This window comes from Prunus dulcis, chromosome 6, assembly GCF_902201215.1.
Source record: "Prunus dulcis chromosome 6, ALMONDv2, whole genome shotgun sequence".
NCBI classification, from domain to species: Eukaryota; Viridiplantae; Streptophyta; class Magnoliopsida; order Rosales; family Rosaceae; genus Prunus; species Prunus dulcis.
Window position 1 is genome coordinate 1130986 of NC_047655.1, and position 139253 is coordinate 1270238.

At 35.6% G+C, this 139253-nt stretch overlaps 18 protein-coding genes and 1 long non-coding RNA gene across 28 annotated transcripts in view; 2 read left to right on the forward strand and 17 right to left on the reverse strand.

Annotated features, from left to right (window-relative positions):
* The window catches only part of LOC117629708, a 7707-nt gene extending 1945 nt beyond the window's left edge, over window positions 1–5762 (reverse strand). The window contains exons 1-10 of one of the 4 annotated variants that reach the window (XM_034362282.1): window positions 5728–5762; window positions 4412–4584; window positions 4204–4314; window positions 3497–3735; window positions 3055–3370; window positions 2771–2841; window positions 2331–2392; window positions 758–1451; window positions 588–623; window positions 140–208 (exon numbers count right to left, since the gene is read on the reverse strand). In XM_034362282.1, the coding sequence (XP_034218173.1) occupies window positions 140–208; window positions 588–623; window positions 758–1451; window positions 2331–2392; window positions 2771–2841; window positions 3055–3370; window positions 3497–3555 (1307 nt within the window). In that variant the 5' untranslated portion in view covers window positions 3556–3735; window positions 4204–4314; window positions 4412–4584; window positions 5728–5762. Of the gene's footprint in view, window positions 1–139; window positions 209–587; window positions 624–757; window positions 1452–2330; window positions 2393–2770; window positions 2842–3054; window positions 3371–3456; window positions 4315–4411; window positions 4585–5727 lie in introns of all 4 variants that reach the window. The other 3 variants (XM_034362283.1, XM_034362285.1, XM_034362284.1) reach the window with 3 other exon arrangements.
* Window positions 5763–8268: 2506 nt separating this feature from the next.
* LOC117631512 (octanoyltransferase LIP2, mitochondrial-like) lies at window positions 8269–10204 on the reverse strand. The gene is made up of 2 exons (XM_034364718.1): window positions 10021–10204; window positions 8269–9145 (listed from the first exon to the last, which is right to left on the reverse strand). The coding sequence occupies exon 2, from the start codon at window positions 9140–9142 to the stop codon at window positions 8435–8437; it is 708 nt and encodes a 235-aa protein (XP_034220609.1). The 5' UTR covers window positions 9143–9145; window positions 10021–10204; the 3' UTR covers window positions 8269–8434.
* A 753-nt stretch (window positions 10205–10957) lies between these two features.
* On the reverse strand, window positions 10958–15867 carry LOC117631106 (protein adenylyltransferase SelO-like). The gene is made up of 8 exons (XM_034364060.1): window positions 15410–15867; window positions 14917–15026; window positions 14273–14329; window positions 13881–14180; window positions 13241–13488; window positions 11983–12289; window positions 11620–11893; window positions 10958–11453 (listed from the first exon to the last, which is right to left on the reverse strand). Exons 1-8 carry the CDS (start codon window positions 15830–15832, stop codon window positions 11199–11201), a joined length of 1974 nt encoding a protein of 657 aa, XP_034219951.1. The 5' UTR covers window positions 15833–15867; the 3' UTR covers window positions 10958–11198.
* An 8553-nt stretch (window positions 15868–24420) lies between these two features.
* LOC117630049 (protein EMSY-LIKE 3) lies at window positions 24421–30329 on the forward strand. Its single transcript, XM_034362767.1, has 10 exons — window positions 24421–24921; window positions 26277–26482; window positions 26594–26703; window positions 26805–27042; window positions 27150–27344; window positions 27457–27525; window positions 28925–29188; window positions 29282–29350; window positions 29430–29493; window positions 29938–30329. Exons 1-10 carry the CDS (start codon window positions 24894–24896, stop codon window positions 30108–30110), a joined length of 1416 nt encoding a protein of 471 aa, XP_034218658.1. The 5' UTR covers window positions 24421–24893; the 3' UTR covers window positions 30111–30329.
* On the reverse strand, window positions 30299–32653 carry LOC117630050 (uncharacterized protein RP471). 2 transcript variants are annotated; one of them, XM_034362768.1, is made up of 3 exons: window positions 32190–32653; window positions 30578–30864; window positions 30299–30420 (listed from the first exon to the last, which is right to left on the reverse strand). In XM_034362768.1, exons 1-3 carry the CDS (start codon window positions 32536–32538, stop codon window positions 30334–30336), a joined length of 723 nt encoding a protein of 240 aa, XP_034218659.1. In that variant the 5' UTR covers window positions 32539–32653; the 3' UTR covers window positions 30299–30333. The 2 variants fall into 2 exon arrangements, with proteins under 2 accessions (XP_034218659.1, XP_034218661.1); XM_034362770.1 differs by having other exon boundaries at window positions 30299–30864.
* A 2234-nt stretch (window positions 32654–34887) lies between these two features.
* LOC117632651 lies at window positions 34888–35837 on the reverse strand. Of its 2 annotated transcripts, none has more exons than XR_004586500.1 (3): window positions 35617–35837; window positions 35464–35519; window positions 34888–35214 (listed from the first exon to the last, which is right to left on the reverse strand). It is a non-coding gene; the product is annotated as an uncharacterized LOC117632651 (long non-coding RNA). The 2 variants fall into 2 exon arrangements; XR_004586499.1 differs by having other exon boundaries at window positions 34888–35232.
* Window positions 35838–36500: 663 nt separating this feature from the next.
* On the reverse strand, window positions 36501–41007 carry LOC117631592 (ETHYLENE INSENSITIVE 3-like 3 protein). 3 transcript variants are annotated; one of them, XM_034364838.1, is made up of 3 exons: window positions 40610–41007; window positions 38137–39939; window positions 36501–36517 (listed from the first exon to the last, which is right to left on the reverse strand). In XM_034364838.1, exons 1-2 carry the CDS (start codon window positions 40642–40644, stop codon window positions 38169–38171), a joined length of 1806 nt encoding a protein of 601 aa, XP_034220729.1. In that variant the 5' UTR covers window positions 40645–41007; the 3' UTR covers window positions 36501–36517; window positions 38137–38168. The 3 variants fall into 3 exon arrangements, with proteins under 3 accessions (XP_034220729.1, XP_034220728.1, XP_034220726.1); XM_034364837.1 differs by lacking the exon at window positions 36501–36517 and adding an exon at window positions 37815–37944; XM_034364835.1 differs by lacking the exon at window positions 36501–36517 and having other exon boundaries at window positions 38017–39939.
* Window positions 41008–44963: 3956 nt separating this feature from the next.
* Window positions 44964–50894, reverse strand: LOC117629731. Its single transcript, XM_034362307.1, has 2 exons — window positions 48293–50894; window positions 44964–47676 (listed from the first exon to the last, which is right to left on the reverse strand). Exons 1-2 carry the CDS (start codon window positions 50762–50764, stop codon window positions 45088–45090), a joined length of 5061 nt encoding a protein of 1686 aa, XP_034218198.1. The 5' UTR covers window positions 50765–50894; the 3' UTR covers window positions 44964–45087.
* Window positions 50895–52906: 2012 nt separating this feature from the next.
* On the reverse strand, window positions 52907–54357 carry LOC117633157. Its single transcript, XM_034366850.1, has 3 exons — window positions 54142–54357; window positions 53734–53824; window positions 52907–53122 (listed from the first exon to the last, which is right to left on the reverse strand). Exons 1-3 carry the CDS (start codon window positions 54258–54260, stop codon window positions 52907–52909), a joined length of 426 nt encoding a protein of 141 aa, XP_034222741.1. The 5' UTR covers window positions 54261–54357.
* A 5577-nt stretch (window positions 54358–59934) lies between these two features.
* Window positions 59935–63670, reverse strand: LOC117632278 (FT-interacting protein 3-like). Its single transcript, XM_034365715.1, has 2 exons — window positions 63495–63670; window positions 59935–62865 (listed from the first exon to the last, which is right to left on the reverse strand). The coding sequence occupies exon 2, from the start codon at window positions 62548–62550 to the stop codon at window positions 60232–60234; it is 2319 nt and encodes a 772-aa protein (XP_034221606.1). The 5' UTR covers window positions 62551–62865; window positions 63495–63670; the 3' UTR covers window positions 59935–60231.
* Window positions 63671–65996: 2326 nt separating this feature from the next.
* On the reverse strand, window positions 65997–70736 carry LOC117630857 (dTDP-3,4-didehydro-2,6-dideoxy-alpha-D-glucose 3-reductase). Its single transcript, XM_034363670.1, has 12 exons — window positions 70405–70736; window positions 70180–70320; window positions 69887–69935; window positions 69621–69638; window positions 68509–68624; window positions 68322–68435; window positions 67845–67895; window positions 67136–67224; window positions 66972–67032; window positions 66812–66889; window positions 66547–66657; window positions 65997–66401 (listed from the first exon to the last, which is right to left on the reverse strand). Exons 1-12 carry the CDS (start codon window positions 70525–70527, stop codon window positions 66270–66272), a joined length of 1083 nt encoding a protein of 360 aa, XP_034219561.1. The 5' UTR covers window positions 70528–70736; the 3' UTR covers window positions 65997–66269.
* Window positions 70737–71445: 709 nt separating this feature from the next.
* LOC117630856 (DNA topoisomerase 6 subunit B) lies at window positions 71446–77326 on the reverse strand. Of its 3 annotated transcripts, none has more exons than XM_034363668.1 (20): window positions 77210–77326; window positions 76950–77075; window positions 76782–76834; window positions 76258–76355; window positions 76018–76123; window positions 75447–75584; window positions 75266–75317; window positions 75039–75103; window positions 74665–74771; window positions 74300–74402; window positions 74057–74142; window positions 73715–73911; window positions 73473–73588; window positions 73284–73369; window positions 73056–73128; window positions 72746–72837; window positions 72456–72594; window positions 72281–72375; window positions 71954–72182; window positions 71490–71806 (listed from the first exon to the last, which is right to left on the reverse strand). In XM_034363668.1, the coding sequence occupies exons 2-20, from the start codon at window positions 77041–77043 to the stop codon at window positions 71657–71659; spliced, it is 2079 nt and encodes a 692-aa protein (XP_034219559.1). In that variant the 5' UTR covers window positions 77044–77075; window positions 77210–77326; the 3' UTR covers window positions 71490–71656. The 3 variants fall into 3 exon arrangements, with proteins under 3 accessions (XP_034219557.1, XP_034219559.1, XP_034219560.1); XM_034363669.1 differs by having other exon boundaries at window positions 77167–77229; XM_034363666.1 differs by having other exon boundaries at window positions 71446–71806; window positions 76950–77243.
* Window positions 77327–79818: 2492 nt separating this feature from the next.
* On the forward strand, window positions 79819–85149 carry LOC117631060 (linoleate 13S-lipoxygenase 2-1, chloroplastic-like). The gene is made up of 9 exons (XM_034363992.1): window positions 79819–80410; window positions 81123–81391; window positions 81834–82071; window positions 82266–82583; window positions 82811–82896; window positions 83028–83138; window positions 83220–83521; window positions 83635–83901; window positions 84143–85149. The coding sequence occupies exons 1-9, from the start codon at window positions 79924–79926 to the stop codon at window positions 84900–84902; spliced, it is 2838 nt and encodes a 945-aa protein (XP_034219883.1). The 5' UTR covers window positions 79819–79923; the 3' UTR covers window positions 84903–85149.
* A 3166-nt stretch (window positions 85150–88315) lies between these two features.
* On the reverse strand, window positions 88316–91572 carry LOC117630054 (beta-glucosidase 13-like). Its single transcript, XM_034362780.1, has 12 exons — window positions 91378–91572; window positions 91049–91118; window positions 90727–90785; window positions 90522–90597; window positions 90328–90405; window positions 90152–90239; window positions 89790–90045; window positions 89336–89669; window positions 89158–89189; window positions 88973–89075; window positions 88730–88838; window positions 88316–88625 (listed from the first exon to the last, which is right to left on the reverse strand). Exons 1-12 carry the CDS (start codon window positions 91570–91572, stop codon window positions 88454–88456), a joined length of 1572 nt encoding a protein of 523 aa, XP_034218671.1. The 3' UTR covers window positions 88316–88453.
* Window positions 91573–92777: 1205 nt separating this feature from the next.
* LOC117630660 (beta-glucosidase 24-like) lies at window positions 92778–96934 on the reverse strand. The gene is made up of 13 exons (XM_034363360.1): window positions 96680–96934; window positions 96491–96560; window positions 96355–96413; window positions 96172–96247; window positions 95933–96010; window positions 95741–95828; window positions 94908–95163; window positions 94668–94783; window positions 93826–94049; window positions 93694–93725; window positions 93463–93565; window positions 93269–93377; window positions 92778–93184 (listed from the first exon to the last, which is right to left on the reverse strand). The coding sequence occupies exons 1-13, from the start codon at window positions 96851–96853 to the stop codon at window positions 92953–92955; spliced, it is 1617 nt and encodes a 538-aa protein (XP_034219251.1). The 5' UTR covers window positions 96854–96934; the 3' UTR covers window positions 92778–92952.
* Window positions 96935–103137: 6203 nt separating this feature from the next.
* Window positions 103138–107158, reverse strand: LOC117630080 (beta-glucosidase 12-like). Its single transcript, XM_034362818.1, has 13 exons — window positions 106959–107158; window positions 106743–106812; window positions 106248–106306; window positions 105998–106073; window positions 105687–105764; window positions 105506–105593; window positions 105137–105392; window positions 104906–105021; window positions 104418–104635; window positions 104300–104331; window positions 104091–104193; window positions 103780–103888; window positions 103138–103413 (listed from the first exon to the last, which is right to left on the reverse strand). The coding sequence occupies exons 1-13, from the start codon at window positions 107136–107138 to the stop codon at window positions 103209–103211; spliced, it is 1590 nt and encodes a 529-aa protein (XP_034218709.1). The 5' UTR covers window positions 107139–107158; the 3' UTR covers window positions 103138–103208.
* Window positions 107159–115830: 8672 nt separating this feature from the next.
* On the reverse strand, window positions 115831–120193 carry LOC117630028 (beta-glucosidase 12-like). The gene is made up of 13 exons (XM_034362731.1): window positions 120026–120193; window positions 119864–119933; window positions 118510–118568; window positions 118292–118367; window positions 118003–118080; window positions 117781–117868; window positions 117434–117689; window positions 117152–117267; window positions 116833–117050; window positions 116714–116745; window positions 116503–116605; window positions 116271–116379; window positions 115831–116154 (listed from the first exon to the last, which is right to left on the reverse strand). Exons 1-13 carry the CDS (start codon window positions 120191–120193, stop codon window positions 115983–115985), a joined length of 1545 nt encoding a protein of 514 aa, XP_034218622.1. The 3' UTR covers window positions 115831–115982.
* A 3846-nt stretch (window positions 120194–124039) lies between these two features.
* On the reverse strand, window positions 124040–127592 carry LOC117632934 (beta-glucosidase 12-like). The gene is made up of 13 exons (XM_034366575.1): window positions 127428–127592; window positions 127198–127267; window positions 126583–126641; window positions 126393–126468; window positions 126143–126220; window positions 125950–126037; window positions 125614–125869; window positions 125365–125480; window positions 125017–125234; window positions 124893–124924; window positions 124684–124786; window positions 124491–124599; window positions 124040–124376 (listed from the first exon to the last, which is right to left on the reverse strand). The coding sequence occupies exons 1-13, from the start codon at window positions 127590–127592 to the stop codon at window positions 124214–124216; spliced, it is 1533 nt and encodes a 510-aa protein (XP_034222466.1). The 3' UTR covers window positions 124040–124213.
* A 2541-nt stretch (window positions 127593–130133) lies between these two features.
* On the reverse strand, window positions 130134–133237 carry LOC117632935 (beta-glucosidase 24-like). Its single transcript, XM_034366576.1, has 13 exons — window positions 133073–133237; window positions 132851–132920; window positions 132633–132691; window positions 132445–132520; window positions 132084–132161; window positions 131899–131986; window positions 131553–131808; window positions 131269–131384; window positions 130966–131183; window positions 130845–130876; window positions 130621–130723; window positions 130431–130539; window positions 130134–130302 (listed from the first exon to the last, which is right to left on the reverse strand). The coding sequence occupies exons 1-13, from the start codon at window positions 133235–133237 to the stop codon at window positions 130134–130136; spliced, it is 1539 nt and encodes a 512-aa protein (XP_034222467.1).
* Window positions 133238–139253: the final 6016 nt, after the last annotated feature.

Consider the following 139253-nt stretch of genomic DNA (forward strand, 5'->3'; position numbering starts at 1 on the left):
GTCAGATTTGTTAATTTTATGCAAAATCCCTGGGAAAGCATACACATACATGCTTATGTTCTGGTACATGCACCCATATTTATACTTATGTGTGTTGTGTGTAGAGAGAGAGAGAGGAGGGGTGGGGTGGGGAAGTTACCCGTGATTCCCATGAACTGAATAATCTTGCATCCTCTTTAGCCTTCCTCTCTTTAGCTTTTGCTTTCCCCTGTGCGTTCATAGTCAGATTTGGTAATTTTATGCCAACCCCCTAGAAAGCATACACATATTGCTCATGTTTCCGTATATGCACACACATAGAGTGAGAGTGCCACGAAGACAATTTGAATAAATGGACAGAGATGGAGAAACTGAACATCTAATAGAAATACACGATTGCCTTTGTACTCCTAAATTTACTGTGTGTCAGTGTAATTGCAAATACAACAATGTCCTTGAAGTCAATGCACTGCAGTAGATGAAACAATCACCGTAAATGATATTATATGTGCTCTTTCACATTCTCTCTCTCTCTGGCCAAAGAAGAAAAAATTCTTCATTTCATCAATATCTAAGGGATAAGAAAACTTTATGAGGTGATTTTATACCTCGTCGATGTGTTAGCACTCATAATTCCAGCAAAACTGAAAAAGCAAAATTCAAGAACTTCAGCTCTACGAAACATTGGGGAAAAAAGAACAGACAGCAGTGAAAATCATACTATTTTCATACTAGAAAGTAAAAATGGGATTATTTTGTATTCAAGCAGGTTACTTACTGAAGAGGCATATTGCTGCTAGCTAACTGACCAGATCGGTTTCTTTTCCTTCCCCTTCTTGGCCTCTCATTTGGCTCAAATTCTGTCTCTTCTAAACCAATTTCTTGTTTTTGGTGCCCCTGCTGGTTTTCATCAAAGTTCAGATAAGGCACATATGTCCCACAGCCATAAGTAACAGTGTAGTTAATACTCTGTGTCTTCTGAAGATCATCTTCATTGAAATAATCTAGCTCGTTCATTTTTGTTGTCTCCACCTTTACTTCTACCATCATACTGTCCTCTTCCACTTCTAATTTTGCGTCTTCCTCTTCCACTGTTGCATCTTTCACTTTTATCATCATTGTTGCAACTTCTTCTTCCACTTCTTCTGTAGCACACTCTTCCACTTCCGCTCTTTCATCTTCCTCCTCTTCTAATACTGCATCTTCCACTTCCACTTCAACTAATTTATATTCCTCTTTCATTTCTACTGTTGCCTCTTTCGCTTCAACTTCAATTGGTGCATCCTCTTCTTTAACTTCTGTTAAATGATCTTCTGCTTCAACTTCTACCGACACACATTTTCCTTTTGCTTCCATTATTGCATCTTCCACTTTTACTTCAGGCATGACGTCTTCTACTTCCTCTATTTCCATCTCTACTACAGTCTCTGTGTGGTTATAAGGTTTTCTTTTCTTAAACAGCAGTTTCTCTCCTGATTCAGAACACCACTCGAGAAATAAAGTTAGAAAAACACATTCTCCAACGTAGTTGCCAATGAAACAGGAAAATCTTGGAGCGAGGGGAAACGGAAATGTAACAACATGCATGGAATCAGCTTCAGTTCAAGTAGCTTTGTGTCTTGCACATGTCCCCACTGATGGGTCATATTGTAGTTCGATTGATACTTATATACGCCATAAATGTTACTGGAATAATAAAACTTAAATACATCACATGTTGACTGATGTAAGAATTTAGAAAACCTCAGATTCACCTATACATGAGCAAGATGTCTTTAGCTATCACTATGTTGTGTTAAAAGACCAAAATTCAGGCACTTATGCCATTCAAGATCTGAATTATCACTACAGTCACTTAATATATGCATTAGTATGATACATCATAGACCTTTCTGATAGATTATCATCAAATGACTCTTCATAAGATATGTACTCAAATATTCTACAGTATTCCCCTAGTTAGTATTGGATTTCCAACAGTGTCAACAGATTATCATCAAAGACAACTTGTGCTAATATATGGCTCATTATACTTGTCTAAGAAAAGTATAACGAGCCACATATTAGCACCAAAAGTTTTATATCGTAGAAAGGAATTGATACCATTAAGGCCATCAAATTTCTTAAATCAACAAGGCATTCATATATATATATATATATATATATATATATATATATTTGGTGTTTAAACTTCATTCAAGAGCCAAAAGGCAAGAAGGCACAAAAGCCAACCTGAAAGCAAGAAGGCAAATAGCCAAAGCTACAAACAGCCAAACTAGGCACCAACAAGACATTCATTGATATGCAGTTTTGCAGAGGAAAAATACCTTCCAATTATAAAAGCAGTTTACCTGGTTGAGAAAAAGTGTAAGGAAGAGCAATGTCTGCAGCAGAAGTTGTGCTTTCTCTACCCCTGTAGTGAAAAGACAGTTATTTGAATTTTGCAGACCTCATGTTGAAAAAATTAAATCCGGAAAAAATTTAAGCAGAGCTTCTTTGTACAAATTAACAAGCATAGACACAATTTCACTTTCACCATCAATCTATTAGCATTTAAATTACGAATAAACAAATAAGGAACTTGTGTTCTATCAGAATATAATGCAAATGCTTATGTGCATGTACGAACCAATCAAAGAAAATTATAGATATTAATGGATTCATCATAGATCTTAATGGCAAATAAAATGGCAGATGAGAAAAGTATCTATATTTCCAAATTAGAATAATCAATTGGCGATTGTAGATTTCAGCAGGTGCAAAAGATGAGAAAGGACAAGAAATAAGTTACCCTGGAAAGCCAGCACATGAAGAAAACTCTTTCCTTTTATCTGCTGCTCCTTCACTCTGCCCTTCAGAGGCCTACATGGAAAATAAAAATAAAATTAAAATCATATCTTTTGAAACATTAAGTAACCTAATTGACCTAAGCTTTGTAGGTGTTATAAAGCCTGAATAAGAATACGTTAACTAAAATAATAAAAAGACAATAACAAAATTGATATGGAGAGAATGAATTCAATAAATTGCACATTCCAAAAGTGAAAACAAAGGAATGGCTAAAAGACTAATTACTGGATTTGTATTGATTCGCATGCAATGTTTCGCATCTTTCTCCTTATCAACACAATTCAAAGGCCTAATTCCTGTACTGCTTTCTGTTTCCATTTCATCATGCAATAGATCCTCCCTCACAACTTGAGCAGGAAGTTGTTTTATTGCAAAACAGGACCATCCCATGCGTCTATTCTCTTCTTCAACTAGAAAGTGGTCACATTGTGAACCTTGATGTGAACGAAGATGAGCAGCCCTAGGTGTGGTCTCAGGTGGAGTCGTCTGGGAGAAATTTGACCGACTATTTCGAATTCTCATCTTTATGTAGGAAAGTCCTCTGAGGAAAGAAGAAGATGCAAGAATTTAGAATTAGGAAAGTTTGCAGAGGGATTCTACAGGGCGAGTGCTACGAGGAAACTAAACTCTTAAGACAATATAGTCCTCTGAGGGAGAGATGGTGAACCTGACCGTAACGCCAGCATTTTCTTGTTCATTAATTACGTGTACATTACTGAAATGCATGTACTACACGTGTAGAATAATTATATCCATTTCCAGTTAGGGTGAATGCTTCATTTGGAGACCATGCACAAGAGGTGATCAGATTGGACGACATTTTGCACAACTTCAGAGTGAATTGTCAAATTGCAATACTCAGAGCAACCTGTTTCACTGTTGAAAGTTTGGGACCTGGAAACCAAACTTCACACAGGAGAAATTTTCAAATTTAGTACATGGTTGCAAGCATGACAAGTACAGCCGTTTTAAAATAGTGGGAGCAATAATTCAGCAATAAAGGAATTGTACTACAAATGAATAAACAAGCATTAACGAGAAAGGTAAGAACATAAAACAATATCAGGTAAAATAAGATAATCACATTTTCCTGTTCATAGTAAAAAGGAAGTATTTTGTTCACATAAAAAAAACATTCAAGATAAAACCAAGTGCCCACCTTTGACCACAATAAGACATTAATTTTTTCTTTGAAAATTAGAGCTATTAATTAACTATCAGGAAAACCAATTCCGAAATTTTTTCAATGCTTTAGAGAAGAGCATTCTTTAGTACCAAAACAACAAAAGTACAGCACCTCAGCCACACAATTGACATCAACAGGTAATTTAGTCCAAGTTCATTGTTATTTATAGGTGAAGTTGTAGAGCATACACAACTGGCTCCATGATCATTGTTGAACTACAGAACCAGGCTGCCAGGAAACATCTTTGAAAGTACTACCATGTCAATGTGTAGATAAAATGGCATATTGAGACATTTTTTCTGGCCAAATGAAGAAAGTCAGGTTCAAGAACAGAACTTGCACACATTAGACATTGAGGATTTCATGATTGGTTAACAATCTAGTTTAAATACTTACCGTGTTTGTAGGTCAAGTGCACAGTAATTCAAAATTCCAGATTCGGCCTTCAATCCTGCATAAATTAATAAGTACTGCAATGTGCTGCAACTACAATCATTGAGTTCTTATGCTAACTGCTGTCAATTATTCAGTCTGACTCCACCACTGGTAAAAAGGGTCCACAATCATACCTGTAATTTGAAATTAAAGAAGGAATAGCCTTGGTTTTAAAATAAAACACGTCCATGTGGCAAACATAAGATAGCTATAGTAACTGGTGTAAATTAGTTTTCCATGTGCATTATCTTTCCTTAAAATACAGGTCTGATATCGGAACAAGAAACTTAACAGTTCCACATGAAAATTCAGCTGGAGGACCTTGGGATAGTAACTGATCCAATCAATAAAACGTGGACATACAGAATTTCTTTCTAGGAGATATACAAGATTTCTAGGGAGACAATATAAATTGAGCGTATGAATTAATGTCTCTACAAACTTGATTGGAAGACTAATTATGAATAAGATTTACATCCACAATTTATTCAGTTTCCAATTTATAGCATCTGCAAATGGTTTAAAATTCAAAGCTCTGAAGTAAGCGATATCATCAATATTGAGATATTAACAGAAGTCGACTTTCATGACCACTGAAGGGGGAAAAAACTGCTACAAAGGAAAGTTTATCAGCTGGACTGAATGATTCTTAAATCTACCACAGTGTGGTTTAAATTTTACATAATGCATATCAAAGGCTTCCTGTCCTGAGATGCAGATAGCAGACCAGAAAAAAGTCACTCCACTTAAAACATGTACAAGGATTTTGACCAATTATAAGTCCTTGATTCAATTCTCATTTTTAGTCTTTTCATTTTAAAGAGTTGCGTGAAACATCATTAAAGGTTAGAATTGCTAGAAACATTAGGAACTTTAAGTACACGAAATTGCTCATCACAAGGCCGCATGTTCAAATATTCAGAAACATCACACAGAAAATGGCTCATAGACACATTTCAAGAACTTGCAGTCAGCAAGAAGTTAAATTGAAGGAAGATCAATTGTATTCATGGGTTACATAAACAGTAGAAAAATGATTGAAATGTATAAACTTCCATTTCACCAACTGCCAAAAGTAAAGTGGCCATCTTCTAGAACAAATAAATACTCTTTCTAACAATTTCTTACAGGGTTCTGTACATAAAGTTTTCTCTCATCTCCTAAATCTAATACTCAAACCAACAATTGCAACAACATAAAAAATAACAATAATAAACGAATGAACAACTAGAAGGAGAACAAAAGAAAAATTATGTATAAAGATCTCATCTTCTTACCTATATAACAGAGTGAAAATAAGAAAACTGCAAAAATGTGGCAACAGAATGAGATTTGTATTCTCTTTCTTCTCTGGGATCCCTAGTCTCGGTTACCGGTTCTGGGTAGGATTTGATTTGCTGGGCGGGGCCTTCCTGAAACTTGTCTCTACAGATTTCTTGGGATCTTCCATTGCTTTGCTGGGCTTGTTCGGATTTGCAGAAAATGAGACCACTGAAGCTAGCAATCTTCTGGGTTGATTTCTGTATCTCCCTGGAACTTGGGTCTCTTGGTGCAGTGACAGTGAAGAACATGTCACACTCACAGCGTGCATGAGAATCAAGGCAAAGAAGGCAAGCAAGATTCTCTGACTGGTTTTCATCGCGTGGTTTGGTTTGATTTGATCTGATGAAAAGAAATCGAATGTGGGTAAAAAGATGAAAGGACAGGGATATGAAGATTTTCTTCTTTAATCTCTAATAAAAGAAGGCAAAAAGCGGCAGTGCATGCTTTGTTATGCGTAATTTGGTTAACGAGTGTGGATGTAATGTAATATATAGATAACTAGTGTACAATGTACATTCTCTCCCTCTCCTAGGAACCTATATGCTGGTCAAGTACTTATTTTGGTGTATAAAAACAAGAATTTAAAATTTTTTGTTCAAGTCCAATTGATGAATACACTAATACATGAAACATTATAAGTCAAATTACAAAAAAAAAACATAGACTTGCTCAGATGTTTTTGGTTCAATTGTAATTTAAATTTTTTGGTTCAAGTCCAATTGATGAATACACTAATACATGAAAAATTATAAGTCGAATTACAAAAAAAACATAGACTTGCTCAGATGTTTTTGGTTCATTTGTATTTACCTGAAGTCAGTGCAATTGTATAATGATCTTTTTTCTCAATATTAAAAGACATTCTAAGTTTCGGATCTCTCGGTCCTCGTATATCAAACAAAAAACACCATGTGCTCACTGTGAATTTAATTTGCCATACATTGTAGGTGTTATGGGTTGGTTAGTTAATTAGCAAGCAGAAAAATCCTTGTGCCCATTCCTTTGTTTTGTTGTGTAACAGGTTACAACTCGGAAGCAGCTGAATCATGTGATGCTAAGTTTAATTGTCATACTTCTATGACTTTTCTCTGCAAACTTGAATATTTTACAAAATAATCTCATGTGACTTATCACATGAGACCAAATCAGACTCCTCATTTCTCTGTCCATCCTTTTGCTTTGTTTAATAACCGATCACTATTCTATATTAAGTGGTACAAAACAAACACAGCTAAACTTGGCTGGGTAAGCTTGCTTTCCAAACGTGAAATACCCTTTTAATCTTCTACGAAACCGTCACATATGCCAAGCTCCTGTATGAAGAACTAGCTCTGATGTGTGCCATCTCGAAAAGCAAGGTTTCTAACGAGGAACTTTAGCATACGCATAGTTATGTATAGCTTTCTTCTCATTGCATACATGTAAGAAAAAAGTTAAATACAACCGAACCGGCTCATGCAACGATTTTCAGGCTTCCATGCTTCAAAGAAGGCTCTCATTTTCAGACTTGCATTATATTTGGGTTTTTGTTCATTTCCCATGAACCCACATGTTTTCTCCAGGTTGAGAAATGGGTTGAAAAGAGAACATGGATTTGAGCAGCAAGAAGATATTTAAATACCAAGTATGATTATCAACTTGGCCATCAAGCCATCACGCATGCTGATCATTTTCTAATACAGCATGATTTTATCTATTAAATTATGTGATTCGGATCAATCCCACAGTGAGCTCTAATTAGTCCACTTGGGATCTGCAAGCTTTTTAATCTACACACAATTTATAAGAGTTGTGTGGTATTATTGAGCATGTGTCACTTTTTTTTTAATTATCGTCTCTTTTTTTTTCCGTGGATGTCATGGTTGACGTCGACAGTTCACAATATGAACTCATCTCTATTGATAGAAGTCAATTGGTCAAGGAGATTAAAGAAGGAAATTATAGTTTTTGTACCACAAGATCTGGTCAAGGAACTCCTGAAAGTTGTATTTGCAATAAATTTTGTGAAATTTTGTTGAGAGGAGAGGATTTTTCATTTGGTTGATTCATAAGTACATGTGGATCAAAGAATCTTTCTGCAGAGAAAAGCATGTGGTCTATGTCAGCAGGACTATGATAGAACACAGTGCTCACACACCTGACCTCTTTGATTAAGAGACCAAATGATGTTACTGTGTGTAGACCGAACCCAGAAGCAGTTTTCCTTCTTTTATAAAAAATAAAAATAAAAATGGAAAAAAGCAAATTTATATCATATTCCTGTTAGCAATTTTACAGAAGCAAGCTACTGTCCTATGTTTTACAGAAAAATGTTAGGAGAGCAGTATACCAGCTTAATTTCCAAAGAACCCTTTAGAAATGTGTTTTTCTTGTATGACCCGCCCACAATGCTTTTGTTGTGTTTTCTTTACATTTTTGGCAACTTTTGCAGGTTTTCAGTCCCATTTAGGAAAACCAATTTTAGAACTGGATTCATCCAATATACATAGGTAGGATTTCTAAACTGGATTGAACTATATAGAATCACCAGTTTTCCACATTACATTACTTATCATACAAGATATACAAATTCAGCAATTTCCATCAATTGTTCTGACAAATAAAATGAATGAAAGAGCGTAAGGCTTACATCGTTTATTCGTTTGGCATACAATTGTTATCTCATTCGGTTTCCCCATTGTCTGAAAATATTGAGGCAGCATCCTTCCATACAAGATTACTATAACCAAATTGTCTAGCAAAACAAGAAATCAACTGGTCCTGAATTACTTCTTCTGTAGGAAGCACCAAGTCTGTCTCCCTTCTCAATGATGTAACTTCTTTATCTGCAATGCCACAAGGTACGATATGCTTAAAATAGTCCAAATCTGGATCAATGTTAAATGCCAATCCATGAGAAGTGATTCCATATGAAATCCGTACACCAATTGCACCAATTTTTCTGTCTCCAACCCAAACCCCCGTTTCACATTTTTTTCCAGGACAAGCTTTCACACCATACAGAGACGCCAATTCAATCATGGTTGACTCAAGATTCTCCACGTATTTACGAGCACCAAGCCCAATATCCCGAAGAGAAATAATGGGATATAAGATGGCTTGATGTGGACCATGAAATGTAATGTCTCCTCCTCTTTGTGTGTAGTGCAGTTCAGCTCCTATTCTTTTAAGTTCAGACTCGGGAATCAACAGATTGTGATCAGTTCGCCGTTTGCCAAGGGTGTACGTAGGTGGATGTTGCAGGGACAGGAGAGTATCTGGAATCTTATGAATTTTTCTATTGGAGGCCAGCTTTTCCTGCAGCTTAAGTGCATCCAGATAGCTGATAGCGCCCATTTTCAAGACCGAGAGATTTCTTGGAACTCTCATTCTCTGTAAACCACAGTACAACTAATTATGTATTTTTCTCGTCACATAGAATTAACACAACACATCGTGTTCAGCCTTCATATCATACGATGTCTACAGCCTTTTATAAACTATAAAGAAATGATTAGCAAGTTACAAATTCATCGATAAAAAAATCCATGAGAAGGGTGGAGGTCACTTGATTCCAAGTCACAAATTTTACAGTTAAAGCATGATATAAGTTGAACAGAATTTCAATTTCAAGGTATGAATTGATAAAGCATGATATAAGTTGCCCAAAGAAAACTGAAAAGAGAATAACTTTACAGTATATTGAAGACACAGTATATCAATTTGATCTGCACATTGTAATATACTGGAGAATTAAATGTGAATTTCTTGAATTCTTGAAGATATGGGCAAGCAGAGAAACAAAAAAATAACCTCTACCACCGCAGCTACAACTTGTATTCTCTTGGTTTCTTGAGATTACAAGTTATACCATTTAAAAATCAAACATATGCTCTCTAAACAGACAGACCAAAGTTTGTTTCTTGGGCATGCCATGGCAGCTCTGTTAGGATAGGGCTACAATCAAAATGGAAATTGGCATACAGACCCACTGAGCTTCAAAGACTATCATGTAAGCATTTGACCAAACAGTTAATGGGCATCAAATGTTAAGCATGAATTCACAGATTCAAACAAGCCAAATGACAAAAGATACACTGCTAATGGAAACCAAAAAAAAAAACAAAAAAACAGTCATCAAATGTTAATCGTGGATTCAAACCACCAAAAGGTTCAAAAATAAGCTACTGATAATACCACATTTCCGGGAAAGAAAACAAATTTACAAAATAAAGAGTCTTAAGAAAGCAGAACCAGTGACTGTTTACCCGTAGAAACCAAACCACCGAAGATGAGAGAGAGAGAGAGAGAGAGAGAGAGAGAGAGAGAGAGAGATGGTTTTGTCCAATCTTAATCTTTTACGGTTGAACGCACCGTTTCGGCTCTCCACTCGTTTCCCTTCTCTCTCCCCTAAACGAATCGCCAAGCATTTGGTTCGTTTGAATCGGCATAATCCTGTTCACAGCTGCAAACTGAAACCTTATTTGCTTAAGATAAATTTTCACCCAATCATGTAGGGTTTTTTTAAAAATAATTTGAACCCCTATATTGGGCATAATAGTATAGCTCCCTAAATTAAATTCAACATTTTGCATCAGATAAAAGACTGGATTGGGGAAGTTTTTATCCTTGCACAAAGCACTTTGTAGCGTTCCGCAAAGCATTTGAACTTGTAATAAACATTTTGACATGTTTCTAAACGACTTTCAACAAATGCGCAACACTTTTTAGTGGAAGTAGCACTATCGTTTTTTATACAAATGACATTAAGAAAGGGGTTAAGAAATGGGGAATCAAATTTAGGACTTTTATACATGGATAATTGCTCCTAATCACTTGAGCTACAAGTCACTTGCAAAGAAGTAGCACTATAACCATGTTGCACACATACAATGATGCAATCAATGACATAGACAGCTTGAACCAATCAATGACAGAATCATAGCCCATCTTTCTGCAACATATACAAAATGTGCAACCATCCTCCATGACATGTCCTCTTCTTTGCCAGCAGGAGCAGAAAAATTTGTATAAAACGGAAATAGCATTGTTTTGCTATCCCCGGCCAATTACAGTCATCCAGGTGAAAAAATTATCATGAGTGACATATCGTGATTGGCCGGAAATAGCAAAATAGTGATATTTCCATTTCATGTAAGTGTTTCTCCTGCATGAGACATACTTCAAGACAGCACGCATCAACCCTTTCTTTAAGTTGCCGTTTCTATAATGAATTTCTTTAAGCTGTTTTCAATTGAATAGAAAACAACAATCATACAACATTGCCACTTTATTTCATTGTCAGAGGAAAAAGAAAAGAGAAAAAAGAAAAAACTGAATTTGACTATTATATACGACAACTTACTATGCCCAAAGACAAACTGTCAAGGAAACAAAAATCTCTTTTTGCCATCTATATAACATTATGTTTGTTTGCATAAACAAATCATGAAGAGCAAGAAAGCATGCAAACTCCAGGCCTATAAGCCCACGCTGGGGGCAAGCGAGCATATTTTTCCATTCCCGGTTGCTCATCATATGGCCGTTCCATTACTTTAAGCACCCTCTGAACCTCTCCAAAATCACCTTGTTCGGCTGCATCAATGGCACTCTGGCATAAATAGTTTCTGAGAATATACTTAGGGTTCACTGCATTCATTGATGCCTTCCTTTCCTCATCTGGGATGCCGCTAGCAGCCAGCTGCACAAGCAAAAGACATCATGTGAGAAAATTAAATACAACAGAATCTTTGCTTTTGACAGGACATGAAGCAACTGAATCAGTTTTAATTCTTCGAGTGAAGTGGGAATCAAAATGATAAACTTTTCGAAGATAGGAGTCATATGAAAACCAGAGCTCAACGTACCTCCTCTATGTAGATTTTCACCCAGCTGATCCATGCCTCCTTCCGCTCCTGCCCAATATCTAATAGAACGGCCTTTAGTGGGTTCAACAACTCCTCTTCTGGAATGCTGGGATCAGCTTTGATATTGGATAGCAACCGGAAAAAATTTGTGTAATCCACTTTGTCGACAGCCATATTATTTAAAAGTTTACTGATCAGCTGTTTGATGTACTTGGGAAGACCAAGTTTCTTGGTCATTATAGCTTGATAGTCATCCATGAATCTGGTTCCATATCTGTAACAAATCCACACAAAAAGAGGTTCAATTAACTGCCACTGGAAGATACAATTTAATTAGGAGAAGGGTGTATGAATCACAACTACCTTTCCATTGCATAATTTGCTTCCTTATCATCTATCAACTGGGCAGCTGACAGAGTTCTAGTGAATTGTGCAATATTCCATAAGCCAATATCAGGCTGATTTGCAAAACAATACCTCCTCCCAGGAAGATCCGTGGTATTCGGAGTGTAACTTGGATCAAATGCATCCAGAAAACCAAAAGGACCGTAATCAATGGTAAGACCCAAAATGCTCATATTGTCAGTGTTCAACACACCATGAGTAAAACCAACCCCCTGCCATTTGGCAACCAAGGAAGCAGTGCGCTCAGCAACCTCTACTGCCCAAGCTGTTAAAAACCCAATCATGGGAGTAAAAGCACAGAAAAACAGTTAATTAAGTATGCCTGAATGAAACCTTTCTATCATAGACTCTTTTGGAGTAGCAGTAAGAGTAAAGAGATAATACCAAGTTCGGCATAAAGGAAGATTGCCAATCTCAATATTAGTAATGACATTGGACACAAAAAGTATGCCTGAATCAAGTCCTTTCTTTTGTTTTCTTTTTCTTTATTTTGTGATACGTAATGACTTCTGCAGTTCTATTAAAATAATAAGAGGGTTCCTGAATAATCTGGTGCAACATGTACCACAGTATCAACACCAGACACCTTATTTGACTGGCATACATGAAGAAAATATATAGATGCAACTTTGGAACGAGATATTGCATCCCTAATAAAATTAGTTTTTAACAGAAGATGAAGAAGCCAGTAGCATCTTAATTAGTCCGAAGTGCACATTACACACAAGAGAGAAGCCCATCTTAACTACTTTCCATGCCCAATATGGGAGGTCACCACACTACTAACTCAGCTAGGAACACAAAACTGCAGTACCAGGTAGCACTCTGCAACTGTTTACTGGGTGTACTAAACAGGTATCTGAATCCTAAATCAATCCAAATTGTCTTTCTACAGAAGAAAAAAAGAGAACTCATATAATTGCCATGGGATAAGACAACAGGCATACATGAAGAAGATGTATGACTTTAAATCAATCCAAATGGTTTTTCTAGCAAAGAAAAATAAAAAGTGAACTCCTATAATGTCCATGGGATAAGACCATATGAAAGCGTACAAGATGAGAAATTTATGGCTAGTTAACTTAGACTGCACTTGTTGATTGAACTTCCGATTCATTTAGCTTCCACAATATGACAAAATGTATCCCAAGTCTTAATGAACATTATTTAAGCCACCATCAGCAACACATTTTGCTCTAAAAGGATAAATGAGTACCTGCATACTTGTTAGATGTCAGATCAACAATGGAATGTTCTTCGTTTCCTGTGTTGAAAGATAAACTCTCACTTCTACTCATGTTCTCTATGTGAGGAAAGTGATGCCTAATGGCATAGTCTGCAAGAGTACGAACAATTGCGAGGTCCTCTTTTTCTCTGGAGGCATGTATTTGGTATGATCCAAAACGCAGAAAGGATGGAGAAACCCTGCAAACAATTGCACCAGGTTCCTCTTTCGGATTGCCACTGCAAATGAAGAAATAAACAATTTATTTTTAACAAGAAAATATGAAAAACATATATTCCTATAATTAATGATAAGAAAATTTAGGAGGTCCAAACACCATGATTACAGTCTCAGTAAGCAACATACATCCTGGTAAAGTTCAATTCCTTTCAGGATGAACAATATATTGATATTTTAGCATAAGACCCAACCAAGAATGTAAAGATAGTTGAAAAATAAAACAAAGAGAAATGATCTTAATAAGGGAACAAAAGGAATTATCAATACATGAAACCTTGAACTTATGCACTAGCTTCAAAAACAAGAAATTCATAGTTACGATATATATCTTAGAGATATCTAGGACAATACTGTTAGCTAAGAAAATTAATTAGAGTTCTGCTGAACATACTCATAGAACATGTCGCGTGTGACAAGTTTTCCTGTTGTCACAAGACAGAGAGCTCGAGTTGTTGGAATTCCAAGATTATGCATCGCTTCACTGCAAAGGAATTCCCGAATGCTACTACGAAGCACAGCAAGGCCATCTGCAAACCGACTGTAAGGAGTCTTCCCAGCACCTTTAAGCTGCAGTTCCCACCTTTCAGATTTAGAATTAAGAACCTCCCCAAGAGTAATAGCCCGACCATCTCCCAACTGTCCAGCCCACATTCCGAATTGATGTCCACCATAGCATTGAGCGTAGGGCAACCTGCATAAATAAAACGTACATCCTGGCTGCATGAAATTTGACAACAGTGCCTAATGTGAGCCTCATAATTTAATATTCAGAGAAACACTTACGATCCCACTAGAGGAGATGCCCCAGAGAATAAAAGAGGGAAATCTGGCCTTCCAAATCTGTAACTCCAAATAAGGTGCCAAATTAGTCCTATGAAACATGAAATACCACATGTGCAAAACATGTGTATTAATAGTACTATGGTATGTCAGTCAATGGTTCGGGGTACAGCAAGTCAGAAACCAAAGCATTAATCCGAACAATACAAGATGGAAAACACATTTACATAGGAAACAATAGCCTCCAATACTTGGCTAGATATCAGAACTCCAAGAATAAGGAAATTTCAATCAATAAGAGGAATCTTGACAAAGCATGTGACAACTTATCAACTCTGAAAATATAAATATCTGGGGGCCTAATCTACCATACTTACAGATAGGAGTTTTCATAGCTGTGTCATGTTATTTACACACAGAACTAATTTCCTAAACCACAAGGCCTTGTGTAGAGGTGAAGAAGAGATCCAGAATCGGACTTCCAAGGACCATCAAAAACATTATCCATAACAGATGCTGTCAAACACAATTTTGTTTCTTTCTGATTCTATCAAACAGACTCTCTGAGTTCATGCTTATTTTCTCATCCATGTTGAAACGCATTAACACTTGATTTTCCAGGGAGCACAAGAAACAAGAATACTCACTCTTCAGGATCCAATTCAAGCAACTTGGAAACTGATTCTGACCAGGCAACGAGCTGAGGATTCTCAACTTCAGCTGACGGAGATACTTTCGTATAACAAGCATGCAACACCTGATAATCAAAACACAGAAAGCATAGCACAAAGTTACAACATAACACCCCCTCAGCTAGTAAAAATTAAAGTGTAGCTCAAAGCAAGAGATCATATCACAATCAACCCTATTAATGGCACAGTTCCGTAGCTAAATTAAGCGAACCCAACTAACAACACACGAACCGTAAGTCACTTGGCCATTTCCCCATTAATTCACCACGATTTTCTAAGTAGTTGTGTTTAAATTTAACAACTTTCCCTATTTTGGGACGAAACAACAGCTCAAAGCCTTTCAACTAATACACAAACACACAAAACATGCGCTAAACTTTCCTTCACTTTCTCAGCAACCAAACAGAACATAAGCCAAAATATGAAAATAGGGCAAAAACAAGCTAACCTCTCGTGGAATCGTATCAGTCCGGGGATCACCAGGCAACTCTCTTACAAACGAGTTGTCCCAATTTAGATCTTCAAGCTTCAACCTAACCGCGTGAGTGTTATTTACACCATTATTTTCACTTTTATTATTCATTTGATCGTGGCCGTCGGAGGTCAATTTCTGATTCTGCAAATCATGCGTTAGGGAGTCGACCGACAAGGTAGCCTCCGATGGGGGTGAGTCCATGGGAACTTGCTGGCTGGTGCCGGAGCTGAGGTTGCATACGAGGAGGGGCAGCCTGGGAAATTGAAAGTGCTTGGAGGGGCAAAATTGAAATTTTGAAGGGCGACGGCGGAAGTAGAGGGCGGTGGAGAGAGAGAGGCGAGGAAGGGGAAGTAAAGAGAGTGAGGCCTTAGAGGAGAAATGCGAAAGGATTTGCATTATTTCTGTCGGACTTTTGGTCTATCTAAATAATATTTCTGGGTTTTGCTTAAAAGTACGTTTTTGTCAAAATAACAATAAAATAATAAAATAATTACATTTTGTCATTTTTCCTGCAGCATTGTTGAAATTAAGCAAAAATTAAGGTTTGATTTGCATAGTTTTAAAATTCTTAGAGAATTTCATCGAATTTTTTCTTTTTCTTTTTATAAATCAAAACTGATTATAATAAATACATATATGTGTATTTTGTATGAAGAACTATATTTCTCTTGATAAAAATAATCATAATTAATAGCTTTTGAAAGAATTAATAATATTCTGATAGAAAAAAAAAACAATATTTAAAAACTAAAACTAAATCTCCTTCCAAGAATTTCTTGTTGACGATGGCAATAGTACTTTGCAAGATGAGGAGGCAATAGTACTTAGAATTTCTCATTCGCAAGAAGATTACAGATGATGAAGAAAGAAAAAACAATATTCCTAAACTTACTGTAAGTAACATTATCAGGATAATCAAGTCATATACTGGACAAAAAAAGCAAGTGACAAGTTGAAATGCCCCTATACAAAGTTAATCATCAATCTTAGAACCAAAAACGGGATTTTGAAGGCAACCAAGATAATAACAAGTTTATCCATTGCGATTATACTTCTTAAAAAACGGAAAGACAAGAAAATTTAATTAAATGAAACATTAAATTTTAAAACCAATTGTACATCAAACCCTGAAGAGAGAGAGAGAGAGATGTTGTAGTTTTGATGATTGAGATTGAAAACGTTGTTGTTGGAGAGACTTTTGATGATGGGCTCACCTATTTTAGGATTCCAAAGTTGTTGAAGATGTTGTTGGAGATGGCCAAACACTCAGAGCATCTACACAATCATGCTCCTTATTTTTTAGTTAAACTTGACCTAAAAACGCACAAAAGCTATTTTAGGAGCTCTCTATAAAATTTGAACTTCAATCATACTCCCTAGTTTAGTAAGTCATAAATATTATAATTATTTTTTTAATTCAATATAATTGGTCCATCTCTGTAAAAAAAAAATAATAATATTAAAAAATAGTTAGCATTAAAATATGCATAAAACAAAGCATCATTAAATTATAGGAAGCCACTATGAGTACTTTATCTCTCCTTAGATTTAAGAGCTCCTAGAAGTCTCCTTATTTTAGGAATTGGATAGGGAGCATGGTTAGAGTTATATTTTTCCAATTTCTCCTTAAAATTTGTCTAAAAAGGTGATTTAGAGAGCCAATTGTGGACGCTCCCACATGCCCAAAGGAAGAGATTGAGAACGCTTGGAAAATATACCATTGGGCCTTGGTATTGTGGGCCGTGTGATTTGTGGAGAGGCTCTAAAACTACATTGCGACACTCAATTTAACTTCTAATTATTGATAAGGGGCTTGTAGCTCAGTTAGTTAAGAGCATTTACTCTCGCAACCCAGGTCCTAGGTTCGGTTCCCCACTCCCCCAATATTTGTATTATAAATTTAAAAACTTCTAATTTTTAATTAACAAGGTCAATAATAACTCTTTGTTTCCTTTTTAAAATGGGATCGTGATATCTCCCATATATTAGAAAGAGAAACACCATTAGAAGAAGCACATGCCTGTTCTATTATTAATTTTTTTCATTTGAGCAATAAAGCTTCATATGTTACTTATGACTTTGAAAAACAAATATTTTATGCTATCACTTATCGCTCGTTCCAAACAAACAACAATAGTCATTGTTGTTGTTGGTTTTTTTTTTTTTTTTTTGGTGGAGGACCTTTCCTATTGAAAGGGGCGATAGCGTATTAAACTCACACACACAACACGGATATTAGGACTCGAACCCAGGACCTTACTTGAAGGAGTATATACTCCAAACTACTTTAGCTATAAAACATGTTACAATTATGATTTTCATTTGGTAGTAAAAATGGCAATGTTTACTGATAAACTGTGAGCAACTTAGTTTTAAGATCTACTATAATATTTACTTATGTTTAGTCACACTAAATATTAATTATTGATTGTTGTCCAGAATCATGGCGAATATTTTCAATGAGATATTGGAGGGTACTAAATAGGTATTTCATAGCATTTCATGATTATTTGTGTATAAGCACTTAAACTTCAATGCAAAAAAATGAAGGATAGTCACGCTTGGAAAAAGACATGTTTTTCCTAGTCCACTTAGAAGAAATAATATATCATCCTTTTGGGAGGAGGAGATCATGATGAACTTTTTCATTGTTCATTATATTCTTGAAAAGATGTACATATGAAATGAGATCCGCTTTATCTAAAATGACATTTGTTGTTGGATTGTTCATGTTTGGGAAATGGGGAACCAAAAATTTCACGAGTAACCTTCATATTTATTCAATTATTCATCTGCTTTTGGTTTGTTTATGTTTGGAGAACCACAAAATTTTGTGAGTAACCTTTAGAATTGTAATGGAGGGTGGTGGTGATTGGTGCTTTCCAGGGAGTACGGTGGTGGGTTTGCGGAATATTTTATTTTTGCTAAATATTATGTTCGGGGCAAATGACAGATTCTATTGACATAAGGTTTTGGTTAAAAAAATGTTTGAATTCCAATAAAGGCACCCATTAGTTCACCCTAAATACGAATGATCTTTGAATAATGACTTCTTTTTTTCTTTTGTGAAAGAGGAAATCATTGATAATAATTAAGTGGATATAACAATATCATCTTGTACAATTGGCTCCAGCCAGAGGGAAACCTCTTCAATTCAAATTACTATAGTATTACAATTAAGTGCACGCCTTGCTAGACGATGAGCTACTTGATTGCACCCCCTTGGATTGAAAGAAACAGTAACATCATCAAATTGTTGCAAACTCTTCTTAATATCATCAGTGAGATGCCCATGACTCTTCTTCATCCTTCTTTAAGTCACTAACCACTCTTTGTGAATCAGACTCAATTAGAATAGAAGAAAAGCCAACATCCCAAGCAAACTTCATCCCGAATTGAAGTGCCATGATCTTTGCATATTTAGGTGAGGTGACAGTGACAAGTGGAAGGGCCATAGCCGCCATCACTTCCCCTTTGTCATTTTTAACAACATCACCAATTCCACCAACACCTGTTTCGGGAATATAAGCAGCATCTACATTCAATTTATATTTACCTGCAGGAGGAGGAGACCATTTGGTTAGCTTGTCAACATCTATTTTAGGTTCACCTTTCACAAGATTTCCATATTCGGCGATTTACGTCTTCCTGAATTGGGAGAGCAAGCACAAGTCTCTCTTCTTCTTTTTTTTCTTTTTCTTTTACCCTTTATTGGAACTTTAAAAATTCATCGGCCAAGTAAAGAGCTCTTTTGAAAATCGCCCCCTTTACACAAGACCGACCTTCAACAACTACTTTATTTATGTTTTGCCATAAGCTCCAGCAGATATATAAAAACAAGCGCATTTCATACTTCGAAAAATAAATAGTGGCAACTTCAAATAAATCCTCATAGTTGGAAAAGTGCACACTTGTAAAAACCTCCCTGAACTGCACTTTTTTCCAAACTTTTTGGGCACTAGGACAACTCCAAGTGCATGTATTACACTCTTAGAATTCACAAACTCAACAATTGGGATCTTTAGAATGCTGCTAATCTCATTCATTAAATGCACATGAGTGTTTGGACTGAAAGCAATTGCTGACTTCTCCAAATTTATTTTTTGCCCTGTTGCTGCCTCATAAATCTCAAACACCCTTCTAAGGGTTCTACATGTGTGAGGTGTCGCTTCAAGAAAAAGTAACGAGAAATTGGAGGAGGGCCCCCTTGCAACTTCACGCCCTTTAATTTCACTAGAAAGCTTTGCCTGTTTCAGAAGCGAAGAAGAACACTCTACACAAATGAGGAAAAGATAGGGAGATAAGGATCTCCTTGTCTAATCCCCCTTTGTGGGATAATATTACCTTCAACAGCTCCATGCCTTATCAATGAATATGATACAGTAGATATACACTCAAAGACCAGCTTAATAAAGTCCTCAGGGAAACCCAATTTCTCCATCATTTTACAAATGAAATTCCAATCAACCCTATCATACGCTTTTGCCATGCTAACTTCAAGGCAATCTTTGGAACTTTTTTTCCCCTTCTACTTCTCATGGCGTGGATTGTTTCAAAAGCCAGAATGACATTATCTGAAATTTGCCTCTTTGGAACAAAAGCGCTCTGGCTTTCATATATGACCATTGGGAGAACACACTTTAATCCATTGGCTATGGTCTTAGAAATAATTTTATAGATCACATTGCAAAGGGATATTGGCCTGTACTAGGTCACAAATTCCGGCTTTCAACTTTGGGGATGAGAGCTATCAAAGTCTTGTTTAGGCTCTTCAAACTTTCCTGACCATTGAGAATTTTTAAGCATACATCAGCAACTTCGTCCCCAAGAATTGCCAATACTTCTGGAAAAAAACAGCGGGCATTCCATCAATTCCAGGAGCCTTTGAAGGGGGACATTTGCTTCAGAGCAATCTCTACCTCATCTCTGTTGTAAGGCTTAACAAGGAAATGCTTCATTTGATCGGGCACTTTTGGACTAACCATGTCAGTGATCACCTCAATGTTATAACCCAATGTTTTCGCAAATAGAGACTGAAAGTAGTAAATGAAATTTTTTGTTACCAATCTTCTATCCGTACACCATTTCCCTTTTATATTATACACCCCAGCTATGAAATTATTCTTTGTTCTCTCCCTTGCCTTTTCATGGAAATAACTAATATTTTTATCTCCTTTTTTCCACCACTCCACCCTTGAACGCTGTTGCCACATAATTTCTTGTTTTTCCAACAAGTCTTCAATCTTTCTTTCAAGAAAAGCCTTCTTCTGACTTTCTTTCAATCTTTCTTTATTTGAGTCATGACACCACCAAAGATATCTTTTTCCCAATTTTTAAAAGAAATAGCACACCTTTTGAGCTTTTCTTTCACAGAGAGGTGTTCATCTACATTATACTCCCAGGCTCCCTTCACAACATCTTTAAATCCGTCTTCTTTCATCCACATCGTTTCAAAATGAAATATGCGCGCATCACTAATATTTTGGGAATTAAGAGTTGAAGGAATTGGCTTGTGATCAGAAACTATACTATTAAGATGATGAACCTTTGTCTGGTGCCACAAATGTCTGAACTCTGTATTTGCAACTACTCGATCAAGTCTTTCCCACATAATACTCCCATTACCATTTTTCCCACTCCAAGTGAAAGAAAAGCCTTCAAAACCGATATCACTCAGATTACTATCATCTAGAGACTTTTGGAAGTTTTCCATTTGGTACATTGGTCTCCTTCTAACCCCATTTGAATCTCTTTCAGAGAGCAACTCATTAAAATCACCTAAGCATACCTAAGGGCTTATACAAGAACCTGCCAACCTTCTAAGCAATTCCCAAGAGAAAATTCATAAGGATGTTTCAAGGTTGCCATAAAATCCAGTTACTATGAATGGTTGTATGAGATGAGTATTCGCCCAGCAGTCTTTATGGCCAGTTTGATGCAGACAACACACTCACTTGTATTTCTTTCCTCCACAACATTGCAAAAACCTCACCCTTTCCAATTCTCTCTACTTCAAAATAATTATAATTTCCCCATTTCTCCGCCTTTTCTTTCAATTCCACACTAGTACATTTAGTCTCCATAAGGAAAATTACATGGGGATTTTTCTCTCTAAATAAATCATTGAGAGCTCTGAATGTCTGAGGATTCCCCAAACCTCTGAGACATTCCAACTTAAGATATTCAATGCTTCTGTGCCCAACATCTTTGTGCCCACCACGGATTCATACATGACTATCTCAGTATTTTTTTCCATCATCAACTTTTCTGTGCTTTGAAGCTTCCCCTTCCATAATTGGTTACTCTCTCCGTTTCTCACCAATTAGCATATTGGAAATTATCTGATCATGGGAGGACTTACTTGAACCACCCTCTCTTGCTAACCTTTTCCAGCTTCTCCCTGTTTTGGCCTGCACACCCTTTGGCTCTTTGCCAACCTGGTTGTCTCTTTGTGAATCAAGATCAACTCCAGATTGAACTACCACCTCAAAATCGCCAAATAATGCTTTATCAACTTCAGAGTGGGATATGGCACAAATCTCTTTCTTTTTCTCTCCCGCTTGACAATTGGGTTCTCCGCTTTTTGTGGAAACAAAGGAGGCTGAACAATCCCCCTCACTAGTTTTGTTTGCCTCCGTCAAAGCATTGTTTTCCTTTTCCTCCTTGTTTTCCTAATTTCTATCCCTTTGTTCCGACCCTCTGGAAATTCGTTCGGAACTCAATGAGTTTGAGCCAAGTGTCCCATTTATTTTCCTTTGGAACATTCTTTGGACAATTCTTTCACTCGTAATCTTCTTGCATCCATTGACTGTAATTGTCAAGAAACAGCCTGAACTTTGTTACTAACTTCAAGTCTACTCGTCTGTTTTTTCTTCGTTGGAGAGTTGACAACATTTGATAACTCTTTTGGGACATTTTTCTGCTTTCCGTCATCAAAATTTCTTTTATTTCCTATATTTTCTTCCTCATCTTCTGAATTGGAATCATAAGACTGGCTATTTGAGAATTGGGCATGACCATAGCCTTTTGGAGTAAGGAATCTTCCATATGGTTGTTCTTTAGCCCTTTTTTGTTGCTCTGACACATGATTGCAATCCTGAAGTATATGACCAATTCTTCCATATCCAAAGCAAAATTTGGTTTAAAAAAATTCAATTAGATCAGTACTACTCCCAAGGAAGGTTATTCTCAGTCCCTCCATAAAGGTTTAGTAACATCTATTTGAACTCTAATCCTCATAAAGCCTCCCACCAGCTTACCCCATTCACATCGAGATATGTCTATACATTTTCCAATTCTATCTCCAATTGACCTAGCAAGCTTCTCAGTCATTTTTAAAAGAGGAACATTTCAGATTTGAACCCAGAAATTAGCAAATTTTAAATTCATCCTAGAGGGTGCCACCGTACCATCTGGCTCTTCTAACAAAACAAGCTTTTTTAATCAAATTTCTAAGGGTCAAACTTTATAATATTTTGTTTATCCTGGATATGTCCAAATGTAAATAAGAAGTGGTTACTAAGAGTTCTTTGGTATTTACTTCACCAACTGGGTCCCAAATCTCCAACATCCTATTCTTAAAGGACTTCTTGTGAACCGGTTTTGGTGAGTATAGCTTTGCCACTGAGCTTCTCTCTAGGATATCTTGAGATACACCATCATCTTCTTCTTCAATCACCAATGGATCAGCTTCCTCCGCTGTCAAAGTAAGTATTTTGTCAAAGCTTGTTTGAACTTCCCTCATTTGAAAATGCACCTATTCCTGAAGCTTTGAGTTTTCCACCTTGGAGAAGAATGATTGATTATGCACCTTGGTTTGTCCCTAGTTAATAAACTAGGATCAGATCTTGTGAAAAACACAAGAATAGACCGGATCTTGTGAAGAAACACAAGGGAAAGATCAAATCCTAGCAGCCACCAGGTAAACTAGCTCTCACTTCAAACGGCAGAGAGAGAAAACTCTCGGCTGAATGCTTTTTTTATCTTTGAATAATGACTTGAAAATTAAGAAGTTTGAATTATGAAATTATAATGTGCAGACATTTTACCGTAAATCAATTTTAAAAAGCACACAAACCTTGCACCATGTCGATTAAAAAAACATAATTTACCTTAATTTAAGTTTACTTTTGGCAATTGTGTACTTGTAGTTTATATACACTTGCAATTGGAGAACAACGGTAGTGGTCTCAGACCCACATGACACCTTGATATAGTGTGCATGAGTAAGAATGGCAAAAATCCCCGTAGGGTCGGGTTCCCGACCCTAACGGAGAGAGATTTCAGGGCTAAATGGGTATCGGGTACGGGAATTCCCTAACTTGAAAAATCCCTGACGGGTATGGGGAGGGGATGGTATTGGCGTCCCCATCCCCGAACCCGACCCTAAAAATATATATATATATATATTTAAATAAATAAATATATAATTATAATATTTATGTTTATCCCTAAGTTAACTTCCTCTCCTAATTCTTCCTAATTTTCTATGGAATTTCATATTGATGTGATTTTGAATAGTTGAGTTGAACTTTATAGTTAATTTGGATGTGTTGAATGATAATTTAATATAAAACTTAATGTTAAAATGTATGATAAATATTTGTTTATGCAAAAAAATCGGGGATTCGGGGCGGGTATGGGGGATAGTCCCCCAATGGGGACGGGGACGGGAATTCTCCGAAACCTAATAAACAGAGATGGGTTCGGGGACGGGGGGGGATGGAGAGCGGGGATGAGGATGGTATTGTTGTCATACACGGCCCCTACCCGACCCGTTGCCATCCCTATGCATGACAAAGTCCCAATCCCTTTTAGCTTAGACTATTGCTAATATATATTAAATATAATTTTTTTTTTAAACATAATATTCTGAAGGAAAAAAAAAAAGGAAAAAGAAGAAGAAAGGATATAGTATACATAAAACATTTCCTTTTCATTAAAAAAAAACATGAAATTTCCTAAACCATCAGCCAATAGGAAACACGGAACTCAAAGTGAATCATTAACTGAAAACATTAGGGCGCCACAAAAACTAGTTTGAAGTCCGCGACTTCCCTCCCGACCTCTCTCCAATGTTCAATGTCCAATCTCTCTGCTCAAATCCAATTTCTTCAAATTCACACTCCAATCCCCACTCTTTTCAGCCCAAAACTTTTCGAAATTCTAATTACGCCCACAATTAGAAGAAGTATTCCAATCCCCAATCCGCTACCATTGACACCAATCGATCGCCTTCTCCATCACTATTTGAACCTCAAATTCAACTTCTTTGAGCTTATGGGGCGGTACTGTGCCTGAATTGGATCCATATTTGGCGAATTGACCCGTTTCTGACGGTACCAGCGGGCTACCATTTCAAGTTCTCGACGAAATTGATTGAATTTTGACGGGTCTGAGTGAAATTCTACGTGGGTTTGCTAGGGTTTAGCGAAAGTCTTGGTTTTGAGGGGCAGTCATGGACTACGAGCTCTCGGATAGCAGTGGTGAGCTAAGTTGAATTTCCTTTTTTATTTTTTATTTTTGTTAATTTGTATGCTCTTTTGTTATTCCATTGTGTATTTTATTGGTTGTCAGAGTCATTTTTGAGCTCAAATTCTTGAATTTGTGTTGGATGTGATAGAATTTGGGTTTAATTACTGCTCTGGCTGTTCCTTTTTTGCTGTTCAATTACTGATTTTTATGGGATTGCCTTGAATTTTGAGCTTCTTTGGTGGAACTTGGTTGAATTCAATGAGAAGTTGATGGCTTTATTGGTAGTCAATTGTAATGTAGTGTACCCAGCTTGTGCTCCGAGTTAATATAAATTTTTTTTTTCTGCTTTGTTTTTATGTGCATACTTAAAAGTTGGTCTGGAACCACTATCTAATAGGTTCAGGTTCTCCCCCACAACAAGTAATTCGGTGCTATTATGTTGTGGAGAATGACTCCCATTTTGGAAATCCCCATTCTTCCATTCTTCTCGTCTATGAATCGGTCTTGCGTTAGTGTTTAACTTTCAATATCGCATTGACTGTGGGTGAGGACCCCAAAGATAAATACTTTAATGGTTAGTGCTTGGCATTGTATCAGTTTCAGTCCGTTAAAGTCACTCCTATGTGGAATGTGGTCAATGGCATTCAGGTCCTTATATTCCTATTCTGGCCATGCTCACTATGTAGGATTGGGTTGATGGTGTGTGAAAACAAGAAACAGAACAGCATTAAGAGTTTTGTTATATTGGTCACATTATGTGTGCTTCTTGTTGGTTTAGCTTTAGTGGTTCAGAAAAGTTGGCAATTAAGGATAAAAGTTATGGCTTATAGTAGTTTAACCAAAGGATGCTTTAGTTTAGTGTAGGAATAGTCAGAGATGCATTTTGAGCATGAAACTTATTCTACTGAATGTCTTTCTTTTTCTTTTTTCTTGTTTATTTAATGTTAATACTGCTTGTAGATGCTAAACCAACGTTTGAGTGGACTGTGCATGCTTTTAGAATTCATCTTCTGTATTGTCAGAAAAGGTTGATTTCATCTGCATTTTATATGCTAGTGTCCCCATACATTTGAGGAAGGACCTCATTCTTAGCATTGTTCGTCTGGAATATAAGATTCCTTATTTCTCTATAGAGATGATTTATGCCTGCTTTGTTAGGCACAGATGCAAGAAGTGGCCTGTTATTATATTTTGCATGCATTTATTATTGGCATGTATGTAATTGAAAAAGGTGGCTATTGGTGGGGACAAGTCCTTAAAAAATGAAAAGGATTTATTGCTTTTCCATGGGAATGCTCTTGCTATGTTTAAGGGACCTGTCACTGAAGCTGGAATAACAGTTCCTTATTATCTGAAACATTTGCAGGTACAGATGATGACCTTCCGCCCTCTCATCAAAATAGATTTCAAAGGGGAGGCCGATCTTCTGGGAATGGAAGATCTGCAGCTGTGGGTTCTGCTTCATTACCTAGGATGCATGGTGACATGGAAACCCAAATCCACCACATTGAGCAAGAAGCATATTGCTCAGTCCTGCGGGCTTTTAAAGCTCAATCTGATGCCATCACCTGGGTAGCTGTTTGATTTTGTTATTCGCTGTTTTTCCTTCCCCCCTTCTTTGAAATCAAAGTATGAATTGTGTTAAGTTAGGTCTGAAAGCCTGTCATCTTACATAATTTTCAGGATAAGGAAAGTTTAATTACAGAACTTAGAAAGGAGCTGAGAGTATCTGATGAAGAACACAGAGAACTTTTGTCCAGGGTCAATGCTGATGACATGATCCGGAGGATAAGGTCTGAATATATTATGGCATGCTGCTCTGAGCTGCAAATATGTGTTATATTTGGTTGGTTCTACATTTTTTAATGAGAAATGTAATATTATATACTGTTAGGGAATGGAGAAAAACAAGTGGGCTTCAACCTGGCACACTTACTGCTGCTCAGCCTGTTCATGACCCCCTACCTAGTCCAACTGTTTCAGCATCGCGCAAGAAACAGAAAACATCGCAGTCTGTAGCTTCCTTATCGCTTGGTGCTCCATCCCCTGCACTGCCTCCATCCATGCAACCGTCCTCATCAGCCTTGAGACGAGGTCCTCCTCCAGGAGGTCGGACCAAGAAGCCAAAATCAGTAAGTTGAAATAATAACGGGTTAAGAAAATTTTGGTATGATATTATTATTCTTGGACTTATTTTTTTCTGTTCTTGTTTAACGGAATATGTTGCCTGCTTATGAAGTCCTCTCAGTACCCTTCCACAAGTATTACTGGAAGGCCCCAAGCCACTAATCGAGGTTCTTCTGGTGCCTTTGTGGCAAGTGAGCCTGCTGAGGGAGCAACTTATGATCCATTAATAGGAAGAAAAGTTTGGACAAGGTGGCCTGAAGACAACCACTTCTATGAGGCTGTTATAACTGATTACAACCACGTTGAGGTATGTTCTTGTGTTGACTGAGTTCATCTAAACATGAGTAAGCCTTAGTAATTAGCATTTTTGACCACACATAACTCCAATACTAATCCTTATAATTGGCAAATGTTGACAGGGCCGACACGCTCTGGTTTATGATATTAATACAGTGGATGAGACATGGGAATGGGTCAATCTAAAAGAGGTAAGTGCTACATATTCTAGTTTTTTCTGTAGGCTTTTAACCCTTTTCGTTTACCAAAGATATAGTCTACGTCTCATAAATAACTAGATATGAAAGTTTAAAAAGTCAAAGTTTTATTATTATTTTTATTTTTTTGTGGGGGCACTTGTAGGCTTTGTATTTGTAGTTGTTAAAAGCACTTATCCCCTACACCTGAGGTCCGAGTTCAAGCCCCCCCTCCCCAAAATATCATTGGCTGAAGAAAAAGAAAACCAAATGATTTACACTGTTATTAGAATTTGGGGTCACCTTGCTTTTGTGTTTTGTTTTTGCAATTACTTTTAATGTAATAGGTTTCTAAGTAACAACAAAAATGCATCTAGTATATAAATAAAAGTGGACATCTGCTAGGCTTGGTCAGCAGTACTGGTGACATTATGCTATGACTTGTCTGTGTTATTAAGATTAATGGAACTTAAATTGGTATTCTATGTTATGTTTTTCATTTACTGAATAATTTTATTGATAATAGAGCTCATAATGCAGATTGATTTTAAGTTACCTCATTATCTGCATAAAACAATTCGTATAACAAAATCTTGCTTATTGATACTGAGCAGTGTTATTTTTTTATATTTTTATATTTTTATGTTTATTATTATTGTTATGATTATTTTTTTAATATGATAATGGAACTGTGGGGCCTTCTACTTACAGTGATAGAGCAATTACCAATGCTCATGGAAAGGGTTTGACCTTGCCCTCCCCCCTCCCATGACTTGAAAATGTACAAGACACACACTCGCACACGCACACGCACATATCTACATATGATAACAGGAACCATAAATACAAATGATGCACATCGTATCAACTTGGGTACACTGGTGATTACACAATTGGATGACTGTGTTGGAATTAGATTTGACAGATTTGAATAATCAATTTTGCATCACTGTCACAATAATGTGTTTGAGCATATTATTTTGCATCCATATGTAGCTATTATTTCTTTTTAAGATGGCTGGACACAAAAGGCCATCATTGAACAAGATATTGAAATTTGTGGGGGAATGGGTTGAAGTGTACAAAGAGACATGATTAAGTTATTGAAAAGTAAATTATATGGCTGGCTTACTTCCATGCCTGGAATTTCTTTTTGCTGTTATCACTATGGCAGAAGGACTTGTTTAGTTTGATCTCTTCCTAGATCCAAAGGGGAAAGCAACTGACAGATAATTGTTACAGGATCAATATTCAATCCTATTCATGCTGTGTTCTAAAAGCTTCTAATACTTTGATTAACAATCGACTGATAGTGCAATGGGGGTTGTGTTCCATCAGCTTCTGTTTGTGTTTTGCGTTCTGAGCTCATTTCCCAAACTCTTGTTGCTAATTGTTTTTTACCTTCTAATGGTAGATATCTCCTGAAGATATTCGGTGGGAAGGTGATGATCCTGGGATTTCTCGTAGAGGTGGTCGACCTGGACCTGGACCTGGACCTGGACCTGGCCGAGGGATAAAAAAGTCCACAGCACGTGGTGGTGCAGTTTCAGGTGCAGGAAGAGGCAGAGGGGCCGCAAAGGGTCAGTCCAAGAAGGATTTGCCTCCACAACAAAATGGCATTGGCAGGAAGGCAATGAGCGATATTGAAATACTTCATACAGACTCTTTGATTAAAGAGGTATAAGGAAAATTATTTAGTTTTTTTTTTTTTCCCCCATTTCCTCCAATCAGCTGGTGGTCACTTGTTTTCCATATTTGCTTGAAACTGCAGGTTGAAAAGGTTTTTGGAGCAAGCCATCCTGATCCCATGGAGATCGAGAAAGCCAAGAAAGTTCTCAAAGTAAGAACCAAGCATGTTTTGCGCTCTATTTGCATGGTGCTTTTATTTCTGGTATTGTAACGTGTTCTTTAAAATGCAGGAGCATGAACAGGCACTGGTTGATGCGATTGCAAGACTTGAAGATGCATCTGACGGTGAAAGTGGTAATAACTAATTACATATAACCCATGTTCTATAATACATAATAAAGCTCCACTATCTTATGGTGTATCTTTAGTCTTGGTTAGTCAGATTTGACTGGTACTTACTCTGTACAACTTTTCAATTAAATTCATTTGTAATCTTTTTAATTAAGGCCTCCCCAAAATGGGTGCCTAAAATTTGTCCCATCGAGTTACCAATCTGTTACTAATCTTTATCCTTGTTAACATCAGGAAGGTTAATTATAAACGCCCATCTTGTGTTAACATTAGTGAGGTGGGATCCATGAATGCTGCCATGTTACCTTCACCCCCCAAATTACAATGGATGTATTAGCTATTATTGCAGTGAATGTATCTATGAGGCAGCACAGCTGCGCAAGGTCTTATTAAGTTTTGTTGATGACCGGTGTACCATTTTTCTTCCTTTTTTTGGCTTCAAAACAGATGAACATACATTCTCTCAAAGACAACCAATAGACCAAGATCGAGGATGGAGAAAACGGCAGTACGATGAAATGGCCGAAGGTCGGGCAGTTGACGGTGCAAATGGTAATAAAATGACAAGAGAGGGTAGAATTGCATCAGACGATCAACGTTTTGAGGGCGATGACATATAATATTTGGAGACTTTTAACATCGAGTTATATCTCTGTTTGTAGTGTTGTGACATATTCTGATTTGATCACCAGCTAAGTGGATGCTTAGTAAGCTTTAGGTTTCGTTTCATTTTTAGTTTAACTTTAAGCTGAGATTATGTTTGCTGTAACTTTTTTTGGGGGTTGTGCTGAATAACACTTTGACCATGTAAAGATTGATTTAACGATGCTTTCTCTGTGTGTCTCATTGTGTGGCTAAATGCCAAATTAACTGAGACAGCAGCTTAATTTTACACTGTGATGGCACAGAGTATGCAAACCAACTAAGCTCCTGCAAATTACACACGATAACAAGTTAGCCTATTATACATACAACAGCAGAAGAGAGAGCTAACAAGGGGATATGATCAGTTCTGACTGAGAACACAACCCCATTACAAATGGTTGATTATCTACAATGATGCAATAAATTCAAGGATAAGATTCACCATCTGTGCGTCATAAGCAGGGCCTTCCATTTGGAAGTGGCTTACTCCTTCAATCAGGTGTGTTTCGACGCGCCCGGCTGCCGAACGTAGCTTGTTCTTGAGCTGCTGAACACTTGTGAACCCATCCTTAGTCCCCATTATGAAAATTTTTGGTTTTGGAGATTGTAGTACGGCTTTGTGGTGTCTCCCAAAAAGTATTGAGGCAATCATGCCGAAAGGATACCCCAGACTAACATAACCCACAACTTGTTCAATCTGATCTACTGCAGAGCCTGCAATTGGGGCACCTACAAAATAACATTGGGGAAATTTTAAAAATAGGAGGAAATTAGTCTACCCTGCACTGTTTAATGCTTTGCTTTTAATGAAAAACCATTGCTGTAACAGAAAATGCTGCTGATCACAAAGCTAACAGATAGACCACGCTATATATCACCCATTTTGAGCTGAAGTACAAATAACATCTTATATTTGCCCAGCCATGTCTACAACACCCCACATGCAGTCCACACCAGAAAGATCCTAAATCATGCAAAAGAGTGATAAAGTTTGAGCACCATAAACTTCGCAGAAAATCTATCTATTTCTCATTACAACTGTTTTATCTTGTGATTTTACTTATGTCATCCTATCAATGAGCTTTCATATTGCAGATACTGGAGGGTATAACCAACACATCAAAAACAAAATCATTGCAATTCAGAACAAGCAACAGAAAGCTAATGTATCAGAAGGTGCAGGATTCAGAGGCTGTAGTAAGAAGATGATATTATTCAAAGTTTATCTATACTTCATCATTTTCACCCAGCCTTTGCTTGTAAAAATGTTATAGGTTCTGCATCCATACAAGCTTATCATAGTAGCAGGCATTCGTATGCAGCAATACTTGTAATGTCCATTTCTCAGCCAATTATGTGGTAGCCAGCCAAACCTAAGACATATGCTTCATCCCACCCCATAGCTTTTCTTTTGTAAAGTTATGCACAACTTGAATTCCATTTTCCTCCTAGCTCAACAAATGCCACTTGTAATTCTAGTGTTGATATGCGACCTAGAGAGAAGACCCATCATAGTTGCACTGCACAAAACCCTCTTCCTCACACTTATTTTCACTTTGAATATGATCAAAATCACAACTTTTGAATGATTAAAGGCCAGTACGATCAACAACACAAAAGTCGGGAACACTCCAAAGTCAGGATATTCAACAAAGTATGAGATAATTAGCATTACCAAATTAAATTTTAACCTCAAAATAATCAATTTCCCTTGAAATCCAAAGCATACTATAAATTTTCGCAGATGCTTTAGTTAGCAGTCTGATGCAGACAAAGAATAAAAGTAACTAATTGTTATCTAAACTGATCACTTCTACAAACTAATACGCAAATTATAGATCCACAAATTCATTCACCAAACCAATCAAAGAAGCAATCTACTAACTACCGCAAACTAATACATAATTCACAGATCCAGAAAACAATCCACCTAAACCAATAAACAAGTACTCTAGTGACTACCCACATAAAAATACGTCCTTTGTTTCTACACTATCATGCTTAATCCAAGAAAAATTGCAGAAAAATATTCCACACATGCAAAAATGTTATACCTGCAGAAGAACCCACCAACAAAATTCTGTCAGCAGAGAGATTCTCACAGACCCATTTGCACACAGCAATCACATCCTTGATTTCTGCAAAACCAGTAAGAGAAGCCCTCCCTGTTGACCTCCCAACCCCTCTCATGTCAAAGGTCACAGCTTTGTAGCCTCTATCTGCCAACCCAGCTGCTATACCTCTCAATAGGCCTTGGCAACCACCCAAGACTGAGTATGGGTGCACCAGAACCACTACAGGATTGCCCTTGTTGATCTCTTCTCTTGGTTTGAAGAGCCTGGTGCTGAGTTTGACTCCATCACTGGTCTCAACTGTGCAGGTCTCGACCGTACAGTTTGACATCAGAGATAAAGGCCAAGAGCAAGAAAGCAACTGGGATCAAGAAAATGGCAATTTTTGAGAAAAATGGAGATGCTGAGGTTGGTTGGACAACACCGAATGGAAGTTGTTGGGCTAATGAGTGTTTGTTTTGTGAATGAGAAAACTGGTCCTACACATGGAATTGGGATATGCATTCTTTTTTTCCTTTTTTGGGCTTAAACTAACTGAATAATCCTGCGTCTTATGGAGCATACCATCTTTGGTGGATCCATTTCTTTATCTTTTATCTGTGATTGTGATTTAAAATTTAAATTCATAATCTCTTTTATCGATGTGAAAACTACGTTGTCACTATAAAATATTTGAGTACTTACCTTATTTACAACACATCTTTTAAACTTCGTTTTAATTATCTCTAAAAATATGGATAAGATTAACATTGTACGGATTTTATATTTTGTTTTTCTTGATTTATGATGTAAAATAGAACATGAGAACTTGAGAGTTGTATGAGCCTCATGGTTAGTACTAAGTAGCACGACAATAGAGTATGCATATGAAGTTGGGTCCAAGAGTACCTCAAAGCACGTCGCTTGAGAAATGACTGTCGCAGTCAAGGAAGACAATATTGGTGTTGATGAAAATATTGGTGGTTTGAATTTAAAGAGACATTGGTGGAAACACTGATGGAAGTTTGCTTAAAACATAGAATTTAAATGAAATTTTACAAAGCATGTCTAGTCCATCAGCTGTAAGAGAAAATAACAACTTGCAATCACCCAAGCAAATGCTTAATATTCTGAACCAGCTGGGGGTGCCTTCTGCTTCTCAATAGCAAAAGGATATACTTCATGGATGACTTGGTTTCTTCTTCTTTTTCTTGTTCGAGAACCATTTTTTGCTTTTAGTTTCTTGTTAAGTCGACCTACCTGCCCATCTATAGTAATCTCATCAATTTTGCTTAAGTAACCTTTGAGACCAATGTACAGAAAATTAGCATACATATATGAGTGGCATGTGACTCCTCAAGATGATGACAATGGATAAACTCTCTCTTACTAAGAGCACTTCCACCCCTACGGGTAAGGATAAGGCAAGGGCTGTCACTATTCACGCGAATACTAGCAGCCCTTGCAATTTTGTTTCCACCCCCATGGGTAAGGATAAGGGCAATTATTATTCACATGAGATATGAGAAGATGAATTTGTATAGAATTTTGGTGTGGGAAGTAAAAAATATGGCTAGATATTTATAATAATAAAAAATTCTGAATTTTTTAGTTTTTTTTTTCAAATTTTTTACTATTTAAATTGGTTGATGACGTCATTATGATGTCAATATTGCATCACTTTGCCCCAGCAACAGCACGGGCTGGACTTGCCTAGGTTGTTGGCTCCCAAGCCTTGCCTAGGCTTGCCCTTGCACATTGGAGCCGTTCACGGGCCTAGGTCCTATCCTGCCTGGGCAAAAGGCCTTGCTCTAAAGTAAATAAGACTTTTAGGCAGCTGGGCCAAAAAACCATTAAATGTAGTTGATTAGCTATTAAATCAAATTAATTAGTTTGATCCAATAGTTAGGAAATAACAGTTCATCTAAGAGCCTTAATATAGAATAACTCGATACGGGAAGATATAGTTTGGTCTGGTGCTGGTCTCTGACCGGATATTTGAGTCTTGCAAGGTAGGCCAAAGCCCACGCTTAGCCTTTGGCCCTTCTTTATAGTTGGGTTCCAATGAAATGTTGTATATTTCAACCCAAAAAATAAATAAATAATAAATACAGTGAAGTAAATATTGTTAGAGAATCCACAATGGGTTTCTTAAGGAAGAATTGGAAAAATAACCGTGTTCCTTAGCTACCCCTTTAAATAGGGAAACTTCAAAAAGTTCCTAAATTTGAGGAGAGAGAAGGAACTCATAATAGCTCTCTATAATTTAATGTTGCTTTGGTTTAATGAGTATTTCAAACCTTTAATTAATGCTAATTGTTTTTATATATTTTTTTAATAAAGATGGACCAATTAAAAAATAGTTATAACATTTATGACTCCCTAAACTGAAGAGCATAATTGGAGTTTATATTTTATAGAATAAATTATATATATTTTTAACTAAAATATAACTAAAAAATAAAGAGTATGATTGTAGATGCTGTTATATATGCAACCCCACCATCATCAACATCCTGAATTGACTTTGGTGTGTATACAGTAAATGTTGTTATATGCAGACGAAAAAACATGCCTCAAATTTCAAAGCATACGCACACAAATTTGGCAGAACCAGACTCATACATAAAACTATGAAAAACTGACAAGTTAAGAGCTGGTGGATAGATTGTTAAATTGAAAAGTTAACCAGAGACTTACATTCGCTAAAATTATAAGAACATTAGAGAAGAAAAGACATCCATATACCATTACCACATAACAATATTTGGTCATGCCATTAAGAAAAACTAAAACTATCTTGGATAACTATAGCTATGAAGCAGAGCAGCCCTAAAGTAGTGTCTATACAAAGGTGAAAACCCCATCATTTAAAACCTTAGCTCACAGAGAGACAGAGAGATAGGGTTTAAGGACCAATGGGGTTGTTGTTATGGTGAAGAGGGTCAGGACCAGCTGGAACTTGCCTTGCTGAGTCTTCCACAGCATTGAAAACCTTAGCTCCTTCTCCATTCCCAAATCTATCAGCCTGGTTGATTTGAAGCCCCTTTTCAGATTTTAAAAAAAAAACAGGGGAAAAATGGGTCTTTTTCAGAAAGAAAAAAAAAAAAAAACAGAGACCCAACTCAATAATGGACTGTTAAAAAAGAAAAAGAAAACATATGTAAGTTGACAAAGACAGAATGGATAAGCTTAAACCTCTACAAAGAAGATGAAATATATATAAAGGGGGTTCTTGAATAAATGAAAAGATTTAAACTTTGGAAAAAGTTGTTACCTTTGTGTTTGTGTTTGTGTTGTTTTCTGTCAAAGTGAATGTTCTTACTTGGAGGCCTGAAAAGGAAAAATGAAAATGGCGTGGAAAAATCGCTTTAAATAAGAAGCTCGAAAATGTGAGAGACGAGAGAGGAGAGGGGAGAAGAAGACTTACGAGAAGGTTGCACAAATGGTATTGAGGCCACCATTAGAATGATTATGAAGGTTGAAAACCCTGTGAGAGCTTTCTTATGCCCCATTTTGATTTGTTGATCCCAGAAACCAGCCAGCTCACAAATAGGACACAGACTCAGAGAGAGAGAGAGAGAGAGAGAGAGAGAGGTGATGATGATGAAAGAGTGTACGTCGATTCGTCAATGAGTACAAGACCCCATTTTGAATATTGATTACATATATATAATATATATTTTTAATTATATGGTATCGAAAATTGTCTGATATACAAGAGATGAAGAGGCTGACGACTGATATGTAATTTTGGTTAAAAGAAATGTAGATGAAATATCGAAATTACCCCTTAAGCAAAATATACTTATGTTCTTCCTTGCGTACGTAGAGGTTGATGGAACGGGGAGCAATTTGGAACTTCTCACCTCTACCCTCCTAGACTTGCTAAAATCACAAATGAGCAAGAACCAAATAAAAATAAGCAGGGGTATAATCGTCTTTTGACTGTACAGGCTCTTTTGGGCTGCACCCAAAAAGGTGATGAAATGAAACCAGCTGCGTACAATAAGGTTGGACACGCGTATAGGTAGGCATAGCCATCCTCGTACGGAAGGTGGCGGCGTCCACACACACACACACACAGAGAGTGTGGGACGTGGCGCGACCGAATTGGAGGGAAGGGCACGATTAAGGAAAGGACTGGTTCTCCTGTGTCCGGAGAGGCTGTCTGCCAGCATGGTCAGAAAGAGGAGGACAGTGCGAGAGCGTCAGGACTCAGGACTGCCATTTGTCCAATGATTTCCCGTGGGGCCCACGCGATCATCATTTGCCTTTCTGCTGCTACTTTGAATTACAATTGTACCCTTGTAATGATGAAATCATTAACTCTGATGGAGGGGCATAGATAGGAAAAAGTCAAAATCATAACTTTAAGAAAGATCTCTCTTTTCCCATCAAATTCAAAACAAAACAATAACATTGCCTGTGCAAGTTAATTGGGCATATTTAGGGATTATCTTTCATCATCAATAACAATAAGGGCAAGGCATACAGAAGTTAAAAGAAACCCTAGTTCCTGTGTCTGCCTTCCCTACAAAACAGTATCAAACTCCAAGATCTTCATTTAAGCCTGAATTGGGTTCACAAGGAAGCAATAATTGGATTTGCATAAAGCAGCATTGAAGAACCTGCAAATTTATTTACCCAAAAAAAAAGGAAAAAAAAAAAACTGCAATCACTTGGCACTCAGGACCAAGATAAGGGATCAACACCAATTACACAACTGGCCCAAAACAACCAACTTTGATGGCTCCTATAAAATCATTTTTATAGGTACATATAAGGTAAAAATATGGAGCTTTAATGGGCAGATTTGCACAAAATTAAGGTAATATAAAACTATACCACAAAATTCTACTAAGGGTGGACAATAATAATCTTAATCTTGATCCTCTCTGATGTTTCTTGGTCACACAACAATACAATGACTATATCAATGAGCAGAGCCAAAATATTCTCATGTAAGAGATGACAACAGATCACAACAGCCTGGATTTAGTTTTGGACTCATACTGACCCCAAGCTCAAATCATCAAGCAATGGTACAACCGTCCAAGATATATATATTCATTGATTCAAAGTTGCTTTGGCTGGGCCAGCTCTTAGCCAGCATACTTTTCTAGTCTCATAATTTGAAGTGTAGAATAGTATTTCTAATTATAGGAAAACCACTGAACTCAGAAACCATGTCTTTAAGGACGAGTGTTTTAGCATGCGAATGACTGCTTATCTTCTATTTCTCCTAGTTCAAACCATTTCTACCTTACAGTGAATGACAACTAAAATAAAAAGCAATGATTTTGTGGATAGACCATAATGCCAAATGGAAATGAAAAAAGAACACAGTTGCAGGAAAAAGAATAAACCAGATGCAGTACGCATTCCCGGTTACAGATATGATACGAGCATCAAGATAAGCGGACATAAAAACTATGAGCATATCTAGTAGAAGATATCTTGTGCATAGAAATGAGAAAATTATCATAACTTAGTCATATACCCAGACTAACAAATTGACTCATTTACATGAAACCCACGCTTTGCTTTCATTCTTATTGAAGATAAGTGAAAAGAAACTATAACACAGAATTACATCATTCTTTTCCCTTTGATTGCAAGATTATGAGTTCAAAAAAATTAAAATCATAACTTAGTCTCGGAATACACAAATGATAAAACCCAGATGAGAATATGTCCAATACACAGCACCGGACTTTATCCAAGGTGGGCAAAGAATGCAACATTTTTTCAGTCCCTAAATGAAAATAACATTAATAACAATAAGAATCTTGATCAAATTCTGAACAAAGTTATAAACAAGGAAGCATGAGAAACACTGAGAAATAAGAATCTTGATCAAATTGTGAACACGAGTTATTAACAAGATGAGAAACATCTGGACACAAGTTATAAATAAGGTAACATATAAGACAGAAACATGACTTACATTCTAAGCTATGTGACATAGGATCTAATAAGTTATGCCGCAAAGTATTCCATCATTTCTTCAAGCCCAAGGTCATCTAATGAACCACTTCCATCAATTCCAAACTGGAATGGACTGTTGAATAATCCATAATCTAATGACAGGCTATCAATTGGAGACCCAAAGTTAGCATTAACAGTTCTGTCTTGCTCACTCTGAAATGTGTCCTTTACATAATATGGCAAATCTCCTCCAGCAATTTCACTTCCATTTCTATGTACTGTTGGTATATGGACTCCATCTGCTGGTCTAATCTGCGGTTCATTCATCACAACCTGAGATGGCGGCTGGTCATGACTGGGCGGATATTCTGCTGATGGATTATAAACATTAAATGTATCTCCACGATGCACCTCAGCATCTTGCACCCCATGATAAAGCATGGGTGTTCCATCCACATGCATGCCCTGTGTTGAAATTACGTTGTCTGAAGGTACAGCAGAGTAGTAGTTAAACTCAGATGCTGGTAATTGTGCTTGGATATCAAGATCCTTCTCCAGCGGCCGTAAAGTTGTGATTGTACCATTTTCCTGTTGATTGTCATGAACCTGAAATCCAATCATCTGTACATCAGTATGGTTTATATCAGGCAAATCATTTCTTGGTCCAAGATGTATATTCTCATTATGAGATGGTGCAGGAAGTTGTTCAACAGGCCTTGCTCTGACGCGGGGCCTTTTTCTCCTTGGTTGCTTTTCACTTTGCTCTTTATCTTGGACATGGTTAGGAGTATTATTGCAAATATTGCTTGATGGCTCTAGATCCATCGGCTGGTTCCTCCTATCATCTTTGGATGAAACAGACCCTACCCCATCATCAGTACCATCAACATCATAGTCACTGTTACTACTAACAGCAGCTTGCTTTCCACCACGGCTACTTTGTGGCGTCTCAGTTATGCCAGATGTCCCATTATCACTACTAGGCTGTCGAATGAGGGATTCCTCTCGGCTTAGAACCCCTAACCAAATTGCACTCTCCTTCGCAGTCATTTTATCCTGTAAGCATTTTGACTGGCGGACATGCCTCCTTATCTTTGCGATATCAGGTGACATATGCTTTATCACAGCTGTTAACACTCCGACTTTCCACATCTTCTTTAAGTCATGCGGCTTCTTATAAGGAGGACTCTGACCATGGAGTAGCCCCAATTTGAGCCACCAATCTTCATTTCCTGTTGGCCACCAAGGTGGTGGATTTCCTTTTTCTAATGGATACTTCCTTTGAGGGGGGTCACAGTGTTGCATCAAAGAAGACAATAGAGAACCAAGAGTTGCATCTTGTAGATCTTGGAGGATGCTCTGAGAATTCCCATTTCGACTATTATCTGCATCACTCATGGCGATACACTCCGCCTCATACTTGGCTATGGCTGCAGGCCCATTCTTATCGAACTTCACCTTTTCTTTCCACCAAGCTCTGATGTTATCAGATGCACCGCTCACTGGCTTTCCCTTCTCAGGAATGATACCATACACAAAACCACGAGCTTTACACACTTCCATCAGCTTCAACATATACTTGAGAATCCCATCTTGTGCTCTTGACATTTTCTTTCTTCGAGCCTGATCAGATGTCTGTTTGGGCTTCTGCTTTTCTGCAGCTTGTTGAGCTTCAAGTTTCTGTTTTTCTTTTTCTTTGAGTCTTTTGAGTTTGATTCGATCCTTCCACATTCGTTTCTCCAACTCTTCAGCTTCAATCTCTTCATCACTGACATCTTTATCCGCAATATTTTCACACCTCAAGTCTTCTTCTATATCCGAACTGTCATACAACAGTCATTAACAATCAAAGGATGCTCCATTCAGTAAAATTGCAATAACCCACTGAGAGAATTGATGGGAAGAAATCGAAATAAAGATTGATTTTTAGCAGTCAAAGCCAATCAATTGTATTAGGCTCAGTAAAAGTGGACACTTTTGTTATGCTGGCTCAAACAACCAACAACAAAATACTAAAAGTTTTTTCCTTTTCTTTTTCTCTCCCACCCTTTCTCAGCAACCAAACAAAACTTGGGAAAAGATAACAATAAAATCCAATATTTCTCAAATATTCTGCCAAACAACCCTTCAAACGAAACCATCTCTTTCTATAATGACCTCTAACAATTCCTAAAAGACTTGGATTACAATAAGTGAAACTAAAATAAACAATCAAAAAGCTCATATATAAACAAAAACCGCATGCCCAATTCCCCATAGTTGCAACGATACCATAGATTCTGATCAACAGGTTCATAAGAAGGAAGATCAAAAACAAAAATAAAAAAGCAGACTCTTTTAGTTTACACGAAAATTGTCCCAAAATACAAACAATTCAAAGAGACCCATAAACTCAAAAAATATCATTCGTAGAAGACCCAACAAAATTGAAGTACAAAAAAACCTTGAAACTCTACTACCTACACACACAAAAAATAAATCGAAACTCTTACCTAATATCAGGTCCAATCTCTTCAACGTCACCCATCTAATCTTAATTTGCATCCAAAGACTGCAAACCCTAAAAGTCTGGGCTTTTTTCTTATTTTCGGTTATTGAATCCTCTCTCTCTTCTTCTGCCTTTGGTGAAGAAGCTGACAATATAAGCGATGGTACGGTGAATCCAAATAAGGGAAATGAAAACCAATATGGTTTGCTTTGAATCAAAAGGGATGGAAATTCAATGCAAATTTGAAGGAAGAGAGAGAAAGTGATTCTATGCGAGTTTGCGAGTTGCGAATTGCGAATTGCTAGGCGGCCATAATCGAAGGGTGTCACAAATGGATGAGAACATCTCTGAGTTGCCAACACCGAGGCATGATCTCCTGCGTCGCGTTTACGGAATGGTTAATTTGCTAATTTTACTGGCCTCCCCTATATTTTTGAAATATCACAAACACACTAATTAATGTTTTATTTTCAAGTTCGAATCCCCTTTTCTATTAATAAATTAAAAGTTTGGGTTTACTTCCTCTTTTGGTTTGCTAAGATAACTTTCTCCCTTTGTATTTTTTTCTGGGGTAACGTAGCATTTTTGTCCCTCAAGATGGAAGGGTCCAACACGACAATAACATGCTTTGATTTTTCAAAGAGTTTATAGAATATTAAGACCCATATAAGCTCACTAGAGGGACATGCTGGTATAGCTCACTTTCTATTGTAATTTTATGCTACGAATCATTAATTTTGTAGGTCTTTCCTTAAAGATCATTTATGTAATTATAATATTTTGGAAATTCGTGTTTATCTATTTTCTTGTTAGAAGTCTTAATATTTTTAATTGGTGTGCTTTTTTACAATGATGATATTTGAATAAAAATTTAAAAATAGACAGTTCGGATTGTTAAAGTTCAATGTCTAATAGACCTCGTAACGGATCCATCAAATAATAGAAGGGACTCTATAAAGATATATCAACCATTAACTAAGTTGGAAATTGTACAGTCCCACTTATTTTTTGTCCACTTACACTTCTTTGTTGGAAATTGTATGTTATAGTAAAAGTTAAAAATAAAAATAAATGAGAATGTAAGTGGACAAAAAATAAGCGAGAAAATCAACACCCATTTTTATTTATTTTAAAAAATAATTAATTGCCATCATCCAAACAGAAAGTACAAAAATAACTTTTGGGTTCGGTATAATTGTTGCAAATTCTAATAATACTTATTTAATTTTTACATTAAAAAAATTCCAAAAACAAACAAACAAACTTTAAAAAGAAAAAAAATACTTGCCGACAATAGCTTGATGTATTTATCCATTGATTGCAGCATGAAAAGTATCTAAATCTGTATTTTGCATCCGGGAAGACATACTAGATACAATGTATTTTGGTTATTATTTGTCAACCGAGAAGAAGAAGAGAGGAGGACTTTGCATCAGAATTCAAATGACAATCTCAAAGCCTCCTTATGCTTGATAATAATTGGACAAATCTTCTAAAAGTCCTCCTAATGCTTGAACTCTTGCCTAATTTCAGTTCCAATCTATTCCACTTCAGCAATTAAAAAATATTAATAATAAAACAAATGCAAATATAATATACTTTAAAGAATTGCTTTGCATAAACAGAAAAGATAAACCAAGTTTAAAGAATTTCACAGCAGATATATTTTTGCTAAAAATTAAAGAATTCAATTGATAGAAAAACATATAGAACTCCCTCCCTTGTAATAAATAACGTCTTTGAAAATATCCGTATGTTTTGGTCAACAGAGACGTACAAGGGCGACTTGTGGTTGCGGGGTGGATCGGCGTTGGCGATGGAGGCACTGATGGCCTGCGTTCAGTGTGGTTTGTCTAGGCTAGAGGTTGAATCTGATTCTTTACAAATTATTCGTATGCTTTATGGGGAGTGGAAGATTGATATTGCTGTGGAAACCATTATTTTTGACATAAAGCAACTGGTGGAGCAATTTCAGCATTGTGTTTTTCTGTATACTCCTCGTCATTGTAACAAGGCATCGCATAAAATTACGGTCTTTGTGTTCATAATTGGCGATATCCATACTTGGGATGAATTATGGCCTTAGTGGATTTTTGATATTCTTGCTAGTGATGTAAACCTTACTATTCGTCTTTAACAATATTTTCTCATCGTTTGGCAGAAAAAAAAAACAAAGAGATGTAGGTTAACTTCTCGTATCAAAACATTAGTTTTTCGCAAGTAACTTATAACTGAAGGGAATTATTATTATTAATTTTTAATATAGAATAAGCGATAGTTTTTATTGATAAACAAATAAAAGTATAGAGAGAATCACGCACAACTCAAAAATGACTAAATATCATAAAATTCACTATACATTTACATGATTTAAGATATAATACACATTTTGGGAAATGAAAAAATGACACCGAGAAAAATAGTTTGCATAAAATAGCCCAACCCGATGAGCATAACAAAAGGGATCATAGCTTTATAGCTACTAATATTTTATATATTATTTGTACAAATGTATCCAAATTGCTATGATCCGAAGTATGGAAGCAATGTAGATACTAGAATCTCTTTGGGATGGTCCGACGCATTTAAATATGCATTTTCGATAATGCTTTGGCTTTTGGGTATGAAGTTGATGGAGATCACTAACACTAAGAACGTAATTAATTTTAATTAAAAAAAATCATTTTATCCAATTAAAAAGAATGAAAAATTAAATAATACAAGATTTTACACGTCACCAACCACACGTGTCTGTCTTGTTATTCTGCATTCATATCTATTGGAGGAATAAAATAAAATAAAATGACAATGGATTCCAAGCATGATTATGGCCAGATAAGATGCTAACCATGTGACTTGTAAAATCTAATAGTTGGCATTTTCCTAAGCTTGTATAGGCAGATCAAAATATATGATGAGTTGTTCATAAAAAGTAAAGAGCATCCTATTGGATAATTGCCATGCATCCCTTCTTCACCAAGCATGAACCAAACAGATGCTCTAATTTATCAATGGCTGATCATTTCAGCAACTCGACCTTGAATTCGAAACCTCATCATCATCCACTTATAATTTGTTTACTCTTAGTAGGCCTGCAACTATGGATTTGTCCATTATGTGATTGCAAGTAAGAAAAATAAAAAAAGAGGAAGGGGTAACGATATTCTAAATTATTGTAATGTATGTGAAGGGCGATCAAATTCAAGTGTAATTCAGGACGAGCATATTGTTTTGACCAACTAGCTTAACTCGTGTATGTCAACACAAACGTCATTTAAGAAGGCTTTGTGAATAACTTCATGAAATATATACAAAATACTCTAGCTATTAATAAATCTATAAATAAGAAATTGAAATTAGATCCATCTACTTTGTGGTCCTTATGTCTAAAAAAACATCGTTCCACACTTTCATTTAATTATTTTTCAATAAAACCTCTAAATATTAAATCCTTAATTCAAAACACTTGTAATCCCAAAATGACATCGTTTAAACATAAAGCACACTATAAGTAATTGGTTATTTGGAAAAGGAAGTAGAAGTGATAGTTTGCTAAAGATATAGAGAGGTGAGATTAGAGATACATAACAACAATATCATGGTTTTTTAAAAGAATAAAGTTTTACAAAGAAAATACGCAGCAGATTTGATGACCATACAAATCAAAATTAATTCTATAATTAATATTTGGAAGGAAAAAGTTTTACAAAGAAGATCCGCACTAGAGCAGATATAACCATACAAATCAAAGTTAATTCTATAATTAATATCTAAAGATGTTTATTGGATGGAAGTGATAGTAGGAATATTTGACAATGCAGGTTCGTTGTTCGTAGTGTACAAATTTGGAAGTTGGCAACTAACATTAAAGGCTGCCATTCATTACGAGGTAACCATGATGATCTAACCAGACATTACCAACATATGGAAAATGAATACTTAAAACGAATAATGGCAAAAAATTGACAAAGCTAACGCAGTAGGTTTTTCTTGTTTTTAATTTTCTATTTATGATAATTTGTTTTATGCGTTTGTGGAGCAGGAATGCACTTGATGAGTTGATTCGATTCTTGTAAATAGGTATGTTATCAGTTGTATCGATAATTGTTTATCAGTTCATATAAGATATTCTAATAGGAATTTGATTCAAGGATTGATTTCGGGCATCCCAATTTGCTAGATGAGACACATGCAAGTTGTAACACATCTAAATCGTAAACTCTATATCCAATCAATTGGTATATAAAGAATTAGACTACACTAATGCCGAGGCTTTTATATTGGCATGATTAATTTGTGATTAGATTCATAATAATTCATGATCAAACTCATCAATTAATCTGTTTTTGCCCAACATATATAGAGATAAATATTTAACTTAATCAAAATTTCCAGCCAGCTTTGCATCATATGCAGGCAGCAAAGCATTACAACTTTTTATTTATCAGTACATAAAAACATAAATATGGAAGCAACAACCCTTTACTTTGACCTGACAATTTCTTCTTTCATGGCCAGGGAGAGAGCACTAAGACAGCCCCCACTCTCCACTCTCACCCCTGGCATGGCTATTGCTCTGCTCCCTACAAAACCACCTTCCCCTATACTTATCTTTCCAAACTTAACTTTTCCTTCATCACCTTCATATATGTGCCCAAACAAAAGAGCATCTCTTCCCACACATCCACCTCTCTCAATCTCCACCATTTCTGGGTTCAGAAGTGCTCCCATGCTGTCTACATAAGCTCCTTGGTCCAGCTCAATCTCTGAACCCATTAGCTTCATCCACAGGACAAAGAAAATGGACCCACTTGTCATTTCCATGAAGTAGCTTCCAACTAGAGTTCTGAAGGCCTGCCATGTAGTGTCCAAAAACACCCCTATGCTCCAAATGTGCACAGCTTCACCTTCTTTCTTCTTTCCTACCAATAACCATTTAGCCACAACACAAGCTAAACCAGCCAAACAACCTGAAGAAACCCAAAACAATGGAAACAACCAATGCAGAGGGAGTTTTTGAGCATCCTTCAAGTAAAGAGTCCAGTTCAGAGGAGCATAGATTACTAGCCCCAGCAGGAAATGAGGTAGCACGATCTGCAGTAAAGGTTGAGCAAAAGTGGCCCACAGAGTCTGAAACAATGTTCTTTCCAGGGTCACTTTATGTGCGTCGTTTTTCTTCAATGCTGCTGCCATTGGACAACCAGAAAGGTCTACTTTGACATCAGACTGCTGTAGGAAGATCTTCCAAGCCTCCGGAAGGGGTTCACCGTTCCTCAGGTGCTGGCATATCTCATAGATCAATGAACGTCCATGATCAATTGAAGCACTCTGGGAGCATGACGAAGCCTGGATGACACCCACTTCATGGCATTGAAGAAAAGGATTAAAGTCCAGCTGTTCTGATTCTTCTGCAGATAGCATCTGGTTGATGTTAATCTCTCCAACATCAATATATGGGAACTCAGCATCATTCCATGGTTTTGTGCAGTCAAGTGCAATGTCACGGGCACTTTCATCATGTGGAACTGGCCGGACTTGTAACTGGAAAACATAACGAACACCACCTTGGTCATTTACACGGCTTTTGAAATCTTTTGCAAGGAAAAGTAGAGGGCGAGTATCCTTATCATCCCTCGGAATTGCACCTGTATCAGGTGGAAGAATCCCAATGGGCTCTACCTTACCAGCTTCCTCACTAATATTCTCATCAGAAGGCCTCAACTTGAATTTTACATACATTTCTTGTCCATCTGTGAACCGGAACAGCCTGCATATATTTGAGTAGTAATGCAGCTCAGCATATGAGTTTGCATGGCGCAGGGATGTCCATACTGCATCACGCACATGCGGGGCTCGCTTAACATACTCCTCCCTTGCAGCAAGCCCACAGACTAGCCATGTTGCAAAATCTGCAATTGTGCGGGCATAGAATGCCTTTCCTGTCTTCAGTGTCAGGTCAAACAGTGCAGAGTCATTAGTTTCGTCTGAAAGTATTCGTATAGCTGCACCACGTGCATCAATCCTTGCATCATCATCAGCGCTCAAGCTATTGCTGTGCCGGATTATGACAGGGTAGCTCTTTCCAGGGCAGAAGATCTTGTGGTCTGGCAAGCCCTTGATGTTGTCATAAATCTTCAAGTATCCCTTCCCACTAACACCAATTCGATGGAAATATCTTGACTTAACCTTCAGAGTTGTGGCAGCCAAATTTGCAGCAAGATTACCAACTATTTTCTTATATTTTATGTCCATCTCTTCTATTCTGTCATCCAACGAATGCATGGTGTTCTTGATCATGATTGGAGTTTGAGATCCAATGTAAACACCACCTGCTTGGAGCACTGAATTCACTGGTGCAACTGAAAGTGCACCAAGAATAACATCTTGCTGAATAACTGAACCAGGAAGGACTACGCTTTCACTCCCAACTACTGAATTATCCTGCACCTCAATTTTCCCACTAATAAACCCATTAAAGGAATAAAACCCAGCAATAATCCGACTGAAATCACCAAGATGGACACCAGAACCGAGTGAAATCAATTTCGGGTCTGAAATTGGATTGATGGCCCTGATAGAACAATGTTTCCCAACCTTTGCACCCAGAAGCCGCAAGTACATGCAGAAGGCTTCTGTTCCAGACAGGAGCTTAGCAAATCTAAGGTGGCAGGCAATGGTGATTCGGCGGCATAGCCAAGTTCTGAAATGGGATGTCTTTTTGTCTTGTTTACTAGAAATAAAATGGGTCAAAGCACTTGTGAGGAAGCTGAGTACTATGCCATAAGATAAATAAGCAACAGCCATCGAGATGGATAAGTAAATTATGTTTGATGGCACATCAGAAAACATGATGGCATATGCTATGATGGTGTAAGGCATCCAGTGAAAGGCCCCAAATATGCAAGAAAATGCAAATTCTTGAGGGGAAAGAGGCTTTTGAGACATCCAAATGTAGACTAAGTACACAACAGAAGCTGAGAGAGTACCGAGCAGCCCAACTATGTAGATGCCTATGAACTGGTAAATGGCCTCATCTTGAGTTTCCATTGTAACATTTGGCAGCATTTTACCCTGAAATCATGTAAAGAAAACAATTGAGTTGATATCAGTTCTAAGTTTGATTGCATGAAAACGCATTCGCAAATTGATAAAAATAAACTAGATGTCAAATATGTACATACCAACATAAGCAACTCCATAGGTGACAAGTCAACCCAGAAAAAAAAAAGGAAAAAAAAAAAAGGCTCCACTATCTAGAATTGAAATTATTTAAAAATTTAATCTTCTATTGGTCCATTTCCAATTTCGAAGAGTACCTTATGTTATGTTGGAGATATAAACGATAATGCCTAGTAGTGGATCGCGTGTTTATACATTTATTTAAAGAAGAATTTTCTCATTATGAAAGAAAAAGTCTCTGAAGATATTGTAGTGTATAATACATGCAGCTAAATGTAAATAACAGAAGGAAATAGCCCACGAGCCTTAACCCAGTTTGCATGGTTGGGATAGGGTAAAGGGTAGAACCTGGGTTTGATTTCTCCTTGTAACAAAAACAAAAACAAAAACTGAAGATTGTTGACAAGGTTCCATGAGTCTTTGCAATTTCAAAACAATCATGATTTTAGAAAAAAATAACTTAGCATTCATTATGGTTGGATTAAAATGCAAACGAAATGGCACTTACATTCTGAAGATTTTTAGCCTTGACAGCAGATTTGCTTCCACATTTTTGTAAGGCCATGACCTCATCCTCTTCTCCCAAAATAGTTCCCTTTTGGACAACTGAGTAGGGGCCAACTGATGAGTTTTGTCCAATTCTTATCGGGAGGAAGCTTAAGACTCCATTCTTCACTTCATGACTTTGAATCAAAGCCCCTTCTGCGATCACAGCTCCATCTCCAATTGAAACCAGAGATGGGTCTGTTATGTCAACTGTATCAAGCAAAACTGAGGATCCAATCCTAGCTCCAAGCATCTCAAACCAATACTTGAGGAACACAGTTCCTCGCAGATGCTCCGCCATAACTTTGGAAGCAACTTCGTGGGCCTTGTAAAGAGCCCACCACTTAACAAAATCCATTGACCAGATGGAAACTTCAGGGTTCAGGGCATAGTTTGGCTTTAAGAAAGAATTCCCCAAGAAAGCTATTGAAACACAGGTAGAAAGTATGCAAAAGATCCAAGCAAGGGGAGCAAAAGTGAGAAGGGTCAAATAATCTAAATAGGGAATTCCTTCTACCAACGTATGGGTAGCTGAGACACAACTCATAAAAGCAGAAACTGATAGATATGCAGGAATGGACAGCATAAGAGCAACATAAATAAGAGCCAGAAGTTGGAATAACGAGATAACCAAGTGATGAGTCTCAGGAATTTCCATCACAAGCTCAGCAGAATCAATCCCAGTATCAGGCTGTGGAACATTGGATGGTGTTGTTAACAGTTGAGGTTGAGAATTCATTACCAGATTCTCCGAGAAGCTTGCTAAGTCAGCAATGCAGGTTGCAGTGAAAATATCCACAGCTCCTACCGGTAAGCCAAGAAAGTCAGAAAGTTTTTGAGCTGCTCTGACCACACCAATTGAGTCAATTCCATAAGATACTAGACTTTCAGTGTTAGAGATCTTGTTGATCGAAATACCGGTCTGCTCGGAAACTAGGCGTTTCAAGAAGTCTACAATTTCTTTATTACTTAACTTGGGGCTTGGTGGAGGAGAACTTCTCACAAGTTGAGGACGAGGGGTTATTCCTTCCTTGCATGTTCCTGTAGTGAAGGACCGAAGCAGTCTTCTCTGGGTTATAATTGGTTCTGGTACAACATTCAATGTTCCATCAGTAAACTGTTGGAGGCATTCAAATCTTTTGATTTTTCCTGATGTTGTTTTACTAATGGTTTTTGGCCTGATCATCTTGACAGAAGCAACACTAACCCCATGCTCTTCTGCAACACGAGCTTGAATTTGTTCAACTACATCCTTGCCAACAGGTTTACCGTCCCTAACCTCCGCAATTACAACCAAACCAACCTGGTCAGAGCTGTCTGAAACTGTAATACCTTTCGTTGATAGGATTTCCACCGGAACAGGAATGACAGCACAACATCCAGGGCGTACAAGTTCTGATGCACTCTCCACTGTCTTCTCTACATCTGCTGAGTAAATGTTCCTTCCTGCTACAATGATAAGATCCTTGATTCTTCCAGTGATGAACAGTTTTCTGTCAATTACTCGTCCCAAGTCCCCAGTTCTAGTGTAATTACGTCCAGGATGGTCAGGAAGCTTGTTTCTGTAAGTTTTCTGGCTCAGTTCTTCCCTTCCCCAGTACCCAATTCCAGCGCTGGGACTACTGATCCAGATCTCTCCTTCCTTTCCTGCTTCTTTGAGCTCCTCACCACTCTCTGGATCAACTATTCTAATGTTAACATCTTCATCATCTGGATTCACATACCCACAACAAACTCTTCCTTGCCAATCTACCATGATAGGCTTCCCTTCACCATATGCACAACTGACAAACACACAATTTTCTGCCAATCCATAACCAGGTGCCATCACCTCTTGAGATAAACCAAAAGGATGAGTGAGCTCAACAAATCTTTTCACAGTTTTCTGCCTAACTGGTTCAGCAGCAACCATGAGGAAAGTCATGGAAGAAAGGTCAAATTTTCTTTTATTGTCAGACTCCAGCCTTCGAACTACTAGCTCGAAGGCAAAATTGGGGCCAGCACTGTGAGTAGCCTGATATTTGCTCATGATTTGGAGCCACAACAATGGATTCCTGATGAATGTCAATGGGGAAAACAAAATTGCAGTTCCACCACTAACAAGAGCTGTGAAAAGCCCTCCGATCAGCCCCATGTCATGGTATTGAGGGAGCCAGCTTACTAGAACTGTCTTTGACGTGCTCTTGTATCTCTTTCGCATTAACTTAACATTATGAATGAGCCCACCGTGAGTTATCATGACTCCTTTAGCATCGCCAGTCGAACCTGATGTGAATTGCAGAAAACATACATCATCTCCCTGTGGTTCAAATTCATCTGCTATACCTTCCACAACCACGTTTTTGGAGTTCTTAATCCAAGAATCTGTATGTAACCAAGGAAGATTAGGCCACCGAGCTTTGGATTTCTGATTTTTACCAGTCAATGAGATCATATTTTTAACTGAACCTGCCTGGACTGCCCAGTGATAACTAATGGTAGAAAGAATTGCCACTGCACCACATGATTTAGCAATGTTTTCAATCTTCAATAGTGCTTGACCACCTCTTTGTAAAGGATCTGGAGGTAGAACTGGGACAGGTAAGACTTTAGCCCTTAAGCATCCAAAGAAGGCATCCACAAAGTCCAGGCCTGGGACATGGACCAGGAGAACCCTGTCACCAGGCTTGATTACTGGTTTCCGGCATGTCAAGAGCTTTTGGGCAATGCAAGAAGCATTGGCATGAAGTTCTGCATAAGTTCTCTGGCTCACCACTTCCCCTTCTTCACTAATCCAAGTATAAAGTAACTTGTTTTGAGTGACTCTGTGAGCTCCCCAGTGCTTCAGATAGCCATCAAGGGAAGGCAGATTAGGGAACTCCACTTCTGGTAATTCGGCCATGCTTTTAGGGCTTCCTCCCCACTGTTGTTGCAAGGCAAACAAACTCTGCAAAGAGACATGTTTATACTATGTAAAGACCTTTTCACTAACTTTGCATTTTCTATCATTCAATTTCAATTGAGTATTCATAAAATTCAATACTTAGATGTTGGGTTACCTTAGCATAAGGAAAGTTTGGCATGGAATTGTCATTTGCAAAGTGTTTGCAGACTAAACCCATAGCATATGATGAATTTCTCTCCGTTAATTCAAAAGCCATAAGCCCACCTACATAGTAAGTGTTCTTGAAGCCTTGAAGTTGAGATTCCAATTTCTCATAGAAACCATCCATCATCTCTGTATTCAAATATTTAAAATTAGCATCCCTAATTGGCAGGGGTAAATGATGTAAAAGCAAATCATTGGCGTACCTTGGCTGCCAACGTGAGGAAAATAATTAAATCGTCGTTGGAGAACCACCTCCTTAACTTCTCCCCCTATAAGTTTTGCAGCATCAATTGCAAGCTTTGTCACAGTTGGTCCCGTAATATTGACAGAATTTCCATAAGACCAGAATAAGAAAATATCAGTGTCAGCAAAGAATCTCTGCATGGCAACTGGATGTCCAATTGTTGCAGGATTGCTTATATATTCATCGAAGTAGTAGAAACCCATCGGCATATGTTCTATCCCTTTAATCTTAAGAACAGTAGTGTAGTAGTCAATTGTCTGTACTTTACTGAACAACTCCTTCTCAACATCACCCATCTCCATTACTTCACTTTCATGTTCTGCAACGACAAATCCTTGTTAGGCATCTCAACAAGACAAAAAGGAAAAATAATGATAATAAAGAAACAAACAAACAGGGAGGTGGAGTAATGAACAAACCTGCAGGATGTGAAGGTAGTGATCTGTAAGTTCTTCGATTTTTTAAAGGAAAGGAACCAGAAATGATGATTTTATCAAACTCCATAACTTTAACTTCTCCATCACAACTTTTTAGATCAACACTGACACAATCAGAATGGCGTCTGATCTCTAACACTTCAGTGTTGCAGTGAACTATTGGGAGTGATTCACTGATCTTCTTCCAAAGACTTGTATATCCACCTTTGAAACGGCGTATTTTCCCAGCCATGGAAGTTCGTGTGAACTCATGAATGTAGGCATAAGGCATGTCTTGAATATACCCATAACCAGAAGCAGTGTATCCATAAGCCACGGATTTGGGAACGGACTTAAATCCATGATGTTCAAGATATACTGGCGTTAAGTCTGAAGCATATTCACTCACAGCATGGACTCCAATTCGACCTGAACTTGCTGCCTTATCCTATCAAACGTAAAGTGGAGATATCAGTATTGCCAAAGCTGAGGAGAAAAAAAAGAAAAAGAGTGTATAAGAGTAGGAACTAACCTGGAGTTCTAAGGTAAGTGAGATCACAGATACATAATCATCTGCAACTTTAATATCTTGATACTCCCCTGTAGTATTGTCAATAAGTGCAAGCTTGTGGGAGTCCATTTCTTCTAGTTCAGACCCAGTCTCCTTTGCCAAGTGAAAGATGACAGGGGCACTGTTTGCAGCAAGAACTTGACCACCCAGATCATAAATATTTCCTGTATATGTAGTATATATGTAGTCAAAATCAATTACATAACAAATCAGGCATAAAATACATCTTATATTTCTTACCTTCAATCTCGACTGATTCACACATGCCACCAACGGTATGGTACTTCTCTAACACAGTCACATTGCTGTAACCAAGCTTCACCAGTGCATAAGCAGCTGATAAACCACTTGGACCAGCGCCTACTATCCCAATTCTTGTGTTCATAGGCAGGCATGGATGCAGCCTGGAGAACTGGTCCTCTATTGACTTTCCAGGGTCCATCTCCCTCGCCGTTCAGGCCTTCCGGCAGTGCCTATTGACATCAAATAACAAACGGAGTTCAACTTCGTTCCAGTTCTAACTCCTAGTTATCGGAAACCCTACACAAGGGTATCCATAAATAGTACGAGTTTTATAACCACAGTCGGTGATAAAACCAAAATCTTATGTGTCTTCTTGTCTGTTATTACAAGAAAAAGGACATTTACACAAATATCCAGTGAGGCCAATGAGAAGAACAAAGATCAGTAATCAGTTGGTGATAAAACCAAAATCTTATGTGTCTTCTTGTCTGTTATTACAAGAAACAAGGACATTTACGCAAATATCCAGTGAGGACAATGAGAAGACAAAGATCAGTAATCAACTTTGGAAAAACCTTGACATTTCAAATGAAGTTCCAAACATTAGAAGGCTGCATTGGAGCTAGGTAGATATTCTTCCTTTCTATAATTCATAAAAGGTTTCATGTGCAGACAATTGAAAGTCCAAAAGAGAGCGTAATTACTACTACATCTCATACGACTGATTTACTTCTCTTCTGCATATAGCAACAATGTAGGAATAAAGGCCTCCATATACTCGAGAAGGTCCTCAGGATCCAACTATGTTGAAAAAATACTAGACAGATGAACATGAATATACCTTGGTGGAAATGCAAAGATTGTAGAATATATATTCTACGCCTTCCAAAGGCGGCAGCTTGATCAACTCAGTGCGCTCTGTAAAATAGTCCCTGCAATGCCATTATCCTTAAGCTCAGAAAACAATCATGGAATGAAATTGAAAGAAAGCCGAGATTTTTACCCACCCATTTAACATCATAAACTTGTTGTACACTCTCATTCAGAATATATAGCCACCACATGCTTACATTCTACTTCTTTTATCTGGGATACTCTCTTTTAGACCAAAGATCAAATATTTGATGGACATAAATATCCTCTGCTCCTCCACCCACCTACACTTTTATATATACCATGAAACCTCTCTTCCTAAACCACCAAACGTATAAAACAGAGTTAGTTACTTCTCACCATGAAAATGACTTACCTTAGAGCTGAAATGGGCAAGAGGGTTTGCTCCAATTGAATGCCAAATGGCATATAACAATGGTAAATGTGGGTCAAATGAGCCGTTCTTCCACACACACAAAAAGTTGCTGATCTCATTTCTCACAATTTCGCTGATATTTAAAACAACCCAGATGCCTCTTCCCTCCAACAACAAGCAGACAAAAATCCCAACTGTTTCTTTGCTTCCCAAAACACCAACTTCCTTGGTCACTCCGAGAATTTTCAATCCAAATATTCTGATATTCCTACCTTTCTCACTTCATATTGAAAACGTCGTCCATGTGTCCAAGAAACAGTGCATACAAAACAATATTCTCAGAGTGAAGGAGATATTGATTAAAAATTAAAAAAAGAAAAAAAGAAAAAGAAATAACAGAGGATATGCCCATAGAATACAGGGATCTACGGTGACTATGGATTTTGGATTTTGGAGAAGCAATCTGTTGAATGAATGATGGCGGTTAATGCAAACCCATTTTTTTGTTTTTCGTTTCGTGGTGTTTATATGGCTTTCTTTATCCTGTTTTCTAAGTTGCGCGGGAGGGTTAGGGTTTTGACAGTTGGATACCGTTACAGTGCAAAAAATTTAGTGGTTGACATTGTTTTGTTATTCCTAGTCAATAACATAATGACACGTGGAAAAGTTATTTTACGTGTCATTGCGTTATTAACCGGGAATAACACTTTTGTTATTCCCGTTGCATAAGAATCTCTCATTACAATGACTATGAATTAAGCCATTTATATTTATATTTATATTTTTAATGATTTTTTTTTTTTCTAATACAAGGCATGGTAACTGCTCTTAATGACGTTGAGCTACAAACTCCTCGCATATTTTTAATGAATTAATTAGTCTTTTCCTTTTCTTTTTAGGGGAATAGATAAATATATATGTGTATATCTAATTTGACATGGATTTATTAAAAAATATAAGACCTTTTTAATGAAAGTGACTTTACAACATATAATGGTGGAATATTACACAGTCAAATATAACATGATATCAATATATTTTTTTCTTTGAAAATAAGATGATGATATTTTCTTTTAAGAAAAGGAGATGATATCAACATATATAATTTCTTATGGTATTATTTATTTCTGTAATTTAGGTGGTTAATTTAAATTCACATATTTTATATTTGGTTTTAATTATCATTTTGCACACAACTATTTTAATGCAGTAGTTGTAACTTGTAGTCAGATACTGGCCTAAAGGAAAGGGCGACACTCTTCATTCCAATGGAAGAATAGCATTTTACAAATAGTGCATGCTGCCAAAGGAAAAAAATGGATATCATATTTTTAAAGTAAAAATGAGCTTCTTAGTGATATAAAATGATATAAATAAAGGAGCTTTCATTTTATTAAAACCCAAATAGAAATACTCTATGTCTCAAATTCTAATTAGTAAGGATTGTACAAAAAAAAAAGTAAGAATTGTTATGTCTAATACCTAATTTTTTTTATAAATAAATGAATTAACCATTATAAAAGTTATGAACAACTTAAAACTTAACGCAAGTACAATGATGATATTTCCAAAGGTGTGGTTCTTGTTAATATGTATTGAAGAAGGGGATAGATTTTTTTTTATTTATAAATATTTCTTTTAAACGATAGTATATTATTTATGAACAAACAAAAGTATAAAGCAACTATGTTCCGAATATAGATAAATCTTCTCCAATGACCAAATACAACAACATATTGAATTGATTTGGAGAGAATCACGTACAACCCAAACAATGACTAAATCCTAATTTAGCAACTAGAATCACATGTACTTAGACTTACAATACAGAACCGCCGCGCAACGACAAATCTGTATTGAAAGCCATAAGCTAAAAAGAAATAAAAATCTTAAATAGAAAATAAATCACAGCAAACTCCTAAGGAGTTTCTGAAAATTATATTAAAACAAACTACGAAAAATAGGACCACTGCTCCACATCTTTCGGGCAATTCAAAGAAAATCATAGTGTCATATCGGCTAAACCCATAGTGCCGCACTGGCTAAACCCGAACTCAATGCGACCAGACATCTTCTTCTCTTTAGAGCTCCAAATTATGTTGAAGAGAGCCAACTCCTTGTGTACTTGGACTAAAATATAGCGATTATATCATGACGATTACATCGTTTCATGGCATGAGGATAATCCATATAGAAGTGATGTTGATTTAATTACAAGTTTAGAACTTATGCTACATATTTTCTAGTTTTCATTTTTTTTCAGGTTGTGATTTTTTATGCATTTAATTTTAATACAAGTGATAGTATAAATTAAAAGAATGAAGGGATTTTTCACACACACACCACCAATGTGTCATGAAGATTCGAACTTGAAACCCCTTTTCTGTGCTTGTAATTGTCATGGATTTCTCTCTCTCTAGGACAAAATATTTTATAAATCACACATTTTGGTTGATTAAATTATTGACCTTAAAAAGTCCAGCCAAAAGAAGATTTGACTTTAAAAAGTTATGATGAAAGCCATTTAACAGGTCTCATGTAATCAAAAAGTACATAAATAATAGAGAGGAAGTTATTTCTGGTAATTGGGTCCGCCGATCATGCACTTTATTTAATTACTAGTAATCAAAGCATGTTATTTTGGGTGAGCTTTGTGATTTTGTCATCATAAATTCAATAAGTTATTAAAAGTTTGAGTGCATAGTTGTCTAATTCTCCAAGGTCAATGTCCAAGAAACTAAAATGAAAGAAACCTTTTTATGAAAATGACATCCTAAAATAATACATATGAAAATTTGTAATAATCAAATCTTTTTTTGGGGTCAAAATGTAATCATCAAATCTTTTTTTGAGGAACAATGTAATAATCAAATCTTGGAAATGAAAAAACAAGTATTATGTCATACCGAATTATTGGATCCGCCAATTTTGTATTTGCTGATGTAATATATCAAAAGAAAATTAGAATTGATATGATTCTATTCTATTTCTTCGTTTGGGCCTACTTCTCAAAGAAGCACTTTTGTTTATAAGCGCGCTTCTAGTAAAAACATTTTTGTTATAAAGATATTGAAATTTTCTTAAGAAATCGAAGAGCTTCCTAGAAAAGTATTTGGGAGTACTGCCTGGAGACGCACATGAAGAAACACATGTCAGGTGTTTCTCTAGAAAGCGTTTCTATAACCCATAAACACTTCTAAACTTTCAGCCAAATGCTATTAGAAGTGATTTTGGTTATCCAAAAGCGCTTTTTTTATTATTTGAGAAAAAAACAAAATTGTTGCTTTCTAATTATGAAAGTGGTGAAATCATTTTCTAATAGCTAGGACGGCAGAGTGATAAAAAAAGAAATAAAATTAATTTGCATGATATGATGGCATCATCCGATGTTTTTATCGCCAATTACATTATTGACACAAAAATTTGCACAATGAAGGATCTCAATGCAGCGTGTCATTTCATTTCAGGCACAACCATGAGTTGTTTTTTGTTGTGAGAGTCACACCATTAGGCGGTATTAACAATTTACTCATATTGTGATATGTATAATTATTATTAATTAGTACTATATTGTAAATCCATGTCATATAAATTCTTTCGTCCGTTTATATTATAACACGTGAATTAATTATGTGACAATGTATCGATACTCCTATAACATGTGAATTAGTCATGTGACAATGTATCAATACTCGACCACATATACCAGTTACCACGCACATACATCAGCATTTTTATATTACAAATATACGAAATATACATGATGTACCATAACGTGAACTTACTTTTATATCTTAGAGTCCATCTTTTCTAAATTCAATGAATGATATTTTGGCTTATGTCATTGTTATGAACATTATAACCCCCTCAGACTTTTTGCTTTGTTTTTATTTCAGATTTCACAGGTATACATACGTACTTACGTACGGTTTGTACAGTACAGTAATTAAATTGTGGCTACCATAGCATGCTAAGATTACATACTGGTGTACTGGTGTTCATTTGAAAATTCTTCTCCTTATAGATACTGCTGAAGAAGCCTGAAGTTTACTTCACAAAGATATCCAAAAGTCTTCAAATAATTAATTGACTATTTCTATATACATTATTCTTTAATGGAAAAACAATTGAGCATCGTATATACTTGTGTGTTCTTGGTATATTGGCTAGACTAAATACACAGCTAATCTCATGCCATTACTTCAAGGAAAAAAAACCATTTCAGTATATATATCTGCACAGTATACTGTATATGCATGGGATCTTGCCACACAAAACTATTGGAGTAGAAGGAAATAAGAAATACTAAAAAGATTATAATTATCACACTTTTGGAGAAGGTCTTAGATTCAAATCTCATCACGATAATAGACGAAAGTTTGTGTTGTATATAAATAAATAAATAATACACTAAAAGTTTTAGAATAGAGTTGACTTTGTGTGGGGAAACATAAAGCGAGTTTGGGAATCTAAAATTACAGAGTGCTTTGGTGTGTAAGGATTTAAGCTTTTGTAATTCTCTGGTGAACCTCATTGTCCTTGACGGTGGACATAGGCCAAGAGCCTAATAACGCAATTCTTTGTGTCCCATTGGTTGTCTTGTTCTATATTTCTCATCATTCTCTAATGTTTATAGGACTTGCCCTAATGGTAATGAACCCAAATCACATTATTAGAATATATATATTTTTTTAATACAAGAGAGAGTTTAAACTAGAGGAGAGGGGGGAAAGGGGGTGCTCGGGTGCCATGGGGTTCGAACTTGAGACCAGCAATCTTTAAGTCAAGTTCCTTTTCACTAAGTTTAATCATGTTGGCAAATTGGTAATTAAATAAATAATTGTTTAAACTTTTATAAAATACATCACATTCATCACTTCCAAGGGGCATGAGAGCTCTCATAATCGTTGATCTTTTGCTTGTAACAGGCTAACAGCAGCTTTTATAGACGAGGTGATGCAATGCCGGCAAATATATATATTGAAAGAGTTCGAATTTGGGGATGCCACTATGCTACTATAACTTTTGATTTTTTTTTATTTTTTTTAAAGGTTAGACTGTCACAATCACAAAGAACGCTTCAAGAAAATGCATATGAATTGTGTGCAATGACATAATGTTGCACATCACTCAGATATGCCTTATTTATTCAGAGTGAAGGTTTGCATTTGCTTTAAGTTTTTTTTTAAAAAAATGTATCTAATAAATTTTTTAAAAAATTAACTAATAATTAACACAGTTTTATCTAAATTGATTCATTTATTCTAACAAAATAAATTATTTTTCTTGCTTGTTGGTCTGATTTGTAGACAGGGAGAGAAGAATTAAGTGGGCCAAACATTCTAAAGTTCTAAACCCATATGAAGGTCATTTTAACTCCTCAGAGAGCAATGCAATTGGGTTGCTTCTTGAGAGAGACTTCTAGCTCCTTCAAAGGCTTCAATTGCATGTTGTTGTTGTTAGCATGGTATATGAATTCATTTTGCATCATGTCTAAGGGATGGCTTGGGAATTTGAGCTGGAAATGTAATGTCACTAGATGGTTGGTCATACACAATTAATCAATTATTTCGAGAAACAGAGAAAGAAAACTAGGGAAGTGTGTTTTTTCCCCTCTGGACTTCCCAAATGATTCAATTATAACTTGTAAGGGCCATAAATATGCACCTCTTCAGGCTCATTTGAGAAGTAATTTAAAAGATTTGCTCAACATTCAGAATCTGAGTGACTCAAAATTCCAGCCTACTCTCCACAGTTTCTGAGTGTATTTTAACTAGTGTGTTTGAGATGCCCTTGAAAGCAGATATTGGATGTCTCATTCTTATATAGTTTCAAGAGCACCAAGTCCAAATTTTGTATATAGAGTTGCACAGTTATATCAGATTCTGGTTCTGCACTGGCTATGTTCAAATTGAATCCTACAAATTGAAATGCATTGATTACAATAAACAGAATTTAAATATGAAAACATAAACAAGTTCATAAAATGAAATTTGCCGATTGGTAACTATTTCACCCTGCTTCAGCATCTGCACGACTTTGAAACACAGATCCAATGATGAAAAGGAGACAAGTGAAGGCCAGTTGTGCTCAAAGCATGCTGTCTGATCTTGCAGGCAACCTCCTAAAGAAGTTGAGTGGAGCTGAAGGAAGTTTGTGGCGGAACCTGGGATGCCGTAACACATATATGCCTGCTAGAAGGGCCACAACTTGGAATGGGGTTACATAGAGAACTATGGCAGCAATCAAACAGAAAGTTACAAACAGAGTGGTTGCTCTTGGGTCTCTCCAACTCAGAAGTGACTGAAACCTTTCCCCTTGAGTTGCCAGATCACCAACAACAGTCTGAACCCTCCCCGCTATACTTCTTAGTCGATCATATCTCATCCTAACGATATCTGATGGCCGGGAAGTTGGGAATGTGTCAAACTCTTCGTCTCGTTCATCAGGATGAGCAGCATCAGCATGAGATAGCCGGGTGTCCATGTGAGGCGGATGTCTTGGCCTCCACCGGAAGTTCCAAATTCCAATCAAGAATAGGTAGAGAAAAATAGTGGGAAGAATTAGTTCCGGGTAAAGAACCAATATAATATAAAGGACATGAATCAAAATGGTTGTAAGAGGATTCTTCCAATTGCAGATCTGATCAAGCCATTTTCCAACTGCAATCAACCCACTTAAAACTCCCATTATTCTGAAAAAATTGGCCTTGCTTCTTCTCATGCTCCACATATGTGAATCAACATCCAGCATATACTCTACAACCTCTTTCCTCAGGGGTGGCTCAGCCCGGCTCAGCCTCATTGAGACAATCTGCATAGCCTGGTGCCTCAAGCTATCAAGCTGAATTACAGACAATGGATGAATGTAGTGCATTTTTGGCAACAACGGATGTGAATACATATGCAACATATTAATCAAAGATGAGCATGTAAACCTCACTGCCAGCTGAATTTCACCTGTTTTCTTCACCCCAGATGGATGTAGAACCAGGAGAGGATAGGAATGCGTGTAAACCCTGTCAGCTTCAAGCGTAGATAGCCGAATTCTCACTTTGCCAATTTTTGAATCCTTTCCCCCTTTATCACCCCCATGTATATGACCATTGTCAAAAACCCCCATTGTGATGACAGTACATGGGTCGAAAACCTCCCAGATGTACTGCTCATTCCACTTAGGATTAAAGCTGTCCACAATCGTCCTCGTTCGAACCCATTTCTGCCCATATTTAGCTACACAATAAGCATCTGTGGTTCCTCGGCCATCTTTTGTTTTCATTGGCATCAGTCCCACGGCACTTAAAACGCCTACCTCCAAAATCCCAATGCTTGACTTCCACAACTGCTTTGCTGTTGGCCTAAGATCACTACTGTAGTGTGTTGATTCATCCAAAACATGATATCCACCGTCCAAACAAATCCTTAAATGAATCCTGCTGGCAAATTTGATATCCTTCTTCTGTTCCCCATCTATGATCATATGCTTCTCAAGATTAAACCACCTAGTGTTCACAGGCTTATGGTCTAACCTCCTCTGCACATTCTGTAAAGCAATCACACACTTCCCCAATATTTCATCTTTGCCTGATCCCACTCTATCTTCCACAGTCAGAAACAAAGGTTCCTCAAACGGTTCAGCAGCAACAAACATCAAATCTTCATTCCACATTGGATTAATACTTTTACTCTGTGATATTCTAGTCCTCAATACCTGATTTCCATGCATAACCTTCACAAAAACTTCCGGGTACCTACTCTTGTCATTAGGTAGCAAGTCCTGAGCTTCAATAACATTGACCCTCACATACCAAAGCTTGGGGGAGAGGTATACCTTTGATCGAATGTTATTGACACCCTCCGGCCCAACTGTTGCAGCATCTGAATGCCACGCATCTGGAAATGCCTCATCTGCTTGAGTTCCCATCCAAACAGCCAACATCAGCTCTCCCTTGACCTTAACCCCCTTCCTATCCTCCAGCCTATACCACTGTGGTGCCAATGGGCTATCTGGTGGAATGCGTTTTGGGATGTCAATGAGATCAAATATAACCCTGCCCATGAAATCATCTAGCACAACATCCTTATCTTTCACCACAGCTTCCAAAAACGAAGCTTGAAGTCGATCTTTGGAGAAAGCAAACACCTGATTCCACTCAGGGTTGGACTTCTTCTCAAAATGCCTAGTAACTCCCTTATAGTTTCCAAGTTTCACTTCAACATAGGGATCACAGCTACCAGTAACATCTTTTGCAGGTAAATCCTTTGCTTTGACCACACGAACATAAAGGTATTGCATCTGTTCAACAAGGTCATAGGTGCATGAGAGCTTGTCACCGGTGACCGAGCCCGCACCAATGTTTGGCGAGGTCTCTTTCAAAGCAAAATCTTGAGGCTGAGGAGGCTTCTGCATTTTTCTAGTTTATGGAATGGCAATAGAAGCTAGGATATGAAAAGCAGAAGCTTTGAAACAAGATATGGTTCTAGAGAGCTGTTATCACTGCAAGTGCAATCTCAACATTTCCAAAACCAAGTCTCAATTCCTTCCTAAAGATGTAGAAGCCTTCTTTGTGAAGATTGAAGAGAAATTATATCCCAAAGATAGAAAGGAGATGACTTTACCAAGAACTTCAAAGGAAAAGGACAAAGTAAGGAACATAATCAAGCATAGTACACTTATACACGATAACAGAGTGGGAAAATGCGTCTGTAAGAGCTTGTTCACAACCTGCAGAATTCAAAGAGATCAAAAAATCAGTATGTTACTCTTCCGGAAAGTACCCTCTTCTGGTTTCTATGAGAAGAACGGAGAAAGAGAGAAAAAATTCAAATGTTACTTCTCTTTCCATTTTTGGGATCACAAAGAAAGTGAAAAATAATAATTTCAACTTAGATAAATATATAAAGTTTTTCCCTTTTACAACACATAACCAACATTAAGGTTCATACACATTTTCTGAGCAACCAACCACATTAATTTCAGAGTACTAATCAGAGAGAACAAAAAGAAGAAATCATGCATTTGTTGTAGTTTACCGTACGAAAATGAGCAATATATTCACAACTCACAGATCCAGTCCAGAAAACCCATGAAGTCCAAGACAAAAAGTAAGCTCAAAGTTCAAGAAAACTTGTGCATTATAACTTCAACTACTACTACTCACACTGAAAGACACATGGGTTTTCAACAACTACTCAAAACCAACTTCAAGAAAATCTTTAAAAAAGCGAGCGATGTTCAACTTCACAAGTAAATGGCCAACTTTGACAAAGAAAAAATAAAAAAAAGAAAACTTTACAAGTAATGCCAACTCCTTTAAGTTGACAAAGAATATGGGAGGGAGAGTTCACACTGACCTCAGGTAAACTACAGTACTCTCTTCAAGTTCAGGGAGCTGCCATGGAAAATCTAAAAATTTAGGAAAATACAAAAAATGGGAAACCCAGTTTCAGTTTGTAAGAGAAAAAGGCAACTTAAGTAGTGTGAAGTGTGGGGCTAAGTTGAGATCCGTGAAAGACTGAATCTGTGTATAAAGAGCATATATATATATATATATAGAGAGAGAGAGAGAGAGAGAGAGAGAGAGAGAGAGAGAGAGAGCCTACTCAGTGCCAACTTTTTCACACTTTGTACACTTTTTTATATGTTTTTAATTCTTATTTTGTTATGCGAGAGCCCGTTGCACTCGTGCGAGGATTGTGGTCGGTTTTGGCTCATTCGGGGATTGTTGGTCTTGGAATAATGTTTCTTGGTTTCCTCATCATGTGTTTGGTATAGTTATGAACATTTTAGTGGTGATGAATTCTCTCTTTCTTTTTTCTTTTTTCCCTTGTGAAACTGCACTTAACATCCGTAATTCTTAAGATCATAATAGGTTAGTAAGAAATTCATTTTTTAGTAGGTTTCGAAATTCTTTGCGATAGAAAGATTGTTGGACTTGCTTCACATACTTGGAGGTTGTGGTACTCTTTGATGGACGTGTAAATTTATCTGATCCTCAATACATTAGAGACTTTATGCACGTTAATAGTCAAGATTATTCCCTACATGTCAGGGGGGATTAAATGTGGCATTCTTGTTTTTTATGGGCAAAGTTTATTACTTTCATATGGAAATGTATTGTGTGAATTGATTGATGTGGGTACATACTCTTAGGAGACAAAAAGGTTAATGCCACATCTTTATTTCCAAGGTTGATGTGACCTTAAAATGAAAGTCTCAATGCATACCTTGTTAAGTAATATGTTAAAATTCATTTTAACTGGAATAACTTGAATTTAAATCGTTTATAATGGCAGATGAACCTGTAGATAGCAACATAAATTAATAAATAAATAAATAAAAACTTGTATTGTATGATTTAGTCAAATTTATTTTGTTGATAGTGGTATAAGCCATATTAGATTAGAGTGAGGTTGTAAGGTTGTTCCAAAATCATTGCATCCATACTTCCTATATCACCATTGTATAATATAATGTATGAATATATAGGTGGTCACATTAATTTTCCTAAATTAAAGGTGAGTTGGATTGGTACTATTATATTGAGGTTGGTGTGGTGGTGGAAGAAGGTGACTTGAACTAAAGGGTAAACTAAATATAAGGTTGATATGACAGCATTTTTGTTTTTAGTTTGTTCCTTTTCAATTAAAAGAGAGAATTATTGGCAAACGACCCACTATTGTAGTGACTTTGAGTTTTAGTATTTGTGTAATGTGTGTGAATTTAATACGCTATAGTCTCTTTTAATAGAAAACAGAACTATAGAGTAGAAAAATAGGAGAGAAAATAGATTAAATAGATGAAAAGTACGTATAATTACATGAATATAGGTGACCATGGAAATGCATGGTCTCCAAACGCTGAAATCTTGAACTCTTAAATGATATATACATCACTAGATACAAACTATTTTATTTGGCCATGCTCATACCCCAAAATTTCAATTCTTATGATAGTGGGTGTGTTTCATGGGGCCAATTTGGAAAGCAAAAGACAACCTCCTACATTCATATATCATCAATGGTATTCATGGTTTGAGAGAAAAAATTGCAAAACTTAGGCCCACACTGCATGATGTAGCAGTTCAGAAAATAATGAGAAATGACTATAATTTGGAGTGCGAAAAGTGGACGGAAAAATGTGAGCATGAAGATATTTGAGTTCATAATTGATGAATAATATATAAAAAAAGGTTTTGGGAAGAAATGGAAGAAGAAAATTGTTCTTTGAAATTGAAGGTTGAGTCTTATCTAGGTGTGTTAGGTAGAACCATCAATTTACCAAAATCGTAACAGATGATTCAAAAATTGATGTGACACGAACAGTTGTCATGACTCATGACCCATGCAGGCAAATTTACCAGACATGCAGGACATTTATCACTTTTTGTTTTTTGTTTTCTGTTTTTTTAATACGAAAGGTAACATGGCGAAGACCTAGTCGGACAAAGAGGCCCAAAGAGGTCAAAATAAAAAGGCGTTCGTGTTTACATAAAGGTAAGCCAGACTCCCAAAACCTCGCTGGGAAGAGAGTATGGCCAACATCATGCACTTCAGGGTATGCAAAAGCCAAACAAGCCTTACTAAGCCTCTTAGCCCCATGTATTTTACTTGAACTGAAAGCATTGCCATTATTTAACAATTTTGTAGCAGAAGGCAGAAGAAAGATTTCTGCTTTCAAGAAACAAGTCTTGTTGAGCAGCCTGGCAGTGGCAGGACAATAATAATAGTTACAGTGAAGATTAGCCAGAGTGGCACTTTTAAAAGGATTCCATACAGATTAGTGAAGGTGAAAATGTCTGATTTCCCTTAATTACCGCCAAAAAGAATAGTTACAGTGAAGATGGACACGAAAAAAATCATACAGATGAGTAAAATTCTATTGATGAATATGTAGCTACAGAAGCAACACGCTCCTCCTTTACATTCCGAAGAGAGGCAACGACCAACTTAAAAAAAATCATACAGTTGATGAATATTATTACATAAACTACATTCCTCCTTTTATTTCAACTTAAACAATTTCTCTGTAAAAAATTGAACTGATAAAACATCTCAATCATGCTGCCAGCTGCTACAACCGGGGGTGCAGGTGGGGGTGGGGGGAGAGAGGGGCAGAGACCTCATCCTTCAGTGATATTTTTTCACATGAACTGGTGCCCCTTGCTTTCCTCCAGATTCAAGCATTGCCTCTAGAACAGCAACGTCTCTGGCACCTTCCAAGAAAGACATGCGAGGCTCGGCTTCATAGCCAGTCCCCTTCTGCAAAGACCATCAGAGGGATGAACATGGGGTTGGGGTACGGGGGTGGGGATGTGGGAGTCAAAACTAAAATCCGACACAGTAAAGACCATAAGAGTTAAAAACCAATCACATAAATTGCATGACGATTGACATCTGAAATTACCCTTAGATTGGCCTGTGATATGTCATTAATAAAAGCTTTGAATTCTTCATCCACTCCGCTAAATTGGTAGAAGGAGCTTTTTCTTTGTCCATCAGAACCATAAAATAAAACCTGTCACAGTATCATAAGCGATCAAGAGCTTGTCAATTTATTACAAGGTGATTTAAATACAATTCGAGATGGAAAAAAGAAAGAGAACCCCAAATCTCATTACATTCTGATGCCCAGTGTCATTAAATACACTGTAGGATGATTTTCAACATACCAGGTAGCCATGCCGTCCATCTTGGTTTCCACGCTCAATTTGCAGCGTTCCCTTCAAGCCAACAAATCGCCAAACTATCTGATGGTATAAGACAAAATGAGAAAAATAAAAGTTTATGCATACGCAGAATTATAATGTGAAATTAATTTTTACCACATGCCTTTGGTGATCTTGAGGAGACTACCATCACAAAAACCCCTGAACATCCATTCTCCAGTTGACTAAGGAAAGGAAATCCAATCGGTCACATTTAGAATCTTTGTTGTGCAAAAAGAAAAAAATAAACAGATTCTGCAAATTTAACTATAACCAATAGTAACTTACAAGAGAGAGGATACGTTATCTGGTGCAGGTAAGGTCTTGTCAACATGAGAGGTTATAGCTGACACAGATACTATCTCACATCCAGCAAGCTGTTGCAATGAACAGGACATATTGAGATTCATGCCTTGATTAAAATATCATAACACAGAGAGGTGAACTTACTTGAGCATGCTTTATGCATTTACAGGCCAACCCGTAACCACTTTACCTATAGGCCCAGAACCACCTATCTGTTTCGTAACATATATGCATCCACTGAGAACTTCCCAATTCCATGAGAGTCCCAGAATGTAGTTACTCTAGATTCATTATGTCTTTGCATTTAAAGCCAGAAAGGGTTCACAGTTTTACAACCTTCGTCAGTTTGCCAACAAAAGTTTGAGAACTCAAGATTCTCTTCAGAAAAACATAAAAAGGTCACGGTCTTGAAAGATATGCAATAATGGAAACATGCATATAGAGGAACGCCACTAAATACAAATATTTATGAGATCACTGCAACATAGAGTTCAGTCATACGATAAAAGGAGGTTAAGAGAAAATCTACAGAGAAATTGGTATTATAAAAGACTTTATCATAAGTACAACTAGAATGATAAATTCAGCAGATAAACTTCAAATTCCATGATTGGATAAGCAGCAGAGAATTCTTTCAAAGAAAACCAAAGTCATAGTTTAGAGTCACTTTTTGATGAGAATGTGACATTACCATCCTCAGTCCAGCGACAAAATGTACTCCCATGTCCAGAATGAAACCTCCCTGCCATAAAGGTGACAATCTTGTTGATAAAGGAAACCAAAGTAGTGTGGGACGACATTTATTTATCTTTATTACAATTAATCTTATAAAAATCAAATATAACATTAGAAGTAGAGATTTTTACTTCAAACACCTAAATAGGTAGTGGATTGTAATTTGTATAGAGTCAACAAGACACAACTATTAAGCATGCTAATAAATACGACTTGTTTATACTTGTATTAATCAGATTACCAAGGTTTTGACATGAACGGGGCCGTGCCTAACATCGCCATTTTCACAGTTGTGTTATCATATTGTATCAGAAATTTCCATCCCTAGGCAGGATCATTACATTGAGAAGTAGCTTTCACTAAGATGATTATATATATGTACATATTTGATTGTAATTACTAATGAACAGGGGAGAAATTGGGAAGCACGTACAGTAAAATTGCGCCTCCAGGAGCTTGAGAAGTAAGGGTTTGAACTGTTCATTGATCCTTCAACAATAACTTGGATGCTCATCACATCTCCAATATCATTCACTAGTTTCTTGCCCTGTAAAAGTGACAATGAGGGTCTTTTAAGTCAAAAAAGTAAAAATAATTTAACAACATCAATATACTGGTACCTCAACGAAAGCAGGTTCGAATCTATAATTTTCTGCAACCGCCCAAATTGGTTTATCAGGGATATTGGCAAAAATTGACCTATAACTTGACAGTGCAGTTTCCAATTCGCTTGTAGCTGCATTATCAAATCAGCAATTTAGAATTTTGAACTTTTGAACTCAAACAATCATATACTATCTCACATTTGAGGCAACTTATAAATATAATAGTAATCCAAATAATGACAGGAGAAAAATAATTGAAAGATTTGTAGTGAAAAAATATATTTATAAGTAATAAAAAAGAAGGACATCATAATAATCAGTGCAAAAGCGGTCATGACTGTGTAAGATGGAAGCAGAGGATATCATAAAATAGAACTTGTTTGAAAAAACCCTTTGCTTCAACTGGTATTTTTTCACGAAAAGCAAACAGGAGATAACAAATCCAGTCTTTCACTAAGATTTCGAAGATGAGTTAATTGGGCAGATATTGATATCCATGTTAAGTAATTCCTCCTGCTTAGAGGTTACCTGCTAATCCAGTCCCATTCAATGCTAGGCTTTAATGAAGAAAGAGGACCCTATAATCTTTTCATATGTTTTGCAAAACTGTATTTTTTTGCATCTCCATGGTGTTTTCTGTTTTTTTATATATATTTTTTATTTTTTATGCATATATCCTTATTTTGTCTACCATTGTTTCTAATACTGACATAGAAGCATTGTTGCGGTGTATGTTAGAGGTGATGGTCAAAGAAGAAAGGAATTTGAAGAATAGTGAATAGGAGGCACAAAGGCTGGGGGGAAACATAATTTATAAATTTGTTTTGAACTCACAATCCGACAGTGGTTTTGTTTCTTATTTTCTTCCCTACAGGCTACAACACATTATAAGAAAATTTGGATGTGGTAGAAACCATAAGTTATATACCATCTAAAGAGTTGTACAAATTAACTTCAACTTTGGTGCAGTTGTATCATAAGTGAAGATTTGGTAGCCAATAAACAGACTAATAAACAGAAGTAATAACAACCAAAATAAGCAGAATCTTCAACTCAAGATGTCATATAGTAAATCAAAAAGGCAACATAAAACACATTAAGTTAAACCAAAATTGCATCCTACTTACAAGCTGCCGCAGGTTTTTCTTTGAGCCCACCAAGCCAGCCAAACAATAGTGAATAGAGACAGTAGACACAAACAAAGGGAAAGTTTTAGTCCATTGTACTGTATAGATTGAACTATCATTGCTAGATTGAACTATCATTGCATCATAATATTTAGACATTCAGTCCAATAGAAAACAATGCACCACCCTGGCAGTTGATGAGGGGTGGAGGGAGATGAAGTTTCAAATCCTCACATAACTAACAATTAGTAGAAACTATAACTAACCTTGAAGGACATGCTTCCCTGCCTTGAGCAGCCTCAATGAGAAATCAACCTGCACGAGTTATTATTACAACTAACACACTTTTAGTCAATCCAACTATATAAAGCATTCCTGTAATTCTAGTCATCTAACAAAGATCCTCATTCCTCATCAATGCACATTACCAAAAAGGTAAAATTTGGTCTAACAACTTTAGTTTTATTTTTTTTTCTTTTATTAACAAAAAGAAGCAAGCTTTTAAAAAAAAAAAAAAAAAATTTGAGAGAAAGAAGCAACCTTTATTCTTTCTTTATACCTGAGCTTGGCCAGCTAAAACCACTGCAACACCAAGAATTGAACTATCTTCAATAATTTCTTGAAGACCCTTATCACCCCATTTGCATTCTACTCCTGGAAAATGTTTTTGAGCAATCTCAACGGCACCTCTAGCAGATTCCTAGAATCAAACCCCAAAAAAGAAAGAAAAAAGATTAAATCTTTTAATTCAACGATAAAAAGGAAGACGAAAAAATTGAAGTACCTCTGTACGGCTCCAAATGGATTTAAGAAGGAGGAGCTTAGAGATCTCAGCGAGCCTAGGAATGTATTGGGTCCTCATAAAGGTACCAGCTCCAAGAATGGCAATCTGGGGTGCCTCTCCCATTTTGAAGAGCACAACTGCACTTCTTGCTTTACTTGTTGCAAATCTAGCAACTGGGATTTTGAGTCTTCCAAATTTGCAATGGATCTTCGCTTAATCTCTGTTAGTTATATGCTTATAAATTGGAAATTCTGCGATACAGTGGAGATGGTGACAGAAAGAGCAGTGGGGCGTAGTTTGTTATTTTGATGGCTTTTTATTATTATTATTTTTTATCAGTGCAGCAACGGAGGGAAGTCTGTTAGACCCGTTTTCTTTCCGACCAAAAAAAGAAAAGACCGTTTTTGTCTTTTTGGGGCCTGAAGCCCAAACAAACAAAAAGGTAAGCAAGTTGAGAGGGCTATTACGGTCCTGTTCGTGTCGAAAGGCTATTAACTCATTTGTAATCGTAGGTTGTTGGGATTCATCCATTCATAATCATATCGTGTTTGTATAACATTCCTTTGTTTCATAACCAAACCTCTAATTTATCTGATATTATACAATGAAAAGTGATTTAATCATAAAAATATACAAACTTATATTATACAATAATTCATATAATACAAAGATCGTTAAAAAATATATAAAAATTGTATTTTTCGTATGACACTAGTTAAAATGTGTTTGTTGTGCTGCAATTTAGTTATTCATGTTGACACTAACCTACCCATTTATTATTCGTGTTTAGCTGATCGTGCCATATTCATATTCGAGTTTAATACGTATCATTTTCAAGTTGTATTGTTGCGTCATGTGCGAGATTGCAACCCGTGCTATGGCACATGTGGTGCTAGTCGGAAGAACAATGACATGGAGTCTCTTTGAGAGTACGATTCTATTCTATGAAGTACCAATGAGAAAACTTACGACCCAAACTTTTATTGCAATTGTGAAATCTTGAATGTCCGGGTAGATGAAATGAGTAAAATCTTGAAGGTAAAACAGAAGCAACAATGGCAATTGCAATTAATGAAGAATGAAACTAAGCTTGAGAAGTAGATCAAAAGATGCCTTATGAATTGTTAGATTTAAAGAACATATTTTGAAACAAACTTGGAATAAATTGAATTGAACAGCAACATCAAGATTTTCATTACACAGCTGCAGTGAGACATGAATTTGAAGATCTTTAATATCCTCCAACAAATTCCTAGCAGAAGAGCCGAAAGACAAATGCGGGACTATGCAAGTCCATAAAGTTATCTTCTGCAGCTTCTAATGACTGTATAAATATGGCTTCTCTGGGTTCCTCACTCACTCCGCTATGTGTAGCATACTCTAATGCCATTTCATAGTCCACCTACAAAATTTGATCACAAGGTTAGCACATGCCTAATCTTGTTATGTGGATGCCTACCTCCCACCTAAAGTATATAAATAAACGGAAAGAGCAGAAAAAAACTTGTTATAGAGAGACACATATCAAGTCACGTAGGCATCATCTCACCTGCTCAACATGTTGTAGAAGCTTTTCCCTGAGCATTTCTTTTGTAATTGCACCAGCTGATATTTCCTCATATAATTCCCGGAGCGTTTCTTTTCCAACTGTACTATGTGTTAATATTTCCTTATGCATTTCTGCATCCTTATCCTCATAACGTTGCTTCTTTGATGCCTGTGATTTTTCCATTGCCTCCAACACATTATATGCAGCAGTAGCAGCATTATCGGCATACCTGCAAATTGACAGTTAGATTGTTTAAATTCGTGCAGAAGGGGAAATGAGCATTCATGAAAAAACAAGAATAGAGGCCAAATGACTGATTTGTTTTACATGCTCAAACTTCGCTTTCTTTCCTGCTGTTCACGAGCTTGGATTTTCTTCACTATCTTGGTTTTTAGCTGGATGCAACACTGTTGAATGGCAGACTGTAGAGGTATTGTTGTTAAATAATTTGGTTTTATATATATACCGGAATGAAGATAAACATTATAATAAAGCCATCTACCTTGACAGCTGAAGCTATTTCAGTTATATCATCTCCAATATACTCCTTCCCGGTTCCTTTAAAGGGTATTTTGGTGCTTACAATGCTCACAAAGACACCAATTTTATCCTGAGTTTGGTTGATCTTGTAACCACTCCAACTGAAAGAATATAGTCACATTGTCTTAGTGAAGTTTCAAGCTAGCAACTGTGGTATTTTTTATCACCAAAAAGCCCCCTCTTCTTCTCCACACAGTCTCAACAAAAAAATAAAAACTACAAAGAACAATGACAAATTTCTCTATGACTCACTTGATTCTCTTAAGAGCGGTCCTGGTGACAACATCAGCACCTTGCTCGAAAAGAAGTGGAATTCGGTTTGCAAATCGGAAAATATTCAAACCCTAAATTGTAAACCGGAGAGCTTCATGAATGTTGTCATTGGATTAATAGCTAAAGAAACTGAAACTCAAAGTCTAACATACAATTTGTAGTACTCAAGTAGTAATCAGGTAAAATTGCATCTTACAGAAAACAAAAGCGTTAAAAACAAAATTCCATTTTTCAATTTGTTAATTCCCAAGTCTATATTGACCATCAATATTAATAAAGAATCACCTACTTGCTTGACATCTTTTCCACCCACGCTGACACCAGCTTCCACAATGAATGGGTGGCCTTCAAAAACTCTAGCACTGTAGAATATGAAGTATAGAACCGACATTTAGGTACAAAGTCAATAAATCAGCAGATAACAAATAATAAACTCATTACAAATTAATAGCAGTAAGCTTTGTACAATAACTCTTAGAAAAGAAACATGAACTAGAAAAGTTAGAATTATAACAACCTTCCAGAATAAGTCGCGACCATGTCTGGATGCAGCTCCTTTATAATTCCTAGACGAAGATTGTATTCCCCTGCAGGACTCAGACACTGAAAACAGTGACTAAGTAATGGGCCAAACCACATAGCCAAGACTATATAGGAATTATTCGCTGACTGAATGTAATAATGAACAGAGACAAAAAATGCTTACATCACCACTAGGATCATCAAATTTAGCTTGACGAAATAACTGATGGACGCGGACAATTTGCTGAGAAGTTATAGATTTAATAGGCATCTTTGGACTGAACTCAGGACCCAATTCCCCTGAAAAAAAGGAAGAAACATCAACTTAAGCATCTAAGGAGTAGCCCCACAATTCCCAGATGTTTGACACTGTTATGGAAAACCTAGGGTAGTGTTAGTGCTTCCTAGATAGTGACAGAGACTTACCAATTAGTCGTTCAGCATAGGCTTTTCGTATATTAACAAATTCATGCTGAAGAAACTGTAAAAGGTTTTGCTTTGGAGTTTCTTCAATGAGCCGCTTTATAAGCAATAAGTCAACAGACGATGGATGGTGCTTTGTCTCAAGAGGCACTGGAGGCATTACATCTGTTCTCCGTGCAAACCTTATGGTGACATTTTTACTGCATGAAAAGTAAAATGCCAGTATAGATTCGTTCAAGAGATATAATCTTCTGAATGTGCCTGTTTGTGTGTGTGTGTGTGTGTGTGTGTGTGTGAGAGAGAGAGAGAGAGAGAGAGAGAAAGAGAGAGAGAGAGGGTGCTTACTCAGATGCATCTGATACAAATTTAAAAAGAAACTCAGCATAAGGAGTGATAACAGCCATTTGTCGCATGTAATGCAATATCTTCGACTGCAAATGCCAATGGATTTATTAGCTAATGAAATAAAACAAGCTTAGTCACTGAACAATATCAGTCAAAAACAACCACAATACCTCACATATATGGTTAAGCACACATGAATCTGAAACGAATTAATATGACATTAGCCAGTGATTCGGTACATACACGGTAAGTTGTCCAATTTCCTTCAATAACAACTTGGATCTCAGCTCCATGCCACCGGTCCTTGTTATCTCGCTTTTCATGTAAGTGGACATGAGGAATGTTCCTGAACATGAAAACGAAGCATCGGTGTGATACTTAACAAGAAGTTAAACCTTAAAATTTTAAAGCATATGCATTTACAGTCCAAAACTATCATAGATTCCTGATACACATGGTGTAAACATATTCATACGATAATATGAAAATATATGAATATATGGATATAAACACTTACAGAAGGATATACGGATAAATATAATAAATATCATATTCAGGAAACAAGCATTCATCGATAACTTATATCTTATACTACATTCAAGTCATACCGATGAATATCTATATCCAGCCTGCAAAATGAAATATAATTTTGACTCTTCATAGATGACGAGATCTCTATAGGAAGCCCTGTACTCATCTTTGACCAAATTAATGCCTGCATAAGTCAACATTGGTAATTCATTGGGGTTATCCAAATGATAAAGTAGGCAAGCACAGTAACTAGATTGTACAGTGATGCAGAGGGGAGGTTCTTTTCTAGTAGCGATTCATAAAATCCTAATACTGAACCCACACAATCAATCTTGGGGAGAAAAAAAAGGATGAATTGAATTATTATACGTCTAGTGTGAGTCTCTGTGCACGGTATTAACTACTAGAAAATTATAACAGAAGAAATGCCATGAACATATGCATGATATACCATCTTTGCACCTAGACCAAACTTCCCACGTGTCTGCTTCAAGCCATATTTTGTCCCAGATAACACTGCATGAAATCATATATTTACAAACAAGATTAAAGATGTGTGATAGAGGTGATATGCTAATATATGACTGGAAACAATTATTCAAAATCATGTATAAAACAGTTTATTACTTAAAATAAATAAAAAATCAAATGAAAACTCTAGCAAAGAAACTTCAGAACCTCGTCCAAACATATTTGGAATGTCATCATGTGGCATTCCTTTTCCATTATCCTGTTTTAAAACCAATTAGAGTCATGTGAGCTACAGTGGTAGAGAATCAAAACAATGCATATGATGCAGATTATGCAAATAAGAAACCATCATATGCTTGGAGATTTCTAGATGGGGAGTACATCATACCTTGCATGTAACCTTGTAAAATGAAGCCTCACCTCGACTCTTCATGGTCTTTGAAGCTGGAGGCTCTTTGACTTTCTTTCCGACGGAAGCATTTTTCGCTTGTATTTCTTGAGCACGAGCTTCCTTTGCTAATCGTTTCTGAACAGAAAGAACAAATAACAAGATGAACAAATAATAATAATAACAACAACAACAAAGAGATAGCAGAAATAGTCACAGAATCTGATTCTTCATTCATATATTGTGTTCTCAAATTCAACAAGTTCATTTACTTGTAAAGTAATTGGAAGAGGCAAGGTATGATTCATTAAGACGGAATCCCCACATCAAGACCAATAAAGCACATAAACTTCGGAAAAGAGAGAGAATAATGTCGATGAAAACTAAAACTTCCCAAACCAAAACATGCACAATACAAGATACATCAAGGAATTTTCCCTTTTTCTGGTGGAGAAGTTGTAACAAGGCTTTTGATTTCTTTGCTTTACCACAGAATTAGATGTACCTCTACAATATACTGCAATTGGAAACAACATACATAGCAACAAAGTCACATCATTGGTATGCACACCTCACGAGCCTTAGCTGTTTCATAATCATCGTATAGCGCCTCGTCAACACGGTCACGATCAATAAGACCAATCATAGAATTGAACTTGCTTTTCTCAATATCTTCACTGTAATAGCCAATTCAGATTCAGTTCAAATAAATAGAAATTTGCTGTCAATATGGACAAACTTTATCAACTATATTCACCCCTCATCATATGAATCAACATGGCTGAGAATTTTCATACTAGCAAGTACATACATCGTTATTTCTATCACAGGAAGCTCAGATATGGACTCCGTGGAATCAAGTGAGTTCTCGACGAGTTCCCTTACAGTAGTGTAAAGACATTTTCCTGGCTGAAAATTCACAAAGGGAGGTTAAAAAACACACAATTTAAAATTCTAAGCCCTTTGCTTTTGTGAATTAATCAATTAACATTCAGAATAAGCTAAGGCCCGCACGAACTTTCTCTTCCATGCTCTAAAGTTTACAGCTGGCTTTATAGAATTTTAATTTTCAGTTCATGTGTGTGTGTGAGAGAAAACCAAATTAGTGGTGATAAGAAAGTGGGGAAAAGCCAACTTCCAACCCATATGATCAGAAAAGCATAGGAGAACAAAATTGATTTCCCAAATTCATCAAACTTTGTGAATTCATAACAAAACTTTAGGGAACAAATTCAACCTCAATTACATCCTACTATTTAAAGTAAAAAATATAAAGATATCAACTTCAGCAAAAAGGAAAGGAAAAACAATAAAAACAGAGAAGCAAAAGCATACATTATCAAAACCAGCAATGTTTTTATTCTCCGCAAAGAACTCAGCTGGTGATTCTGCACAAAATTGAAAACAATGCAATAAATACTCGAACCAACACATGCATACATAAAACACATAGAGAGAGAGAGAGAGAGAGAGAGAGAGAGAGAGAGAGAGAGAGAGACGAACTCTGCTCAAGAACACTATCTTTGGGCTTTCTGGGTGTCTTTGATTGGCGTTTCTTAGGCTCTGTTTGGCTCTTACTGCTACCTCCAGGTTCCATCCTCAACCCAATAAAATTTGCACCCAAGAATCCTAAAATTTAAATAATAATAAAATAAAAAAAACCCAGAACAATGAAGAAGAGGAGGAAGAAGAAGGAGGAAAGCTAGGCTTTGTTAGGTACAGTCTGAGGAGGCCTCAGTAAGATCTATGGTGCGGTCACCCACCTGCATAGCCGTTTGACGGCGGGCTATGTTTTTCCTTTTTTTTGGATAAAATGGAACCGACCGAAAAAAAGAAAAAAGAAAATCACTGAGAGACGAGAATTGAGATGTGATGAAAATGGACGGTGTAGATTGGGGACAGGGTTAGACAGTTGTTGCACATGTGTGTAGGCGACCAAAACTTCAATCTATGGGGCTTTTTGTTTCCCGCCAAATTTACAGGCAGTGAAGGACTTGAATACACTACTACTAGTGTAATGATTTGGAGTAAATGTTATTCCGAGAAAGATTTTAGGTTCGAGTTTATATGTTATGATTTTTTTTTTATAGGAAATTAGCCTTTTTGCACACTCTTTCACGCTCACAAGAGACTTTTAAAAAAAAAAAATTAATTTATTTTAGAATTAAAAAAGATAATGGGTAGTTGTGTTTTATAAAAATATGATCAATTATCTGATTTTTCTTAATGTTTGCATTAATCAAAGGCATTTTATAGTATTTTGAATGTTTTATCATTATTTACCTTTTGCTTTATATATATATATATATATAGATCTCTTTTAAAAAATAAAAATAAAAGTAACATTTTGTTTCAATCAACTCAATGTGGACACTTGTTAGTCACAATTAAATGAACAAAATAAAAAAATAAAAAATGGAATTCTCTTATTTAAAATTTAAAAAGGAGATGAATAAGGAGATGAATAACTTAAAAATGGCTAAAACACTAAAAAATAATTGTTCGTTAGCAAGAGGAGTTGTCTTAGACTATATATTGCCCTTTTACACTAAAGATTAAAAAATGAAACTATAATTTTGGACTTGGTTGCAATAAGAGTTAACTACGAGGATGTGAATGAAAGAACTGAAACTACACATCAACTCAACTCAACCAAAGGCTTCAAGGCCGAGCTAGAACAAGGGCCACATTGTATAGGTCGGTGAGCATGTGCATGCATAGTGCTTCAATTTTCTTTTTCACGTTTGTGTTATGAAATTGCCCTTCAGTCAGGAACCACTTTTTGATGATATTGTTAATTTTATTTCCATTTATTTGACTGTGTACTTGTTTCACATAATTTCTTTTTTGATGTTAGAATGCTCATGTGATACATAATACATATAACCAACTTTAATTCAAGTGTGGAAATTTAATTTTCACATGGTTATTTTGGTACGATGATGTATACATGAGTGTGATTAGATGAGCTTTGAATATTCATATTACTATGGTACAAGGATGGCAAGGACCATTTTATATATGGCTAGCCTAGGTGACACTGTGAGCCATGCGTCTTGATGTTGTGTTCATTCAAACTTACATTAGTTTGGTAAATAGTCTCTCGACTAGTGGTTTCGGATTCGAATTTCTATGATACTTTTAAAGTGTACACGTGAGAAACTGTCATCTTTTTGTAATTAGACAATTGCTTATGTTTTTTTAAAAAAATATTTGCATTCAAATTTTTACTCGTTTAATTAATTATAAACATACTAATAATTTTATAGTTAAGAATAATTGAAAACAACATGGATCCAAAGATGGCTTTAATTTGGGGAGGGATATAGAAGGAGCATCCAGAAGCAATGTGCCAACCACCAGAGTTTATCAAAAGCCATACAAGTGGTTCTAGGAAAGCGAGCAACGACAATCTGGTCCACATATATGTTATCTTCTAGTCGTAGACATGACCAGAAACCATTTGTCTTTCTTGGATAAATATCTGTCAAGTTCCGATTCCATACCATTCATCCATATATGCCTACAGATTATCAACCCGATCAACGACTAAAGGCAATCTGGTCCAAAGTAATCCAAGCATGAGGAACGCCTACCTTATATATATTGGAGGTTAAATTGCGATAAATTATAGAATAATATTATGGTTACGTAGTATATTTTGTACACATGTTATAATATAAGTGAACGGCATGGTTTATTTTCTCATATTTTAAGAAATAGAATCTATAAATATTCACTTATATTATACCACGTGATCGTACTACCGTAATATTCTATAATCTCTCATTAAATTGCAGCTATCATGGAAATTACCTGACTATTTAATTTATAATTTAATGTAATGCACTTGTGGAAAAGGTTTATTCCAGAATCAAGATTTAGTTCTTGGTGTGTATAGTAAGAATTACATGATTTTACATGACAACTTGTGAGATAGAAATGCACTGATTTTTTAACTTAAAAGAGAACAAAGTTTAGTGAGTATTTATCTTTCCACCTAATATTAGAAATGGTTTCAAGTTTGATCCTTTTTCTCCGCTGATAAAAAAAATCTTACGTTTGAATCCTCCTTCCTCGTTGATTAAAAAAAAAAAAAAACTTAAAAAACTTGATAACATAAGTGTCTTGTATGTATATATTTTATCCTAAAATTTTGAACTCCAGATTTATAAGTAAAATAAATCTGAAAATGAATGAAATCGTGACCCATATATCATAATCGTAACTGATCAAGTTGTATGTATATATTTGGAAAAGAACCTATTTGTGCTTCACGTGCATTAATTCTAGTTTTTCACCGTTTGCAACTTGGGAAATGCCATTCACATGTTAATCAATGCAACTCTCTAGAATCTCTTTCCCCTATTTAAGGATAACTCCATTTAGCCTAAGGCTCCAGCAAAGCTAGGACACTCTCATCCTAGTTATCCTCTCCTTCCCTGTGCAAATACTCTGCAAATAAAAATAAAAAAAGATGTTGAAGCCCCAACTTCACCAATCTCGGTCTACCCAAGCTCTCTTTCTTCACAAACCATTCATCCATGGCAGTCGCAGAAGTAGTTCACTTCCTATCTGGTCAAGGCCCTCACTCCTCAATAAACAGAGAAACGTCCGAGTTGGCTTGATTCCTAGCAACACAAAAGCCGTAAGTAGTAGTAGTAGCAGTAGTGATAGTAGCAGTACTCCTACTACTACCACTAAAACTACTAGTACTACGACTATGATTACAACTCCTACTACCATCCAGACGCCTACTACTCCTACTACCACCACCACCACCACTATTGTGACGACTGAAGTGGTCACCGAGAAGTTCATTAGTGTTAAGGCCACCATAACTGTGACGCTCACAGTTGGAGGCTTTCTCTCACACCTTGGTCTAACACGAGGGCTTGATGATATAACAGATATGCTTGGTCAATCGCTCTTATTGGAGCTTGTTAGCACTGAGCTTGATCCCAGTAAGTATGGAGTTTGGCAGAGCATGCATGTGCATTCAAACCACAGCTTAACTAACTTCTCTTTGAGTAACCCTAGTTAGGTGAATGTTTTTTTTAATATAAAGATTTGTTTGGAGATTTGTTTAAAGATTTGTTTTCTTGGTCATCTTTAAATTTTCCTTGATTTCTTAAAGACAGCTAGCTAGCTATTTCTTTTGATTTTGGGACCAGATAACACAGCTAAATTTTTCCAGACAGAGATTTGTTTTCCAAATCTGCTCTATAGTTTACGCTATAACTAGTCATTCATATATAATTTTTTATATATTTTCTTTTAACAAACAAAATACGATATATCTTCGCTTCTATCCTAAAGTATCTTAATGTGTGAAGGGAAATGGAGATAGTGATGAGAGAGGACCATCTCAATATCATTCGATTGGTGAGAAGCATGGTTAAGCAACACGGGTTTTGCTAGCTACTAGGCATCATAGAAAAGGAAAAGCCTTGTTTTTCTTCAGATATGGTCCCTACAAGCCAAAATGAAGCACACAAAATTGGCATGCATGGACCATTTATGGTCCCAGAGAGTCGGACGAAATCTATTTATTTGATTTTCAGCAAATGACAGTATCCATATACATATAATTTAGGAACTTATATATTGCCATTAATTATATGCATGTTGCAATTAGGAAATAATTAATTAATTTGTTAAGTTTTTGCGTTGAAGAAACTGGATTAGAGAAGGAGAAGGTTGCAGGGTTCGCACACAAGAGCCGCCGAAAGGAAGGTGAGATAATATACGAGACAGACTTCAAAGTTCCAGTCCATTTTGGGGAGGTGGGTGCTGTTTTGGTAGAGAATGAACACCACAAGGAGATGTTTCTCAAGGATATTGTCCTCGATGGCCTCCCCTATGGCTCTGTACATCTTAGCTGCAATTCTTGGGTCCACTCCAAGTATGACAATCCTGAGAAGAGGGTCTTCTTCACCAACAAGGTCAGCCATTTCTAATCACATATAATATATATCTAGACCTAAATTTCTGTAACTAAATATGCTGAATTAATTAAATTTCTGTAACTATATATCTCTTCAAAAATAGACGTCATATGTGAAAGGCAAGGTGACGACAACTTGAGAGATAAAAGCATTGACACGTTTGGTGGGTTTGATCGGACTGGATTATTTCAATTAATATTGGTCAAGGGTCATGGCAAAACTTATTAAATTGGACAACAATCCAACATATATATTGTGTCTTATAAATCTCATCTAGAGGTGTGAGACTCATAAGGACTGGCTTGAACTCCAACCAAAATCCAAACCGAGCCACCAGACAAGGCTAAGACATTTATAAAAATAAAAAGGAAAAAATAAAATATAGACGTCATATCTTCGTTTTGAATGGTTCATGATTTTGTGCATTTGTGTGGAGCAGTCATACTTGCCATCTCAAACACCAAATGGGTTGGTGAGGCTAAGGGAAGAGGAGCTGGTGACTTTGCGTGGCAATGGCCAAGGAGAGCGGAAGTTCTTTGAGAGGATATATGATTACGATGTTTACAACGATCTTGGGGAGCCTGATAAGAATTTAAGACTTCAAAGACCAGTACTTGGTGGCATAGAATTCCCTTATCCCAGGCGTTGTAGAACTGGACGACCACAATGCAAAACAGGTACCAAACTACACATGTAGGCTACTATTTTCTTGTCAAACAGTTTGGCATGTTGTATTATTAGATGTCCAAATCACGCACAAAAACTCAAATAAGAATCTACTCTATTAATTACCAATTCAGATTGAAAACCTTGATAAGTTTTGCAAGAGATGTTAAATTAAAATGATTAACTAATGCTTATGTATATACAGATTCCTTATCCGAGAAAAGGAGCAACAAGTGGTACGTTCCTAGAGATGAAGCCTTCTCAGAGGTAAAGCAGCTAACATTTTCAGCAAAGACAGTCTACTCTGTGATGCACGCATTGGTACCATCTCTGGAGACAGCCATGGCTGACAATGATCATGGATTCGCATACTTCACCGCCATAGACTCACTTTTTAACGAGGGGATTAACTTGCCTCCCTTCAAGGAACAAGGGATTCTCAAATCCCTCCTTCCCAGGCTAGTCAATGTTATGGCTTCTGGAGAAGATGTCTTGCGTTTTGTACCCCCGGAAACTATGAATCGTAAGCAAATATATGTATACATCTAAAAAAAATTTCCTCTTTACCTCTTACCAAACAGTTTGACATGTTATGTTATCAGTTGATTAAGTGAAATTATGTCAAGGATATGTGAGTTCCAAATGTACATGTCATATAACAAATCCATATATCCGTGTGTACATGTATGCCCCTACGTTCTCACTCTCTATAGCTAGCTGATAAGTCCTTTTTGGTTGGGGTATTTTCAGGGGACAAATTCTTTTGGTTTAGGGATGAGGAATTTGCTAGGCAGACTCTTGCAGGTCTGAATCCATGTAGCCTCAAGTTGGTGACGGTACGATTTAGTTATTTATACAGTGACACTATGTATGAACATATTACTTTTTATGAATTAAAGAAAATCTTATTACTATGACTTTATACATATGCTCACATATAGGCAAAATGTAAACAAAAAAACTGCAGGAATGGCCGTTGAAGAGTGAATTGGACCCCGAGATCTATGGCCCGCCGGAATCAGCGATCACGAAGGAAATAATTGAGCAAGAGATTAGAGGCTTCCCAACCGTTCAGGAGGTAGTATGATAATTAATTAATTAAGATTTAAAAGAGAAGTATATTAACAAGTATAATAATCCTGGTATGTAATATATGCAGGCCATAAGAGAGAAGAAATTGTTTATTTTAGATTACCATGATTTGTTTTTGCCCTATGTGAGTAAAGTAAGAAAGATCGAAGGCACCACGCTATATGGATCGAGGACTTTGTTTTTTCTAACCCGGGAAGGAACACTGAGGCCACTGGCTATTGAGCTCACAAGGCCGCCAATGGACGGAAAGCCACAGTGGAAGCAAGTTTTCCAGCCATCTTGGAACGCCACCGGGGTCTGGCTTTGGAGGCTTGCCAAGGCACATGTCCTTGCCCACGATTCTGGTTATCATCAACTCGTTAGTCACTGGTAAATATAGTCCAGATATATCTCATTGAAAGATTTTTTTACTACTGCTGCCTTTTCTTTGGTTTTAGGTTTCAATGTTCATCCAATATTTAGGGAAGCCACTTCTTTTGCAGGCTAAGAACACATTGCGTCACAGAACCTTATATAATCGCAACGAGTCGACAACTCAGTGTCATTCACCCAATCTATAGATTTTTACATCCCCATTTCAGATATACGATGGAGATTAATGCTCTTGCTCGCGAATCGCTCATCAATGCCGGCGGTATCATTGAAAGCTCGTTCTCTCCCGGAAAATACTCCCTTGAGCTTAGCGCAGTTGCCTATGGCAAGGAGTGGCGGTTCGACCAAGAGGCGCTCCCGGCTGACCTTATTAGAAGGTAATTTAATTTACTCTCAGCTGATCACATGTATAGTTCACATTGAAAATTTGACAACTACGCATGTCGCGTCAGATATCTAGTCAGAGAACTTGATGATTGGGTTCAAATTAACAGTCTAATACTATAACATCTCATATATATTGACAATTGAACAATTCCCTATATTATTATTATCTAATTTTATGATATCCTTTGCACTGTTTAACTAAAATCTTGATGTTCAATTTGTATTTTCTAGGGGCATGGCTGTTGAAGACCCAACTGCTCCGCATGGTCTAAAGCTAACAATTGAAGACTATCCTTTTGCCAATGATGGTCTCCTCATGTGGGATGCCATCAAACAATGGGTCACTGATTATGTAAACCACTACTACCCAGACTCCAGCCTTGTACAGACTGATGGAGAGCTCCAAGCATGGTGGACAGAAATCAAAACAGTAGGCCATGCTGACAAAAAGGACGAACCATGGTGGCCAGAACTCAACACCCCTGAAGACCTCATTGGCATCATCACCACAATGGTGTGGGTCACATCTGGGCACCATGCAGCTGTCAACTTTGGCCAATATGTCTATGCGGGTTATTTCCCTAACAGGCCGACAATTGCAAGGACCAATATGCCCACAGAAGACCCCTCCCCAGTGTTTTGGAAAAGCTTCTTGAAAAAGCCTGAAGTTGCACTTTTGCAGTGCTTCCCTTCACAAATCCAAGCAACAAGAATCATGGCTGTTCTGGACATTTTGTCTAATCATTCACCGGATGAAGAGTACATTGGAGAGAAGATGGAGGCGGCATGGGCTGAGGAACCCGTTATAAAGGCAGCGTTTGAACGCTTTAAGGGGAGGTTGTTGGTGATTGAAGGAATTATTGATGATAGAAATGCCAACAGTGAGTTGAAAAACAGAAATGGAGCTGGGGTTGTGCCTTATGAGCTTTTAAAGCCCTTTTCACAACCTGGGGTCACAGGAATGGGAGTTCCATATAGCATCTCTATTTGAAACTGATGAGTAGTTAGTGTGTCATCTGGTTCTCATTCTTTTTCTTTTTCTTTTCTTTTCTTTTCTTTCAACATATAGTATTGGGTAAGGCAAGTCCTACCCATTAGTCACGAGTCATGACATTTAGGCATGGTACATGTTAGAAATTAAACCAAGCTTTCTATTTTATCTTTTGTGAACTTCAGCCCTGGTGTATTCAGGCTTTTAGGTCTGATATATAATTGATCCTTGGAGTTCTTCGAGTGTGTGTATTTGCTGATAAAGTGAAAGTAATATTTCACTTCTACTCTCTTGGTTTATGTGAGACTATTTTTGTGCTTTGTTTTACCGTACCCTGGATCCGGGACGTGACACAAGCTTTCCCCATTATGCAATGTAGAAAGCGCGAACTGCATTATACTCGCACTATATTGATTTCAACGTTTAAGGTAAAATAATAATAGTATGAAGTGTTAACAAAAATGAAATAATCTATGTCACGGTTCGACGTATATTACAAAATATTTACATCAAACACACACATATATATATATATATGTATATTTAGATGTTATTATTGTACAAATATCGTGTATTTTGTACTATAAAATAGTATAACATGCGAATATATGGTTGAGAAAATAACTATATATATTGTGCATACTATGAAAGTTAGGTAGTCTAAACGTGCATCACAGACATATATGGTCCACACCGCACGCTTAAGAATGGACCAGTCTAATGTGGTCCACAAGTCCATGCGATCATGAATCCACATATGCTAGTACATATATATATATATATCTTTCGGAAAACTACACACTCATAAAATACAAAATCAGAAAACCTACGTGTAATCCAAGCTATGCTTTCTCGTTGGCCCTGCCTTCTGGGGCTAAAGATGGCCTAGCTTATTGCAAATGTATTTTGTACTCATCCGGTTGTGTCAATATCTTTGTAGGGTAGCTCATCCAGAGATGTAACTTTCAGACAAAAGCGGCTTTACCCTTAATAATTAAAGCAATTTTGGAATTTATAAAAGCACATTATTTGTTGGGAATCTCTCTCTACATAATTGTTTGTGAGATTTACTATTATTTCTAACATAGGGATCTAAATTATAAAAATATGTTATATAAAATGGACTTTAGAAATCCATCCAAAATTCATTTACAACATAACAAAGAGGCTTTTAACTTCTTATAAATTACAAAATTGCCATAGATTTCTTAAAACAAGCGGAACCCCAAAACCTCATAAAAAACCCAAAACACTCAATAGGGCATCAAAGTAACTTAATGATTAAAATTAAATTAAATAGAGCTAGCTGTTATTTTTTAAGTTTTTTTTATAGAAATTAAATGGTGTAGAGTTTATTTATATTTTTTGTGCGCACAGTGGGATTCAAACCCCTCCCTTTCTCAATCAACCACAGCGCCTTATCCAACTCGCTGTGGCTGAGTTTGTGTCTATATCTTCAGCTTGTAATATTTATAAGGTCTTTAAAAATGTCTGTAAGCTAATATTATCTAAGATAAATTTACATATTAAAAAAATTCCCTAAGAATAAATTTAAGCATATATTTAATGTTATTTATTATTTTATAATAGAGTAGTATTTTGTTGTTGTTATATATTATGGAGTTTTATTATTATTCACTTCGAGTTTTAATATTGTTCATTATATGTGATACTAAATTTGAATTTTAATAGAAATTCTTTCTATGTGGTACTAAGTTACTCATACATTTTATCTTTGTTTTTTTGGTTAAGCTCATATATTTTAACATATGTATCAAGTGTAATATATTGAAGTAAATTATTATAACTAAAAAATTATAGTGTGTTTAATTTTCTTTCACTAATTATTACATATTTTCTAAAGTTACAGTGTTTGTCAGGTCGCTGCATAATCAACTTAAATCACTCAAACCCACCATGCCATGCATTTGCTTCCAATTTTTTGTGATAAAATAATAGAAAATTGACTAAGTGAACATCCTCTAAAGTTTCAATAAAAAATTTCAAGTTTTCCTCACAATTTCCGTTATTTTTATTCAATTTTTATCGATATTTCCTCGACATTTCCATCGATATATCCATATTTTTAGACCACCAATATTTCCTAAACTCCCAATATTTTAGACCTTGGTTGAGGATAATCCCACATCCATACAAAATTTACGATGGGATAATAGTCGTTTTTTCTCTTAATTAGTTAGGATGGTATATAGTTCTTGCTCTCACTAAAACGAATTAATATCGGCACTATATGTATGCGTAGTGTATATATATATATAAAAGGAGCGGGGGATCCGTAACACCACAAATTTAACACAAATTTTCAACTATTAAATTAGACTACAATAAATGGCTGAGATCAAACAAACTAATTCTTCCAAATATTTGAAAGAATTATATATGCGATGTTAGTAGTTAGACTACTCATGGAGATAGTGAAACAAGAGAGCATGTACGAAAAGGCCGTCAGTTCATTGCCCATACACATGCATCTGTCTCTTCAATAATTCACGATTTGTATCCGTGTGATACATTTCGTTCGTATGTGTGAAAGCCACAGTACATGGAAAAAGCTTAATTAGCATTTAGCTCCAATAATTTCTAGCTATAACAAACTTCGGGGTCTAAAATATATACAACAAGACATGGGATAATTAATTGGTGATGATCTGGCTTAGAGAGAGAGACAATAAGAAAGAGTCAGTGTAGTGGAATATTCCATATGAAAAGATAAAGGCTTTTCGTTGCTTACTAAACAAATAAAATATCTCCTTTTGAAAAAGTCAAAACCTATAGCACCTACGTATAGACCTGTTTGATATATCATATATGTGAAGTGCTTGTTTAATCCTCTAGTAGCAAGGAGTGTAGCTTAAGTAATTAAGAGTATCTACTTTTATACTTAAAGTTCTAAATTCGATTTTCCCCTCCGTTACTATTGCTTTGTATAAAAAGACTTGCTTAGACATGCGGCTTTTTGACCACCAAAAAAAAAAAAAAAAAAAAAAAAAAAAAAAAAAAACCGGCTTTGTAATGGAAATCCTGATTTACCTCTAATTAGTTATTAACTCGATCCCTTCTGTGTTTAGGCTTGGTATAGCCTTACTCAACCCCTTCAACAAATATGGTTCTTCTTCGTATATTTGAAGCCAAATAGATTGAAAGCTTGAAGACTTCAACGATTTAAATTGCTTTGTCGTCGCTTATAATATATCTTTTGTTTTATATTTGGGCCCCGAAGATAGAGAAATGTTATGATATTAGCCACCCAAAGAAAACTATTGGCCCAAATCTCATAAAGTCATTTGAATGTAATTAGTCATACCATATCAGCACCATGATAATGCTGTAACCAAGCGTATAGAAGAGTTTTTCTTATGTATAATATGGTGGTTGTAGAAGAGTCTCTAGGATTGATCACAAGGCATATTTCAGGCTATATCTGTTTATTAGTTGGAGAAGTTCTACTCATATATTGTGTGAGCTAAATATCTCGATTGACATTGTTCTCTCTCTCGACCCAGAAAGAAAAAAAGACATTTGTACATGTCTTAGTATTTTCTGAGAAATTGTTTGAACCAACATGCTGAGAGTTTAGGGTATCTTTTCAACCCATCTTTATAATCAACATAGTTGATACCAAACCGAACAGTGTATCCTAACGTCCATTCAAAATTGTCTAGCAAAGACCACGCAAAGTACCCTTTCACATTGACACCATCTCTGCAAAAAAAGAGGTTGTAAATAAAATATCAGAGATATAACTAAGAACCCTATAACTAATTAATTATATTGTTGAACGAATCTCTCGCAAAGGTGAAACTCACTTGATCGCTGCTTCAAGGTAATAAAGATGGCGAAAGTGATAGTCAACTCTTTGGTTGTCAACTAGGGCTTCCTCAAGAGATAACTTGGGATCATTAAGCTCATCAACGCCTAGAGTACAAGGGGAAAAGTTAATGATGTTTAGTTTTCCGTTTGACATCTAAAATCCATTCCTTGTAGTTTACCACCCTCTATCTGCCCAGAAAAACTAAAATATATATGATGTTAACTTAAGAGATGGTTACCATTCTCTGTGATGTAAATAACCGGATTATGATATTTTCTCTTGGTGTAGAGCAAAACATCTCTAATGCCCCTCGGATAAATATACACAGATTCTGAAGCAGCCTGCAAGATCGACCATCAATCATAAGGAATACTTATGGATATTGAAGAGGAAATTATAAGGTTAACAAAATTTGATACACACCTTTGGCCCAATTGGAATTCCATTACGCACCGCTGGCAAAACAAAGACAGACAAGATGTTATAAACAAGGTAACATATAAGAGTAATTTTATTTATTACATTGCCAATCTCTAGAAGGAAAATGTGGTCAGGAACTAATTACTGAGTAAATTGATAACCGAGAGTTTAGAATTTATACGTGAAATTGAAGTAAGGGAGTCTTTTAAGTAGCTTGCATTTCCAGCGCGTAGTTGCGGTGCATCGGATACATAGTTAGATGTATAATAGTTCAATCCGATAAAGTCAAATGATCCCTTCAGCAATTTGGATTGCTCCTTTTCGAACTTAGGTAATCGGATTCCAACAAGAGATCGCATGCTGTACGGGTAGTCACCATTTGTCAATGGGTCCATAAACCATCCAAGCAGAAAATCTAAGGATCTAAGTGCTGCGTCTTTGTCTTTCTTTGCCTCAGAAAATGGCACAACCCACAGTGACACCAACGTTATTCCTATCAAGCCCTTTTGAGACGTCTGCACATGTCACAACGTTTTGCTAGTCAATTAATGTTTTATCTCATTATAACTGCACACATTTTCCCTAATATATACGTAAAATATCGAATTAATAGGGTCATTGTTGTTATAGATTACCTGATATTTTTCCTTATATAACTTAACGGCAGTTGCATGAGCAAGAAGCTGATTGTGTGTGACCAAATATGGCTCAACTCCTGAATCTCCTCCAGTGCAGTTGCGTTTTAGCCACTCAGAACATCGTCCCGGTGCCAAATCCCCAGTTGCATAACCAGCCACACTTAAGGCCAATGGCTCATTGAATGTGATCCAGTGCTTCACCCGATCACCAAATTCTTTAAAACAAAGCTCTGAATAGTCCTTAAAATGCTTCCTGCATTGATGTTACAATGTTATTGATGATCCCATAAGATTTGACCAAGTTACGTTTGGTTCATTTTACAAATTGATCAGAGGTACTATAACATTACATCACTTACACAACTTGAGGACTTAAGAAGCCACCATATTCATCTTCCAAGGTTTGCGGAAGATCCCAATGAAAGAGTGTCACAAAAGGCTTTATACCTGCATTCAATAATTAATAGGAAAAGAAATTCAATTACCATTATCAGTTTTTGACGACTGTATAATCATAATATAAGATTAAAATTACCATTGGCAAGGAGTTCATTGATGAGGTTGTTATAGTATCCTATCCCTTCCTTGTTCACACCTCCACTTAGTTTCCCATCTAAAATATATCATCAGTTTAATAAATTGAATTTAATTAAAGCACCATCAAATTGGTCCCAACCAGCAACAAGATTAATGTAATAGCCAAGATTGATGTACATGCGACCAACTTACTTGGTAGCACTCTGGACCATGAGATAGAAAATCTGTAAGCATCCAAATTCATTTCCTTCATAATCCCCACATCTTCCTATTAAAATAAACGTAACTATAGGAATCAATGGATGATGTTGTTTCACATTATTAATGTCTCAGAATTAATTTTTAATTAAAATACATCATGTACTCTTCTTTTGGATTTAGTTGGATGCCGCTGTACCTTATAGCGATGATATGAATCTACTGCGATATCTCCATTGCTACCATCTTTTACCTTACCTGCAAATACCCATACAAATTAAAAATTGAAAATATTATATTAATTTGATTACTTATTGGAATAAAAAAATCAATTATATAATACTCTGTTCTGCCGGCATCAAAGGAAAGGTATGCTTTAAGCACTTCCGAACGGCAGTCATCATCACTTAATTATATGACTTACCAACAATCATTGACGCTAGGCTTATAAATTCATTTCCCATTGTCGTGCATGCCATGCAGCCATTAACTTTGTGTTAAAAGAAGAACAAGAAAAATACCTGGGTATTTATGGGTGTACGTATCCCATATACTTGGTCCTCTGCCACCTTCATTTGCCCCACCTTCATACTGAAATTCACGTAGGGGAACGTATATAGATATGACATCTCAAATGATAAGGGAAAATCTTATGTTAATGTAATGTTTCCTCACAAACTTATGTTGTGTGATATATGCTTTTGTTACCATAAATCAATGTAATTGATTGTTCACATTTATAGTCGGACAAGATAACCATTTTAATATTGACATACAATGCGACAAGAGAACATTTCCTTACAATTTAGACGCAAAAGTTGAAAATTCAGGTAGCAAACTACTTTATTACCTGGTAAGATGCTGAAGCTGTCCCAAATATGAAACCTGATGGAAAACTGCTCCGATTGAGGAATGAAGTGTCGTAGAGACTACCACTTAGACTAGGTGTTATAACTGACTTACTACTCCTCACTATAGAGGCGAGGAAAATTACCATGAAGCCTACAAGTACTAAAAGAAGAGAACCTCTCGATCTGGATGCCATAATTTACTATGGTTAATTTGGCTATGCATTTTGGGCTCTGTAGCTGCAGGCATTTATAGACAGATGAAGCATATGCATGATGAGAAAAATACAATAGAATAAAGACAAGGAGCAAGACAGATAACAACAAAACAATTAGCCAGAAAGTACGGCTCTTCCATCCTGATAAATTAATTAATTAATTAGCAATGACAACATTAATTGTATTTGATACTCTGAAAGTTTTGTGGTCAACTCATTTAGGTTGTTTATGATATTTTCTATATATTCTGTGGCGAGGGACCGAGTCACCGAAGCATTATGATACCAGCACCCTGGCCGGCAAGTTATGCCTAAGTGTGCCGGTTGCCGGCAGTATTGGGGCTAGCTGCAAATTAGCTGAATAATTATTTTAATATGATATATGAATATTGAAACCACAAAAAAACCCAATTACCATTTTGAGTGATGTATTGAACAAGTTGATTGTTATCACTTTTTTGTGAGAAGCAATTGTACTATTACCCTCGGCTGCTACAACATCAGGTCAGTCATTAGTATTTAATATAATTCTTTTTTTATCCAAGCGATGATCTACTTTAAATTAATCTAAACGAGAGAGAAGGGGATTTGAACTCAGGTACAGAATGGGAAGCGCATCAGCTTTAACCAACTTGGCTAAGCTCATATTTGCAGTCATTATAGTATTTAATTAAAAACTCTTATTGGATGCAAACATGAGGCTAAACACAACTAACAAAAGTACTTTTGCTTAATAATTACATTATTAGTTAATGGCAACCTTTGGATCAATCGGATACCACTAGGCTTGGCAGCCAGAACATACAAGTTCAAGGGCTTGTTATATATGTGTGCGTACGGTACATTAGCCTGAGAATCTGTCGGGTAGCTTTTGTGTCTAGCATTAAGATGAAGTGCAAAATATGTTCTCTCTATTAATCTAATTCAATAAAATCAATTGAACCTTTAAGCATCTCTTAAGTGAAAGTTGAATGAGTAATCCATTTCCTTCCAACAAGAAACCGCATGCGGTTTGGATAGTCGCATTGTGTCACTGACTGGGCAAATCCACGATAACATCCAAGATTACATATATTAGGTGACTTCAGTATTATCATTGGAAGATTCAAGGAGTGATGTGGATATATGGCTCAATTTAATGAAGATTCAAAGAGTAATATCTGAGAATGAATTTGTAGTTTAAGTAGTTAAGAACAGTTAATCCTATACAGTCTCCGCAAAATTGTTTGTATAAAAACATAATAGTAATATGAATAACTACATCTAAACTTTCAATTATACACAAACTACCTTAACTTTTATGGGAAAAACATACAAATATAGAATAAATTTGTTTAGTACTGTTTATTGGGGGTGTGGTTAATGGATTGAGACTTTTGGTTTTTCTGAGCCTTTAGGTTTAGAACCCCCAGGAGTACATTTTTTCTTTTGAAGAAAATTCTTGAACCAGTTCGCTGAAAGTTTAGGATATCTTTTCAGTTCATCTTTGTAATCAACATAGTAGATACCGAATCTAACTGTGTAACCATCATTCCATTCAAAGTTGTCAAGAAAAGACCATGCAAAGTATCCTTTCACGTTAACGCCGTCCCTGCCAATATTTATACAATTATGCCAATTAAATTATTGTTGAAAAGAGTAAGAATGAAATTTTGATGTTTTGTTAAACACTTACTTGATCGCGGCATGAAGATAATAAAGATGACTATCATAATAGTCAATTCTGTGATAATCGACAAGGGCTTCCTCACGAGACAATTTGGGATTAGTTAATTCACTAACTCCTACAATATAATAGGTAATATTTATTAAGTTTCAATACTAATATAATAGCTATTTACTCGAGTATGTGCAAAAGCTTTAATTTACCATTTTCGGTTATGTAAATCAGTGGATTATGATAGTTCTTCTTTACGTGAAGCAATAGTTCTTGAAGTCCTTTTGGATAAATAAAAAGCCAACTTGAACCAGCCTGCTTAAATCATAGAACTTAATCATGTAGAGATCGTCATTAGTGTTTTAAGAACATTGATGCAATATCATGAGGTGAAATTCCATTAACACAATGATGCAAACTATATTAACATATTACCCACGTACCTTCGGACCAATCGAGGTACCATTACGCTCAGCTGTGACAACATACATTTCAAGACTTTGTTAGTATAGGTGTGCATGTGTGTGTATATACAAAAGCAACAAAAGAAAGTCATAATTTTTTATTCTACTCACTTAAAAATTGAGTGCGAGCGTCTGTTAAATAGCTTGGGTATATTGTAGCATTAGGAAGAGGAGGTGCATCGGCTGCATAGTAGGTTGTATAGTAATTTAATCCAATGAAGTCAAATGAACCCTTTACACTTTTGGATTGCACTTTAGTGAACTTGGGTAATCGATTTCCAGCCAGTGATTGCATGATCTTAGGATACTCCCCCTTTGCCAAGGGATCCATAAACCTACATTAATAATTAACTTCTTACTTAGGCTGGAAATTATGAATTGATATGGATAGTCATATGTATGATGTTAAATATCTAATAGGATTTTTCAACAACTAAAAAAGTCAGATTTTCAACAACAAAAAAAAGTCGGATTTTTCTCTAATCTTCGATAAGTTGACATTGTACATTTTTTTCTGGTTACATCGGGATTCTAACATGTATTGTACGTTGATATATAAACAAATCACTAAGTACTACCAAAAATATTTTTCTATAGCATACCTTAGAAAAATCAAAACCATAAGAAGAAGAAAACACGAAGAAAAAAGATGTAATCAAATTAGGTACTTGATAGTTGCATACAATTTCTCAAATTACCTAAACGAAGAAAATCATCCATAAAACAAAATTCTTGTATTCAAATTGCAATCTTGTACTTCCCACAGAGAGAGAGAGAGAGAGAGAGAGAGAGAGAGAGAGAGAGAGAGTGCTGATATTTGTTGTGCTTTTTATGTCCAAAATGATGTTGTTCTGGAGTTGAAAAGTTAAGCGTATCCTATTTGGAGTTTAGTATTTGTATTGAGAAAACAATTGAATACAAGTCTAGAGAATTATATATTAGCAAATACATACCATCCCAGCATAAAATCCACTGCTCGTGATGCAGCATCTTTGTCCTGTTGTGTGTCAGATAATGGCTCAAACCAAAGCGACACTAATGTTATTCCTATCAATCCTTTTTGTGACGCCTGCGCATTAAATATATTTTAAAAAGTCAATAATTTGAGTAGTATACAAATTAATACGCTAATTTTGAAAAGAATACTAAAATTATAGATTTTGTAGGAATGACTTGGTATTTTCAAAGAGGACCTGATACTTGTCTTTGTACAACTTTACAACTTTTGCATGAGCTAGGAGTTGATGGTGTGTCACTAAATATGGCTCAGTTGCTGAATCCCCACCTGTGCAATTTAGTTTTTGCCAATTAGAACATCGGGCGGGTGCAAGCAGCCCCCTTGCATAAGCATTCTTGGAGAAGGTCCATGGCTCATTAAATGTGATCCAATACTTAATTTTGTCACCAAATTCTTTAAAACAAAGCTCTGCATAGTCTCGAAAATGATTCCTGCATATTACATAGTCTTGAGCATATGATGATACTGTAGAGTGGTTCACTTTCTAACCGGTTATGGCCATATTTACTCACTAATTGATTAGCGCTTAAACACTTCCCACTTATCTTATACGAAAGAATTTTACCACACTCCATGATTCATGTATACTGCATGTTTGATTGGAATGCTGTTTCGTTGCATTTCATTTCCTTCCCTTTCTTTGGTGAATTTGTGTTGCATTTTTCGTTGGACATTGTAGTTTAATGTTGTATTTTGTCTGGCCCAGTAAGTGCTGGTTGAGTCTGTGGGCCTTTTTAATCAACTCTAACTTATTGGGCCTTATTTTTAGTCTATTTTCGTTTAAAAAAGAAAACAGTAGAAATTGGCTAATTCTACAGTACCCCCTAATCAAAGAGAGAAACTGTCATGCAACGGAGATATCACTTTTAACTATCCTCAACCCATAACGTAATGAAATATCGAATCACTTTTCTACGTGTCATTATGTTATTGGTCGGGAATAGTAAAACCGTTCTATTCCCAGTAAGTGTTTTATGCCAATCAAAGGATTGTTTCATTTTGACTTACACAATTTTAAGGCTTAAGAAGCCACCATATTCATCCTCCAAAGTTTGGGGAACATCCCAATGAAAGAGAGTGACAGCCGGCTTTATACCTGCATTAAAACAATTAATATTAATACATATTTAGCAAAATGAAAAATGAACATTACTTGATTGATTTTTTCATCTATAATTAGTCATAGGAGTCATGCATAACCACTGGCTGCAAGCTTGTTGAGGAGATTCTTGTAATATTTGATTCCTTCCTTGTTCACACCGCCACTAAGCTTTCCATCTGATCAACATGACCCAAATATATTTTTAGACAAATATTAAATGTTTAATGAAATAAACAACAATAATGTTCTATAATAAGATTAAAAGATTAATTACACAAAATTAGTTATTTATTTATTTTATTTTAAGAGATTGATGTAATTATACTCATCCTCTTACTTGGTAACAGTCTAGACCATGAGATTGAAAATCTGTAAGCATCAAATCCCGTATCCTTCAAAATCTGAACATCTTCCTGTGGCAAATACATAACCAAATAGTATAACTAGAAGAAATCATGAATATCGGAAAGAACTTGCTGTCCTTATATATACTTGATTTCTTATAATGTGGGATTTGTACCTTGTAGCGATGATATTGATCAATAGCCACATCTCCATTGCTGCGGTCCTTTATCCTCTCTGAGTATTTTATTTTATTTCCATTAAAACATGTGTCTAACAATCAAATTAAGTTTCACAAAAAAGAAAAAAGAAACCTGGATATTTGTGAGTGAATGTATCCCATATACTTGGTCCTCTACCACCTTCATTTGCAGCACCTTCATACTAAAATCCATACACACACAACAGACACATGACCATCCAAACCATGCTCGAGCACATCTGACTAGAACCCTCAAAGAAAAGCCTAAATTATGTAAAGAGATCATTAAAGAGAGAGGTACCTGGTACGCCGATCCAGCTGCCCCGAATAAGAAACCTTCCGGGAAACTGCTCCGGTTTAGCAAAGCAGCGCTACATGTAGCAACAGAATGCTTTGAATTAGTAGCTACACTACTTGTAACTGCACAACCAAGAACAAGTAGGAGGCCTAAGAGGAAAGTGCTTTGGAGTTCCATAATTAATCTGTACTTAGTTTCGTATTCTAGCTAGGCTTTTTTATAAGATGTACTTGGCATTTGTTACTTGTATCATGGACAAAGCATGATATAATTTTATAAAAAGTAATTTGAAACCTGTGGCATCTGTGAATCTTATAAACATTAATTTCCATGTCCATTTAAGCTGCACGAAAAAAAGGGGCGATCCGGAAGGCTGTCCTCATCTTTATACTTCAATAAGAAGCAGTCAATGAGCTAAATTTGTTTAGGTTGTGATCATATGTCAATTGAACCACATAAAAAGAGATCATTAAGATACAATGCGTTTGGCTAAGTACAGCACAGCATTTTATTTCCAATTATATTAATTACGTACTGTTTTCTTTTCTTTCTTGATTTCTAAATTACAGAAGAGTGAGAAGTTCGGAGAATATATATTAGTCATAGGAGTTGTGTACCATTAGCGAGAAGCTCGTCAATTCGGCTCTTGTATTATTGGACTCCTTCTTTGTTCACACCTCCACTTAGCTTTCCATCTCATAAGATGATCCAAATTAACATTATTTGGAAAGAAATTTTGGACATAATAACACAGGTAAGTAATCACAATACGTTAGATCGATCAAAAAACATTTGTCCCCAAAATGTGATTCTAATAACTTGGTTGTATGTAGAAGTTTTTTCTTTTGGACTGGATATGTAAAAAATTCATGTATACTGGTGGTCTTACTTGGTAATAATCTAGACTTGTAAGCATCAAAGCCCATTTCCTTCAGAATCCGAACATCTTGGTAATCTAGAATTAGTAATATATATAAAAGAAATTAGCATGGATATAAGAGGATAAATTAGCATTTAAGTTGAAGATAAATACCACCCTATTCGAACTGTGGGGGAAACAAGAAATTAGATTCTTACTTAAATTGATTAAGAAGCGGTCAATGTGGAATCTTGGTTTAAGGGTAAGATCGCTTAAAGATTAAAGATCATTTAAAAAATACAAATTTAGTTATATGCCCAATCTTAGACATACTCTTACCCAAAAAAAAGGGGGTATAGCTGTGCGACTATACTATTTCTAAAACAAGCCGCGCGGCTATACTATTTCTTTAAAAAATAGAAATAACCGCGTATAGCCGCGCGGCTATACTATTTCTTATATGTGTGTGTATATATATGTATAGAGTATAGCCGATATTTATTATTTTTTTTTTTTATAAAAGAAAGAGCAGACTACAGCCATGAGGATATACTATTTTTTTTTAAAAAAATTACGAAAAAACCTGGTATAGCCGGGCGGCTATACTATTTCTTTTTTAAAAAGTGGAAAAATGGGGAAAAACCGATTTCTTTTAAAAAATAATTTGAAAAAACCGAGTATAGACTGGTGGCTATACTATTTCTTTTAAAAAAGATTCGAAAAATCATGTATAGCCGTGCGGCTATACTATTTCTTTAACAAAAACATTAGAAAAAAGAGTATAGAAGCGGCTATACTATTTCTTTTTCAAAAATTAGGAAAAAAACTGAGTATAGCCACCCGGCTATACCATTTCTTTAAAAAAAATTTATGAAAAAAGGACCCTCCAAGTTCTATTAGTTTATACTTTATATATATTAATTTGGTATAGCTGCGCAACTATACGAATAAAATACACATGTCTTTTATTTGGCAAAATCTTGGCAAATTACAACTTAAAAGTTCGGCCACTATATAATATTTTAATATAATATATTTAAATTTTTTTAATATATATTATTTGTATTCAATGGTATGTGGTAATTATGAAAAGAGTATAGTCGCTCGGTTATATTATTTGCATTTCTTGATGCCCAACAATTTGATTTACTTAAACTTTAAGACTGAAGCGCTTTTTTTTTTTTTTTTTTTTTTACAAAATGTTATGGTGTTGCCCATCTTTATATCCAGAGGATCCAGAAAAGATTATAGCTATATATGGGTATTCTTTATGTACTCAAAACTTTGGATGTCTGTGACCATTACTTAACCCAAGACTTATATTAAGAGTAATTTTGGATGACTATGACTATGGGTAATTCTTTGATTCAATGGATGAGAAGAGTGAACAAAACACAAGTTCAGTTTCTTCATTAATATCTCTGTAACCCATAAGATGGTTAACAAATATATTTCGGATTTTTCTTGGTTCTCTCCATTTCAGGAAATGCCGACAATCTCACTATCCAAGGCATGCTAATCCTCTTTGGTTTGTTGTGCCATTTTTTTTAGCTGAAATGGTGCACAAGGAGACGGCAGGAGAGGGTTGGGCCTTCTACTTTTTTTAATTTTTAATTTCTCGAAAAATGGTTTCACTTTCAATCTTTATTCCCCTGAAGTTTGGTCTTACTTAGTATTGTGAATTGTAAATTCTTCCAGTTTCTTTCTATTTTTCTGATAATTTTCACAACACAAGAGCTAAGGCAAAGAAAATTATTGGAAGTGCATATTGTGTTTGTGTATGTGGGTGGGGTGAGACTAGAATCTACTTTATCGTTTCCAGATTGCAACAAAAAGGATTTCCGCAGGGAAAACAAAGGAAGAGAGTGAATAAGATAGTTGAGAAATAGACATGTAATCAAATTAAAGAGAGATAATCAAGAAATAAAAATAAAGATGAGAGAGAGAGAGAGGGTGAGGAGTTTTAGAACTTTGCGTTGTTGCCAACAAAGTACCTAATGCAAAGTTGAGTGCTTGTTAAATGAATTCTGAACCGTTAGATAAGGATAAATTTAAGAGCATCTACAATCATGCTCTCTATTTTTTAGTTAAAATTTAGCTAAAAACACACAAAAGTTATTTTAGGAGCTTTCTATAAAATTTCAACTTCAATCATACTCTCTAGTTTAGGGAGTCATAAATGCTAGAATTATATTTTAATTCAACATAAATGGTCCATCTATATGAAAAAGAATAATATAAAAATGGACAATATTGATTAAAGGTTTAAAAATATTCATTAAATAGGGTAGCATTAAATTATAGGGAGCCACTAAGAGTTCATTCTCTCTCCTCATATTTAGGAGCTCCTAGAGGTCTCTATATTTTAGGAGCTGGATAGGGAGCATGGTTGGAGGTGGGTTTTCTTACTTCCTCCCTAAATTTTATTTAAGGAGGTGGTTTAGAGAGTCCATTGTGGATGCTCTAAGGGTTGAAGATGTGTGTAAAAAAGTGTGGTTCTTTGTGTCTCCCGATCTTGACCCTATATATATAAGTATAGCCGCTCGGTTATACTATTTATTAAAAAAAAAAAAAAAAGAGCCGAATCAAGCCGGGTGGCTATACAATTTATTTAAAAACATTTAAAAAAAAGCGCAGCGTAAGGCCGGGCGGCTATACTATTATTAAGATAAATTATAAATAAAAAAAACCCAGTATAGCCGTGCGGCCATACTATTTGTTTAAAAACAAATAAAAAACCGGGTATAGCCGCATGGCCATACTGTTCCTTTTAAAAAAAAATTGGAAAAATCCCAGTATCGCCGATCGGCTATACTATTTTAAAAAAATAAAATGGAAAAACTGAGTATAGCCGCCCGGCCATACTAATTATTATGAAACAGGAATAGCCGCGCGGTTATAATAATTATTTTGAAAAAACCAGGAATAGCCGCGCGGTCATACTATTTAAAAAATTTATAGAAACCCAGTAAAGCCGCATGGCTGTACTATTTCTTTAAACAAATTACAAAACCGGGTATAGCCGCATGGCCGTACTATTTCTTTAAAAAAAATTAAAAAACCGGGTATAGCCGCCGGCTCTACGATTTTTGGAAAAAATGGAGAAACCGGGTATAGTCGCCCGGCTGTACTAATTCTTTTGGAAAACCAGGTATAGCCGTGCGGCTAGACTTATTCTTTTGAAAAAACCGGGTATAGCCGATCGGCTATACTATTTCTTTTGGAAAGAAATCCCCAAAACAGAGTATTGCCGCTTGGCTATACTATTTGGAAAAAATTCTGGAAACCCAAGGGCTATACTATTTCGTTTTAAAAAATTTTAAAAATTAGTATCGCCGCAGGGCTATACTATTTCTGTTTTATATATATATATATATATAAAATGGGTAATTAATAGATTGATGTAATTATACTCATCTAAGAGTCTAGACCATGAGATTGAAAATCTGTAAGCATCAAAACCCGTATCCTTCAAAATCTGAATATCTTCCAGTAGCAAATACATAACCAAATAGTATAATTAGAAGAAATCATGAATATCGGAAAGAACTTACTGTCCTTATATATACTTGATTTCTTATAATGTGGGATTTGTACCTTGTAGCGATGATATTGATCAATAGCCACATCTCCATTGCTGCGGTCCTTCATCCTCACTGAGTATTTTATTTTATTTCCTTTCAAACATGTGTCTAACAATCAAATTAAGTTTCACAAGAAAGAAAAAGTCTATATAAGTGAAAGAAACCTGGATATTTGTGAGTGAATGTATCCCATATGCTCGAGCATATCTGACCAGAACACTCATACGATGAAGCTGACCCAAATACGAAACCCGACGGAAAACTGCTCCTCTTGAGGATACCTGTGTCACATGCAGCACCAAAGTGCCTTGGATTGTAAGCTCTGCTACTTGTCACTTCACACCCAAGGAGTAACAAGTAGGAGGACCAAGAGCAGAGTGCTGTTTTTGACTGCCATGACTAAGCAGTTATTGTTTTTCTTTTTCGAGTCGTTACTTGGCACGCCTTTATATATATATATACATATCGTGGAGAAAGCATGGACATTAGAGGATAAATTAGCATTTAAGTTGAAGATAAATACCACCTTATTCCAACTGTGGGGGAAACAGAAAATTAGATTCCTACTTCAATTGATTAAGAAGCGGTCAATGTCGAATCTTTGTTTAAGTGGGTAAGATCACTTAAAGATTAAGGATCATTTAAACAAAAGCATAACACTAAAATGTCACGTGGGCATGATTTTGATTTATGATTTATCCCTTTTGTTGCAGCTTGCTTGCCTTTCTGCTTGTTAAGGGTTTTCGGCTTTTGGTCGCCTTGTTTTTCTTCTTAGCTTTCTTAGCCCCTCTGGGTCCTCTGTTCCTTTCTGCTGCTCTTCTCGTTTTAACGAAATTCCACTTCGACCAAAAAAAAAAAAACAGAGAAGGCAATCCCAGTCTCTCAGACAATGGCTGACATGAGAAATTCTGGGTTCATATGTGAGATCCCACATCGACCAACGGAGAGGGGGTGATGTGCTATATATGGCACACCTCGCATCCATCTAACACGAGGCCTTTTGGGAGCTCACTGGCTTCAGAGTACTGGGAACTCCGAAGTTAAGCGAGTGGGAGGCTGGAGCAATCCCAGGATGGGTGACCACCCTGGGAAGTTGCTTCGTGAGCTCCCAAGAACAAAACCGTGCGGGCTGGTGAGAATGTAGCCAGGCCCAAAGTGGACAATATCGCGCTACGGCGGAGCCGGTCCGGGGTGTGACAGTTTGGTATCAGAGCCACTCTGCCGTGTGTTGCGAGTGTGCCGACGAGGACGTCGGATCCCTTAAGGGGGGTGGATTGTGAGATCCCACATCGACCAACGGAGAGGGGGTGATGTGCTATATATGGCACCCCTCGCATCCATCTAACACGAGGCCTTTTGGGAGCTCACTGGCTTCGGAGTACTGGGAACTCCGAAGTTAAGCGAGTGGGAGGCTTGAGCAATCCCAGGATGGGTGACCACCCTGGGAAGTTGCTTCGTGAGCTCCCAAGAACAAAACCGTGCGGGCTGGTGAGAATGTAGCCAGGCCCAAAGCGGACAATATAGTGTTACGGCGGAGCCGGTCCGGGGTGTGACAGAATGGTATCAGAGCCACTCTGCCGTGGGGTGCGAGTGTGCCGACGAGGACGTCGGATCCCTTAAGGGGGTGGATTGTGAGATCCCACATCGACCAAACGGAGAGGGGGTGATGTGCTATATATGGCACACCTCGCATCCATCTAACACGAGGCCTTTTGGGAGCTCACTGGCTTCGGAGAACTGGGAACTCCGAAGTTAAGCGAGTGGGAGGCTGGAGCAATCCCAGGATGGGTGACCACCCTGGGAAGTTGCTTCATGAGCTCCCAGAAACAAAACCGTGCGGGCTGGTGAGAATGTAGCCAGGCCCAAAGCGGACAATATCGTGTTACGGCGGAGCCGGTCCGGGGTGTGACATCATAAATTGGTAACCTAATCAAATCCGCATTAAACATAGATAATTAGAAGTTAGAACAATCAGAATTTGAGATCAATATGAACCCATCTGAATTCACAACGTCGAAAGGAATTTGGTTGGACCCAACCGACTTTTTATTCTTGTTCATACACAAATAACATTCACATTATACATAATTTATTTGGTCACAAACAACGTCTGCAATTCGATTTCCCTAGTACTTAGGAACTTTTTGAACCAATGGGCTGAGAGTTTTGGGTATCGTTTCAACCCATTTTTGTAATCCACAAAGTTCATACCGAATCGAAGAGTGTAACCACTATACCATTCAAAATTATCCAACAGAGACCATGCAAAGAATCCCTTAACATGGACACCGTGCCTGCACAAAAAGATGGAATTAACTAAACCTGAAAAGGTTAGGCATATATATGTATATGAATGTACTCAGTATATATATGTTTTTTTTTTTTTAGTACAAAGCGATAGTCTAAATTAGAGGGGAATGAGTTTCTCACACACACATTTGATGCTATGGGGGTTCGAACCTGAGACCTCAAGTTGTAAGTCAAGGCCCTTTGTCATTGGACTAGACCCCGTTGGCCTTAGTATATATATGTTACATTCATATATATGCACATACATCTATACGTCATATGTGTATTTATAAATAAATAAATATATATATACACACACATATACAACACAAGGGATATGTATAGGCTTTGTGGAGCAATTGAGCACTTACTTGATGGCTCGTCGAACGTAATAGAGGTGGAGATAGTAGTAGTCAATTCTCTGGCTATCATTAAGGGCTTCCTCAAGTGACAATTTTGGATGGCTGAACTCATCAATCCCTACAACAAATATGTAACATGTTAGTCTTTTAGTTTTAAGCTTGTTCATGTTTTAAAAAGAGAAGGGCTACCTCCTCTAATATTATTACAAAGTGAACAGAAATGTCACTAGCTAAATAGATAGTTCATTTTAAATGTGTACTTAATAGCAATAACTACACTACATGTGAAAACTTGATGATGCAACTAACTAAATAATTACCATTCTCCGTAATGTAAATGAGTGGATCATTATACTTTCTCTTTGTGTAGAGTAAAAGATCTTCAATTCCTCTTGGATAAACATATAGCCAATCTGAAGCAGCCTGTAATACCATAGAAATCGAGAGATTTGTAGAAGTTACGTTTGTCTGTGAAAAACAATTAATAATACCACTAATGCTAACAGCTAAGCTAATTTGATATGCGTACCTTTGGACCAATAGAGACCCCATTAAGCTCAACTGCCACAATATAAATGGTCAAAATCTAATTGTTATAAGAAACTTAAAAATTGGTAATCAACAAACTTTGAATTTGTACTACGTACATGAAAAATTAGCACGAGCATCTGTCAAGTAGCTTGCATTTACAGAATTTTGTCGGCTTGCATAGGCTGCATAATAAGTAGTATAGTAATTTAATCCAAGAAAATCAAATGACCCATTTAGCAATTTAGATTCTGCTTTCGTGAAGTTTGGTAGACGATTTCCAACAAGAGACCGCATACTGTGCGGATAGTCACCACTTGTTATTGGCTCCGCAAACCTACAAAAATGTGGAAATTCGCATTTACAAACTTAATGCTAAATAGGATATTTTCTTGTCTGAAAATTTGGCATGTTATATTGCCGGAAATTTGGCTTATTATAAAGCCAAAACAAAAGTTGATTCCAAACTTAAACATTCATAAAGCATATTTTTATTTGTTCAATGTATTTAAATTAATATTCTATTAACATATATATTCGGGAAACAAATATTAGATTATGCTAGTAAGTATTGTAAGCGAGTTACAGATTTATATTAGGTACTGACCATCCAAACATAAAATCCAAGGCTCGTAATGCAGCATTTTTATGGTGCTTGGCTTCAGAAATAGGCACAAACCAATGTGACAATAGCGTTATCCCTACCAGACCCTTTTGAGATGCCTGCAGATTAATTTTGAACATAACAGGATTATTGAGTCATATAGAATTCTCCATTATTCACATATAGTTCTCAATTAGGACCTAATATTCTAGCCCAGCGCGCTAAAAAAGAGACCTGATATTTCTTCTTGTACAATTCTACAGCAGTTGCATGTGCAAGGAGCTGGTTGTGTGCCACCATATATGGTTCTGTACTTGAATCCCCACCGATGCAATTTAGCTTCTGCCAATCAGAACATCGTCCGGGCGCGAAGTCCCCTTTTGCATAACCACCAACACTATAGCTCCATGGCTCATTGAATGTGATCCAGTATTTTACCCGATCACCAAATTCCTTGTAGCAAAGCTCTGCATAGTCTCGAAAGTGATTTCTGTACACACACACACACACACACACATATATATAGAACGATGGTTGTAAAAATTAAAATCCAATGCCAAATATTGGTTTCGAACATAGGTATATCTTAATTTGTTCACGTACATAATATGAGGGCTTAAGAAACCACCGTATTCGTCTTCTAAGGCTTGGGGAAAATCCCAGTGGAAGAGGGTTACAAATGGCTTTAGACCTGCATGAGTAATAGAAAAGAGTTGACTAAGTGATGTTTCAGGTGGGATTGATATTTGAGGTTTTATGTGATTAATATAGAAAGCTGCTTCACCATTGTGTAGGAGTTCGTTGATGAAACTGTTGTAGTATTTGATTCCTTCCTCGTTCACGCCCCCGCTTAGCTTTCCATCTAATAATTAAGAACAAAACAAGCAAATACACAAATACCTCAATCAATAATAAGTGCTAAGGAAAGAAAAGGCCAATGGTAAACTATTTCTTGTCTTGGTTCAATTTTTTCAGATAACGACTTTAACTGATAACACAGCTAAGCTTGCAACACTTTCTTAGTTGGTTATATACAACGATAAAAGGAGGGCCACATGAATTATTATTTCAATAAAGAGACATTGATGAACTCACTCGGTAACAATCTTGGCCATGAGATAGAGAATCTATAAGCATCCATCCCCATGTTCTTCATAATCTCCACATCTTCCTACAATAACACAAAAGATATAATTATAAAAAAGAACCTTAAAAGGATCTCATTTTCAATTTCCTATAGCTATGTTCTCTTCTCTTACTGGGCTCGAAGCAAAGAAGGCATATGTGTTTGTCTAGTTTCTTTTCTAAGAAAAAACAATGAGAATTATGTGATCAAAATTCAAACCTTATAGTGGTGATATTCATCAATAGCCACATCTCCGTTGCTGCCATCTTGGATCCTTTCTGTAATTAACCGTAAAAAAAATATATATATTAAAAAAAAATTTATCTAAGCACGACTATTATATATGTATAAACAAAACTTGGTCCATTGTTTAATAAGTAAACTAGATTAATCAATTTTGTTCTCCTAGCAATGCTCTGCTCTGTATGAAAAATAGGGTCGTCCCTGAGCAAGAGGGTCCATAGCTTCGCTGGGGAGCTATTTTGGCCCAAGCTCAAGCCTGGGCTCGTGGTGGAGCCCGCAAAGCGGTGTTTATGAAAAATGAGAAGTCTATTTGTGAGGTATTAGCAACAACCTTTACCGTCGAAAAAAGTCAAATCTAACATAAGAAATCAAATTTAGTGACGGGATGGGTAAAAACTGCATTTGAGAGGGAAATTAAGAGTAGATCTGGATGTTTGTGACGGTAAGGGTAAAAACAATGCCTAGACACACCTGGATGTTTGTGGGTGTAGGTATCCCATATGCTTGGTCCTTTACCACCTCCTCCTGCAGCCCCTTCATACTACAATTTACACACGCACATAAAAGAGTACAGAATGAAGATGCCAATGTTCATGCATGGATGCTTAGTCTGGCAAGAAGAAGCTAATTAAGTAATTAGAACAAAAATTAAAGGGTAATTGAGCCCCCAAAAGAGAAAAGACTCACCTGGTAAGAAGATGAAGCTGAGCCAAATACGAACCCAGCTGGAAAACTGCTTCTGTTGAGAAAAGCAGTGTCATATTGACTGGGTGTAACTGGAATGGTGGCTTCGCTATTTGCCAATGCAAAGCCAATGAGTTGCAGAAAATAATTTCCTAAGAGCAAATATCCTAATTGGAGTGCCATAACTTGAGGTTTTGGTGATCTAGATAGCTTGGCTTTGCCTGTCACGAGGTTTATAATGGAGGAAGGACACATCACAGCTAAGCTCAAAAGTCAGGAGTCTCAAGACACATGTACACTGTGCATGCAACGGTTAAAGCATCTCAAATGTTCCTAAAAAAGAAAATTTTAATTTAAAAGATCGTTAAAAAATATTCATTTGATGAAGCTAAAATGTTAAATTAATGTCATAGCTTGATTTGGAATGATCAAGGAACCACTAAAAGCATCTAATTTATAAAAGCAAATTAAACATTAGCAACAATGCTTTACCACCACGACTAAGGGTCCATGGCTGATTCAACGTGATCCAATATGCTTTACCCGATCATCAAATTCCTTATAACGGAGTTTTGCATAATCTAAAAGTGATTCCTGCATATACATAGATATGTTTGGAAAATTAAAAATTAATGAGAAATATTGATTCTAAGCACTTCATACTAGTATAAATGTGTTAACATACACATATGCACAGATATAATTACATCGGTATATCCGAATATGGATTTAGTAGCGGTCTATTTGTTTCGAGTTTCCACACTCAACAACTCTAGTTTGCTCTTACAATGGACACCTATTCGATGGCGGATCTAGGATTTTTTACAAGGGATGGGCTAATTTTTTTTTTTTTAGACACCTATGTGATTCTGACTACAGTCGGGTTCTCCACCAAAACACCCACAAGCTCAAGCTGGTCAAACCATTCAACATTGGCTCATAACATCTTCACAACATAAAACCACCATCAATACGTCAATAGAGAAACACATGGAAAAAGAAGAAGAGAGAAATAGAGACTTAACAAAACAAAAGAGAAACAAATAGAGAAGACAAAAGGAAAGCAAGAGAAAAGAAATGGTGGAGAGAAGGAAGAAGACAAGAAAAGATAGAGAAGAAAGAAAAAGAAGAGAGAAAAGAGAGAGAAAAGAAAGAAGAAAAGGGGCGAAGGGATTAAATAAGAAAGAGAAAGAAAATAAGAAAAAGGAAAGAGAAAACAGAGAGAGACAGAGAGAAACTTTGGGCTAAAATTTGATTTATCTAAATTTGACTTATAAATTAAGCCTACTCTAAAAAATAGGACTAGGCTAGAGCCCATTACAGGCCTAAGGTTATCTCTAACCCATGAGGCCAAATCCAAAAAATTCCAAATTATATCCCAATATCTCTCCCAATCCAATAAAAGTAAGAGGCTAAAATATGGTTGAACCCAAACTTGGGACCAAATACTAGTCCAGCTATTGCCTGAATTTTTTGTGTGTGGAGCCCACACAACCATGATGTAGCCCATGCACAAGGAGGAAAGAATTGGGCCCGCGTTGCTGTGCTGTAGAATATGTCACGCCAGGTGTCGCGCTAGTTCGCAGTAGTTTTTTATTTTATTTTATTATATTTTTAAAATTTTTAAAATTTTTAAAATTCCAATAGTAATCCAAATCAACGATCCATATTAAATTGAAGCTATTTTAATGGTAAAAAAATAAGATCCAATGGATGAAATTTAAATTCACCGGCTAAAATAATATTTTAAATTAATCTAAATCATATCCAACTCTAAAACTCACTCCAAACTCTATAAATACTCACTTATTTCTCAAATAAAATTATATTTATGGAATTTCAATTTTGTTAGGTCAAATTGTTCAAAATATTAAATTATGAAGTTATTTAAAAAGATTAAATGAAGAAAAGTTATCCATGAAAAAAATTTAGACTTAAACCATTATTAAACAATTTAATAAAGTTGCGGACTTAAAATTTGAGTCTAAAGGGTTGGGGAAAGAAATAGTTTGAGTTCGGGCAAAACCCAAATAGTTACTTTTTTGAGGAAGAAAATTTGGGTTTAAGTCCAAATGGGTTGGAGAAAGCCTAACGTAGGTCCACCCTTGGGCGGAGTATAATATAAAAATAAATCTTAATTAGCATTACTTAGTCTTTAATTAATAATTTATTTAAAATCCGGGCAAAAAGAAAGGTGGTCAATGTATATATCTTTGTCATGAATGCCCATTTTAAACACAATGCTTGGTCAAAAATAATTTTTTTTCTTTGCAACACCTTCATGCTGAAATTTACAAACATAAGAGTACACAATGTTATGAAATGTGAGGCATGGAAAGAAAATTATACATTACATAATTAAAACACAAATTAAAAGGTATAATTAAGCTTCAATCGGACTGACGTGGTAAGAAGATGAAGCTGAACCAAATATGAACCCGGCAGGGAAACTATTTCTATTGAGGAAAGCAGTGCCATAATGACTAGCTTTCGTATTTGTCAATGCAAAGCCAATTAGAAGCACCACAAAAGAAACTAATTGGTTTTTGTTATAAAACTAGAGGGAGAAATGTAGAGAGAAGTGATATGTTAAAGATAAAGTTTCATCATGTTTATTCTTCTATTAATCTTTGGTAGAACCACCTATTTATAGGCTTACAAGATAGGATATTGAATACCATCATTTACAATATACATATAGGTTACAAGCACTAATTACAAATACTTAGTGCATAGGTTACATAAAATCCAACGGTAGAATACCAAGAGGTATGATGGTCATCCACCAACCCATGCATTTACAACACTCCCCCTTGGATGTCCACCATACAATGACATAGTTCCCTCATTAAAAACCTTGCTTGGAAAACCCAGTGGGACAAAACCGAAGTGAAGGGAAAAAGAGTGAAACTTTCTTCTGGATCATTGATATGGTGTTAGATGCGCTTATGTTGCCTCGTTAAAACCTTGCTAGGAAAAACCCAGTGGGACAAAAACCTAGTCGAAGGGAAAAAGAGTACAACGCGCATATGTCCTACATGTAGTAGAATTGGGATGCTCCCCCTGATTGATATCTCCCCCTGATTAATATCTCCCCTTCTCTGATTTGAGCAATACAAGTAACATTGTCTTCATACATGATCGTCTATCACACTATTCGACATGTTTTTCACTTTTCAAATGATTGAAATATTTAGGAGCATCAACAACAAATTTAATAGTTAGAATATGTTACAATAATATCAAATTTGAATTCAAAATACTCAAACTTTTAGTGATAACTCTTAATTAAGAATATTTTGGTACTTTATATCCTTCAAGAGGTTGCTTCATCCGATATATCTCAAATATTTCATGAGCTTTGAGGATTTCCATGTACCATATAGTCTTAATAAATATGCATTTAACATATGCTATAAGTTTCACGTTAAAGTAACAACTGCACTTATAGAAATATGGATGCATCTATGATGAGATGGGAGACTAAAACCATGTCTCTCCCAGGAAACCTTATGTCATATTAGTGATCTTATTTCACTTCATAAGCACCAATTCATAACCTTCATACTTAGAATTTGTAATTCGGTGTTTGAGCTATAGGTTCAATATCCCACACTTCATATTTAGTGATAAATGGAATTGCCTATTTCCATTTTTGGCCAATCACTTAACTTGTCGACATTCATGAAACGTGATTTAATATAATCATAGCCCTTGATGATTGTAGTAGCTACTAATAAACCAAATGTATCATCAATTTGTGATCCCACAATTCTCATGTGCATGCGCATGCATAATTTATAAGCATCTCATTGCTTTGGGGTACCAATGCCTATTCAGGGGCTTATGTTGTCATTTGTTAGACAAACATCTCTTTTACAATGAATTATTTAGAATATGTGGATCATAACCTCCTATAGAGCGTTATTTTTTATAGGGCTTGAATTTTTCAAATAATCTCCACTTATGAGGAGTTAAGTCTTTAGAACCTATATTTCTGTCATGCTTCAGGCATGCATTATATATATAGTCACCATGTTAATGGATTGTGATATGAGAATATCAATCCATGTTAGCATATGTACAACTTTTATATGCATTATCTTGATGAGACAAAAGCGGATTGATTCAACACTATTTCACGACGTTCTTCAGGAACTGCCATTTCTCCCCCTAATGGCGGGAAAATTGTCTCAAAATTTAGGAAAATAAACTCATCATCATTATCAAGTCAAATTGACTGGATTGGATAATGTGGGAGTTGTTCTCGTAAACGTCTTGACAAGAGACAAATATGTGACCATTTTAGTAGGCACAATTAATAAAACTGGTGAAGTGATCCATAATTAAATGTTATATAAGCTCACAAATATCCCCTTGAATTATTTCAGGAAAGAGGGCTCAAAGTCAATTTTTGACTTTGATGATCTCATGACAACTTTTATTTGTGAGGATTCTTTGTAATGATATTTGTTGGACAAGACAATATTTTGAGTCTTTAAATGATGAGCATTCTTTGTAATGATATTTGTTGGACAAGACAATATTTTGAGTCTTTAAACAATGTCCTTACAAATTTATAAAACTCTTATGTGTCATTGTGGAATATGGATTGCCAAGATAATCATACCACAACATAAAAGTTATCCGGTCAATGAACTTCTGGTTCATGATATTATAATCTTCAACTACTTTAATAGTTGTGTAATATTGGGGCCTCATGAACTTTTGGTTCATGACATCATAAACTTCAACTACTTTAATAGTTGTGTAATATTGGGGCCTCATGAACTTTTGGTTCATGACATCATAAATTTCCTACCCACAAAAGAAAGTAGGAAGTTTCTCCAATAGACACCTCTGACTGTCAATATTGGGGCTGTAATACAAAACATTATCATCGTAAAACGAAATTAACTAATAAACCAACATAAATAAAATAAAAAGAGTAAAGTGGTATAAATGAGGAATAAATTAAATAAATTAAAGACTATTAAATTCCAAGATAATCCAATATTAATGTGTATTCAATATGTAGATAAAACTACAGGTTTAAGAATTGGGTTTCCAACCAATTCAGGTTCATATAGGCACAAATAAGTAATGAACTTCAAGTTCATATATAGTATTAAGATCCACAAAAACTATGAACTTCAGGTTCATATCAATATATATTTGAAACTTCAAGTTCGAATACGTAGATATAAATAAATTGAATTAATAGTTGTGCTTTGAACTTCATACTCAAATCCATGTATATGCACTCGAAACTTATGGTTCGGGTTTTTGACATATGTAGGCCTCATGGAATTCTGATTTTGATTAATACAAAATCGAGGAGTTTCATGTCCTTATGTGCTCTTTAAATTCGAGAAACTTCACGCCCTCAATTATTTGGAATCAAAGAACTTCAGGTTATGATTCAATCAAAAGAACTCTAGGTCCTAATCTAGTTATATGATGAGGATCGAGGAACTTCGGGCCCTAATCTTTTGTATAATACAAACTCATCATAATAATTAAGATCATACTTAATAATTAAATAAACAAACAAATAAAAAAATATATGGCATTATATTCATGTGTAATAAGAATAAGAATTTTTTCCTTAAACGAGCATGATGAAGTCTGATGGTGAGTACAAAGAAACTCTATACCATGTGATGACTCTAGCTCATATAAGAAGAAAGAAAATTCAAAGAAAGAAAACATACCAAGAGCAATGTCGTGCTGATAACGTGTTATAAAACTAGAGGGAAAATGTAGAGAGAAGTGATATGCTAAAGATAAAGTTTCATCATGTTTATTCTTGTCTTAATCTTTGGTAGAACCACCTATTTATAGGCTTACAAGATAGGATATTGAATACCATCATTTACAATATACCTATAGGTTACAAGCACTAATTACAAATACTTAGTGCATAGGTTACATAAAATCCAACGGTAGAATACCAAGAGGTATGGTGGTCATCCACCAACCCATGCATTTACAACAGTTTTCCATAAATGTGTTTTTTGGGTATTTTGATAGGTAGGCTCTGCCCCTGGCCTAGCGTTTATATTGAGGAAATACACATGATAAAAATTAATAAAAAATTAAAGAAATAAATGGGTAATATTCAATTAGGAGAGATAGATTAATACAAAATAACAATAAGAAAAGACTATATTAGGTTGTGCTTAGCTAATTGTTTTTAGCTTTTTTTTTTAAAACAAACTTGTAATCTTGTATGTAAGGAATTTAGGGTAGTTTAAATCTGCATTCAAGATGATTACATAAGTTAAATTCAAACTTGTCTTGACTCAAATGGAAACTGTTGTCCTGTATGATTAGCCAAATATGCATATTTAGTCATCATTAGTTGTCACGTGTGTAATTCCTCTTAGTTCATATTTAGAAATTAGGACTTGGGTATTTGCTAAAAAGTTGAAGTACATTGAATAGTTTATGAGGCTACAAAACCAAGATAATTTGTGCATTCATGTGGGCATCATTAGGAAAATCAGCATCTGCATCACAATACTTTGTTTAGATGACTGGTCATATAGACCAACTATTTCCAGCACGAGATTTTTAATAAAGGCACGATTATAAGTCAAATCTTTGGCTGCCAAGTGTTCTTTTGACAACCTAATTTTACCAACCTAGAGAGAGAGAGAGAGAGAGAGAGAGAGAGAGAGAGAGAGAGTGTGTGTGTGTGTGTGTGTGTGTGTGTGTGTGTGTGTGTGTGTGTGTGTGTGTGTGTGTGTGTGTGTGTGTGTGTGTGTGTGTGTGTGCGTAAATTAGGTTTTGCCTTATGGGAGAAGAGTTCATGGTTTCTTGAATTCCTTTTTGGGGCTTTCATTGAAATTTAATTTCCCAAACTTTTGCTTAGTGATACAAAGTTTTCATCTCTCATCACATTCATTTTCACAATTTTGGAAAACTTGGTTTTCTCTTTGGTTTGTATGAGAGTGTTCGTGGCATATAGAAATGAGTTTTCAAGATTTCATTTTAAAGCTATGTCTTTTTCAGAATATTTGACCATAGCTTTGTACATCAAAGTTTTAATCTCTCATCTTTTTCATTTATACAATTTTGGAAAACTTGGTTTTCTCTTTAGTTTGTATGAGATTGTTCATGGCTTTTGAAATGAGGTTTTCAAATCTGATTCTATCTTTGAAACCAAATCCACCCATTCATAATTTTTGAGAGTAAAACTTCTACTTTGCATTCTCTACTTGGTGAAGTCTGAATTTTCGTTATGAGATTTTGAAAATTATTCTTTGAAATCTGCTGTGTTTTTTATAATCTGCATCTGGATTTAGTTATGACTATTCATCTTCTTCAGTATGCATTTAGGTTCATTATGACAAGTCATCTTCTTTAGTCTGGATCAGATTCTTGGTTGATTTCTTTAGGAGGATGGTTTCTTGAAGGAATTGACCCATTTTCATATCAGAATCTATATTTCATGGTTCTGTTCAATCCAGAGCTGCGTTGCGGTGCCATGAGGTGAAGAAATTGATGGACTAGCTACCATTTCCATGAAGAACAAGCTATTAGCTCAACTAAGTTTGGAGAAGAAGGTTGCACATTGAGTAGTGTTTATTTCCTAAATAGACCTAGGATTGTTTGAGCTCGTGATTTCTTTTCTGTAAGAATCTTCTTGACTTAGTGGATTCTCTAGTCGGAAGATGACTCCCAGTTTTTTCAGTGGTGGGTCTCTGAGTGAACAATTTTCTAGTGTTTGGTTGTGTATGTTTGACTAATCATACTGTGTTTGATATACTTTTGATTTATCAATGACTGTTCACACACTGTGCACCTTGGTTGTTGTTAGCACAAGGGATGCCTAGATTGACGAGTCCTCATAAGTGCTTAGGTTGTCACTTACTCATCTTCTAGATTTGCAGGGTCTTGAGAATTGATTGATGAATGGATGTGTATTTTCCTTGTTATTAGGTTTATGACTAGTTATTGACTAGTCATATTTATGCTAGGTTTATTTGATCATTGTCATTGTCAGATTTATTTGATTAGGGGATTTGAATATGTGTATCTGGTGTCTGTTTATAGGTCTTTGACTAGTCAACTAGTCACATTGTTACTAGGAACAATTAATCATTGTTGTCGTACGTCTGTCTATTGGAGTTTTAATTTACTCCTTTCACTCAAGTACAACTTTTATACTAGTCTTTTGACATGAGACTTATATAAGCAATATCTTTTTATACTTATATAAATAAATGTCAGGTAACCTAAGAAGTCTAATGTCAGGTAACCTAAGAAGTCAAGATATACATGTACGCCCTACATGCAACAGTTATATCGTTTCAAATTAATAGCCATCCCTCTTTAGTGTTGACTCAACACCTTACTCACGCGAAACGTCCATTGCTTCTAACAAGTTACAATTCTTATTTGGTGACTTTGGAGTAGGCTGTATAGTTATATCCGCCATGTGGATAACCTGATTCTTTTACCATTTTAGATCGTGAGTATTCAACCCAAAACTAGTTAGTAATGTGAAAAGAACCAAAATATTTTAAGTTTTTTATTGTAAATTTTCATATGCAATGTGAGATACTCTTAACATGCCTTTTAATATGTGCATTCTTTGCCCCTAATGTGTGGACAATTCTTACGAAATCGTTGCACTTACCACATAAATAACTTGGATCTAATACTATGTTAGAATGAGAACATCCAACCTAAAATTATTAATTGTCAGTGAATGAAGAGGTGCAAGATATTTTACACTCTTTATGTTAGCTAGACTTTCATCTCTAATGTGAGGCCATTGACCAAAAAAGACACGTGGGACCGAATCCAAATATTTACATACATATAAGTTCATCCAATTGATTATGTATATATTCATAAGGAACGATCTGGGTGCAACCCATAGACAACTAATGTGTTATATCTTACAACTGGAATTTATTTTTGTTGATGTGCACAAATAACATTCACATTATTGAAGTAATACAAATATGGAATGAGTTATCATCTGTTACGTACAATAACTATAATTTGATTTGTTCAATATTTTTTTAGGAAACTTTTGAACCAATGTGCTGAAACTTTTGGGTATCTTTTCTGTCCATCATTGTAATCCACATAGTTGATACCAAATCGAACACTGTATCCAGAACTCCACTCAAAGTTGTCTAGTAATGACCATGCAAAATATCCCTTCACATTGACACCATCCCTATACAAAAGGATAGGAAATTTCAATTGCACTTAATTCAATGTAATGATTAATTAACTTAAATGTAAGAAGGGTAGAACATATAACTAACACATTATTTGTTAATAAGAACTTACTTGATTGCTCTTTGAAGGTACGAGAGGTGATTGTAGTAGTAGTCCACTCTCTGGGTATCATTAAGGGCTTCCTCAAGTGATAATTTGGGATCATTATACTCATCAATGCCTACAAGGTGAAATGTGGTGTCATTTAGTTTTTACATGTACACTTTGGAGCATTTAATTGTATTTTACAACTATACATGTGAAACATGGATGAAGAAATTACTGAAAGCTTAAAAATAATTACCATTCTCAGTAACGTAAATTAGTGGATCATCATACTTTTTCTTTGTATATAGTAAAAGATCTTGAATTCCTCTTGGATAAACATATAGCCAGTCTGAAGCAGCCTGCAACTCGATTTGAAGATAATTGAGATTTTCATGAGTTAAATTTTTATGTGGAAAACAATTAATCATCCAAATGCTAGTAGCTTAAGCTATTAATTTGAGAAGTACCTTTGGACCAATTGGGACTCCATTACGCTCAACTGCCACAATATATATGAATATCAAAATCTAATTAATATAAGAAACTTACATTGCTCAAAATGTTTAATTTTTCAATTTGTACTCACATGATTGATTAGCACGAGCATCTGTCAAGTAGCTTGCGTTTACAGAATTATGTTGGGGTGCATAGGTTGCATAGTAAGCAGTGTAGTAATTTAACCCAAGAAAATCAAATGACCCCATTACCACTTTGGATTGTTCTTTTGTAAACTTTGGTAATCTGTTTCCAACAAGAGATCGCATGCTGTGAGGATAGTCACCACTTGTCAATGGCTCCATAAACCTAGAAATTAAGACATGGAAATTCCAAACACGAACTTAAGATTACTTAAAGTATTTTTAGCCAAAAAGTGTTATATCCAGTAACTGAGTTTATATACTTGCCATCCAAACATAAAATCCAAAGATCGTAATGCAGCATTTTTATGGTGCTTTGCCTTAGAAATCGGCACAAACCAATGTGACACTAGTGTTATTCCTATCACGCCTTTTTGAGATGCCTGCACATTTTTAACATTGATTTGGTTGATTAGACTACGCAAAAGGTACTATATTTGTTTATCCCATTGTACAACTTAATATTAGTGAATTAAACACGTTTAATCTCATTAGGATTGAATCTTGTCACAAAAAAATAAAAATAAATAAATATGAGTTAAAGAGGACCTGATATTTATCTTTGTACACTTTTACAGCAGCTGCATGAGAAAGTAAGGAGTGGTGTGCCACCAAATATGGTTCAGTAGCCGAATCCCCGCCAGTGCAGTTTAAGTTTTGCCAATCAGAACATCGTCCTGGTGCCAAACCCGCGCTTGCATAACCACCATTACTATAGGTCCATGGCTCATTTAATGTGATCCAGTGCTTTACCCGATCTCCGAATTCCCTATAACAAAGTTCTGCATAGTCTTGAAAATGATTGCTGTAGGAAAAATTAAAAATCAATATTGCATGCAGATTTGAATTTCATACATCACAGTAGTGTACATTGAACTTGATGGTCGTTCCCTTACATAATATGAGGGCTTAAGAAACCACCATATTCATCTTCTAAGACTTGGGGAAGATCCCAGTGAAAGAGTGTCACAAATGGCTTTAAACCTATATACATACATGATCAATATAAAAGCAAATTAAGGTTTTGATCAAATGTGTCTTATGAGTGCACATAACTCCTATTATATATTTGCTGTAATTAGGGTGAGATGATATACGAGATTAGGCAGTTGTATTACCATTGTGTAGGAGTTCATTGATGAGATTGTTGTAGTATTTGATTCCTTCTTTGTTAGCGCCCCCAGTTAGTTTTCCATCTAATAATTAGAACAAAACAAGCAAATAAGGAAAACTTGTCTACATTAGAAATTGAAGTTAAACAGGTTAAACTATTTATTGGTTTCACAATAGAGCCACATTACTTCAACCAAAACATAAGGAGACTAGTGTATTGTAGAAAACAAAAAAGAATTAAGTTCAAATATGAGAATTGGTCCCAAATTTGCAACCAAATATGAATCAACTTACTCGGTAACAATCTGGACCATGAGATAGAGAACCTATAAGCATCCAATCCCATATTCTTCATAATCCCCACATCTTCCTATATATAATAACACAAGATATTTTAAGAAAGAAGTTAAAAGTTATGGATCTCATATTTTCAATGTCATGTGTTTTCTTAAGTCCCAAAAATTTAGTCTCCCTGAGGTCTAGAAGATAAAGTTCGTGTGTTCTTTGAACACCTTATAGCGGTGATATTCATCATTCGCCACATCTCCATGGCTGCCATCCTTTATTTTTTCTGCAAATATAACCACAGAAAGTTTTAATTATAGATCACCAAATATAGATATTTGTGTTTGTGCTATGGGAAAAAGAAAAGTAAGAGGCTTCATTCTAACTAAGCCGACTAAGAAGTAGTATTAGAATCGGTCAAAGAAAATTCTTAGATCCTAGACTTGGTGTAGTGGACTCAATAAAACTGTGGCTGGATTCAATTCGCACACCAAATCATTCTGAGATGAAACTCCATACATTCTGCCTCTTTAGCTAGTCATATAAAATAAATATGTTTTTATAAGTAAGTCCATTTTATCATGATATATTATATAAAAATTTATATAGAGTCTATTTGGAGAGAAAATCCCAAAATTAGCAACTCATTTTCACAATACCATTTAATTAAAAAATGATAACGGAATAAAAAGACATTATTAGACCATTTTGGATGAAGGATAACAAAATCACATTCCATTTTTTTTTATAAGCGAAAAAAATAATTATTTGATATATAAGTATTAGAAGATTGGTGCACCATACTGAGAAAACTATTTTAGGCCCTTGATTTGGTGTGCTGAAAACTATTTTTAAGGAATTTTGTTATCTATCTATATATATAAAAAGCAAAATACAGATAATGATGAAACATTCAAAATATTAAAAAATGCCGTTGTATAATATAATGAATAACAAAAGAAAAGAAAAACAGATTTAAGAACAAATATTTTAAAGAGGGTATGATTATTATACAATATAATAATTATTTTTTAATAAAACTTCCACTTGGTTTCTGGTTTCTGGTTTCATTCACATATATTCCCCTTTGATACCTATTAATTAGTTTTTTCCCTCCTACTATAATTTTTTTATTATAGCCGGGAAAGACCGGTTTTATGAAGGTCTTGAAACTAATTAACAAATTAATACTTTACTTAATTGCATCCTATTGTAATGAAGGTCTTAACCGTAAGTCAAAAATACGTAATTTCGGTGAAGTAAGGCCTGACTTTGGCTTGTTTAGACATTGGAAAACGTATATTTAATTAATTATATGTAGTCTCCGAAAGGGTTATGTTGACTTAATTATGAACACAAAAAGCAAAAAGCAAAAAGCAAAAAGGCAGTTGAATCCATAAACTGAAGTTTAATAGAAACCCATAGAGGGAAAGCATTACCAGATATAAAAAGAAAACGTGAATTATTATTATTTTTTGTTTTTTGTTTTTTATATAACTTTTAAAGAAAGCGATGCAAAAGAAAACGTTGATTAAAGAAGAAAGAACGAATTAGCTAGTTATTATTTGATTAAACATGCACCTGGATATTTGTGGGTGTAGGTGTCCCATATGCTTGGTCCTCTCCCATCTTCTTTTGCAGCACCTTCATACTGAAATTAATCCACACATAATGATGATGTCAGTGTTCATGCATGGATGCTTAACTGGTTTAACATTGAAATAAAGTCCCAGAAGCACTAACCTGGTAAGATGAAGAAGCTGTGCCAAATATGAAACCAGCTGGAAAACTGCTTCTGTTGAGGAAAGCAGTGTCATAGTGACTTGGTACAAAAGCAGCTTTACTACTAGTCAATGCAAAGCCAGTTAGAAGCAGCACACCTAACACTAAAGACCCAAATTGCATTGCCATAACTGGGAGTTTTGGTGATTTTGATAGTTTGGCTCTGCCTGGCATGGCGTTTATATATAGAGGATGAAAAATTAACGGACAATAAACAATTATAAATAAATGGGTATTTTTCAATAGGTGACATGGACGAATACATATAATAGTCCAACAAGACTATTCTTCCGATATCCGATAAACCAACACCTGATAAAATAAGACTAATCTTCGGATAAGACAGCTTTAGGAAATAAATAACTCACGAAGTAGAAAGTGAAGACACGCCATACATACAATGTTCAAGTCATCTCCTTTATGCTTAATCATACATCATCATTTAACATAGATATATAGAGGTTATAATTTTATGTCGAAGTTTTGTTATCACGGATGGCAAAAATTCCCGTCAGGCTTGGTTCCTGTCTCTAACGGGAGAAGATTTTGGGGAAAAATTAGGGTAGATACGGGAATCTCCGAATTTTAAAAATTCCCAATTGTGGATTGGCTGAGGATGATATTGTTATCCTCATTTCCGAACCCGACCAGATTAGTGATGTGTTTATTTTGACTTAATAAATATATAACATGCAAAAAATTACATCATATTGAGTTGAATTTTATGTTGAGATGATTTTGGTGTTGATAATATGGTTTTATTAGTTTTTATTAGTTTAACTTCGCTGGCCTAGAGTCAACCCTTCGCGATAAAGGTGTGACCTAGATGACACTCTGCGTAAGAAGGTATTTTCCGATGACACTTTGCCGGGTAAGAGTCAACCTTTTCATAACAGATTAATGTTTGTCGGGACAAGCTACCTGTCCTGACACATTCTATTTGTCGCGATCTTTAGTCCGGAAAGATAATGTTTTTGTAGTGACTTCTCTATTTCATCATGATATTGGTTCTCAAAGAAATGCAATCATGAAAACATTATACCGGAGAAAGAGAAACTTTATAACTTTTGATATGGGACGTGTTCATCTTTAAACAACACATATATGTGATGACAATGTTCGATATTGGGACCATTTTCCTTCTTTAATTATGTCGTAGAGTAGGTTTCAAGTACTCCAATTGGGAATGTGGATGACACTGTGTCTCGCATTTGCAACTAGCATGTACTGCTGGGATATGGGTAAAATTAAATTAGTTTAGGGGTACCAATTAATTATACAAACACGTGTGAGCGAGAGGGCCTGAAAGTCCTTTTGTGAGGCCATGAAAACCCAAAGGTACACATAATTGATCTCATCTTGATTTGAAATGGTCTTCAGCTGCTTGAATTTTCAAAGAAATTAAAAAATGCTTTGAGAATTTTCTGTAGATTCACCAAAAATAAATAAAATTCATCACTGCATGTGTTTATCTTATATTTGTTGTGGAAGGCATATGATTTTATCCTTTTTGGCGCTAGATATTGTCGGATAGGCTTTCCACGGTAGCTATAAGACTTGTTCAATCAAATATTAGATGAACTTGGCACCTAGGTGGAAGGCGTAAATAAACTCTCCCAACAAACTAATTAGACACTGACAAAACTCTTAATGAACCTATTCTAAGATATAACTAGTCAATTACTAGTCATGAACACACAATCAACCAACACTTCTCAAATACAAGCAGAACAATTAATTAACCATGAAAATCAATAAGAGAGTTGGGTGACACCCAAAGCACTCGGGGATCCTTTACTAAAGGTTTCTTCAGTACTAGCAACAACTATAGTGAAAAGTGTGTGAATATACATTGTGGAAATCCAAGAGCAACATAAATAGTTTGATTAGGCAACTAAGTAGAGTAACACATAAAACTGTTCACCCAGAAACCCACCACTAAAAAAACTGAGAATCATCATCCGGCATAAGCTCAAGGATCCTAGATCCATTAAGTAGCAGTTGTACCTTCCTAAGCAATCTTCTTCTCCAGGTCAGAATGCTTGCAACTAGTCTATTATGAAAGTGACAGCTTTCCAAACAAAAAGTGTTTAATTTGGGTGCAATTATCTTTTTTTCCCATTGAAAGTATTGATATTGACAACACATATAATGAAAATGTTCGATATTGGACCTTTGGTCCTTCGGACCGAGTAATTGGGAATGTGGATGACTCGGTGTCTCGCATTTGCAACTACCAGTTACCAAGTAATAATGAAAAAACGTGCGAGGGAGTGGATGACATAAAATTGATCTCATCTTCATTTGAAATGGTCTTGATGAGCTCCTTGAATTTTCAAAGAAATTAACCAAAAAAAAAAAAAAAAGGCTTTGAGAATTTTCTGTAGATTGACCAAAAAAATAAAATTCATCACTACATGTTTATCTTATATTTGTCATGGAAGGCATATGATTACTAGCGTCAGACCAATTTTTGAAAATTTTGGTGTGGTCACCCTTCTAGAACAATTATTGCAGGAAACAGAAAAAAAAAAAAAAAATTCTTGAAAACAACTGGGTCAGAGAATTAAAAAAGGAGATTCACTATTATACTCAATATAAGAGCTCAAATTATATAAAAAAATAGACTTTAGAAACACACCCAAAGCCCATTTACAGCATAACAAAGAGGCTTCTAATTTCTTATAAATTACAAAACTGCCATCAATTTCTTAAAACAAGCCAAACCCCAAAACCTCATAAAAAAACCTAAAACACTCAATAGGGCATCAAAGTAATTTAATAATCAAAATTAAATTCATTAGGGCCAATTGTCATTTTTTAGAGTTTTTTTTGTTTATTTTTAAAAATTAAATGGTGTATAGTTGATCTATATCATTTGTGCTAAGAATAGGTATATGACTAAATATCTCAATTAAAAATGTTTGTGCCAGCAGATAAGCTTTGTATCTACGTAGTCTGGATTTGAGAGCTAGTGTCTCTTCATATAAAATCACCACTAGATTTTGAAAATTCGAAACTTTGAATCTTCACAGCCTCAAATTTAAAAACTTCCTCAACTTAGACAAAAGAAAAAAATAAATTAAAATATAACCATGCCACGTCATGATACTGGGAAATATGATAAACAACTATAAAAAAATGTAAGATATATTAAGATTAAAAATTGTCCCTGTGAAGTTTTTCTCGAAGCTAGAGATTAGAGATTATTATAAGATCATTAAGGAGAAGTTTGATTTGCAAGAAAATGCGTTTTTTTCCATACTTGATAAGTTCAAGATTGGAACGATTTCATGCCCTCTAGAAAAATGAGGGGAAAAAAAATAAATGCCATGGACAATTAAAAACAAATTTATTGTTTCTAATTCCTACACAAACCAAATATGAAAAATAAAGTAAAATGATAATTTTTAGTTACTTTCCTTACATTACCGAATATGAGAAAGAGAAATAAAAATTGATTTTAACATGAATCCCCTCTATGATCCAAACACCTCCTAAGCGTAAACACACAGTCAATAAAACAAGTCAATTTAATTTTTATAATTTTAAGAGTAACTTGTGTGTCTAGTTGTTCTTAATTTTCCAGTATGAGTTAATAAAATATATAATGGGACAAATAATCTTTGAATTTTCCTGACCTCAATTGCACTGAGAAAATGTTTATAAAATTTGAATTCGTGGCTGTTGAATAATATATATTATAAAATAAGACCTGTACATGTCCGTTTGAAGTTGATATCCTATATACCGACAAATAGAATCTTTTTTCGTTTTGAGATGGACAAACAAATTAAAACGTATTTAAGTTTTTATTTACTATAATGATCCATTTGTCATCATGTTTGTCTTGGTAGGCAAACTTGTATATTCCACACACACGTTTTGCTGAGTAACGTGGTTCACGAGAGAGAGAGAGAGAAGAGGAGAAAAATTGAAAACCAATGCGAGGTAATCAAAGTTTTCAAGCCAATATTATTGAATGATTTTGCTTCATCAGATAAAATTTATTATAATTTTGGGATTCAAATTTTGCGTAAACAAATTTGACATCCCTCACATTATTGTCCACAACAGCATCTGCATTATTGAAGGAAATACAAATATAGAACCAAGACCAACAATAACTCTAATCGGCTTTCTTCACTTCTAGAGCCAACCTTTGAACCACAGTGCCGACTTTTTCGGGTACCTTTTTAGTCCATCGTTATAATCAACAAAATAGAGACCGAATCGAACGGTGAATCCAGAATTCCATTCAAAGTTGTCTAGTAATGACCACGCAAAGTATCCCTTCACGTTAGTACCGTTTCTGTAAACAAAGATCCAAAGACAAATAAAACCAAATGTGTTAATGTCAATGGAAGGATTCAATAACCCAAACATAGTCTTCATTAAATAAACTTTTTAATAAAAAAAAACTTACTTGATTGCTGCTTGAACATAACAGAGGTGGTCATGGTAGTAGTCAATTCTAACGGTATCATTAAGGGCTTGCTCAAGTGATAGTGTGGGATCATTCAACTCATCAACGCCTACATTATAATGTGCTTTAAGTAGTCTTAAAATGTGTTTTGAAACATTGATGATGTAATAAATAAAGGCTAAAAAATAATTACCATTCTCCGTAATGTAAATGAGTGGACTATCATACTTATTCTTTATGTAGAGTAAAAGATCGTAAATTCCTTCCGGATAAATATATAACCAGTCTGAACCAGCCTGCAGCCCCATTTGAAGATAAGTAAGATTTTTAGGAGTTGCATTTGCATGTGGAAAATCTTAATTTCTATATTATGCTACCTAAAACAATTAATTTGATACGTACCTGTGGACCAATTGGAACCCCATTAAGCTCCGCTGCCACAACAAATATATAAATATCATAATAATCTAATTTTCTAAGAAACTTAAATTGTTCCAAGTAATTACGGTTTTCAATTTGTACTCACGTGATTGATTAACGCGAGCATCTGTTAGGTAGCTTGGGGGTACAGAATTGTTGTGACCTGCATAACTTGCATAGTAAGTAGTATAATAATTTAGTCCAAGAAAATCAAATGACCCGGCTAGCAACTTGGATTGTTCTTTCGTGAATCTTGGTAATCGAGGACCAACAAGAACTTGCATGCTGTGCGGATACTGGCCACTTGTAATTGGGTCCATGAACCTAAAAAAACATGGAAGTGCCAACCATCAACAAACTATTATACAAGTTATACTAGCTAGTAAATTTTATTTTCATAAACAAGCATTTAAATACTTAGAGTTGGTATATAAATTAATATTAATATACTTGCCATCCAAACATAAAATCCAAAGCTCGTAATTGCGCATTTGTATGGTGCGTTGCATTAGAAACTGGCACAAACCAATGTGACACTAGTGTTATCCCTATCACGCCACGTTGAAGTGCCTACATGGGAACATTAGCTTTTAGTTGATTTAGAGCCAAAAACATAAGGTACAATCTTTGTATATCTCGATATACAAAGTATTAATTTCCTCAGTACCCAATATTCTAACCAAAAGGTAATAATTAACCGGACCTGATATGTAGTTTTGTACAAGTCTACAGCATTTGCATGAGCAAGAAGGAGGTTGTGTGTCACCAAATATGGTTCAATAGCTGAATTTCCGCCAGTGCAGTTTAATTGCTGCCAATCAGAGCATCGACCCGGTGCGAAGGTCCCAATTGCATAACCCATGTTACTATAGGCATATGGCTCATTCAATGTGATCCAGTGCTTTACACGATCACCAAATCTCTCAAAACAAAGGTTTGCGTATTCCTTAAAATGCTTGCTGTATATACACAATTCAAAATATATATGTTATGGTAATATTTATTTGATTAAATACTGATAATAGAAATTTTCACTTACACAATTTCAAAGCTTAAGAAACCATCGTATTCTTCTTCCAAAGCTTGTGGAAGATCCCAATGGAAGATGGTCACAAATGGCTTTAGACCTATATATGCATATGCATACACAATCAGTAAAAGCAAATTAAATTGATCAAATGATATTTTACGAGGCATGCCAATCATTGATCCTTTAAGATGAGATGATTCACCTTTGAGTAGGGTTTCATTGATGAGTTTGTTGTAATATTCAATTCCAGCCTCGTTCACGCCTCCACTTAGTGTTCCATCTAATAATTATAAATAAAAGACAATAATAAAAAAAAACAAAACTTGATCTACCAGTAGAAGTTAAAGTTAAAAAAATAGACCTTGAAATTTGACTATGATATATATAATTTGGTTAAATTCTTTTAATTAATTCTTTTCATAATGTTGGTTACGTAGTACTGAAAAACTTACTTGGCAACACTCTGGACCATGAGATAGAGAACCTATAAGCATCCAATCCCGTATCATTCAGGATATTTACATCTTCCTATACATAATAGCACACAAGATATATAACTATGAGAAAGAAAATAATAATTGAGGATCTCATCTTTGATCCCTTATGTTTTCTTAAGGCTCACAAATTATGTGATTTTGAAACCTGATAGCGGTGATATTGATCAACTGTGACATCCGCATTGCTCCCATCCTTAATTCTCTCTGCAATTAACCATAGAAAATTTTGCTATTTAGAACGGGGAAATCATATCATGCACTCTATATTAAAAGCTTGCCATGTGTGGCTTGTCCATGGTAAATTATTATTATAATAAATACATGAAGTAATATTATGATACGAGAGAAAAATAATATAAGAATTAAAATTGGTTTCCTTCGAGATTTACTCATTAAAACTTTCCATATACTTGTAATCCGTGCATCCAAATCATTAAGGCATCTAGTGTCCCATTGGTGTTCATCAGGAAGGGTTAAGCATCCAGGCCGAACCCGGTTTATGGAATTTTGTATCCTCATGTTGTGTTTCCTTCATCTGAATTCTGAACCTAGCTAGCTAGCTAGGAATGGTGATGGAATTTTTCTAGGGTTAATATCCACAGTGTTTCGGTCTTAATGATTTGGATGCCCCAAAGCCTCTTACGAAAGCAGAAGGCATGCGATTTGGAGAAAGCAAGCAGAAAAAAGAATGACGCCTGCAGATTGAGTTAGTTCAATTTTCATATTTTAACCCTAATGGATTGTTTGATGAGAGACATACCTGGATATTGGTGGGTGTAGTTATCCCATATGCTTGGTCCTCTACCATCTTCTTGGACAGCACCTTCATACTGAAACGTACACACAAATATACGTGAGAGTACGTACACAGTAAGGATGTCAAAATATTCATGCATGGATGCTAATTGTTCTGGCATTGGAAGAAAATTAAACTTAATTAGTCATACGAACCGCAAAGTAAATGGTAATTAAGCTCTTTAAGAAACTGACCTGGTAAGATGCTGAAGCCGCGCCGAATATGAACCCTGTTTCGAAATTGGTCCTGTTGATAGTGTCACAAACAACTGGTGGATCTGTAGCAGCTTCGCTATTTTGCAATGAAAAGCCAATTACTAGCACCAGACCAAAGAGCAAAGACCCTAATTGCATTGCCATAAGTAATTAAGGGGCTTTTGGCAATCTATCTGGATAAGTTGGCTCTTCCTTGCATATTGCATGTCCTTTATATAGAGGAAGCTCTGCGTACTGCATCCGGGAATATATAATAAACAATTCAATAATGCATTTGTAAACACAACTAGAATTCAAAAAGGTGTGCTGATCAGGTCCTTCCAAATTTAAGAAATTCTTCTGTGATGGTTCTTAAGCCTCGTGATAAACAAGTAATATTGATTATTAAGATTCGTGATAAGATGCCTCTGCAATATATTTTATTTTGTTAGATCTATGATAGAATGGTCATTTAAAGCTAAATAAGTGACCTGAATCGGACTCTCTTGTTAGTCCATGATAAGTGTGGCACTCTTCCTCTCCTGGGGTTTGTCCCATGAGATTGTCTTAGAAAGGTTTGTATGCCTTTGGTTCTATAAATAAGTTCTCTTTCTTAAAATAAAAAGCTAAAACGTTTGTCATCTAAGCAAATTGCTAAAGATAATTTTCTTTTAGTAAGATCGTATGAGAGATTGTTTTGTTGAAACACAGCCATCGAACCAGAATGGGGTCAATGAGGAGGGACAAAACTTTGTTATCAACAACGGGCAAAGGGGCGCAGAATATGTCAAGGTCCATTTGTTTGTGACGCAATAAAGTATTTGATCTCATCTTCATTTGAAGCAGTCGTGAGCTCCTTCATTTTTCAAAGAAAAGAAAATGGCTATCAGAATTGTCTCTGGAGTTGCAAACAAAAAGTCAAAACTCCATGATTATCACGCATAGATATTTATTTATTACTGTTTATTATGGAAGCCATAACTTTGAGTTAAACTTATACGCTAGCTATTTAGACTTGTTCAAGCAGCAGTATCCTCGATGTGAAATTTTTCACACAAGTCTTTTTGTTATCTAGCTAATATATTGAATTGAATCACTGCTATATGCTATATAGAAATGCGTATCTAACTAACAAGTTAAGAAATTCTGTATATTTACATATTAAGCATTGGCTGTAGCCTGTATGAAGGTGTTATGTTATACAAAAGATCTTGGATTCTTGGGTTTAATTGGGTCCAGTAAGTCATCCCGCATTGGTACCTTGTAAAGACAAAGAAGAACTAATAACTCACTATTACCAACATCTATAATGTCCTCAACTTAATCACCTGTATAGTCTGGCATGTGTGAGGTTTTATACAGAACGTCTCGATGTTATTAGTAGTAGAACCAGTTGTTATATTTGTATTTTATTTTTCCAAGTTCTTGATATAGGAGTTTACGTTCTTCAGCAGTTGATTATAGTATTTACTTATGTAGCTAAATCAGATGGTACGCAAAAATAAATTGATATATTATCTTTTAGGGAGTGGCTTGGAGAGAATTCAATTATAGCTTGCATCTGCATGTGAAAAATTTTTAAATGATAAATTAGAAGAGTTAATTATAGTATATTAAATATAAATCTCTTTCTCGAGAGCGATTCTTTTTCAGATAAGGACTGGGAGGGAATTGAAATAATCTAAATTATTCAGCACCATTGAAAAAAAAAAAAAAATCTAAAATTACTCAGCACGATTAAAGGGACATGTTTCCAATATCAAACAATATAAACAAAGAAGTGTCATTCCAACTATTAAAAAAAAAAAAAAAAACTATTTTCCTCGTATTCCAACTATTAAAAAAGCTATTTTCCAGACATATGTGAAAATTACAAATATAATATATATATATATATATATATATATATATATATATGCAGAAGCACCGTCGTATAATCCGGCAGTATTATACATGACACAACTGTCGTCAATTCTCCATGTTCTGAAAATTATTATCAATTATCCTCGTTCTTCATTCATACAAAATTTAATAGAAGCATTTAATGTCTGAATTTGTTTTTTCTCTTGCTGTTTTCTCCTAATCCTTTCGACTAGCTAACAAGATTAGAAATTATATATATTATCATTCAAAAAATATTAATAATTAAGCATTGGTTTGTGGAAACTAGATGTATATGAAGATAAAATGCCATGAGGAGCATGAGGAACGTATATACAATTGCAAAATATATTAGATGAAATATTATTTTAAAAAAACTAGGTTTGTACGTAGAGCCATGCACCTAAAAATGAATCATTCCGGTAAACTTGGCCTTTTCAAGAAGAGTTGACATTTTTATAAGTGTTTTGGTTCACGAAAGATTCAGAAGTCCCATGCTATGTTGTCAGATATGATTCAAATTAATGTTTAAAAAAAGGAGAGAGAGAGAGAGAGAGAGAGAGGCCATCTCAAAATTTTGAGACTTTGGTTCAATCCAAAATATAAAAGATAAAAGAGATGCCTTGGGAAAAAAGTAACCAATTCACGTGCTTCTTATTGCTGAATATTTCGGAGTGCATTCGCATTATTGAAGGAAATACAAAGAGGGAACCAAGGGATTCAAATTTGACATCCCTCTAACATTATTGTACGGAGGTGCATTCGCATTATTGAAGGAGATACAAAGATGGAACCAAGACCAACAATAACTATAGCTTGATTTCTTCACTTCTTGAGCAAATTTTTGAACCACTGTGCCGAGCGTTTTTCATACCTTTTTAGTCCATCTTTGAAATCTACATAGTTGAGACCGAATCGAACAGTGTATCCAGAAGCCCATTCAAAATTGTCTAGCAATGACCATGCAAAGAATCCCTTTACTTTGACACCATCCCTACACATACAAAACAAAACAAAACAAAACAAAAAAAAAAGAATCAAATTCGTTAATGTCAATGTAAGGATTCAAATTCAATATCCCAAACATAGTCTTAATTAAATAATTTGTTAATCAACACTTACTTTATTGCTGCTTGAACATAACAAATGTGGCGATGATAGTAGTCGATTCTATCGGTATCATTAAGGGCTTCCACAAGTGATAGATTGGGATCATCCAACTCATCAACGCCTACAATATAATGTGTTTTCTGTAGTCTATAAATATATGTTGAAACATTGATGGTGCAATTAAATAAGGCTGGAAAATTACCATTCTCAGTAATGTAAATGATTGGATCATTATACTTTTTCTTTACGTACACTAAAAGATCGTGAATTCCTTTTGGATAGACATATAACCAGCTTGAGCCAGCCTAAAACAGCATTGGAAGATACATGAGATTTTTAGGAGTCAGATTTGCATGTGGAAAACAATATTTAATCAATCATACTATACTAATGGCTTAATTAGCTAACACTTGATTTGATGTGTACCTGTGGACCAATAAGGACCCCGTTAAGTTCCGCTGCCACACCATATATGAATGTCAGAATCTAAATTTTCTACGAAACTTACAATTTCTCCAAGCAATTAAGTTTTTCATTTTGTACTCACGTGATTGATTAACGCGAGGATCTGTTACATAGCTTGGCTTTACAGAATTGTTGTGACCTGCATAGCTTGCATAGTAAGTAGTATAATAATTTAGTCCAAGAAAATCAAATGACCCAGCTAGCAACTTGGACTCTTCTTCCTTGAATGGTGGTAATCGATCTCCAACAAGATGTCTCATGCTGTGCGGATAATGGCCACTTGTAATTGGCTCCATGAACCTAAAAAAACATGGAAGTGCCAACCATTAACAGAGCATCATCCAAGTTATACTAGCTAGTAAATTTTATATTCATAAATACTTGCCATCCAAACATAAAATCCAAAGCCCGTGTTGCTGCATTTCTATGGTGCGGTGCCTCAGAAACCGGCTTAAACCAATGTGACACTAGTGTTATCCCTATCACGCCTTTTTGAGATGCCTGCACAACAGCAATAGTGTTGGTCGATTTAGAGCCAAAAATATATGGTACAATCTTTGTGAAGAAAAAAAAAAAAACAGTATTAATTCCATTTTGTATTGCTACTTTATTTGACCGACTAATATAGAACTCTCAATTAGGGCCCAATATTAAAGATAATAATCTTACCTGATATTTATTCCTGTACACTTGGACAGCAGCTGCATGAGAAAGGAGGAGGTGGTGTGTTACCAAATATGGTTCACGTGCTGAATTTCCGCCGGTGCAGTTTAGTTGTTGCCAATTAGAGCATCGTCCCGGTGCGAATGTCCCGATTGCATAACCCATGTTACTAACGGTATATGGCTCATTCAACGTAATCCAATACTTTACTCTATCACCAAATTCCCTAAAACAAAGGTCTGCATAGTCCCTAAAATAATGGCTGTATATACACATTTCAAAATATATATGTTATGGTACTATTTATTTGATCAAATAATGAATTTTATACTCATGATAGAATGTCACTTACACAATCTGACGGCTTAACAAACCACCAAATTCTTCTTCTAATGCTTGGGGAAGATCCCAATGGAAGATTGTTGCAAATGGCTTTAAACCTATATATATACAGTAAAAGCAAATTAAATTGATTATATGATGTTTTAAGAGTTTTACATATCGATCATTGATCTTTTAAGGTGAGGTATGCTTTACCTTGGCGTATGGTTTCATTGATGAGCTTGTTGTAATATTCAATTCCAGCCTGGTTTACTCCCCCACTTAGCGTTCCATCTAATAATTTAAAAAAAAACACAACAAATAAGGAAATAACTCGATCTAAAAGTACAAATTATCATTAAGAAAAGTTAAACTATATATTCTTGGCCTTGAAATTGGACTCCATTAATATAATTTGGTTCAACTCTTTCAGTTAACTATTTTATATGACAAACGAATCTTGGTTATAGTGTACAATAGAGAACAAGAAAAGTGTTTTCTAGCAAACAAAAAAGACAAAAAGAAAAAAAAAAAAAACAGAATTGCCATGTGTACATATTGAGGATTATCAACTTACTTGGTAACAATCTGGACCATGAGATAGAGAACCTATAAGCATCCAACCCTATGTTGTTCGCAATTGCCAAATCTTCCTACATATAGTAAGACACAAGTATATATAATCATAAGAAAAAAAAATAAAAAATTGAGGAGCTCATCTTCGATGCCCCTATGTTTTTCTTACAAATTATGAGATTTTTGAACCTTATAGCGGTGATATTGATTAATAGCAACATCTCCGTTGGTCCCATCTGCAATTTTTTCTGCAATTAACCGTAGAAATTTTGACTATATATTAGAGCACAAAGATGGGAAAAATCATATCATGTACTCTATTATGCATATACGTATGTAATACCAACTTGTTCACAACATGCATATACGTATGTACTCTAAGTGATTATTTTTTTTTGGAGGCAGACCTGGATATTGGTGAGTGAAGTTATCCCATATGCTTGGTCCTCTACCATCTTCAAAGGCAGCACCTTCATACTGAAATGTACACACACACATATACAAATATATGTAAAAGTACGTAGACAATGAATGCTTATTATTGGTCTGGCATTGAAAGTAAATTAAACCTAATTAATCATATGACCACAAAGTAAAGAGTAATTTAATTAGCCCCGCAATGGACTAACCTGGTAAGATGCTGAAGCCGCACCAAATACGAACCCTGTTTCGAAACTGCTCCTGTTGAGAAAGTCACAAACAACTGGTGGATCTGTAGCAGCTTCGCTACTTTGCAATGAAAAGCCAATGACTAGCACCAGACCCAACAGCAAAGACTCTAATTGCATTTCCATAGCTAACTTGAGGCCTTTGATGATCTCGGTAAGTTGGCTCTTCCTTGCAATTTGCATGTCCTTTATATAGAGGAAGGTGTACGTACTTCACCTGAGAATAATAATGTTTTTGTAAACACGATTGGAATTCAAAGGGTGTGCTGATCAGGTTCTGCCAAATCGTACGAAATTCTTCTTGTAAATGATTATTTAGTCTCATGTATCTGCATCTGCATGCAGCATATATTTTTTTTGTGCATGGGAAAATCTTTTAAATTTTAAATTAGAAGAGTTCTTGAGAGGGTTCTTTTCGAGAAAAGAACTGGAAAAAAAAAAATATTATTTTCAAACTATTTTAAGGAACCAGTTCTTAATATAAAATTATTATAGAAAAAAGATATTGTTTGCCTCCTTTCTTGAAAAATACTTCTCCTTCTTTCAAATCACGGTTTGACACATGTGTAAAAATAATTCATCAATAACACAAAAATAAAAACTTCTACACACATATCAAACTGCCAGTGGCAAGAATGTAGGAGTTCCTACTTACTGGGGAAGGAATGAAGCATTTTCGTAATTAAAAAAACCAAGTGTGATCAAATCTTAAACCATTTTATGCAATCCAACTATAAAAAACTATTTTCCTGATATCACAGCTGGCAGTAAGGATCCTTTAAGCCTGGGTTTGGCTGGTTAATTAGCCATATAATTGTGAGAATGTGAAGAAATGTCACACATCTATTTCATTCACTGTCAATTAATTTTAGGGTTAAACCTCAACTTCCTTGAAGAATACCCTTTGCACAAGTGCTAACATATAATCCAAGGGATCGTTTGTCACACAAGATTGGCTTGGACCATGGCTTGGACTAAATTTAGTCACATGTTTGTTCTATCTAACCCTAGTATTAAATGGGATTGCTAATACCGGGCCCACCAAAAACACATCCTTAGGAGAGAACTAAGAAACTCATGTGGAAGAGAATGATTAACTAGTCCTATGCTCACCAATGTATAACATCCATATATTATATTGTAATAATAATAACATATATTATGATTATTATTATATACCATATATTTTATATTATAATATATATATATATACACGCATATATAAACACGTATATATGTGTATATATATGTATACATGTATATATTACATATATTATATAAATATATATACTATACATCAGTCATGATCTCTAGGACTACAGGGGTTCAAGAAATTTGTGGTCACTCACCGTTGGATGTAAATTCAACCGTTCACTCACTCTTGCACTCCTTTTAAAATTTTTTTTTAAACCATTGAATTTACATCTAACGGTGAGTGATCACAAATCTCTTGGACTTCTGTGGTCCAAGAGATTGGAACTGTACTATACATATGTATATACAAGTATATTGTTATTATTATTATTATTATATACATATATATACATGTATATACACATATGTTATACATATTACATATATTATATAATATACATATGTATATACACATATATTATTATTGTAATGTATCCATTTATATTATGTATTATAATATACATATATACATGTATACATGCACATATTATTTAATATATATGTATATACACGTATATTATTATTATTATATACCCATTTTATATATTATAATATACATATATACACATATACTATAATATACATATAGACATGTATATACATATATTATATAATATATCATATATATATATATATTATAATATACATATATATATATATATGTACATATATATACACATATATACACATATGTAATATAGGTATAATATATGTGTACACACACACACACACACACACACATATATATATACTTACTTTAAAAAATAAAAAAATTTAGTCCTAATCCTATAGCATACACCAAATGCAGGATAAGTGTTATCCAATTTAGACTAAGCCAAGTGAAGCCATGACAGTCTCTAAGGATAGTCCATGCCAAGACAGTCCTGTGTAACAAACGAGCCTCAAGTGTATTATACATTACAGGCTCGCTTGTTATCCATTCTCCACGTTCCAGCAGTACGTAGCATCTGAAAATTCTACACACATATATTATACACATTAATTAAGCATTGGTTTGTGGGAATTATGTATTTGAAGGTGTTGATTATTATTAAATGGGTGATTTACGTATCGCATCTGATTTTGGGAATTCTTTCAGAATCTCCTGTATGTATATAAAATTCCATGAGGAGCATGAGGAACATATATATAATTACAACATGTATATATGATGAAAACTTGTACAAGCAAGGTGTGTACGTACAGGCCTGCACCTATAGATTAACTATTCCGGTAAATTATTATGAAATTTTTTCTTGCTGTTATATCTCTCAATGCTGACAAGATACGAAATTCTATACACATATATATTATACGCATTAATTGAGCATTGGTTTGTGGGAACTATGTATTTGAAGGTGTTGATTATTATTAAATGGGCGATTTGCGACATGTGATTTTGGGAATTCTTTCAGAATCTCCTGTATGTATATAAAATTCCATGAGGAGCACGAGGAACATATATATAATTACAACATGTATATATGATAAAAACTTGTGCAAGCAAGGTGTGTACGTACAGGCCTGCACCTATTAACCAATATTCCGGTAAACTTGGCCCGTTTCGAAAAGAGTTGAGATTTCAAAAGTTTTTTGGTTCAAGAAATATACTCATAGCACGTTACCTATGTTCAAGAAAGCTGTCCGCACTGTTTAAGAAATCAGAAGTACCGGATATATACTGTCAGATATGATTCAAATTGATGCTTTAGGTTTTTAAATTTTTGCTTCAGTTAAAAATATAAATAGAGTAAGTGTATTGTAGCAAGAACAAAGAAGGAACAAAAAAGGACTGTTATGTACAGTATTTAGGATGATTATCTTTCTTGGTAATAGTCTGGGCCATGAGATAGAGAGCCTATATGCATCTAACCCTATATTCTTCATAATCCCCACATCTTCCTGCATATATAAAATTGTAAGAAAGAAAATAAAAATTGGGGATCTCATCTTCAACGTATGGGGTAATTGAAGTGTGGTACTGGAGTAATATATATATAATAAACAATTTAATAATGAAAGGGAGTAGCCATCACGTGCTGCACGTTTGACTTCGTCCACCCAAAATCAATTAGCAATGAGTGGAGTAGTCCAACTCCTTATAAGTCTATACAAATGGGGAGTACTAGTCCAACTCCTTACAATCCCATGTAAGGTTCTTTTAACTTTCTAAGACATTTCTTCACATCCTCACAGTAATTAGAAAGCTTTGCAATAGCCAATGGGATGTAGACCAATGAAAAAAGGCCTTGACATACCAGTGATCTTATGTTAAAAAATCCACAGCACCTTTGCAATGTGTGCAAGAAACCACCATTCCCTTTCTTAAATTTGGCAATGAAATAAACCTTTGCAATATATTTTATATACTTTTAAGAAAGAAAAGAATGATAATTTAAAGCTAAAATTTTTGCCATCTAAGAAAATTGTTAAAGATAATCTTCTTTTACTAAATTAGTTGAGATATTACCCTTTTTTTTTTTCTTTTTTTTTTTTTTTTTGGGATTAAGTAGGGGACAAAGCCCCAAGAAACAGATTACACACACTGGTCTAAACAGACCAATTTAGAACGAACAATTCCAAGCAGATCATCAACAAAGTTGAGATATTACTTCGTTGAACAGCCGCCTGAGCAAAATGGGTTCAATGAGGGAGAAAAACTTTGTTATTAACAAGGGGGAAAAGGGCGGAGAGTATGTGAAACACACTTTCTTTGAACCAGTCTTGAGCTGCTTGCTTTTTCAAAGCAAAGATTGCAAATAGATTTGTAAGTTGATTCGCAAACAAAAAGTCATTAGTGCATGCTTATCATTCATATATTAATTTATTGTGGTAGGTATAACTTCGACGCCAAAGTATGTACAGTACGGTGGCAATTGGACAAGCAGTATCAATCGATCTGAAAAATCATCATTACTTCTGCACGTAATTTCTTGCTGTTATCTCCTAATGCGTGTGCAGCTAACAAGTCAAGTATATAATTTAATTAAGCATTATATATATATTTGAGGGACGATCTTTAGGATAATCGTATGAATTTTTTTTTTTTAATGATCCAAATCTTTTATTTATTAGGTCTTCATTCATGGATCATTTTTACAAAAACTTAGAGAGAAATTGGAAACCATTTAGACATCTAATTGTGTCTATAAAATCAATAAACATGGTACTAAAATTTGAATAATTTAATTGAGTGGTCAAATGATATTGGATTCAAGAGATTTTTTTATATAGATATGATATTTAAATGAATATCTACAAAATAGACTGTTTGGATTAATAAAATACAATCAAGAGTAGGCCCTACAATGGTATCCCTCAAAGCATCTATTTTTCAAGTCTTCAGGGTTTGGATTATTTGAGGAACACACTTTAGGGTATCCTAAGAATATTTTTTTTAATAATCCAAACCGTCTATTTTTCAAGTCTTCATTCATTCTATCATCTTGGCATTAAGATAGAAAAATTGAAAATTATTAAGGCATCTAATTGCAAGTAATAAAATAGACGAACACGGTGCTTTCAAGAAAAGACTAAAATAACAATCATCTAATAGAGTAGTTAAATGATTTCAAATTCAAGTGATTTTTTATGCAGATGATCTTTGAGAGAATATCTAAAATTAGATAGTTCGAATCATTGAAAAACGATATGTGATGGGCCCTACAAGGGTGCTCCATATATATATATATTTATATGTATAGTATACAACGAGGGGCATGAGGAACGTATATACAATTGACATTCTAAAAGTTTATTAATTAGTTAAGAGGTCATGTGGAGGTCACGTGCTATTAGTTAGCTTGAGCTAAACAGTTTGGTGGTTGTTAGATTGTTAAGCTTCTGTTAAGGTAAGCAAAGCTATACACGAGAACAGATTAAGATTTTCTCTCTTGTCTGATTCTGCTTGTTCTAAACTGCTATCAGTATTGTGCATGTGAGTAATGTTAAATGTTAAATTAGAAGATTTGGCAGTGTGTTTGGAGTGAATTCAAAGCTTTAGTTTTGACATGCATATATCTGCAGATAGAAGCTTTGATTTTAGGCAATTGAATGCATATCTTGATTATCTGGATGATGAATTTTTTTTCTAAAGCGTCCAATCTGGTGACTCCAGCGAAACCTCTACCAACCAAAAATTCGTTTGCTTGGATGCTCAAGAAACCAGTTATCATCCTCTTGTCTCAATTTCCCGTTCCTTATGAAAAGACAGGTCTCTATCTCTATGGCTGCCTTTTCTAAGGCAGTTATCATAGCGCTATATATATCATTTTGATATATAAAAAACCCTTATTTTTATTTTATTAATCATTTATAATTCAACTTTGATACATCAATTTGGTGTACATAGTATTATTGTACATACATACCATCCACATTATTAGAGAGAATACATATATCGAAAGAGGGATATAATATGCTTAAATATATATACATAGTACGATAAATCACTATAATCAAATTTCTTCATTATTTTTTCAGGAAACGTCTGAACCAGTGTGCTAAGAGTTTTGGGTGCCTTTTCAGTCTATGTTTGTAATCCATATAGTAGATACCAAATCAAACAGTGCATCCAGAACTCTATTTATAATTGTCTAAAATGACCACGGAAAATATCCCTTCACCTTGTCACCACGTCTACAAGCACAAAAAACAAGTATACAGAAAAATCAAATACAAGGATGTCAATGTGTTGATTCAATAAAGTAAAAGTAATAAGGCTAGAGCATGGACTTATTTAATTTGTCAATAAGCACTTACCTTATTGCACTTTGAATATAATATATGTGGTGCTTGTAGTAGTCCATTTTAGTGGTATCATTGGGGACTTCCGCAAGTGATACTTTGGGATTATTGAACTCATCCACGCCTATAATGCAATACGTACCATGTAGTTTTAAATGCAAACTTTTCTAGCGCTGAAGTGTATTTTGCACCATATAGATGT

Excerpts from the sequence above, each read along its gene's own strand:
- LOC117631512 (XM_034364718.1), bottom strand. The coding sequence starts at position 9,142 with ATGAGAGTTCCAAGAAATCTCTCGGTCTTGAAAATGGGCGCTATCAGC.
- LOC117631106 (XM_034364060.1), bottom strand. The coding sequence starts at position 15,832 with ATGCAAATCCTTTCGCATTTCTCCTCTAAGGCCTCACTCTCTTTACTT. Across the intron at positions 14,181-14,272 it reads GCATCTCCTCTAGTGGGATC|GTTGCCCTACGCTCAATGCT; the intron begins GTAAGTGTTTCT and ends TTATTTATGCAG. Across the intron at positions 11,894-11,982 it reads GCAAATTATGCAATGGAAAG|ATATGGAACCAGATTCATGG; the intron begins GTAGTTGTGATT and ends GATTTGTTACAG.
- LOC117630049 (XM_034362767.1), top strand. The coding sequence starts at position 24,894 with ATGGACTACGAGCTCTCGGATAGCAGTG. Across the intron at positions 27,526-28,924 it reads AATGGGTCAATCTAAAAGAG|ATATCTCCTGAAGATATTCG; the intron begins GTAAGTGCTACA and ends TTCTAATGGTAG. Across the intron at positions 29,351-29,429 it reads AAGCCAAGAAAGTTCTCAAA|GAGCATGAACAGGCACTGGT; the intron begins GTAAGAACCAAG and ends TTTAAAATGCAG.
- LOC117630050 (XM_034362768.1), bottom strand. The coding sequence starts at position 32,538 with ATGTCAAACTGTACGGTCGAGACCTGCACAGTTGAGACCAGTGATGGA. Across the intron at positions 30,865-32,189 it reads GTTGGTGGGTTCTTCTGCAG|GTGCCCCAATTGCAGGCTCT; the intron begins GTATAACATTTT and ends GTTATTTTGTAG. Across the intron at positions 30,421-30,577 it reads CTGCTTATGACGCACAGATG|GAGCTTAGTTGGTTTGCATA; the intron begins GTGAATCTTATC and ends TGTAATTTGCAG.
- LOC117631592 (XM_034364838.1), bottom strand. The coding sequence starts at position 40,644 with ATGGGTGACGTTGAAGAGATTGGACCTGATATTAG. Across the intron at positions 39,940-40,609 it reads GAGATTGGACCTGATATTAG|TTCGGATATAGAAGAAGACT; the intron begins GTAAGAGTTTCG and ends GTTGTATGACAG.
- LOC117629731 (XM_034362307.1), bottom strand. The coding sequence starts at position 50,764 with ATGATCTCATTGACTGGTAAAAATCAGAAATCCAAAGCTCGGTGGCCT. Across the intron at positions 47,677-48,292 it reads AGGCTAAAAATCTTCAGAAT|GGTAAAATGCTGCCAAATGT; the intron begins GTAAGTGCCATT and ends ACATGATTTCAG.
- LOC117633157 (XM_034366850.1), bottom strand. The coding sequence starts at position 54,260 with ATGAGATCAGCAACTTTTTGTGTGTGTGGAAGAACGGCTCATTTGACC. Across the intron at positions 53,825-54,141 it reads TTGCCCATTTCAGCTCTAAG|GGACTATTTTACAGAGCGCA; the intron begins GTAAGTCATTTT and ends ATGGCATTGCAG. Across the intron at positions 53,123-53,733 it reads ATCTTTGCATTTCCACCAAG|GCACTGCCGGAAGGCCTGAA; the intron begins GTATATTCATGT and ends TGATGTCAATAG.
- LOC117632278 (XM_034365715.1), bottom strand. The coding sequence starts at position 62,550 with ATGCAGAAGCCTCCTCAGCCTCAAGATTTTGCTTTGAAAGAGACCTCG.
- LOC117630857 (XM_034363670.1), bottom strand. The coding sequence starts at position 70,527 with ATGGGAGAGGCACCCCAGATTGCCATTCTTGGAGCTGGTACCTTTATG. Across the intron at positions 67,896-68,321 it reads CCTGGAGGCGCAATTTTACT|GGAGGTTTCATTCTGGACAT; the intron begins GTACGTGCTTCC and ends CCTTTATGGCAG. Across the intron at positions 67,225-67,844 it reads TTGTCGCTGGACTGAGGATG|CTTGCTGGATGTGAGATAGT; the intron begins GTAATGTCACAT and ends TCATTGCAACAG.
- LOC117630856 (XM_034363666.1), bottom strand. The coding sequence starts at position 77,043 with ATGGAACCTGGAGGTAGCAGTAAGAGCCAAACAGAGCCTAAGAAACGC. Across the intron at positions 73,589-73,714 it reads CTATGCTGAACGACTAATTG|GGGAATTGGGTCCTGAGTTC; the intron begins GTAAGTCTCTGT and ends CCTTTTTTTCAG. Across the intron at positions 71,807-71,953 it reads TTCTACAACATGTTGAGCAG|GTGGACTATGAAATGGCATT; the intron begins GTGAGATGATGC and ends CAAATTTTGTAG.
- LOC117631060 (XM_034363992.1), top strand. The coding sequence starts at position 79,924 with ATGTTGAAGCCCCAACTTCACCAATCTCGGTCTACCCAAGCTCTCTTT. Across the intron at positions 81,392-81,833 it reads GGGTCTTCTTCACCAACAAG|TCATACTTGCCATCTCAAAC; the intron begins GTCAGCCATTTC and ends TGTGTGGAGCAG. Across the intron at positions 83,139-83,219 it reads GCTTCCCAACCGTTCAGGAG|GCCATAAGAGAGAAGAAATT; the intron begins GTAGTATGATAA and ends TAATATATGCAG.
- LOC117630054 (XM_034362780.1), bottom strand. The coding sequence starts at position 91,572 with ATGGCATCCAGATCGAGAGGTTCTCTTCTTTTAGTACTTGTAGGCTTC. Across the intron at positions 90,786-91,048 it reads GTACACCCATAAATACCCAG|GTAAGGTAAAAGATGGTAGC; the intron begins GTATTTTTCTTG and ends GGGTATTTGCAG. Across the intron at positions 90,406-90,521 it reads ATGGTCCAGAGTGCTACCAA|ATGGGAAACTAAGTGGAGGT; the intron begins GTAAGTTGGTCG and ends GATATATTTTAG.
- LOC117630660 (XM_034363360.1), bottom strand. The coding sequence starts at position 96,853 with ATGGAACTCCAAAGCACTTTCCTCTTAGGCCTCCTACTTGTTCTTGGT. Across the intron at positions 96,561-96,679 it reads CAGCTGGATCGGCGTACCAG|TATGAAGGTGCTGCAAATGA; the intron begins GTACCTCTCTCT and ends TATGGATTTTAG. Across the intron at positions 96,248-96,354 it reads ATCAATATCATCGCTACAAG|GAAGATGTTCAGATTTTGAA; the intron begins GTACAAATCCCA and ends TATTTGCCACAG.
- LOC117630080 (XM_034362818.1), bottom strand. The coding sequence starts at position 107,138 with ATGGCACTCCAATTAGGATATTTGCTCTTAGGAAATTATTTTCTGCAA. Across the intron at positions 106,307-106,742 it reads CTACACCCACAAACATCCAG|AAAGGATCCAAGATGGCAGC; the intron begins GTGTGTCTAGGC and ends GGTTAATTACAG. Across the intron at positions 104,636-104,905 it reads TTGGATTTTATGTTTGGATG|GTTTGCGGAGCCAATAACAA; the intron begins GTCAGTACCTAA and ends ACATTTTTGTAG.
- LOC117630028 (XM_034362731.1), bottom strand. The coding sequence starts at position 120,193 with ATGGCAATGCAATTTGGGTCTTTAGTGTTAGGTGTGCTGCTTCTAACT. Across the intron at positions 119,934-120,025 it reads CAGCTTCTTCATCTTACCAG|TATGAAGGTGCTGCAAAAGA; the intron begins GTTAGTGCTTCT and ends GATTAATTTCAG. Across the intron at positions 117,051-117,151 it reads TTGGATTTTATGTTTGGATG|GTTTATGGAGCCATTGACAA; the intron begins GCAAGTATATAA and ends CTTAATTTCTAG.
- LOC117632934 (XM_034366575.1), bottom strand. The coding sequence starts at position 127,592 with ATGGCAATGCAATTAGGGTCTTTGCTCTTTGGTCTGGTGCTAGTAATT. Across the intron at positions 125,481-125,613 it reads TGTACAAAACTACATATCAG|GCACTTCAACGTGGCGTGAT; the intron begins GTCCGGTTAATT and ends GTTCCCATGTAG. Across the intron at positions 125,235-125,364 it reads TTGGATTTTATGTTTGGATG|GTTCATGGACCCAATTACAA; the intron begins GCAAGTATATTA and ends ATGTTTTTTTAG.
- LOC117632935 (XM_034366576.1), bottom strand. The coding sequence starts at position 133,237 with ATGGAAATGCAATTAGAGTCTTTGCTGTTGGGTCTGGTGCTAGTCATT. Across the intron at positions 132,921-133,072 it reads CGGCTTCAGCATCTTACCAG|TATGAAGGTGCTGCCTTTGA; the intron begins GTTAGTCCATTG and ends TGTACATTTCAG. Across the intron at positions 131,987-132,083 it reads CAATGAAACCATACGCCAAG|GTTTAAAGCCATTTGCAACA; the intron begins GTAAAGCATACC and ends GTATATATATAG.